The sequence below is a fragment of the Lytechinus pictus genome, chromosome 5 (genome assembly GCF_037042905.1).
Source record: "Lytechinus pictus isolate F3 Inbred chromosome 5, Lp3.0, whole genome shotgun sequence".
Classification (NCBI taxonomy): domain Eukaryota; kingdom Metazoa; phylum Echinodermata; class Echinoidea; order Temnopleuroida; family Toxopneustidae; genus Lytechinus; species Lytechinus pictus.
Window position 1 is genome coordinate 29,060,645 of NC_087249.1, and position 144,179 is coordinate 29,204,823.

A 144,179-nucleotide genomic window follows, 5' to 3' on the forward strand; every position below is an offset into this window, starting at 1 on the left:
CAAGTATAAGTCAGCGCCTTGAGCACATAATCAATGTGGATTTGGCGCTTTATAAATACTCTATATTATTATTATTATTATTAGTTATTTATTGCCGCGACTTTTTTAATCATAATGGAGACACATCATTTACACATGTATGAAAAAGAGAATCAATTATGATTTCATGTAATAACATAAGAAATAGGAAAGTGGCTGACATCATCAGCCCACTTAATGAATATATATGATGATGTGCATATAACTGTTTTGATACACTTTAAAATTGACACACTTTAAAATTCAATAACTTCGTTATTTGTTGTCCGATTTTGATGAAATTTTCAGCATTTTGCTCAGTGAATTTTACTTTCAGTCCGGACCATCCCTTTAAGCCATCTAATAATAGGGTCTACTAGATCCGGATATGAGACTGTTTACCCGGCCGGGACCGGACCGGGCGTTGTGGCGTGCGCCTGTAATCCAAGCTATGTTCGAGCTAGGTTCGAGCCCTGGTCACGTCTTTCGGATGGTGACGTTGAAAGGTCGGTCCAGACGTAAATAATCATATCTGACTAAACACGTCTGACAAAACTGAAATACACACACTCACACAGTCACACACACACCCGTTGATGACCCGGCGCTGACCTGCTGTCTGATGAGACAAGGCGTGCGCAATAACAATGCTGTCTGATGAGACAAGGCGTGCGCAATAACAATGTTCAACAACGAATCTACCGTACTAATTCAATTTGTATCGATCTGGCTGGAGCTATAGCTCCATGGATCTAGTTAAAATTGCTACTGTGCAGTACTAGATCTCGGCCGCGCCGGCCAGTTTCCCTAGCTAGGCCTCAGTGTTGACGATGGGAGAAGATACCGTGTATGACGTTTGCGTGATAGGAGCTGGTATGGTGGGGTCAGCTGCTGCCAAATGGCTTTGTAAATTGCAACGGGAAACTAAAATCTGTCTGGTTGGGCCTCAAGAACCTACAGAAGAGGTAAACACCTTCATTAGTCAAGATTCAATATGTATTTATTCAATTTAGCAGCCACGAAGGCTGAATTGGCGTTGAATTTACAAATAAAAACATAGAAATTGCACATAGACATGAATGAAATCTAAACTACAATAATAATCTTAATTCATTTGAACCATAATAATTCAAATATCTAGTGATAATTCAAGTTTACAATAATAATGATTCTAATTTGCAATTCTAATTTCGATTAACCGTACAATTTCAATGAACAATAATGATTGCAAAATAAGAGAAATGATAAGTTGAGTGTGTGTAAGGAAGCGGTTATTAAAGTGATGCTACATGTAATTACGAGTAGGCCTACTGGCAGGCTGGGGCTACAGAAAAATATACATGTTCATATAATTGATGGAGCATTTACAAGTAGAACGTAAAGAAGAAAAAACGGTCCTGCTGAACAAAAAATCGTAAAGGTTCAACATAATGGAGATAAAGATATATGGAACGGGAGGGGGGGGGGTAAAAAACATCTTTCAGCAAATTATTATTTAAGTTTCAAAATAAATGGGGTATTGTTTCAAAATAGGATAAAGGCATAATCTGTCAAATTGGCCATTGTTTCGTTCATCTGCTGTTTGCAATATAAACGAATATATAATTACTTAAACATACATAGGAAATTGATAATATTCAACATGGATATAAAAAGGGTAATACATTATAAGATCAATTCATTTGGGGAAATACATAGCACATTTAAACTTCATGGAAACATTATGTGTGTTACTCATCTATCATTTAAAAGCCTGATTAGATAGGGCATGGTACTTTTCTTGTATCGTTCTGTGCGGCACTTCGTCAGTCTATATTTCTCACTATTTCGGAGGGCTCTGAATTCGGATTGTTTGGGGAGTACGTAGCCAATGGGGATAGAACTTTTCAAGGGACAGTGCAAATTTCATACACAAAGTGACACGTCTGTCATACAAGGTTGAAAGTGCATTATCATATGAGTAATAATCTTTGCCAAAAATTATACGCAATGCTCTTTTCTGGATAGATTCTATTTGTTGGCTGTTATGGACGAGTGCCACACAGGTGCACAGTACTCTAGTATGGGTCGTAGATAGCATGTAAAGATAGTTAGCAGGTCTTTTCTAGAGAGGTTGAACTTTTTCAGACTACGAATCATGTACAGTTTTTTACTTGCTCTGGATACGATGTCAGTGACGTGAAGACTCCACTTCAAGTCATTTTGGATTGAGACACCCAACAGTTTTACATGATCTGAATTTTCGATGACTTGATTAGAGATGCTAACTGGTTGTGGCAATGGGGGGTTTCTACCGAAAGACACTTGAAGGGATTGACATTTACTAGGGTTCTACACCAAGTCTCTAGTTCGTGCACAGCGACTGAAATGCTGCCAGTGGATGTTGATGATCGACTCTCTGCCAGTGTAAGATCATCAACATACTACCACCTAGGGACCGATGATTCAAGGAGGGCATCATTCACGAGTGCGAGGAAGAGTAAGGGGCCCAATCGTGTCCCTTGAGGGACGCCAGCATGTGTTACTCGCTGGTCTGATAATTCACCATACCTCTATACCTCACCCGTTGGGTTCTTTGGGTTAGGAAACTCGACAGCCATGGGGATTAGTTCAGGTGTAGCTCCAAGAGAAAAGAGTTTGCGAATAGCAATGTTGTGATCTACAAGATCGAATGCTTTTGAAAAGTCAGTCAGTACCACTGTTGAGGTATAACCAGGTTTGTCAGCATTGGAATGAAGGAAGTCTAAAAGTTAACAAGGTAGTGCGTGGTAGATGTCTTAGCCTTGTTTCCATATTGATGAGGGTCCAATGTGCCTTCTATGTCTCGGAGTAGCCACTTGCAAACAAATTTTTCAGCAAGTTTTGCGAAATGGCTGGTGAGGGCAATCGGTCTCAGTTTATCAATGGTTGCAGGGGAAGATTTAGGAACAGAAACTATTGTTGACTCTTTCCATTGTTGTGGTACAATACCTTGTTCCAGTCAAGCATTGATTATTTCGCAGATCGGTGTGGAAATTTCGAGGGCATATTCTCTGATCAAGCGGGTAGAACCACAACATCATGACCGTCAAGTTGCCCAGGAAAAACCAGTAAGACCAGTAAGAATCTTTACTGGTTTCCAGTATATTTTTACTGGGCCAGTTGATTTTTAACTGGACCAGTAAAAATCAACTGGAGACCAGTTCCAACAATTGCATTCCAGTTGAAGCAATTAGTAATACCAGTTTGATTGTTTTTCATCAAACTGGTGTTACTGGTCCAATAAATGGTTTCCAGAAGATTTTTACTGGTTTCCAGTATCATTGTTATTGATATTGTAATTATTATTATTAATAATATTATTATCATAAATATCAAGTATTAACATTATCATTAAAATAATTATTTCCTTTAATTATGATTAAGATCAAAGCAAGATATATTCCTCTGATATAGTCAACTGGTCTAAAGTAATTCATTGTTTGAAATTGAACTGGTCAAGACCAGTAATACCAGTAATTCTGATGATGCTGATCACGTGGTTTACCTCATTTGCATATTTCCTATTTTTAAAAGAAAAATCAGGATTTAGAATAGATCCTTGCAATAACAAATCTAACAATATAACAAATCAAATGCATGTAATAAATTGATCCAGTAAGACCATTACGAGGACCAGTTCGACCAGTTCGAGGACCAGTCAGACCAGTAGAAAATACCAGTAAAGACCATCTTGAATTGGATACCAGTATGAAGACCAGTGAGACCAGTAACAACCACCAGAAACAAGACCAGTATAAATAAACTCCAGTAATTCAAGACCAGTTTAATTTTTAACTGGACCAGTACAATTTTAACTGGACCAGTATGACCAGTTAGACCAGTAAGCCGATCTTCCAATTTCTAGAGTTACCAGTTAAAATTTTACTGGTCTAACTGGTCCAGTGGAACTGGTTTTTCCTTCTGGGTGGGTATGTATGCGATTTTTTTTTTGCTGAAAGTTGTATTCTAGGCGGAGGCTGCAGTTATTGCCATTGCTGTGAACGCAAGCGATACGTCTGATCTGGCAAAGACTATAGTCTTCGCCAGATCAGACGTATCCCTTACGTTCAGCATAACAGCAAAGACAATAACTGCAGCCTCCGCCTAGATTATAGGCTATAGTATAGGGCGTCTACTTCAAGAATCCGACGGGTGCCACTTGGGCATTCTTGGGCATTTTTTTAGATTGACGTCATAGGCCACTCCCAATATGACTTTCATTTTTTACGAATTAAACATGTCATTTTTGGTATTAAATTAAAGCTAATGAAAAATCAAATGCTAAAAATATGGATCACTCGGCCTTTAAATCGTGCATATATATATCAGTTAAAGGTCAGTTAAGGTCATAAAAGGTCAAATTGAATTACAAATGCAAGTAATACGTACGGAATAAACATATTATGTTATATCAAATTAAAGCTTATGGAAAATGAAATGTACATTGAATTCCGCTCATGAAAAGTCAAATAAACTCGGGAGTTTATCAGTACTTTAAAAAGTGTAACATTTAATTTTGTATCATATCAAGATGTGATTCCAAATAATCTACAGAGATGTAACATTTTACATCATGTATTGTTATATTCCTCTCTCAACTGTCCTCTGCCTCATTCCTCTTCGACCATAATGCTCGTCGCATTCCCCTTCCTCAACAATCTCGACTGCATGTGTCTGCCTTAGCTGTATGCTTCGTTTGACATTTGCAGTATGAATTATGAAATATATGATTCGACGGCTGACCAGCAACAGCATTAAGCCTCATAGAACAGGGTGACACTGATTTGCATCTGCAAGCAAGTTAATTCATGGGAGCAATACGGGCAGGCCTAATGTCCTGTTCTACGTACTATCAGCGACTATCAGTTATCTTCTGAAGATGACGGGAGTAGAAAAGCATATATAACTTCTCTGACAACACTGACATTTTTGTTCTACCAGACTGTTCTCCTTTTAGCGTTTACACAGGTCTTCTGCATACTGATAAAAGTAATTGATATTAAAGTTATGGTATTGAAACTAGGAGAAAAAAGCTGGCTGTGCACAAACAATTCCCAATTAGGTTGGGATACCATGTTGTGGCAATTTGGCAAGGGAAAGACTTCCACTCTGAATTTACTGCTCGAATAAGATCTTACTCTGGTAGAGCCTGATGCAGAAGAAGTGGATTGGATCAATCAAATCTGTAGTATTTATACTTTATCTCTTTCTTAACTAATAATAAATGTAAAGGTCTCTCTAATATTACTTAGCATTACCTCATATTATTTAGTAAGAAGAAAGATGCTCCAAAGATTTGAGCCTACGCCAACTAAAAAGTCAGCAAAATGATCCATATATTTGCATTTGACTTTTCATTAGCTTTAATTTGATACCAAATATGATATGTTTATTTCGTAAAATATGAAAGTCATATTCCAGAGGTATGTGAAAAAGTGGGCGTGGCCTAAGACGTCAATTTAAAAAAAATGCCCAAGAGTGCCCAGGTGCCACCCATCGGATTCTTGAAGCAGACACCCCATACTACAACTTCCAGCAAAAAAATCCCATACATACCAAACTTGACGGTCATGCAATAATTTTGATCATATCTACCTGACTACATTGATTTGTCGATGAAGCAAACCGTGAACTTTTAAAGGGCAAAAAGTTACAGTTTGATTTTAAAAGTCTTAAAATGGTGAGGGAGGGAAATGACAGAAATAGCAGTATAATGAAATATCCTTTCCTGATATTGCTCAGGTCCAAATCAGTTTCACAAACATCTAATTACTGTATAAGCTGTTATTTTCGCGAATTGCCGATCGACCGCGAAAATATTTACGCATTTAGTAATTGGTGCCAATGTCCCCAACATCAAAACTTTGCTATTGTAAACATCCTGTGTAGTGGAAAATTGAGATAAGTACCTACAAAAATTAAGGTTCGAAAAGTACGGTAAGCAATTCGAAAAGTCAGAAAGAATTTTACTTTTTTATTTCTCAAACAAAATCAGAGCCTTAATTATTTCCAAATATATGTTTATCAATATATATTCAGTCAATGCAATATTACAATGTATTTTCCATAAAATAATTTGATTTTATTGTCAATGATTGACTCTATACACAGGTGTATTGGCAGCTATTTGCATACTCAATAATATTCATAAGTCACACGACCAAAGGTTTTAGAATTTGTTCACAAAAGTCAAAATGTTTGCACTGAAACCAACTTAAAAAAAAATGAATTTAACAAAACATAACTTCCAAAGATTACTTTTACAGATCAAACTGTGACATGATGAATTTTCAAATCTAAAGGTACAAAAAAATGAAATTTAAGCAATTTTTTCACACTTTGTAACTGTTTTTTACAGGGAAATATTTATGTACAAAAGACACATCACAATTGGGGTTTCAAGGAGCATCTTTTTGCACCTGTTTTGCGCTATTTTTGTTTCTCTGCTGTGGAAGTGTTTGATACATCTTCCGATCGCGAATTGCACAACCCGTGAAAATGTGGGACCCCGCGATTCGCAAAAAAATCTGTACGCGAAATAACAGCTTATACAGTACCATACAGTACAAGTGATTTTATTTTAGGAATGAATGAATGAACACAAAATCATTTATGTACGTTTAGGCTAGATTCATTTTTTTTAGTGTAGCATGTATTATTGTTTTACTATTGGGTGTCAACAAGTGAAATAACAAACTTCCAAAAGAGACTGTATGAGCCTCAGGATTTTAGATTACAATGATATTTGTTTGTCTTGAGTATTATGTTGTCAACTGTAATGTAAGTTCAAGTAAAAAAAAAAACCTGAATCATTCATTTAATTCCTGATTTAACCAAAATTACCCCCATACAGGAATGGCAGTCTGAAAAGCGAGAAATATTTTCATCTCACTATGATGAAGGCAGACTGACAAGGGAAATTGATGAGAGTCCAATTTGGGGTATCCTTGCCAGAAGATCAATTCAGCGATACAGACAAATTGAAAAGGAAAGTGGTGAGTTCTTAACTTTTTACCCGTTGCCTGCTGAAACCAGGTGGTCCCTGTACTATACGCCTATATAAAGATGGGGAGTTACAAAATCAAGTATTCAATGGGTTAACCATTTGCATCACAGTCATATAATATAGTACTAAAAAGTTCAACATCAACACTCCTTCACTACACCCCTCTCTCTAGGTATCATATAGTTGTCCCTCGTTTAAAAAATTAAAACCACTAATTGTATATAACTCAATCTAGACAGGCTTTCATACATGTGTCAGTAGTATTCACTAATGAGTTTCTTAATTGATTTTTTTTTAATATATGTCCCTTTATCATCATCATCATCATCATCATCTGGTAAGGGATAAAGGCACGAGCTTGTAGTTATATCAGTCACTTCTTGTAGGGTTGTTACTAATGTTGAAAATGGCTACTTCATGAGCTTGCATGCAGGAGTCAATGAAAGCTCAAAGTGCGTGTTCAACCCCGCACGCATACATTCGTAATTCCGAAGCTTCGTTATTCCGAAGGTTCGGATATTCCGAAGGTTCGTTATTCCGAAGGTTCGTATTTCCGAAGGTTCGTAATTCCGAAGGTTCGTTAGTCCGAAAACGAAATGAGGTTCGTAATTCCGAAGGTTCGTTAGTCCGAAAACAAAGTTAGGTTCGTAATTCCGAAGGTTCGTTAATCCGAAAAAGAAATGAGGTTCGTAATTCCGAAGGTTCGTTTGACCGAAAACTAAATGATTAACTAACCTTATTTCGTTTTCGGACTAACGAACCTTCGGAACAATGAACTTTATTTCGTTTTCGGATAAACGAACCTTCGGAACAATGAACCTTATTTCGTTTTCGGATTAACGAACCTTCGGAACATCGAACCTTATTTCGTTTTCGGATTATCGAACCTTCGGAATAACGCCACAAATGTTCGGATTAACGAACCCTTTTACGTTTTCGGATTAACGAACATCGAGGTATAGGCAATTTGCGTGTTTCGGAATTACGAACCTTCGGAATTACTAAGTGTAACCGTTCTGCCCGTATTAATGTCGGCCTACCTCTTTTGAATATGTCTGTTGTTGACATTTGTAATCTACGTCACCAACTTTGCACGCCATTATTGCATGATAAAAAAAAACAATGACATTATCAACCATATCAACATATCAGTCCTGTCATATGACTATATGGTAAGGCAAAGGTTCAAGGGAATTGCTGACTCTTTGGAATTATGACTGCACATCAAATATTTATTCATGTTTGATATAATGCCAGAACAAATGTGCATGTGTGCCAACACAGCTGGAGCTTAGTCTCCAAGCACAGACTGATATTTGACACTTTAACCAATAACAGGTCTTGAGTAAAGAATATACGCCAAAGGCTCTGTCTGTGAGCCATGCACTCTTAAAAATGTTGGGCAACATACGGTCCACACAACAATTGGTTAAAACTTTATCCAATTCTGGGTAGTTTTACACCAATAATGTGTGCTTTGGGTGAAAACTACACATTATTGGTGTAAAACTACCCAGAATTGGATAAAGTTTTAACCAATTGTTGTGTGGACCGTATGTTGCCCAACATTTTTAAGAGTGTGTGAATCTAGTCTCACTACTTCAGACTCTGCATTATGCACTTTGCGAATTGCAAAAATTAAGGGTCTGCATGCAAACTAGCTGGAGCTCCAAGATATACAGGGGGGGGGTGCACTTTCTTGACAAGCAAAAAAAAAAGAGGGGTTATCACCATTCCTGCAAGGCTAGCTTGAATCAGCGTCTATGCCAACACTTGTGTTGGCAAACATTAAAAACAGCAACCTTTGATAGTTGAATCCTCCATTCTATACACAACAAAAAAATAAAGTCCCCCCCCCTAAATCAAATCGCTCTAACCTTTAAACGGAATAATTTTGAAATATATTTCGTAAGTGTTTTTCTACACTCGATTAGCAACTCCTGGGGAAAATTAGATTGATCAATTGAGTCATGCTTGAGTAATCAAAGATTGAATTAAAAATGACAATATCACGAGTCGTTTTTCAGATTGCGTAAGTACAAAGTTGGCCAAAGATTGTTTTGGGTGAATTGTATGGTGTTAATGCTGTTTTACTATCCATCATTTAGCCACTCCACACAAAATTTTGATAACGTATGTTCATGATTGAGTGAGCACATTTTTTGTGACGTATCATCATAGGGCTTTATGGTAGTATCCTCTATAACTTGTTAAAACATGTTAAAATTGGAACATGTTAGCAGCTCCCACAATTTCTCGCCCCCTCCCAATTTTCAAATTGTGGATCCACCACTGATTTGTCCATAAATTCAACCGAACCCTAGAAATTGTTAGGAAAATAATACATTTATGCAGTATAAAGAGTATTTTATCTCTACGTTTTCGAATGTGCCCGCTCAACCATGTTACTTCTGCCAACATTTTTTTTCATGAAACTTCACACATGGCTTCAGAGTGACACTCTCCAAAAGGCGCGCACACCAAAATAATCATTCGACATTGCACAGAGTGGGGCCAAGGCCTTGAACTTTCTTCTTATTTGCATAATTTTCGAATCTTGTGTGCTCACTGACTGAAGCATTAGACATCGGGATTTTCATAAAAATCAAATAAAATGAACTATGCAAGAATCTTTGTGACAGATATCCATACACTGCAAAAACTCCGGTGTTGATTTAACACCAGCCTGGAATCTATATGTCCACACCAGAAAATTATTGAAACAACACCAGTTTGGAATCAAACCGATGCTGTTTTGATACCAATTGGTGTTGTATAAACACCCATCTGGTGTTAGACTAATACCAAAACCGGTGTTGTTTAACACTTCTCTGGTGTGGACATATATAGATTCCGGGCTGGTGTTAAATCAGGACCTGAGTTTTTGCAGTGTAGTTAGCAAATGCCCTTTTTTCCAATAACGTAAAAAAGAGCTAATCACATTCCACATGTTCATTCAAGCGTGAATGTTAAATTAAACGCCTTTGAATCATTGAAGCATGTTAATTGGTCATGAACACCCCCCCCCCCTCAAAAAAAAAAAAAAAAAAAAAAAAGGAGAAAAGATTATTTCAGTTACCAAACAATACTTACGTATGGTATTTGAAAATCGTGTTTTTTGTTTTCATGGAACCGTGAAATGATGAATATTCTTGAAGATACTCTTCCCGAAAAAAATTGTGGTCATCATATTTGATCATTTTATCGATAGAAATGTGTAAAAAATCCAATTATACAAAATTTTGACTTGTGTTTATTCAACCATGAAATTTAGCATAAAAAGTTAAATTGTCTTTTAGAAAGTACCTTTTACAAGCCTTCTGAATATTTTTCATGATGAGAATGTGGAATTCGTTCCAATAAAGTGGAATCAAAGTCATGATATTTGGCTTGTGACTTTTGCCTTCTGGTGGCGCTCACTGAAGCATGACACAAAATACGTCCGCAACATTCTCTCAGAGGGTAGCTTATAAATTTACCTACACGCTCATGTAAAATAAATTAAAAACTCCCAGTGGTTCGGAAATTATGGATGTTTGTTTCAGAGGGATTTACTTTTTTGTTGTGTATATTATGCTTAATACATGTATGAATCACCTGTTGCCCTGAATTTTATCAGTTAACATGCATCAGTCAAGTGAAAGTGTATAGTACTAATTTTGTATTGTATTGCTATCACAAGCCAAACATCAGAAGAAATATAGATTAATATCTCTTTTATAGCTTGTGAGAACCTCTTTTACTTTCGCTGATGTGGTTTACTCTTTACTCTCTTTTACTTTGATCTATAATTTTTGAAGAAAAAGATATCAGAAATATCAGATGTCATTGTTCAGTACATATGGACATATTTTAAGTTCGGATCCCTATTTGAGATTGATCAATGAACCATTTGATGGATCAACTTCAAATTTTGCAAGGATGCATTCATCTAGGTAGATTTGGGGGTACACAAGGTTAAACACCAAAGGGTAATTACCATGAGGTAATTGTATGTATATATGATTGTGTATGTGAAAATGGCTCATTCTTCTGATAAATATTCAGCAAGTAATTATTTTCATGGTCTGAAGTATGGAAAAGTTTTATACTAAAATGTATTACACTCTGCTTATTCTTGAGAGCTCATTATAACTCTTTTTTTAAAGAATATAATCAGTATCAATTTTACCACCTTATACATGCCTCAAGACTGTGAATCGTTCACAATAATTATGCACGTTTGGTAATTGTTAACGTTTACTGTTTGTAATGCAATGATACTTATTGCCCTTTTTTCATGTACATAACTCCATCTATTATATAACTTTTACTCTGTAGTTTTCATTATTACAATGGTGCCACAGCTTACTTTCTAGGCGAGTATTGCTACCTAGTAGATACATGTACGTATTGTATGTAGTATTGTGATCATTTTCTGGTTCTAAAGTTTATTCATTCATTCATTCATATCATGTACCATTAATAGATTTTATAAAATAAAGATGTTAAGTGTGCAATTTTATAAAGATCAGGCGATGGGCATGATGGGGGAGGCATGAATTTCAACTGTACACAGATGAGAATCAATATTTTGAAGGTAATCCCTATTTTTTATTGTTTTCTCAGGCATAAATTTCTACCATGAAGTTGGTTGTATACACGCTTATGGGGAGGATTGTGCGAGTTTTCTTAAAACAGTCGAGAATGTGCAACAGATGGGACAGATTTACTACCAATCTTTAAATGCATCCGGTCTTCAAGCGCAGTTTCCCTACCTACACGCAGAGAAGAGCTGGCAAATTCTGTACAACTTCAAAAATGCAGGCTACGTCAGAGCGAGGAAATTTGTGGCAGCTCAACAGAAAATAGCTGCATCTCATGGGTGTGATATCATCAATGATGTCGTGATTAATCTCCAAGACGACGTGAGAGAGGGGAGACGAAAGGACAGTTTTGTAAAGATTGTGTGTAAAAGTGGCCGTGATGTTAAAGCCAAACGCGTACTGCTCTGTACAGGTGCCTTTTCCAACAGCTATGACTTGTTACCAAAGGGCAAACAGATTGAGTTCTTTCCCATAGAGGTGTCGGTGGTAAAAGCTGAATTGAAGAAGGAGGATGCGCTGAAAATGGCAGACATGCCAGGAATCCTGTCCAGAATACCAGGAAAAGAATGCTACATACTGCCTCCAATGAAATATCCAAACGGTAAGTGAGCATTAGCTCAACTGCGGGGCTGCATGAGATATTAACAATATTATAATGTTGTGATGCTGAAACTGTAAGGAATTATTATATTTGGGTTCTATATCATCTCTCATTGTAATGTTATTAAAAATGTTATATATTCATACATCTCTTACAAATATATAAATATAATGGAGAAGCAATCGGAACCTAAGCTACATCTCATTTTATGTCCAAATTTTCCTTCCATGATTCCACAGGAAAATATTACATCAAGATAGGAGGATACAACACTGACTTCACTGTTCTGGGTAGTCACCAAGAGATTGTAAATTGGTTCCGATCACAAGCTCAGTATGAAGACGATACAAACGAAGCTATTGATCTCTTGAAACTTATGGTTAAAGGTAAAAGTAACTAGCTAGAAGAATGTGTTGTTAAGATTTGTCAGACCCCTCTTTTGCAGATCACTTTCTGAAACAAACGCAACATAAAGGGTCTTAACAATAATTGCAGTCGCCAAAGATTTCTTAACCCTAAATAGACTGGGCTATTTTGATGCCTAAGAAGACTGGGGGGGGGGGGGGGGGGCTGATTCAGCCCCCCCTATGATCTCGGCCGTCGACCGCGCGATTGCGACGAAAATTGGCACGTGCATTACCCATGGCAAAATCTCCAAGACTGTAGGATCAAATTTTCCAAAAAATCTCATAATTTATTAATTATGCTAATTTATGCGTAAAATCAAAGATTTGCTCTAATTCACTAAATAAGGCCTCTAAACTGCTAATTTTTCATTCACAGACTCTTTGAAGGATTCTGATCAAATGTACTGTAAAAAAGATTCAATATCACAATTTTTTTCTTATGTATTTTATTGTTTTTAAAATTTCTTATGTATTTCTTTGTTTTTCGACTTTTTGTTTTTTATTGTTTTTTCAATGGAAATCGTCTGCTACTTTATTCTGACCATAAACAAGATGAAATTAATTGAGTTTGATTAGTAAAATTGAAAATAATGATACATTTATGAATTTTGGCTAAAAACACAATTTGCATTGGATTTGTACCTGGATTTGTACACAAATTCACGTTTTTTAGCAATTTCGTGTCGACATGCACTTACAAAATGTTGCGTAATTTCGGAAGCACGTACCCGGGCGTCGCAAATTTGGTCTCAAAAGTTGCGCAAGACTTGGAAAGAAAAAAGTCATGGAACGGCGCGGCGCCAGCTTTTCGCGTTACAGATTTATCGCGAAAAATGTAGAGGGGGGGGGGGGGGCTGACAGTCTTTTTAGGGTTAAGTATTTTTACCCATATCCTTATATGTGATTTACACAGATCTGTTTATGACACCAGAATTTGAATCCTTTTTTTCTTAATTTTCTGGTGTTTTATAGTACAAACACAATATTATGATATCAGAAAAAAATTATTTCTTATATGATTCTATGAGAAAAAAATTGTAGTCACTATTTGACCATTGGTATATGGAAGAACCACTTGCATGTGATAATACCCCCATTTATGAATATCAACCTGTTGTCAGGGGGAGGGAACCTCTTAGGTGAGCAATTCTTTCTCAAGGAATAGAGAGGCATTATTAGCATACCAACTTTTCGACAAATGCTGTACTAGGGGTGGCAGCAATTATATGAATGTATGAAATATTTGACATCTTCTGGAAATATATATTTCTCTCCTCCTTAATGCCTGGTTTCTTGCCTTCTGCAGTGTCGGCTGCCTTTGTCAATATCATCCATAAATGTCAGTCTTCTGTATTTTCTACTCATTTGGATTTGTTCCATGACCAGGTGGGTGTTTCATAAAGCTGTTCGTAAGTTAAGAGCGACTTTAAGAACGACTGGTGATAATTTCTTGTGGTAAATGGTATATTCATTGGCGATGGTTTAGCGCGTAAGAAAGGATCACCAGTCGTTCTTAAAGTCGCTCTTAACTTACAAACAGCTTTATGAAACGGCCCCCTGTTATACATAATTCAATCTTCCATCTCTTCCTGGGTCTTCTTCTGGTCTTTGTTCTCTATTCTTAGTGTTCATCGCATTTTTAACGGGCATGCTCCATCTATTCTCACAACATACCATCTCATTCGGATCTCTCTGTAGGGCCTGTTTAAGTCCACCCCCCAAAAAAATAAAAGTTGATTTTAATAAAAAGCGAAAAATCCAACAAGCGAACCCTGAAAATTTCATCAAAATCGGATGTAAAATAAGAAAGTTATGACATTTTTAACTTTCGATTAATTTCACAAAATAGTTATATGCACATCCTGGTCGGTGTGCAAATGAGGGGACAGATGGCATCATTCACTATTTCTTTTTGTATTTTATCATATGAAATATCCCAATTTTCTCATTGTCATGAGAAACAAAGTTTTATTCCTCTCTGAACATTACCATTGTTATAACATCTTATGATTCAGGTAAGTTGGTCCTTAATGTCAAATTGGTAAAAATTAGAATATTGTATAATTCAAACAATTAAAAACTAAAGAAATAGTGAGTGATGGTCATCATCGACTCTCTCATTTTCATGTCACTGAATTGAGCATAAAAAATAAGCGAAATTTTAAAATATCGTAACTTTCTTATTTTACATCCGATTTTGATCAAATTTTCAGAATTATTTCTCTACTTATTCAAATCAAAAATTTTTGGGGGTGGATTTGACCTTTAAGGACTTTGCTATTATGGCAAGTACCAAGCTAACATAGCTCATCAGCTAATCACATTCAATGGCAAAGTTACCAAAGTTGGAACTCTCTATGAAATGGGTCCTTTCTCATTGATGTCATTCATCCCTACATCCTTCCTGATATCAGTTATCACTCGCTCTCTCTCCTTTTGTCTTTCAGTCTTTCTGTATCTTCATTCATTAAGTCTATTTCATTATATATTGCTTCCTGAATTCTTTCCCCGTCTCTGCCCATTGCCCATGAATCTGCATCATGCCGTCACACCATACATCTCCTTTCTTGGTTCACAGGTTTGCATCCAGTCTCTTTGATAACCGCTTCCTGCGTCAGCTCTCACACACCAACCAAACTCTTTTATTGTGACATGATAACACCACACGTAGGAGCTCTGATGGGTATGTCTGGTCAAGGGGCAAAATCCAGCGATGAGATTGGTCGCATGGGGGCGAAGATGATTGCCAAGGGCTCCTGGGATTACGATCTTCCAGCAGGACTCTTCAGCTTGAAGTACAAGAAAGCTGATAATGCTAAACTCTAATGAGATGGGGCAATAGACTCATTGAAATATCTGAATTATTAAAGCAATATTTTCTAGAGTTTTTATTCAAGATTTATTACTTTATGACATACATGAAATAATCCTATCATGGGAGAAGTAACCATGTTAAAGATATCAGGAGATGTTAAGCTATGATTAGATGAATCATGGAAATCATCTGAAATATTGAGCAATATATTTTTTAGAAACTGCAGAAATTTTTTAGCTGATATAAAGGAAAATACATTCTATTATCACATGATCATATCATAGCAAACAGCATCATGTAAAGATAGAAGCAAACTGTGATAAGATATGGTGGCAATATAGTCAAATAAATACATGTGACCCATTTCATAAAACATGTGAAAATAACCTATTTGCAATAACAGTTTATAGCAACTGAAATCATTCCATTTGATTGGCTGACAGTAAACTTGTTTTATAAACATTATAACAAGTCTTTTTGAAACAGGACCCTGATATTTTATGTTTTCAGATAATTGGCAATTCCATAGAAATTGTCCAACATAGATGGAGTTGGTAATACTTTATATAGTTGTAATAACCTGGTACAAAGAATAATATGCTATGAAAAGGACCTTGAACCTCATTGGGAAAAGCAAAATTATAGCAATTATATATTTTCCCTTCAGTGGCAGTATAACAGAGAGATATGTCCTAATTTCAAAGGAAAAGCCAAGTATTTTATACATGTATTTTTCTTATTATATAAATTGTTTTACTTAATACTGTATTTTCTTGCCTATTCTTGTCATTGAAGCAAATCAATTAACCATCTTAAGTGAAAATTTATATTTGTGACAGATTTTAAAATAATGTCCGGAAAATCATTCAATATTTTACCTCTTTCCCTTTCATTTCCTTTCTGGGATGGTATTTCACTACTGCTCCCTCTCTAGTAATTCTGCAATGTCATCTTGATGGCATGGGTCTGATTCTGCTTTGAGTCACCAGTCATCTTGATGGCATGGGTTCATATCCCACTGCTGCCACCACTCTTGTAAGTCTGATTCTGCTTTGAGTTATCAGTCATCTTGATGACATGGGTTCATATCCCACTGCTACCACCACTCTTGTAAGCCTGATTCTGCTTTGAGTTATCAGTCATCTTGATGACATGGGTTCATATCCCACTACTACCACCTCTTGGAAGTCTGATTCTGCTTTGAGTTATCAGTCATCTTGATGACATGGGTTCATATCCCACTGCTACCACCACTCTTGTAAGTCTGATTCTGCTTTGAGTTATCAGTCATCTTGATGACATGGGTTCATATCCCACTGCTACCACCACTCTTGGAAGTCTGATTCTGCTTGTAGTCACCAGTCATCTTGATGGTATGGATTCTTATCCCACTGCTGCCACCACTCTTGTAAGTCTGATTCTGCTTTGGGTCACCAGTTATCTTGATGACATGGGCTTATATCCCACTGCTACCACCAGTCTGATTCTGCTTTGAGTCACCAGTCATCTTGATGGTATGGGTTCTTATCCCACTGCTGCCACCACTCTTGTAAGTCTGATTCTGCTTTGAGTCACCAGTCATCTTGATGACATGGGTTCATATCCCACTGCTACCACCACTCTTGTAAGTCTGATTCTGCTTTGAGTTATCAGTCATCTTGATGACATGGGTTCATATCCCACTGCTACCACCACTCTTGGAAGTCTGATTCTGCTTGTAGTCACCAGTCATCTTGATGGTATGGGTTCTTATCCCACTGCTGCCACCACTCTTGTAAGTCTGATTCTGCTTTGGGTCACCAGTTATCTTGATGACATGGGCTTATATCCCACTGCTACCACCAGTCTGATTCTGCTTTGAGTCACCAGTCATCTTGATGGTATGGGTTCTTATCCCACTGCTGCCACAACTCTTGTAAGTCTGATTCTGCTTTGAGTCACCAGTCATCTTGATGACATGGGTTCATATCCCACTGCTACCACCACTCTTGTAAGTCTGATTCTGCTTTGAGTTATCAGTCATCTTGATGACATGGGTTCATATCCCACTGCTACCATCACTCTTGGAAGTCTGATTCTGCTTTTAGTCATCAGTCATCTTGATGGTATGGGTTCTTATCCCACTGCTGCCACCACTCTTGTAAGTCTGATTCTGCTTTGAGTCACCAGTCATCTTGATGACATGGGTTCATATCCCACTGCTGCCACCACTCTTGTAAGCCTGATTCTGCTTTGAGTCTGATTCTGCTTTGAGTTATCAGTCATCTTGATGACATGGGTTCATATCCCACTGCTACCACCACTCTTGGAAGTCTGATTCTGCTTTGAGTCTGATTCTGCTTTGAGTTATCAGTCATCTTGATGACATGGGTTCATATCCCACTGCTACCACCACTCTTGTAAGTCTGATTCTGCTTTGAGTTATCAGTCTTTGACTATATTGCCACCATATCTTATCACAGTTTGCTTCTATCTTTACATGATGCTGTTTGCTATATGCTGTCATCACTCTTGTAAGTCTGATTCTGCTTTGAGTCACCAGTCATCTTGATGGCATGGGTTCATATCCCACTGCTGTCATCACTCTTGTAAGTCTGATTCTGCTTTGAGTCACCAGTCATCTTGATAGCATGGGTTCATATCCCACTGCTGTCACCACTCTTGTAAGTCTGATTCTGATTTGAGTCTGATTCTGCTTTGAGTCGTCAGTCATCTTGATGACATGGGTTCATATCCCACTGCTGTCACCACTCTTGTAAGTCTGATTCTGCTTTGAGTTTTATGGTATAAGAAAAGGAGCAAAGTCCCTGTTTTATCGACCGCTTCAGTTTCAGAAAAATACTGAAATTTATGTCAATATTGAATTGTAAAGAATGGGAGAAGGGCTTCAAAAAAGAGAAAAATGTGATTCAATGCATATGCTAATACATAACTCTCGGTACTCACATTAACAATTGCTACTTGAAGCCCTCTCTGTGAATTTCTATGAACTTAGTACTCAAACAAAATTAGAAAATTATTTTTATTCCATATTTCATGTGATAAATACAATTATTTTATATTTTATAAAATGAAATAAAAAGAAATAAGTGAGTGTGTGTTGATCATTTCCCTCATAGGAATACCGCCTATAATGTGAATATCACTTGTGAAAACAAGCAATTCCTTTTTCTTTATATGAGCAATTTTTATTTTAAATGCCTTTCTGATATTGCAACTTTAGTGCTAATCTTGTCGATTTATAGAGCTGTAATGAAACATTTATTGTAGAGATATCTTTGCATTGAAAGCAATTCTTGTAGGTTTGTGGGTCTTATGTTCTAGCTAGGCCAGCATACAGCCATGATGTAGGTTCCTTCCAGCCCCCCCCCCCCCCGATTTCTCAGTTTTTGATCGTGTGATCGCAACAAAAATCTGCACCCCGAAAATCTTGAATATCATTTTTTATGGTATTGATAAATTATAACGAGGATCATTTCTTATTTCAGTCAGCGAAATCCCTATTAAACTGAATGCCCCAATTCATTTCCCCCATTTTTTGTTTAGTGGTGACGCAAATACTGTCTACAATAAGAGAGAAAGAGCAAGATATGAAGAAAAAGATAATGGAAGGAATGAGAGTGAGTGCGAGGGAGAGGGTGGAAATACGGACAGAGAGGGTGCTGGCAAAAAGCGAGAGCTGGAGAGAGCGATAATTCTGACGGAGGGGGGGGGGGGGATGTGTGTGACATAAAGACTTCTAGAGGAGAAGCTGAAACATAAAATACTATTAGGTACCGACCCTAGATTCTTAGTAAAATATTGGTCCAGAAAGCATCATAGATATGTGGTAGGGTCCATGATATGATAAGCAACTTTGACCCCCCCCCCGGCCCAGCACACACATGGGAAACTCATCCTTTATCTAATTATCAAATATTTAGGGGCCGAAATCGTTATGACCTTTTGCACTTTCTATTTTTCTTGGTATCTTTCGAATATGGTGGATTTCTTCTTTATTCCCGGCCTCTCTTTCTCGTTAGGCCTATATGCTGAGAGGAGAATTTATAATAAAATAGGGGAGGGCGGATAGGCAAGGGTTTAAAGGCCAAGTCCACCCAAGAAAAATGTTGATTTGAATAAATAGAGAAAAATCAAACTTGCATAATGCTGAAAATTTCTTCAAAATCGGATGTAAAATAAGAAAGTTATGACAATTTAAAGTTTCGCTTATTTTTCATAAAACGGTTATATGCACATCTCAGTGACATGCAAATGAGAGAGTCGATGATGTCCATCACTCACTATTTCTTTTGTTTTGTATTGTTTGAATTAATTCCACATGTTCAGGGTGGAATTAATCATTTTTTCACTTGACAATGATGGGAAAATTATAATATTTCATATAGCAAAATACAAAAGAAATAGTGAGTGGAATGATGATGTAATCAGTTTCCTCATTTTTATACCGACCAGGATGTGCATTTAACTGTTTTGTGAAAGTAAGTGAAACTTTAAAATGTCATAACTTTCTTATTTTACATCTGATAATGATGAAATTTTCAGTGTTATGCCTGTTGGATTTTTCTCTTTTTATTCAAATCAACTTTTTGTTGGATGGACTTGTCCCTCAACAAAGCAAGTCAAACATGACGCGAGGACAAACGATTCCCCCGGCAAGGATCGATCGAGAATCAAAATAATTTGGCCAACAATCTGGCCCCCGGGGGGGGGGGGCACTCGACCAAAAAAGTAGTGGGTGTAGCCGCGAGCGAGACAAAAAACGGGTGCCTTGGAGCGGGCTTATTGTAAAAAGGAGGGTCCTCGGAACGGGCTTCGGAACGAAAAGTGTTTGTGAAAACGGGGGTCCTTGGAACGGGTCGCCTGCGTGTAATTGCGTATTCATCCCTATGGAACGGGCATACGTGCATGCAGCTAGCCCGGCGGCACGGGCGCCGGGTGCGCTAGCGCAGATGCGATGGTCGGACAGCGCTCTGCGGCCGCTTTTCACCAAAATTGCGGCTTATTGTTACAGATCAATCCGGCTGGAACGTTGTAACGGAAAATATGCGAAGCTTTGGACCAGATTTCTTTCTTCTTTTTTCTCGATAAGAAGAAAGTGCTATGCTTTGGAGCGGCTTTCTTTGTTCTTTTTCTCAATAAGACAAAAATGCTATGCCTTGGAACGAAAATTTGAGTGTAAAAATTGGGGTCCCCTCCGCGGCCGCACATACCCACTATGCGTTATATACTGAGAATCTGGCATATAATTGTTATCGTCTAGACCGGGCGTCTAGTGTCCCATTATGTTTCCAAGAGAGGGATCAAAGTTCACTGTCGATGAAAATAACCTTGATTCACCAACATTTAAGGCATATTCAATCTACAGTCAATATAGTCCGTGTGTGTCATTGAATACCACGATATACGAATTTTTCAGGTATGTTTTGTGATTATATTTCATTGATTTTTCTCCCACCGTGCCTAAACATTTCGTGTATTAATATGATCAGCGCCTGTTAGCGAATATGAAATTGGCAATACAATTTCAATCATTTCACGGCCCTGGGAAGCGGGGGTGCTGTGTGTATTATTCTTCATAAGCAGCACCCCCAGGTATTCTGAAAGATGTGTAAAAATTTAGGGAAAAAATTACCAATATTACTACGATTTTGGAGTGAAAACCTTTTTTTTTTTTGCTTTTCAAATTTACATCAGCATTCCCAGAAAAAAAATCGTTCCCAGGGCTTTGTAAAATTTCGTCACAAAACAAATATTTTTCTTATCTGCTTATACCATGTGACCAATTTATTGTATGTCAAGTGTCTGAATTGATGTTATCCCATGAAATATTGAAACAATATAAAAATTATTAATTTTGAACGAACTTGTTTTATGCTCAGGGGCTAAGGAACCGTGGGGTCTTCAACTTCAAGGAAAAGTTCATCCTTAATGAAAGAAAGTGTTTTTTGTAACACCACAAAAAATAATGATAAATGATATTGGTGAATGTATTAGGAAAACTTCATCAAAGATTAAGAAAGTTACTAGAATTATAATTTATATATTTTTATGTTAATGTGCAGCTGCTCCATATGTTATGGAATATAAAAGCACAAATTTCATTTCTTAAACAGTTCACAATGACAAATTGTTAGTTCTTTCACGAGCGATGTGAAATAATCGGTCTGTTGATATACTGAAAAATAAAATTTCCAATATCTTGAGAAAATGACTTTTTTCCTACTATAAAATATATGTTTGATTTTGCCAGCGCCATAATGAGGCTGCGATTAATGCAAGGAATGCTCCCCAGGGAGTGGAAATTGTGCACTTTTCGTGCGGGATTGAAATGAATCCAATGACCGGGGTAATAATATGCTGTTACGCGCTTTGAGCCGTTCAGGGAAAAGCGCTCTATCATGATAAAAATTGGCTATTATTATATGAAAAAGCTTCTCGCACGTGAGAAAATAAAAATTACCATCTAAAAAAAATGTAGTTATTTGAATGGCCATCATATCGCTCCCTCTCCAGACACCCATTTTCAAAACCGTTCATTCCGCAGCCCCTGTTTTTCTTTTTGAATTTCACGTCTTTCTTTTATCAAATTGGCCCATTCTAATGCTCTGTAAATTTGAATTTCTGGAATTAAGAAATCAATAACGGGAAGGAAAGTCTACTAATCATGACCATGGAAGAAACCGTGTATGATGTGTGTGTAGTTGGAGCTGGTATGGTGGGGTCAGCTGCTGCCAAATGGCTTTGTAAACTGCAACGGGAAACCAAAGTCTGTCTAGTTGGGCCTCAAGAACCGACGAAAGAGGTATGCCTACGTTCAACTTTATGTAACTCAGCATAAGTAGGCCATATTCAGGGGCGGATGGCGGATCCAGCTTTCGCCAATAGGGGGGGGGGGGGGGAAATCATCCACATTCTCCCCGATCGGCCGCTAAAAGCTGATTTTGTTGGTTTCTTTGAAGGGTCGTCCTAACATTTACTTCTTAACTTTATTCTTATAAACGAGATGATTGTTATCTCACATTAAAGCCTAATTAAATAATGCGAGAGCGAAGCGTGAGCTAAAATTTTTGGAAATTTCTTGTATTCTTTCCTGAAAATTGAACATTCTGAGCAATGTATGTGATCAAGAACAAGAGGCGTATGTAACTGAATAATTACTGCGAGCGTGAAGCACGACCTATAGGCATGATAGGAACGAGACATTCTAAGCACATTTTGTCATCATATGAAAAGGGTGAATATCTTCATATTCCTCTTCCTAAGCGCGAGTTGAAAACTGTTGATATATCAAGACCTGAAGCTGGAGATTTCGAGCACTTTTGTAATTATGAATATGGTGCATGGGTTAATACATTTTTAACAATTAATGGGAGCACAAAGCACGAGCCGACATTTTTGATAAACCGCCAAACCGTCATGAAAAGGGGATTCTAAGTAGTTTGTTAGAACTCACATAGAAGTATTAATATATCACTAATCAAAATGCGAGCTCGCAGTGCTAGCTGATAAGTTTTGACAACCAGACCTGAAAAGGGATATTATGGAATACGCGAAGAGAATATGTTCTTCACAAATCAAATAATGCGAGCGCCATGGCATTGGGAAGCGGGGGTGCTGGGTATGCTAAAAAGTACAAATTTAACTTTTAATTTATCTTACTTTATATGTTTTTTTTTGCTTGTCAAATTTTTCTTCCAAACCAGTATCCCCCATTTAAAATCGTTCCCAGGTCCCTAGCGAGCGCGCAGCTGGAGCTGAAAATTTTGATATACATACCACAAAACGACACATTTTACAGAGCACTTAAAAAATCAATTTGTCAATAATACAAAATATTGAAAGCTCGATGTAGTACAATGTTTCGTATATTGACTTCAAAACTGCATATTTTAAGATCTACTTCAGCCCATTGAGTAAGATATGTATTCTCAAGGAATAGGCAATGGGAGCGCGAAGCGCGAGCGAATTTTTTTTGAGTGACATGACAGATTTTTTTTCTTCCAAATCTACCCCTCATCTAATGTTATTCACCCGTCTTCCTCCTCTTATTTCTTCTCTTCTTTTTCTCCTTTCCTTTCCCTATTTTTTGGGTTTATTTCCTCGCCAATAGGGGAGGGGGCGGCCCCTTGGGCCCCCTGGATCCGCCTATGTACATTATATACTAACAAAAAATGAACAGACACAGAATAATGTGATGTAGGTTATTCAGAAAGCAATATGATTGACTATACACTCAGTTATAAATAGCTAGTGACATTCATAATTGTGTTTTTATATAATTATTTTAAAAGTAGTCCTATACAATTTCTCTTGTGCGTTTATATTTTAACAAGCCTGCATATGACAAGTTCATACTAATTAACATATATTTTCCGTATCACATTCAGCTGAATTAGTTTATCTTCAGTGGTACACAAATTATACATAGAAATAGGAAGTAAATAAGTGTTTATATAATCTTAATACATCCAACCAGTTGTATGAATTTGAAATCAATCTGCCATTAATAAGGTTTGAGTTTCCATAATATTATCAACCATTGATTTAAGCACCCTTGTATTTCTATTCTAATCTGAAGACTTGCATAAGGTTTGCGCGACATCACAACCATTTTTTCAAGCCTAGCAATTATATTCAGTCAGTCCGCAAGCCCCTGTGTTAATGAGCAAATGAGCAAGATTTATCCAAGTCCTCTCGTGGCTGAATTCATGTCCCTGCAAAATCTCGTGAATTGTGAGACTTTCTTTCTCAAAGAATTTAACCACTTTTTCCTTGAGTAATATTGATTATTTTTGTACCATGGGCAAGAGTAAATGTTACCCTTTTATATTGGTCATTTCTTTTGAATGAAATATTTTGATAAATAAGTGAATTTTTTACCTGAAAAGATGCATCAAACAGAATTTTCTTCCTCTGTTTTCACTTGCAAATTGTGCAACATTTTGTGTTTTAGGCACCAACATTATTTATATCATCAGAAAGCTCAAACTCTATACTTTCTTACAATGTCACTCTTGATATGTGGCATCTTTTAGATGGGTCAGCAGCCAGTTATTTCCATCAAGATGCAAGACGAGATTTCTGAAATGTCTGAGTATTAACATAAAATCCAGAGTTCTGATTGGCTGAATACTGTTTTCAAAACAGACAGGCGCGGGTAATTTGAAGAGATTACCACATGGTGAGTGTGACCTTGCAGAGGCCCAGTGTGGGGAACATTGGAATTTGCGTGGGTGTGTGGTCTATGACCAATCAGATCGCAGTATTCTTGTTTTTGAGCTGCAAAATGTACTTGGCCTATGAAAAGCTGGCTGCTGACCCATCTAAAATACATCTTCTTATAAAAATTATATCATATTAAAGCTTAGATCTTCAGCTTTATCATGATTAAAAAATCATTTGTGCCTAAACAGAAATTAAGTGTGAAAACAAAAACTTTTGTTGCATGAAAAACGAATTTGTTTCATGTTTTAGATCAAAAGTTTTTCCTATATTACAACATTCTTTTAAAAATCCAAACACATGACCTAAAAGAATGATTCTTCTTCTTTACAAAGATACCAAAAACATGAAATTTGGTCAATATTTAGAGCAGCAATGGCCGAATAAAAAGAGGTGTTTTGGTTCGCACCTAGCTCATTAACTATGCAAAAACACTCTTGTCATGAATATCACTTGGATAAAAGAAGCTACTTTTTCAGGGCTTGCGGACTGACTGTATTACATAATGGTCTTGCCATTGTCTTGAATTGTCTTGAATTGTCTTGAAGAATACGATATTATACTGTACTTTCACTAATGTATACTTTAACATTTTTAACGTTCAAATGATACCTTAATGTACTTTAAATGCTCATTGTTTGACCATTACATCCATTGGTTGCGTGTATATTAGAAATGATTGAAATATACTTTTAATCAAATTTTATAAGGAATGGTCGAAGAGGGAGATATTTTCAGCCCACTATGATGAAGGACGACTGACCAGAGAGATGGACGAAGATCTTATTTGGGCCACTCTAGCTCAGAGGTCAATTAAACAATTCAGAGATATCGAGAGGGAAAGTGGTGAGTAGTTTTAAAGATCTTAGAATATTTTGCATATCAATTTAAGCTGATATAAATCTGATGGAATTACAGAGATGTAAATAACTGAAGTGTCACGAGTTCGACTCGGAACATGATTTTTATGTATTATACAGTGGTGCTAAAATGTTGAACCACTGCCATGTTTTAGATATAATTGTGAAGTCAGGTGATATCAAATATTACTTAAAATATTACATAAAGTTTGTTTCTCTGGGCTCGCTGAAGATTGTAGCGTTGTTGTCTACATTCAACACTCAGCATGAAGGAGTGTACTTTTTGATGGGATTCACTAACTCTCTAGCACCACTGCATGTATGAAAGCAAATTAATCCCCCTAAAAATGTAAGTTAATGAATTTTTGAAAAATAAAAAGCAATAATAGTTCGATTCAGAACGGCCCTGGGAAAGAACAGTCTGCTGGCTGAAGTGCTTAAATGAATGGAATTAGAAAGAAAAAAAGGAAATTAAGATTATAATAATATTAATGATAGGAATTTAATGAAAAACATCAACAGAATACGTGGTTTTCTTAAGTTTTAAACTTTTAAAGTTCAGGTTAAAATTAAAGCTGGGTACGTAGAGTGGAATTTCACAATATGCTGATTGTATCACCTAGCGATGAATCCGTCTTCCCGCTTAAAATTCACTTTTATCATGAATATGATAATTTCACAAAAAATTCTAACTACCATGTTAACATTGCTTAACAAAGTCAAGGGTTCCATGGATATTTCCTTGACTTTTTTCTCTTTCTGAAATGAATATTTTTTTTCTTCAGATCACTTAATGAATGAATGGAGATAATTATGGACTAATTTTGATCATATGTTCTTCTCAATCGATCTAATTTTTATTTATTGACCTTTCCTTTTTCTTCCTATTTTTTTTTTATCTGGGGGGGGGGGCAGGCATTAGGATTTACCAAGAAGTGGGGTGTGCCTTTGTTGGCATCCAAGGCGAAGATAGCTTGCAAATTACGAAAGAGAATGCAGAAAAGACGGGTGTCACGGCCTACAAGGCTTTAGACTCTGTTGGACTTCGAGAACAGTTGCCATATCTTCATATCGAGCCAAACTGGGAGTTTCTGCTTAACACCGAGAATGCCGGATACGTCAGTCCGAGAAATCTCGTCGCAGCTCAGCAGAAAATAGCCTCGTCTCATGGGTGTCAAATCATCGATGATGTTGTGATCAAAGTTGAAGATACGGATGGTGATTTCTTGAAGGTCCTTTGCCAAAGTGGCCGTCAAGTCACTGCCAAGCGAGTACTCCTCTGTACTGGGGCTTTTTCAAATTACTATGACTTGTTACCTGGTGATAAAAAGATCGACTTCAAACCTATGAAAATTTTCGTAGTTAAATCAGAAGTCAGCGAGGAATATGCCAAGAGTCATGCAGACATGCCTTGTATGATAATCAACATTCCAGGGAAATTGAGTTATATTCTTCCTCCAATTAAATACCCCGACGGTAAGGAAACCTATCCAATTATTTCTGATCATGCATGGTTTATTCATTTTCTTTTACATATATAAGTATTTAATTAGATACAATGTAGGGTTGCTAGTGTGACACTCTAGGCCCACAGAAGTTGGTATAGTAACGTGGGCCCTATTTAGCTAACTTTTTTTAATGAAATGGGACCAAAGTAACAGTGGCACGAAATAATTGGGATACGATCATGGTAGCTTGGGGATCTGGTCGTAATATCTCAATAGGCTGGTGATCACAAGCTTGTATTAATGTCGATGTGGACGGTTTGTATCATTTATATACCAAGAATATTTAAATATACCCTGTGATTTCAGTTCTTATTCATTCTTTAATAATTAATATGTGTGCTCATTGATTCGTAGCTGTAGATCACGTCAGAAAATCAAATAGGGTTCCTCCTTTCACAATTATTACGAAATTTAAACTTTTCAGCCAACATTGTTGATCGAGCTGTTCAATATTATTATGCATAAAAAGATGATGTTAAGGATTCAAGTACAAATAACTTGTCATCACATAATTGGAAATCGATCTCAAACAGGTATACCTGCAATGGAGAGTCGTAGTTCTGATCTATTAAGCACCAAAAGTGGAATATTGTTCTTATTAAACTATTTAAACTCCAGGAAAGTATTACGTCAAGATCGGAGGTTATAAAGTGATAAATGTTGCCAGTGGTCTTGAAGACATGGTCGAGTGGTTCCGGAATGAAGCACATCATGAAGATGATAAAGACACCATATTGAACATCTTAAAGTTCTTCCTTCCTGGTGAGTTACCCTGAAACATTCCACTTCTTTTAAAGGGGGTATCTCACAGAACGCAGAGGTCATTGTTCTTTAAAATGTTCACGAAGGGTTGTAAGAGAGTTCTCAGATATTGTTAATGTCGCAAACAGTTTTCGTAATCGCAGAGATAAATTTTGGAGATGTATAGAATTACAAAAAAGTATAAAATTTCTTCGTGAATCTGTTTTTTTTCTCGCAAACAGTTGCAAAACAGTCTTCGCAATGGGCTGTTTAGACAGTGTCGCCGCGACTCGCCGGGGTTCTTTTGATTCGCCAATGGTAGCAACCACATGACCTAATAGCTCCTATACGATCCACTGTGAAAAATTTGCGTCGAAAGTTTTCATGTTCATGTTCTTACTTTCGTATAAGAGCTTCCAAATAAATTTGATGTTGCCAATAATATTCGTGAACTTTTGCAACGCTCGTCAGAAAAGTGATGACAAGAGCCTAGCTACTATTTATTTGAACTATACAGGGTTGAGGGAGAAGTCAAGAGGTGAATCCCGGGGTGAATCCAATTGCTAAGTAAATCTTTGTAATACTGCATAACTTTTAAAACTTTATGATTTATTGTTTTTCTTCTTTGATGTAGATCTGGCGCCAATATCTGTACGAACTGCTCGCTGTGCAATCTCTCGTACCACAACTGGGATGTTATACTGTGATATGATCTCAACACGCCTGGGAGTAGTGATGGGTTTGACCGGTAAGGGCGCCAAATCCAGCGATGAGATCGGACGAATGGCAGCAAAGATGGTCGCCAAGGGGTCGTGGGACTATGATCTTCCTGCTGAACACTTTAAGTTGCGTTTCAAGTCCACGTAGTCAAACTGAAGAGGGTGACGGCGCTATCCCCCAAAAGTCTTCTATTAAGAGACACTCGCAATATTCTGTGATCTCAATACCCATGACTCGGTAATAGGTGTCCGTCCGTCCTATTGGGAAAAGATAATTATTGCTATGGGAAACTAATCAAACTTTGATCCTGTGATTACGGGGCCGCAACCGCGTCCGTCTTCCTTTTTTTAAAGAGTATTTTACCAATTATACAACCATTATATAAAAAGGTAAACTTCTCATGATAGTATGGGTATGTGAAAGCGGTGGCTATCCAGTTAACCATATCTATTATATGTTTTCTCACGCAGTTACCTTATTGAAATTAAAGTTCATTTTAGTATGAAACTACATACATGTAGTTCGATAAAGGAAAAAACTTATTCTATAATTTAATCAGATTTTTTTAAATCTTAATATATCACTTTTGTAGATCTCTGAAACTAATAATAGCGCAAGCAGAGTTGATATTCTCAGATGAAGTTATTCTGATGGAGTACTTACTAGGACTATTAAAATTAGATGGATTGACTCAATTATATTCACGATCATGTATACATGTAAATCCCTTTATAAGACGGCACTAATGTATTTCGGTGCGGGATGCAAGGTGGCATGGTGACATGCAGTGAAGCACGTCTCATTTATTAGCATATATATATAATATATATCAGGATGTTTTATCGCTTTTTTTATGTATACTGCTATCTCTTTTATAGTACTCAGTCCACTATTAATAACTAAAGTGCTAACATAAATTTTATATTGATTCTGCTGTCGAAACAGATTATTGATTGAATCATGCAGCTGTATTTATTACCCAAATATCTTTGAGTCGATTTAAAGCAAATTTAGATGTGCAATAAATATTTTCATAGGGACTAGTCATCGGAGATTATTGACCATTTGATTTGAATAAATACACGAAATGCACCCCCACACTTCTACGTTATCCGAGCTTTAGCTCATGTCGAACAGATAATCAGTGACATTAACTATCAAACAATGTATTTTGCGACACCCTTAACGATGTTTACCTTTATACTTGCATATTATACTGATTGGTTTACAACCTCTTCATTTAATTTCCATTTGGTCTCATACCACATAGTCTTATCCTACTTCGTCTACAACCAGTTGTATACACACCATTTAGTTTAATTTTCGTTTATACTGTTTACAATTTTGTCTAATTTCCAGGTAGACTATACTTGGTCGAACAGGAGTCTGCATGGATAGATGAACTGTTTGTGAACCAGATGACAAAGTAAAAATCATGAATAGAGTAGAAATAAGACAAACTGGATTTTAGCCCAAATGGATATTAGACCAAGTGGAGTTTAGGCCAAGTGTAATGTAGGCCAAGTGTAACGTAGGCCAAAAACGATAATTGGACCGAATGGGTTTAGCCCATTTGGAATGAGACTATCCGATAAGTAGACCCAACACATGGAGACCAAGTGATAAACTGAATTGCAAATGTTGTATACCGTACAATTGTTAAGTTTTTATGTATTGCTGTGTATTTTATTTTGGTTTTATGTTCCGTGATTTAAGTTTGAAATTCATAAAACTCTATTAAGTAATCTTTTACCACGAGCTCCTTTCGTGGACCTTATTACTGGCCTTGATGATTTCTTCTACTGCGAGGAGCACAATGTTGTGGTATCGCGAGTAGAATACGACACAGCAACTTCATGTGGGTCACTAAGTAGTTAGGATGAAAGAACGTATCCTGCCGTCTACCAATTTTGTGTTCTGAATCACAAAAATATAATGCTTACGTAGGAAAATATTTCCTCAATTTAAATAAACTTCGATAACACAATGTGATAATTTTTTAAAGTTTATTTTCCCATTTCTCTCGATCGAAAATTGATCGAAAGTACATGCATTTGAAATATAATCAAAATAAAATCTCTGAAATATATATATATACACTATGATATAATGCTAGATGTGATAATAATAATGGTCATGATTATCAAGAAATGAAATGAATTTAATTGAAATGGAAAAGAAGAAAATAAAAAAAAACATCCACGACGGGAATAAGGATCAGTTTTCTCCCTTTTTTTTTTTGGGGGGGGGGGGGGTATTTTGTTTTTCTGAAGCCGAATGGGTCTCGAGCTTCATCCTATAAATTTTCAAATGGTAGATCAAGTATTTTAATAATTAAAATACGCTATGGTGTAATTTACAACCTATACATTCATATTACTTTTACTTCAGAGTTGCATGTAAAAGAGTGAGCTATGGGAGAGTCTGTCAATCGTTGTGCTTATAATCCATATAGGCTTATACAGTAATATGGAAATATTTAGAAAATCATCGTCAGACAATGGGGTGGTACTCCTCGGTGTCACTTGCACATCAAAGTGGTTCCAGTCACATCTACGATTTTTTTAAATAGAATCTTTGGTGATGCAGTAATTAACTTATGTGAAATTATAGAATTAATTTATTTTGTAGAACGCCAAAACGATATGCAAAATTGAAATCACCCCACTCTCCCACCACCGTGTTAAATATAACTGATACCGAAACCCATGGTACGAATTAACCGATAACGATGCCCCCTTTTCTATCTATTTATTGGCTCCATATTTTAACACACCAACAACTACTCGAATCATCAAGATTTTCATATCATTTTGGTCTGGTCAAAGGCTCCTCATGGTCGTCGAAACAAACAAAAAAGGCCATCCCAAACATCATCGCAACCGCGCAAGCAGGTTGGGATCAGAGGCAAAATCAAACATACCCTTTCCCAAGCTGACGTTGATCGACTATATTTGCCCAGTCAAAGGTTTTGGACTCTGGACAGTTAATGCAACATAGGTGGATAAATCAAATTCACATAAAATCCTGACTCAAACCTCCATCTTCTAAAGCTTTCCCTGGAGTACGTTCTTCTTATATTGAACTTTGAACAGATCCGGATTTAAGTCATAATTCCAGGTTCCTTTTGAGATCATGCTTGCACCCATTCGTCCGATTTCGTTGCTACACTTTGCCCCTAGCCCGTTCATACCAATGAGAACACCAAGACGAGGGTTTATCATGTCGCAGAAGAGCTGACCAGTAGGGGTGATGGAGGCAATACAGGAATTTGTCGTCAGACCTAGTGGTCGAATATCTATTTCCACAGCAAGAAAAAATGAAAGAAAAAGGAGACAATTACAAAACATATCTTCCATCTACACATCAAATGAGATAAAGAGTATAAACAATTACTTCATTCAATAAATACTCATTAATTCCTTTTTTTCGGTCGGTTTGTTTTATCATTTTTGTCTATGATTCACCTGAACACAATTCTAAATAATCATGATGAAAGACATGCACAATTTTTATAAATTGTTCTTAAAGGATATTGAATATTGCTGATTAATGCATGAAATTGAAAATAGAAAGGTGAACTAACGAAAATCCAAAATATGGCCTTCCCCCCTTTCTGTTTGTACCCATTCCCGCGTTCTCTCTCTCACATACACACATACACACCCTCACACACACACGCCATAACACCCTATCTAGATCCCCATTTGAAACATGAAAATTGAGAAATATAAATAAGATTATTCTAATTTCTTAATGAAATTGGACGTTCAGATTCTCAATATCATTTTAAGATTCATCCCTGTTTGGAATCAAAATAATTCAGTGAGATCTTCCCCTTATTTCTGTTGTTTAATTCTTTATATCTCTTTATTTCATTGTCTATGACTTCCTCTCTCTATCCACCTATCTTTCTTCTACTTTCAATCATGCCCTCCAAATAATCTTCGAGCCCAATTACCTGGTACCAGTTCTCGTAGCACATCTAATGTCTTTGAGGTATCATAGTTTCTCCCATGACTTCGGAACCATTCTGCCGCTCCTTGGATATCATCGAACTGATTATCCAAACTGAACCACAATCCAAGCTTCAAGTAGTATTTTCCTACAGGAAATCGAAAATAGTATAGGTTTCAATAATCAATGAACCTACAGCTCATAACAAACATACGGAAGCTCTGAAGTGCCCTCTACTTGACAAGATAACAATATATCTTGCCAAGTAGACTTTTGTACAACATTTTATTAATCAACTTGGCAAGATAACGCATTTCGCCATGTCGACAAGTAACTTTTTTTATAAGTTTACTTGGCAAGATTAAAGATACATAATAGGCCTATAATCATGCATAAATAATACATTCGACATGGCAAGATGAAGTTAAAAATGCACATTCCCGTATAAAAACGGACATGTACTATATGCTACTATAATTCTCTCTTGAAAGATCTGATACTTTTAATTTGAAATTTACAAATTTATAAGAGCAGATCAAAAACTTGTTTCTTTGTTATTGTTTTGGGTGTAATCAATGTAATCTTACCATCGGGATATTTGATCGGAGGCAGCACGTAACAGTTCTTGTTATCCAGAAGCATACTTGGCATGGCCGACATCTTCATTGCATCTTGTTCCGATAACTCAGCCTTTACTACAAAAGTCTTGCACATATTGAAATCAAGCTTCCTATCCTTAGGAAGAATACTATGGAAATTGGTAAACGCCCCTGTGCAAAGGAGCACACGTCTGGCAAAAATCACCCTCCCGCTCTCGGACAACACGCGCATCACTGTGTCTCCATCTTGTGACGTCACTTCACTAACGGTGGTCACCACTTCATGTATCACGTCACAGCCGAGCGATGATGCAATCTTCTGTTGAGCGGCGACGAGTTTCCGAGGGCTGATGTGGCCAGCCCTCTTAGCCGTCCAAATGCATTCGCTATCATGGTTCACCCGAAGATATGGGAATTTTTCTTGGAAAGTCTCACAGTTGAAGATCTCGTGCTGAATTGCTAGTTTTCGAGCAGTTTCCTTGAAATTTTGCATATTTTGATTTCCCTTGGTGTCGATGAAAGCACATCCAACCTCATGGTAAAAATTGATTCCTGTTGGGAACAAATTGGCTTCATTTAACTCAACGCATATTTTCTAATAATGTTCATTAGCTATACAACCTCTATAATCATTATTCCATGTTTTATAATAATAAGTTGATTACTAATCATCAACTCACAATATATAATTGTTAGACACTCGAACATACGTACACTGATCGCATTGACTCTTTTATCCGTCGACACATGAGAATAGATATATCGTATCGTAGGCCAAAAAATGCTGGACCATCACTGTTATGGTTATTACTTTCACTATAAATTATAATCCTAGCACTTATCATCACTATCATCGGAATTTTTCTCGACACTAATATAATTACTCTTGATACAAAATACATTTTTTCCTTTCAAAGCAAAAACAAATGAAATAAAAACTTACCACTTTCTTGTTCAATTTCTTTGTATCTTTGGATAGATCTTTTTCCTAGCAGCCCCCATGTATAATCAGCATCAAGCTCCCTCGTCACCCTACCCTCGTCATAATGAGATGCAAAAACTTCCCGCCTCCCATCTTCCCATTCCTACATCGTGATCGTTAAAAGAATATACACAGGGATTAATAAATAATGCATAACATACAATACAGATATAATAGAAAAAGCTGAAATTTATAAAGTGACTATTTTATAGTGAATACATCAAGTGTGTAATTTAGTAAGTTGATGATTTAGTTTAGTCTTATTTGTTTCTGGCCGGTACACATTTTGAAGGAATTTCTCATTTTAATCTCCACACATTTCTCTTTTCACTCTCCATTAATTCATAGAAGCTAGACGTTGACGTATTATACAATTTATCATATTTCTTTTTTGTTTATCCAAGTAGGGAATCTGGAAAGACTAGGCTCTTAAAATTCAATTGGCAACAAATATAATATTGATTTCTTCTTTATCTCACGTACTCTCATTGATACATGGATTAGTCAAGATGATATAAACCTGCACGTCAGTTGCATACTTGCACTGCATGCTCGCTATAAGGTTCGTTTTTCTAAAATACGCAAATTGCATATTCCATGAGGTTATCAAAAATGAATAAGGATTTGCCATTCCGGACCAAAGATTCGTTAATCCCACAATAAGTTTTGTTATTCCGAAGGTTTGTTGGTCCGAAAGATGGAATAATTTTCGTTTGTACGTAAATAACATTATGAACTGTATGGGCCTCGGGCCATAAACGAAACTTGCATTAATTTTCAGGCAATAGAACATTAATTCAAACTTCATTTCGTTTTCGGTACATGTTTCTGTCTTGGGATTAACCAACCTTTAACACAATTCATTTTCAGGGGGAAAAGAGATTAACGAACTTTCGGACTAATGTACCTCCAGAATGTTGAACTGTCTGAGCTATATAACATTCGTGCTTTTTCGGAAAAACAAACTTTCGGGATAACGAGTTGGAAATGATTAAATAAAAGTTCATTCACCTTTTCGGTTGGCTCCAGGGGCCCAATTAGACAGATTTTAGTGTCCTGTTGCAGTTTACAAAGCCATTTGGCAGCAGCTGACCCCACCATACCAGCTCCAACTACACACACATCATACACCATCTTGACCTAGATCGCGAGCCGTTAATTGGTCCATAAATTCTGAAAAATAAATTGATGTACACGATTATACAAATCGGGTGACCATGTGGTTACACGAAGCCTACATGTAAATATAGCGACCCTTGAGAATCAAGTGCCAAGCGCGCTCCGGGCACTCAGTGGGTATGTGGGTATGTGCCGCGGAGGGGACCCCCATTTTTACACTCAAATTTCCGTTCCAGGGCATAGCATTTTCATCTTATTAAGAAAAAGAACTACGAAAGCCGCTCCGAAGCATAGCATTTTCTTCTTATCGAATGAAAAGAAGAAAGAAATCCGCTCCAAAGCTTCGCATATTTTTCGTTACGCCGTTCCGGTCGCATTGATCCGCCACAATGAGCTGCAATTTTGGTGAAAAGCGGCCGCTGAGCGCTGTCCGACCATCGCCTCTGCGCGAGCGCACCCGGCGCCCGTGCCGCTGGGCTAGCTGCATACACGTATGCTCGTTCCGTTCCATAGGGATGCACACGCAAGCCGTTCCAAACATTTGTCGTTCCGAAGCCCGTTCCGAGGACCCTCCTTTTTACAATAAGCCCGCTCCAAGGCCCCCGTTTTTTGTCTCGCCCGCGGCACATACCCACTACTTTTTTGGTCTAGTGCCCCCCCCCCCCGGCGGTATCCCCCTTTCGAGCTCAACTTTTATCTTTATTTCGTTCTTTCTTTCTTTATTTTCTTTCTTTCTTTCTTCTTTCTTTCTTTCTTCATTTGTTTTACCTAAATGACGTATTACATGTTTGTTTATTTATAATTACTTATAGTGCTTTATTTATACTACATGGTTTCTGGTCTGTTCAGTTTTTTAAAACTGATTTACAAAGACGCCTTGCAGTCAAATTAACAAACATCATTCAACGTGAAAGTACAGAGTATGCCTATTACACCCTCTTGGAATCTAAATTCAAATTCGATGCTAGCCTTTGTGTATAATCTAATGCAGTTTCTATCAGTCATTATAGAGAACAACGATAATTGGGTTGGAGGTGGATGCAAACCGGGACCGTTGGGTTTTGAAATATCGTCAAAGAAGACGAAATATCAAGTTATTCCCGGTCATGCATAATGAAGTGAACTGTATGAACTCATACTGGCGAATCTTGAGAATCATCACCACTCACCTAGCTAACCACCACCACCGGGATATATATATATATATATATCCATATATATATATCCATATACTTTATTTTTTCATTCACAAATTAGAAATATTTAGATATAGATAAAAAAATGTTATTAAGTCACTGATGGATCATTATAGTGGTTATTGAGCTGTGCGATTGATTGTTGCTAATTCTGATGTTTGATACCCCTCCTTCCTCCAATTACACCCGTATTAAAGTGGGCGTCAACTGTCTGCTCTTGGCCAGGTCACCGATTGTTCATTGCTTTATAGCACAGTCACTCACTCAGAGACGGTGACCTAGTGGCGGACCGTGACCCTGAGGAGACAATGATTGGAGGGGCACTGTATTGTTTGTGAACAATGCTGTGCTCTCCAGTGCTTTGTCTCCTCCGGGTCACGGTCCGCCAACAATCGCTGTTTACTTAACCTTACAGCTTAAACAAATGTTTAAAATCTGAAACAACAAATCTTTGATATTTAATTTTTCAATCATCTAGGCACAGTGGCGTATAGCTAGGATTTTTTTCCTGGGGGGGGGGCACTGGGGGTCCTTGCTTTTTCAGGGGGGGCAACATTTTTTTCTGTGCGTGTGTATATACTATGTCACAAGGGCAGATCCGACTGGGGGTGGGGCCCGAAATTATCTTCACCTATATTTTCCCCGATCAGTCACTTCTTAGCTTTATTCTTATAAAATAACCTAAATATGAAATAATCTCATAAGCCCTATATAAAAAGTGCGAGCGCGAAGCGCGAGCGATTTTTTTTTTCTTTCATTTATTTTCTCCTGAAAATTGAACATTCTGGGCACTGTTTGTGATCCTGAACAAGATGTGTATGTAACTAGATAATTACTGCAAACGCGAAGCGCGAGCAGAAATTTTTAATAAATGTTCTAGCATGGTCGGAAACAGACCTGTTAAGGACTGTTTACAGCTACCCACGAATACGGTACATATTTCAATAATGGGAGCGCGAAGCGCGAGCTAAAACTTATTGACATTTCGACCTAAAAATTGACATTCTAAGCACTTTTTGTAATCATAAATGGGATAGGTATGTAACTAAACAATTGATGTGAGCGCGAAGCGCGAGCGGAAGAAAATTAAGATTTTAGACCTAAAAGCGAGACACTCTATTCATATTTTGTAAATTATGAATAGGATATGGTTAATTGGGTATCATTGATAATTATTGATTTTCTGATCTGAAACTGGATAAGCATATTTTAAATAAAGAACATGCAGGCTATCTCAATAAACATGCGTGCGCATATTTTAGATTTAGACCTACAATCTTGGCATTCTGAATACATTTTTATAATCACGAAGATCAATAATGCAAGCGCGAGCTGAAAACATTTGATATTACGATCTAAAAAAGGTCAATTTAAAAAAACTATTTCAAGTACTGTGCAGGAAAATTGTGAAGTGGATGTGGATCACACTTAATGAAAGATTTGTTTATCTAACATGCGTAATGACAACGTGGAACTTTTTGTTTTTAAGGCTTGAAAACTAGAAATTAAAAGTAGGCCTACGTTTTGACAGTCACATCTGAAAATTGATATTTTGAGAACTTTATGGAATACACGAAGACAAGGAACTTGGCAAATCAAATGATGCGACCACGCAGCGTGAGCTTAAAATGTTGATAACTATGTAAACCATATTAACGGACATTTTACAGAGTGCATTAAATTTGTAAATGAAAAAAAAATAATGAAAGCTCGATGTCCGAGATGAAATATGTTTTGTATATTGACTTCAAAACTTGATATTTTAAGCTCCATATCAGCCTATTCAGCAAGATGAGAATCTCGATCATCGAACAGGAAATTCGAGCGTGAAGCGCGAGCGAAAATTTGATTTAGTAACATGAAAGATTTTTTGTTTTGCAAGTCTCACTCGTCTTCCTCCTCTTATTTTCCTCTTCTTTTTTTCCTTCTGTCTTTCCCCCTTCTCTTTTCTTTTTTCTTTTCTTTTTTTCTTTCTCTTTTTTTTTTGCTCCGCCAATTTTTTCAGGGGAGCACACCAAATCTCAGGGAGGGGGGCACGTGCCCCCCCAGGCCCCCCCCCCCCCCGTTGCTACGCCACTGTCTAGGCATACTTGTTTTAAACTGTTAAACAACAACTGTAAGGTTCATATAGTAAAAGGCGTTGTATAACATTTTCAACAGCGTTTTTACTGTGCAGGTCAAGGAAAAACAGGAGTCAAAGACTATAACTTATAAGCTGTATGGTAAGCTAGCTATAGTTAAAATGACTAGTAGCCCCAAATCCGGTCAAACTTGGAATATACTGTGCGCTAGTATGGTCATGCATATTGATTCGCTTGCTTCCGGATTGTCCAAGACCGCCCAACTAAAACATTATTGAGGAACATAAGTATTCATGTATTATCATAATTATATTACCCTCACGGAGTCACTGTATGGCAGTGAGTCCAAACTTCGCGCGTGTCCATACTTCGCGGACGGTCATTATCTCAAAAACTAGCCAATATCCTTAAAATCTGACATCATCAACATGAAAAGCAACCTAAAATTACCCTTTGGTGTAAGTTTCTTTCAGATGAGTTCAGTATTCATGAAAATATTGACAAAAGATCGGCAAATTTGTCACCGTTAGCGCCCGTTTTGAAGAAATCTGATATTCTCAACAAGCATTACGATATCACCATTTTGCAAGCAGAAATCATCAAAAATGTGAGTTAAATGTGGTACTAACCGATTCTATAGCATTTTGCCGTCAATCTGATATAAATATGTCACTTTTTGAGCTTGAGTTTTTGTTTAAATCTCCACAAAACTTTGGTCCGCGAAGTTAGGTCACACTTTTTCAGAACGGTTTTCTAGCATAGCGCGCATTCGCCAATCGGAATAGAATTTTGAGATCGCGATACCGGCGAAATCCCTTGACCTACTTTACATTTTCGTCCACGATTTTATAGTTTAGGATCTTGCCGTCAATGTGGTAACTATTTCTTGAATTGGTTTTGTATAAATTATGAATATTTTGTGAACAAATTTAAGCCTGATGAATATTTTTGAAAAGTCCGCGAAGTTTGGACACCCCATCATACTAAAGGAGAGAGCTCCCGGCATCGCATTAGGCCTAGCTAGGCCCTCGTATTAGTGTGAGTGAGCTAGGCCTGTATGTAAAATGGACAAAACAATACAAAAAACCTGCAATAAAATAGACTGCACATACTATTACCGAGAAAATTGCTGGAAAGACTTCGGCGAGAAGTAGATCATCAACGACTGCCGTGATTACTCATTGTCATTTCTCTATTTGTATCTCGCTATCAACACTAGAATCATGCAGTTGACATTTACTCACATGTGATGTGGGGTGATGTGCAGATATCAAAGCTTACAATGGATTCGAAAACGTTAGTTGCAAGGTCCATGGTTGCACTGATGGATTGATGTAGGCTTAAGTATACAGTCTTCGTTGCATTGTGCATTTGTGCATGTGCACTGGAATAAGGCCTTTTGATAATTACATGTATATAATCAATATAGACCCATCTTTCCATTGCGATCTATTACGTAATATAAGTAATACAGTTAAGGCTGGTGATGTGCGTTTATGCCAGGTTTTAATAGAATGTATGTGCTGTCTTTCATTTTTTTTATTATGCTGAATTCATTTTTTAAGTAGAATTAAATATTACATTATACGTATCACCTGCTACAAGAACAATTAAAGGAATGTTAATTGAAATGGATGACATAATTGAATATTAAATTAAATCGAGTTATTTTTCTTTGCTTTTGTATTCATAAGATTAAGATATTACGAGCAAATCGAGCATTCGATAAAAATATAAAAAATTATAAGGGATTTTTTGTGCTTAGATTTTTATGAATTTTACTTAATTTAATCATGAATGCTGGGCTCAGTAGGCCTACCTGCATGTCCACCAATCAACTCTCTGGAGCAATTAATGGGCCCAAAATGTGTTTTGGGGTTCTGACGTGACTATTAATGGAGAAAAGCTTCTAAAGAGATGCGAGCGAAGCAATGAGCAAAAATTTGGACTTAAACAAAAATCTATTTTATTTCTTTTTAGATTTTGATATAATATTCAGAAAATAATGTAATATTTCATTACATCCCTTTTCCTTCCATTTCTTTCCTTTTATACACTTTTCTTGGTCATGAAATTTTAAGGGGCATGACCCCAAGCATGCATCCCGACCTGAACGCCAGTGTCCATCATATGAAAATAAAACTCGATCATTCCGGACTGATAAAATGTAAGCCTTAATTGCAAGCTAGGTATTACCACATACTGGTTTTGACCGTATGGTATAAAAAACACACATCGCAAATGATAATCAAGGCTACTTTGATGAAGGAGGGAAATTGAAAAAGATACAGTAGGAAGGGAATGTGTGCAATGATAACAGACAATTTACATAGTATTCACCAATTTTAAGCTACAAATTGCAATAGCTCCGTGCCGTGGACGTGGAGGGAGGGAGTTGAACACCATCTCCGTCGTTTCCTTAGCTCCCTCGTAATATCAACAAACTTTTTGTGCCCCTCCCCTTTAAAATTCCTCGATTCCCCTTGTTCGTGGTGAAACGAAATTCAAATCAATTCAATTCAATTTATTATGAAATTACAAAATAAAATAAGGAAATTTGTTCTGAAGTTTTCATTTATTAATAACATACTTTACTAATCAGCGCTTCTCAACCCTTCTCCACTCGAGGACCACTTTGACTCTCAGATTTTTTTCGAGGTCCACCTACCAACATTTTAAGAAAGCGATATGACTACATGTCTCGACTCAGAGATACGCAATAATGATTATAATGAGCATATTAGTGAACTTCATGATCTTCTGATATAAATTAAATGCAGCCTTTTTTTCCTCTCGAAATACTCTTTTGGCTTGAATCCTGCACTCGATGATTCTCTGAACATGCTGAAGCTTCGACGGTTTAAGCGTATCAATTGACAATACTTCAGCACATTCGTCACACGTTGCTTTTGGTTAAACATCACTGCCAGTCATGATGAATCCAAATTTAATGTATTCATGGTCATATTTTCTTAGTTACCTTCTGAGACTTTTCAACGGTATATTTGTATCCCACATCACCCTTTCGCTTAGCATGTTTCGTGAAATTGGAACTTAAAGCTCTGAAGCACATTCGAAAAGGTCCGGTGAGGTTCACATCAAAGTTAGATCGAAACCATCATACAATTAATGTGTATGCATATTGCAAAACATGCATGATACATATGTGTGCTTTAGCTATGTTTGACCAACGTAGACCGATCAAACATAACATTTTCGGACAGGTATGTGGCAGTGGCGTACCTGGCATATTTCGTCAGGGGGGGGGGGGGGCAAGCGACAAGGGTGAGCAAGGTGGGAGGGGGGGGAGTTGTAGGCATGGACGTATAGGCACAATTTCTTTCAAGGGTGGCTGATAATCATTGCCCAAATATCAACTTCACAGTTTGTAATTTTCGAGCGAGCGAAGCAAGATATCATTTTTTTCAATTATTATTGAAATAACAATTGCGAGTGCAAAGCGCGAGCTGAAATTTTTGTAAAAAATTAGACCTAAAACGATACATTTTGTGCACTTAATTATGAATAGGATGGGTATCTTCCTTAATAAATCTTAATAAATAATGCGAGTGCGAAGCGCGAGCTAAAAAATTTGATATTCCTAACTGGACACTAGACATTCTAAGCAGTTTTACAAGATGGGTATTTAAACAGTCGAGTTAAAACTTTTGATATTCCGACTTAAGAACTGGATATTCTAAGCACTTTTAGTAACCATAAACAAATTGGTTTCTAGATGAATAAATAATTGATGCGAGCGCGAAGAGCGAGCTGAAAATTTGAAATATTTCCCCCGAAAAGTGGACATTCTAAGCACCTTTTTTTTTTTTTTACTATGAACAAGATGGTAGTTAAAAACAATCAATTGGTGTGAGCGCGAAGCGCGAACTGAAAATCGACCTGAAAACTTTACATTCTAAGTACTTCATTTAATTATGAACATGATGTAATTTTATGCGAGTGCAAAGCTCGAGCTGAAATGTTTAATATTCCGACCTAAGAACTTGATATTCTAAGCAATTTTGTAACCGTGAACAAATTGGTGTCTAATGATATCTTTTATTTTTTATATTCCGACCTGAGAACCGGACATTCTAAGCACTTCATTTAACTATGAACAGGATGGAAATACCTAAACAGTTATATGTGAGCACGAAGCGCGAGCTGAATTTTTTGATATTCCGGCCTAAGAACTGGATATTATAAGCACTTTTTGTAACCGTGAACAAATTGGTTTCTAAATAATCGATTGACGCGAGCGCGAAGTGGGAGCTGAAAATTTTTGATATTTCAACCTGAAAACTAAACATTTATCTTAGGTATCCAACCTAAAAATTGATGCGAGCGCGTAGCGCGGGCGAAATTTTTTATTGTTATAATTATATTACCTATAGTTGTTCTCTACCTTTTTCCTGTCCGTGGTCAGCCCAGTCCGTCCTCACTATCAGTATACAGAGAGCTCTAAAAGTCGCATTTTGTAAAAATCACAATTTACCGATAAAAGATGGTAGAACTAAAAATCGAATCAGTTGGATCAGCCCCGTGCTCCCGCCAGGTTATCATTTTTTCCGACAGTCTGCAGTCCAGTTTTTTGTTTTCTCCTTTCTCTTAAACTCTTTCTTCTTTTTCCCCTTCCCCCTTTTTTCTCTTTCTTTTTTCTTTTCTTTTTTTCTTTCCTTTTTTCGCTTTTTTTTTTTTTTGCTTGTGACTCGTCAGGGGGGGGGGGGCAGTCTGCCCCCCCTAGGTACGCTAGTGGTCTGTGGAATATATTATAGTTTTCCCCCTATTTCTTTTCTTCCCCTGGAGCTTCTCGCGGCCCACCTGAGAGAGTTTCGCGGCCCATCGGTTCAGTTAACGAATGAAAGACAAACAAAGTGGAAATCCTACAGAATGGATTAACAATAACAGGATACCAAGGAAGTACATTCCCTACATTTTAATTTTATGCAATCTATTATCTCCTCCCCGCCGTGCTTGCCCGAATAACAAGGAAGTGAACCAATGTTTCGGAGTGATGAGAGAGAGGGAGAGAGAGAGGGGGAGAATAGAGAGAAGAAATTCGGGAGAGAAAAGGGGGAGAGACGGGGAGGGGGGGGGGTTAGAGAGGAGAAGACAGCATGTGTATATTCCATCGGGATAAGTTATTCCACTACGATGTAAATGTAAAGATATCTTGAGTAAACCGACCGGCCAGCAGATCCCCCGCTTCCCATGGCCATAGTTTCAGCGCGCCTTTGTGCTCGTATTACAGTCTTCTTTACATATACATGTATGCTTGAATTTTTGCAAATTGGACATATAGGCCTATACTATTCATGATTTTTAAAAAATGCTAAAAATGTTCCATGTTCGGTCAGTATACCCTGTTAAATCAAAATATTTCAGCTCACACATTGCGATCGCATTTATTTAATTGTTTAGTGAGAAACTAATCATATTTATTAATAAATGAACATACAGTCCTTTAGTTAAAATGTCCCCTTTAAAAAAAATCAGCTCGCGCTCGCACTATTTTGGTTGGTGGTTGGTGAGAAGCGTTTTATTTTCAATAATTCCTCATGTCCTTAAAAGTCTCCCTTTCAGGTTCATACGCTAAAATATTGACGTTCGCGCTTGAAGGTAGCATTTTACGAATCCTGCTCATGGATTTCTCCAAAAAATCCTTAAAATGTATATTACAGATCATTATGAATAACAAAATCAGCCCCCATTTCGCGCTCTCATTAATTTGTTTAGTGAGATCCTCTTTACGATTCTACAGTGTTCAGAATGTCCGCTTTCATGTCAGCATATTTAAAAATTCAACTCACGCTACGCGCTTATAATAGTTTATGATTAATAAAATACTTAATCTGGTTTGTATAAATAAGCTGAAAATTATTTAAACTTCAGTCTTTGTAGACTTCCCCTACTCGGCTATTGAGCAGCAGAAAATGTGGATGAAAAAAAAGTTGGTTTCATCTTCCCCACCCATTGGACAATACTGTATTTATCCCTAAATATCTCAGAATCATATACCGTACCACCTTCAAATTCCTCCTATGGCCCTGTACACCCCCACCCCTCCTCACCATGGGTTTCTGGAGCACTGGGTATCACCGCTGTTACCTGATATTAAACAAAACTTTGCTGACGGAAGTTAAATGAAATAAATAGATAATAGAGAATGCCAAAATCGCTCTCATCCTCTTTCATATAGTAAACATAATGATTGATGATGCATGTAGTTTCGTTCTCGAAACAAGGTCATAAGGAAACCATTTATTGTTATATATAATCGAATACGATTTTCCCCGGGGATTTTCCGTGTAATGAATTCACGGCCGCATTTATTGGAACAGATATGGCAGAACGACGTGAAAGAAACAGTTCACAGCTGAACGATAGAAGCCCGATGTTGTTTGATATGGATCATCATAACTCCAATCATAGTGAATGTAATCATGTCAGAATAGACACGAGGGTTAACCTTGAAGACGAATGTCATCATGCTTGTAGTCTGGGTGATCAAGAACTCCAGGAACGTAAAACCACCAGTGTTCAGATGCATAGACTGCGGTCAGAGACATCTACGGCTCTGGTTGTCATGTGTCTGCTGACAGGAGCAGGATTAATCTTTATGTGCTTCCCATTTTTGCATGGGAAACATTCGACGAGTACATTTCTGTCCACCTTTTACACCCTTCGCAGCGGCATCATTGCTTTTCTAGAATTGCCTATTCTGATAGTTTTTATCTGGATGACGTCAAGATTAGAGCACTTGCACGAAGAGGGAATCGTCATCTGGCCCAAACGTTGCAGGAACTGTTTAGAAGCGCTCAGTCAGGTTAACTCGCTAATCCTCCACAATAACTCCATCCCAAATCAGAGTTTGGAGTCTCGACACGAAAACATCCTTGATCTATCAGTGAGCAATGTTACATTGAATATCACCTACATATTCTCTGGATTGGTATTATTGTCTATTTTCAGTGACACAGCTAGCATCGTTTTATGTTTCAACGAACATTCACATGATCCTTTCGCTGATACTAACAAAGAACTTATCGGCCAACTGATCACATACGTCATCATGGTTTTGATTGTTTACTTTTTCAGTTTTCATTTTATCCCAAATTTTTGCGATGCTCAATTCATCGCAACCAATAAGATCCGTTGTATATTCGTCTTCTTTATTGAAATGGGTATGTGGACATCTATCAAACTTCTTGTCTCGCCCTTCAATTATCTCGGTGAAGGCGGAAAGTACACCAATCATCACTGTGCCCTAAACAGCACATCAGGTGAGTTTCTGAAAGGGATCCTAAGCATCTCACATCCATTCCTAGTTGAATTGCCAGTCATGATGACGTGGTTATTCATAGAGATGTGGTCCCGGTTCCTTCCTCTCCACACTCGAAGCATTATCAAAAGCATTCACAGGACTCATGGAAGATGCCGGGGAAAATGTCATTGTGCGACACGCATTACTCGTCGGTCAAATTGGATTCGGTTATGGTCATTTTACAACAGTTTCTTAATCCCACGAAAGAACAGAACGCAACGATCTGATGTACATTCCTTAGAAAGTAACAAGAACAACATGACTGGTCAAAGCATAACTTCTTATGGAAGCTTTGAAATGATATCACTTGAATCCCATAATGGAAGTCCCTGCAATGTCCACAATCGTAGCGTTGTAGATATGACATTAGGTAAAGAGCAATCTAAAAGAGCATTGTCAAGAAAGATGGAGAGGGCCATTGCACTGATTCTACTGATATACTTCATATACTTTGGGATAAGTCACTTCGTTCTGACAGAAGCGTCCGGGCTCCGTGGTCGATACTGGCAATGGGTGTTACGGATAGCGTTTTTCACCCCAGTCGTGGGGATAATCTGCAAGCAGATGAAACTTACTGGAAAATGTCACGGAGTTTACTTTACCAAACCTGGATCCTTCGCACATGGGCCGTCTGAGGAAAACAAGAAGATGTTGCTTCTTACACTCTCTGGAGCCTGTCTGTACGAGATGTTTTGCATTGTTGCTTCATTGGGCAACCTCTTCTCTTCCTCCGGATTGTCTCACGAAGAAACAGTTCTGAACGTGGTGTCTTTATTCTCGGGTTCTTTTGGTGTTCTCCGCAAATGTATCCAGTCGATTTTTCTCTTGCATGTGCAGTATCAGCAACCCAGAAACTACCAGGAGACACAGTGGACCCTTCTTTGTTTGATCGCTGTTGGGATAACAAGCGCGACTCAGTGGCTGTGGAACAGCTTGATCCACAAGGTAAGGTCTCCCCTGGCCTGGCCCGTCCTGGAAATGTACTTTGATGGAAAGATAGGAGTTGTTATCGCAATGCTATTTGTGCCATTTGATCATCTTTATGAACTACACGCTGCCATAATGGCACATGAAGTCTATAAACTAACTTGGGATGTTAAGCTTCTATAAGTGCACTGCAAAAATTCCGGTTCACCAACCCTGAATCTATATTATGTCCACACCAGAGAAGTGTTAAACAACACCAGTTTTGTTTTGGTCTAAAACCAGATAGGTGTTTATACAACACAAATTAGTATCAAAACAGCATCGCTTTGATTCCAAATCGATGACATGAAAAGACATGAAAAGACATGAAAATTAAACATTCCGAGCAGTTTTTGTAATCATGAAAAAGATGTGTATCCAACCAAAGAATTAACGCGAGCGCAAAGCGCGAGCTGATATTTTGAATATACTGACCAGACAAGGACTGCATTAAGTGACTCATGAATAGGATACATATTTCACCAATCGAATAATGCGAGCGCGTAGAGCGAACTGAAAATTTGTGTTATTCAACATGGAAGCTTGACATTCTGTGTATATATATATGTATGAAATAAAATTATATAAAACGGTGGTAGTACTTTTACCTGGATCTTCCGGGCTGGTGTATATATTCTGTGGCGTGTGTTACTTATATAGGCCTAGACTGTCTTGTGTGATATGTTGTAGAGTATTATGTTACGCTCCATGACACTCAATGCGCCTCTGTCAGGTTTAATCAAATATATATATATATGTATATATATATATATATATATGTATATATATATAAATGTATATATTACATATATAAATGTATATATTACATATATATATATATATATATATATATATATATATATATATATATATATATATATATGTGAGTTGATTAAACCTGACAGAGGCGCATTGAGTGTCATGGAGCGTAACATAATACTCGTAAGATATACCACTATATGGCCGTGCTATTATAACTGTATATAGCTGTTATTCCCCGTGTATAATGTTCTCATTTGTCTATCTGTGAAGAAGGCTTAAGCTAAAAGCTTGGCTGAATAAATTTGTGGTTTTCAGCAACGCCCTATCGTCTGGTATTTTCTTTCGTATTTATATTTCAAATATAATTAGGAAAAGCAAAATAATCATTGAAGTTAGTTGATTAATATCAGACTTAGGGCTCAAGTATAAGCGACTGGCTTAATCAGAGGGGTACCCCCCTCCCCTCCCCCGATCCGCCCCTGCTAGCTTTACAGGGCAAATGATCAAGGCATTTTTATGTACACTCTATTTTGGGCGATCAATATGGAAAAAATGTTCTAGCCTTTCTCTATCGTTGATAGGTGCCTGTTCAAAGATCATTTGCCAGTTCGACGCATTATTTTTCAAGCTGTGTTTACATGTCGTGCGGCGATACGGGTCGTGATTTTATACAATCTAATTCTTATTTTGAATCATACGAGGAAGCCGTCAAGCTGATATTTCGCAAAGGGAACTATGTATCAACAAAACAGTGAATTTAATAAGTGCATTAATGCATGGATAGGTGAATAGATTAATTGATGATAAAATTATATGATTTGCACCCCTCCCCTCCACCCTTACTCGATCTGCCTCTGTCTGTTTCTCCTCTGTGAACTTCAACTTTGACATCGAGGCGTGGATATAAACTACATGGACATATTATAATTGATAACAGTATAGTAGCTGAGGCCCGTTATTCGAATTTGGAATGAGATTGAGTACATCATGTCGACAGCAAGCAATGTTTCTGATGAGATCTATGATATCTGTATCATCGGGGCTGGTATAACGGGATCAGCAGCAGCACGGTGGACGTCGTCTCTGCAGAAGAACATCAAAGTTTGTCTGATTGGACCAAATGAACCACTCGAACATGTAAGTGTGATTGGCGTATATTATAATACAATCCTTATTTAGTTGAGTACATAATACTACAACGGTACAACCGCAATGTGGAGTAGGCGTGAAGCACGCGTATACCCAGGCTTTTACAAACACAACACCCCCCGGCTCCAAGGCACGGGTGAGGTGCGCAAAAATGAAATACCAATGTTTATTTTCAAGGTAAAACTTTGTACTACAAATATGATAAAATGAACGTACGTGTTCTTCCCCTCTTCTCTCGCAATAACGTGTAGGCCAATGTACAATGAACCCAGGACCAACAGAAAATGTTCCATTGGCAGGGATATATTATAGCCGTATATAAACAGGATTGCAAGTACAGTACGACTTCCGGAAAACTTTTTTTTTCTTTTTGAAAATATGAAAGATGAATGTGCAGGTGATATCACCAAATGTCTTGTAGGAATATGACTATCTTTGATATTTTCTACCGCTAAAAGAGATTGTGAAAATGGCACTAACCTTAAAAGATATAGGAGCAATATATGAAAAATAAGTAATTCATATTCACTTTTCAGATATAAAGAAAAAAGGATGCTTTGATGGAATGGCAAAATGTAGCAGGCTATGTTTTCTCTTGAATGTGCTACGTCTGCTTCCTCTCAAATCAAAACAATGTCAAATAAAACTTGACTTTGCTTTTATACTAACAGGAATGGAATGACCCTTCACGAACAATCTTTGGTGCTCATTACGACGAAGGCCGAGTAATGACCGAGATATGTATGAATAATATACACGATTCATGGATAGAATTTACCCGACGATCCATTGCAAGATTCAAAGATCTTGAACAGGAATCAGGTGAATTGAAAGACCATATTGGTAGAATGGTAGCGTTTGTGGAAATGTGAACGTCCTTTTTATGTTTGTACAATGTCTTAAGTTGTTCAAGGATGACAAAGTTCGAAAGACAAGATAACGATGGCAAGAGGAAGGTTGAATTAACGAAGTTTGTTTTATTAAAGCGGAACTACTAGTGTACCACTTTATCAGAATTATTATTCTTGAACAAAGAAATTGAATGAAAGAGCAAAAGAAAGTTTGTTGTTAAGTCGTTTAAAATAATGAAGATGATAATAATCAGTCATAACGGCAATGATTATTGTTGAAGATGATAGTGCTGGTGGTATTGATGATGATGATGATGATTGATGATGACGATGATGATGATGATGACGGTGATGATGATGATGATAAGGATGATGATGATGGTGGTGGTGGTGGTGATATGATTGTGATGATGATGGTGATTGTGATGACGATTATGATGATGATGGTGGTGATGATATGATTGTGATAACGATGATGATGATGATGATGGTGATGATGATGATGATTGCGATGATGATGACGATGATGATCGTGATTTTGATGATGATGGTTGTGGTATTGGTGGTGGTGGTGGTGATATGGTTGCGATGATGATAATGATTGTAACATATCGTGGCTGATATGTAATTTGGGTTCTAGGCTACTAACTAGTAATCTCAAAAAGATGATATTTCTAAGGCGAGATCTACATGCAAATACAAAAATACAATGATGTATCTCGTTGACAAAAACAAAATTTGTGTAATTTTGAATGTGATTTGTTTTCATTCTTACTCTCAGGTATCAGTTTCTTTACGGAAGACACCAATATAACCATATCAGACGATTCAGTGGTCAAGGAACTATGGAGAAAACGTCAGGATAGAAGCACAGCACGGTGTTACCGAGGTGACGAATTGTCCAACGCAATACCGTCTTTCAAACCATTACCCGATGGTATTTCTGCCATTACAGAGACAACAAACGAAGGTTATATGAATCCGCGTGCTTACATCGCTGCAAACAAGCTTTTAGCTTCTCGAAATGGATGTAAGATTGTCGAGGAGGTGGTGCTGGAAGTCAGAGAGGATGACAATGTCCCCGATGACGATGGTGACGATAAAAACACTAAATCAAGCAGACGACTTGTGATAGCAAGAACTATGACCGGACGCGCGTATCGCGCCCGACGCATTCTTTTATGTCCCGGTGCATTCGTCAATTTTGACGGTCTGCTTCCGAACGGATTGGAGGTAGATGTATCGACGACGACGGAGAGAGTTGTACTACTGGAGATCAACGACGAGGATGTCGAGCATCTGTCGAAGTTTCCATGTGGTATTGTCGATCTGAATGATGGCCATGATACCCGGAACTGTTATTTTATGCCCGCCATTAAATATCCAGACGGTAATTTCCATGTATTTCATTATTTCTTTTCTTTTATTTCCCTTTTCTTCCTTATTTCTTTCTTTTATTTTGTTTATCATTTATATAATGTTTTAAATGCAATAGTAAACTAGCTTAGGAGTTGTTTTAAGGATCCGTAAAGTTATATTCTGCATTGAAATCAACACTAAAATTATAACCATCCACTCTTGATATCGTTTTCATATTTGTTGCTTACAAGAGTCATGTTTTTGTTAATACATCCTTCATTAATTACATGGCCGCATACATGATTGTTTAGGGGCAAGAATATGTTAGATTTTTATGTAAGCGTGGGAACGAAGTAAGCGAGCTTATGACTAATGCATTTTTTAAATTAATATAGAAGGATCTGTTAAATTTACGGAATAATTATTATCTTTACATTATTCTGAACCAAAAGCTTTATTTCTTTTCATTTTTCATTTCATTTTATTTTCCACAAATTAATCAAAATACAAAAAACATATAACTCATTCCAAAATAGTATGCATAATTACAATATAAATGCAGATTCAAAGTGGATGGACCTAAAGTAAAGCAAAAGCTTGTTGTGGACAGGCCCTTAACAAATAATTAATGTGTAATCATTGATAGCTAAAAATAGTTACAGAAAAAATAGAGCAGAGCTCGGAGAAAGTTACAGAACTGGACAAGGACGAAAACAGAGAACGTTACAAAGAACAGGGACACACATGTTACTAGACAAGACAAGGAAGACAAAGCAAGACATAAAAGAAAGAAAGAAGACCCGTCTATTATATTGCTGTTCACGATTGCGACGTTTAAGGATGACATGAAATATTTTGACAGAATTGGTCGTATGTCCTTCGTAAGGGTATAGCTGTTAATATGAATACATGTAATTTATTTACAATGACAAACATACGGACATAGTGAGGGGATGGAGCACCTGGCAGACGAAGAAAAGAGGAAATCTTGATAGTTGCTACGTGAGAAAAAGTATCAAAGGAAGCAAAACTTAGAAGAGGTATGTGGTTGATAAAAGAGTGTCCCTAACTACCAGGTGCCCAATCCACTCTCCGACCGTCCTAAAAGTCATGGGCGGAAATCCCAGGGGGGACGTGTCCCCCTACTCAAAATAGTAGGGGGACACAATATCAAATGTCCCCCCTACTTTTTTTTGTCTTTCATGGTAAGAAATACATAATTCTAAATCGAAATAAAACATGTATTTTGGAACGAGTTGGGACAAGATGACCGTACTTTTGGGATGATAACCTTTTTTTTTTTGCTTGTCAAATTTTCCCGCCCCTTGTCCCCATAGGCGGATCCAGGGGGGCCGAGCCCCCCCCCCCCTATTGGCGAAGCAAAAAAAATGAAAAAAAGGAAAGAAAGATTGAAAAAGGAAAAAGGAGGGAAAAGAGAGGAGAAAAAGAAGAGAAGGACGAGGAGTGCATAAGATGAGGGGAAGACTTGGAAAATAAAAATAATCTTTCGTGCCACTATTTAAAATGTTCGCTCGCGCTTCGCGCTCGCATTGCCTGTTAGGTGATTTACATATCTTGTTCAATATGGAGCTCAAATATCAAGTTTTAAAGTCAATATACAAAACATATTTCACCTCGGAAATCGAACTTTCATTATTTTGTGTGATTTACAAATTGATTTTTAAAAAGTGCTCTGTAAAAATTTCAGTTTTATGGTCTGAATAATTATATCAACATTTGCTGCTTGCGCTGCGTGCTCGCAAATTTTTATTTATCAGGTACCTATTATTTTCGTGTATTCCATAAAGTTTTCAAAATATCCCTTTTCAGGTCTGATTGTCAAGACGTATCAGCTAGCGCTGCAAGCTGGCATTTTGATTGGCGAGTTATGTATGTTTCAATATTGATTATACAACAAACTACTTAAAATTCCCTTTTCATGACAGTTTATCAAAAAATTTAGCTCGCGATTTGCGCTCGCATTAATGGTTAAAATATATTAACTGATGCATCCTATTCATAATTACAAAAGTGAAATATTCAGCTTTTATGCCATAATATCATCAGACTTCGCGCCCTCATTAGGTATTAATAAATATGATGTTAATTTAATAATTAAATTGTCCCTTTTGATTCATCTCGCGCTTAGCAAGAGGAATAGGAAGATAGTCATCATTTTCATGACATGTCAAAACTCAAAGTAATAGTAATAAAAAAATTTGCTCTTTTTTTAAGTGCGATCCATATCCACCTTACCAGTGGCGGACCGTGACCCGAAGGAGACAACTGATTGGAGGGGCACTGTATTCTTTGTGAACAATGCTGTGCCCCTCCAATGCTTTGTCTCCTCCGGGTCACGGTCCGCCACTGCACCTTACAATATTCCTACAAAGTGCTTGAAATATAAAGCTTTAATTGACTCTTTTTTCAGATCGGAATATCAAAGTTTCATGATTTTCATGATTAAAGATGTATTTAGAATGCCTAGATTCTAGGTCTAAATATGAAACAAGCGCGCGCATGTTTATTCAAATACTCAACTTGTTCTCTATTTAAATCAGTATCCAGTTTCAGATCACAATATCAAAATTCTTCTGCTCGCGCTTTGTGCTCGCATTATTAATGTAAGAAGACCCCCTATTACTCATCCTTTTCAAGATTTACAAAACATTGATTTTGATTGATTTATTTTATTCAAACACGGTAAAAAGCCCTCGATCAGCCTATGGCTGTTTACAAAACATGAACAGAGTGGCCCATTTTTAGGTCTAAATCTCGAATTTTTTTCTGCTCGCGCTTCGCGCTCGCATCAATTGTTGAATTATATAGCTATTCCTCTTCACGATTACAAAAATTGATTAAAATTTTCCATTCTTTCTTTAGAAATTTTCTAAATTTTTCAGCTCGCGCTCGCATTTTTTGATTGTTGAAATATGTAACGCCTTCATGGCTAAGTGCAAGCAGTCCTTAACAGGTACCTTTTCAACAGGTACTAGTTCAAAACGTATATAAAAATTATCTGCTCGCACTTTGCGCTCGCATTATTAATACTCATCCTTTTCATGATTTACAAAACATGAATAGAGTGTCTCGTTCAGTAAATATTATAGGACTAAATCTCGAAATTTCATCAATTGTCTACTTATATACCAGCTATTCTGCTTGAGTTACAAAAAGTGCTTAGAATTTCCATTCTTTAGGTGAAAATGTAAAAAAAATCAGCTCGCGCTTCGCGCTCGCAATATTTGATTGTTAACTGCTAACTGCACGCAGTCTTTAACAGGTATCTTTTCCATCAGTTCATTTCTGCTCGCGCTTTGCGTTTGTAGTAATTATTAAGTTGCATACACATTTTTTCAGGATAACAAACATTGCCCAGAATGTTCGAATTTTAGGGAAAAAAAATTCCAAAAAATTAAAATATAAATAAGGATTATGATATTATATATGAATTTATAAGAATAAAGCTAAGAAGTGACTAATGAGGACTATTCCTTCAAAGAAACAAACACAAATCATCTTTGAGCTGCCGATCGGGGAAAATATGACTGAAACAAATTTCCGCCCCCCTCCTATTGGCGAAGGCTGGATCCGCCCCTGTGTCCCCCCTACCTTATGGGAGAGATTTCCGCCCCTGCTAAAAGTAATACACAAATGAGTACAAATATATAAAATATATATTGTACGTGTATTTAAAGCGTACAGTTGGGTTCTACGAGAAGTAATATTCCCGACCTTTCGTTGGAGAACGCGGACGCTTATTTGCGACGGTAATTGATTTTGGATTTTTGGACTTTTGGGCCCTTCGTCATGGTCGTAAAACTCTGTCCTGCAATCAAATTGTGTGACATGAATTTTTTTTTCGTTTCGCATCTGGAACGGAAACATTCAATCTGCGTTTCGTGTGCAAAATTCTGGTTGCTACTATGGTAACAGCGATATATCCGATTTAGGGCGACTTTCCAAACCAACATTTGGTTCCTCCCAGAGTTCGAGAGGCCGCCCGGGGGACCCACTTCCATATACCAGGCGCGACCACGCGTAAAAAGGGAAAGAATGGGCAAGTACGTTGCGTATAGGGCTATGTAACGTTATAAGGGTGTCAAAAACAATGTTTAAAATACTGAAAAGGAGGATATGTTTTCAATACTTAGGGTTTCACATGCTAAATACCTGTTAAGAGATGCATTTTCATAATCTGGAAAAGCCTTGCTTCCCTTGTTTAGGGTGCTTTTCGAAACCGCATGGTCGTGCCTGGTATCCACTCATCAATGGAAGTGGTCCCCCCGGGAATTCGAATCTAATCCCCTTTTCTGAGGAAAGTAAAACATAATGCCCATTACATTGTGCGCTAGAGGCATATCGTTTGTGTAGTCCTGAGTAAACAAACGAAAAAAATTCGGCTGGTACGTGTTCAACGTATACATGCTGTGTACATAATCAACGCATGCGAAATGGTTCCGGCTGGACAGGTGATTTGACCCATGAATCAATTGCCAGAGATTCACCAATAATCCACATTAAATGCAATATCGATTCGATTGACTGTAATGATATATATCTAAGCCTTAATTCAGTAACTTTTTCCTCACTCAATGTGTACTTAATTTGTTTAAAAAAAACACTTTCTTATCCATGTCATAATCTATTTTAGGTCCTGCATTTCGAATATCTCCAGCCATCAGTCGTAATGTACATACATGTACGGTGCGGGTGTCGCGGGAAAGAATTTTGCACACGAAAAACAGATTTGTAGGGCCTGTAACCCCCCTGTAACACAAAGCTTAGCATTGATTGTAGAGCAGTTTTCTACGTTTGATTCTATTGACTATAATGTACAATCAATTCTTAAAAATCAAGTGTATGATTAAGCGTTAACTTTTGTGTCAGGGGACCCGAATATTAGCGTCCGTGAGGATTGCGAAAGGTGGCAATTGTCTCAAAAGAGACGTTTTCAATTTTCTTTTAAATGCAGTGAAAGTGATTGGCTAACATTGATTTGACTTTTTAAAAATCTGAGCTAGAAGGTTACACTTGTCACCTGTGTGTGTGATATGTTACAAAAATGTAGCCCAGAAAAAATCGCGTCCGGAAATCATTATTTAGTGCTTCAAAAGGTGAAATATAAAGTGACCGGAAACACCACCTTAATTTCATCCCATACACTTATGTGTTCTATTTAAGCGTCTTTGAGACACCTAATTACAAAATTGGGTTTTGCCTTGTATTTTTAGCTTTTCATTCTCAATAATGGTTGTTTTCAGGGTTTTTTAGTTCTAATGCATGTACTTGTACTCATGTTTCATCTTGGTTTGAGAATTTTTTAAATCGGCTGCTCACAAAGTCAAATAATACATTTAAGCTAACAGATCTTTTGATATCGAGATTGAGAGAATTCCAATATTTGGGACCTGAATAAATAATATTGTGGGCAAAATTTGTTCTGGTTTTTGGAAGATGAAATTAAAATGCTTTGCGTGTTGGATAGTCATGCAACTGGTTGTTTTTTATGAATATATAATTAAGTGCCGGAGGCAAGTCATTATTGTTCAATTGAAACATAATAGAACCCAACTGCAGATAGAAAATATCAGAAACTCTTAAAACACCCTTTGCTAAAAAGAGAGGACCTGTATGAGCCCGTATATGGGCATTGTAAATTATACGAATTGCTCTCTTTTGGATAACCAAAATTTTATCAAGTTGAAGCTTACAAGAATTTCCCCAGGCAAGAATGCCATAGTTTAAATACGGGAGTAATAAAGTAGAATATAACATTTGCATAATATGGGGTGGAAAAATTAATTTAAGTTTATACATTATACCAGTATTTCTAGATAAAATTGAGCAAATGTGATTTGTATGAATTTTCCAGGTCACTTTATCATCAATAAAAAGTCCCAAGAACTTAGTTGATTTTACCCTATACTGATCTGGACATCATTCAATAAAATATTGTCAGGTAAAGTTGTATTAGAGAGTTACTAAATAACATAAAATTTGTTTTATCAAGATTAAGAGAGAGCCTATTGGCAAATATCCATTCACAAATACTTTGCAACTCGGTGTTAAAAATCTCAACAAGCATTTGAGAGTTTTTATACGAGAAAAATATACTTGAATCATCTGCATATAGAATAAAGGACAAAAGTGGAGATGAATATTGAAAATCATTTACATATATGATATAAATCAGGGGGCCAAGGATACTCCCTTGAGGAATACCGCAAGTAACTGGTTGGCTACTTGGCTTTTAGATTCTACTCCATTCGGGCCGTCTGCACCATCCCGAAGTTTCAAATTAGCGCGCTATTTCTGATCCGGCAAATTATCCCGATCTGAAAAATCTCGAGATAGTTGGCGGTGCAGACGCAATTATCGCGCTAGTTCGTAGGATTAATCTCGAGATTGCAATCCCAAGTCAACTCGGGTTTATTTGCAAAATAGCGCGCTATTTTACGAATTATCCCGCTAATTCGTCGGTGCAGACGCACTCGAGATTGGACTCGGGGTAATTTATTCATGACGTCAGTCCATAATGCAATTCGCGTTCCACTTCCGCCTTGGTCAAAACATAAACACGTGCGAAAGTCAACTTTATACATGCGAATAGCGTTCATAAGCAACGATGGTGTCCCCACCAGTGAATGGATTTTGGGAGAGACCCCGGGATAGACTAGACCGAAGGGGGAGGCGCTCATCGCATCGACGATGGTCATATTCAATAACAACACTGACAGCAGTGTTGTCTTATTCCTTCGCAAAATGTGAGCAAATAGCATTTCTTTCCTCCTTCTCCCTCTCTCTCTCTCTCTCTGTCGTTGCCTCCTACTCCGCCATCATATTTCACGAAGAATACATCACTTCTTCACTCGCTGAGCTGAAAGGATTGTTGCATAACACCGGTTGAATTCGGCGAAAGTACTAATGAAAGGAGTTCATTGCTTGCATATCGCGGGAAGTTATTCAAAAGCGCGGGCCGTTGAAACTCCAAGATCCGAAAGTGCGCATGCCCGGAATATCGGGCTTGTTGCCTCGCTCGAGCAGATATAGCTCCTCGTGGGATGGTGCAGACGGGGTTTCATGAATCTCGAGATTAATCGCGAAGAGGGCTGATCGGGCTAAAATCTCGAGATTGAGCAAACTCGGGATGGTGCAGCACCGCCTAATAGACAAATTGTTTTCTGATTGTAAGATAACTTTTGAACCACTCCAAGGCCTTTCCCCTTACACCATAATGATGCAGTTCATAAAAAAGAATACTATGATCAATGGTATCGAAGGCCTTGGAGAAGTCCAAAAATAAACCAATTGTATGGCAATGTTTGTCAATAGCAGATGAAATTTTGTTAATAAAATGAAGAATTGCATGTGAAGTTGTATGTTTTTCTCGAAATCCAAATTGATTATCAGATAAAAGTTCATAGCGTATGAAGAAATTTATTATACGTTTATATACCAGTCTTTCTAAAAAAAATTAAAAAGCAGTTAGGAGAGAAATTGGTCTATAATTATGACACTCAAGTGGATCTCCTTAAGGATAGGTATCACTTTCACTATCTTCATTTTATCTGGTACAATACCTTGTAAAATTTACATGTTGAATATATGATTTAACGGTACTATGATTTCACCGATGATGGTTTTAATCAGTTCGTTCGTAAGATTATCAAAGCCACTGCTTTTCTTATTTTTCAAATTATGAACAATATCAGTTATTTCTTTCTCGTCGATGGGCAACATAAACATTGAAAATGGATTAAATCATTATCATCCAATGCTAAAAAAGGGAAAATGTTACACAAACTCATCATGGGTGTGAAAGAATGTATATATCTCAGTGTACATGAACATCATGGTAAATACGACATACCGTAGCAAGTAATATTAAACATGTAAGTAACAGAAATATATGGTACCTGTTTTTAGGGAATTCAGAGCTGCAGATACCCAGACAAACAAAAACACATGATAAAAACATTTAACGTATGATGAGCGTAGCCGAGAACGAGGCGACAAAGGGATTGGTTCAATTAAATAATGGGGCAATCTACACTGTAAAAAAAAATTAGTAGAAATTACTTAATAAAATTGTGGCAAAAAATTGCCTTAATGTTTTCAAGTATTTATGACTTTGGCAGTTTTAAGTAAAATTTACTTATTTTCTTTGCTTCCATTTTACTCAAGAAAATTAAGTTACAATAACTTAATTCAATTAAGTAAAACAATCAACAAAATATTTGAAAATATCAAATGGGGGAGTGGACTTTCGTGATTCGAAAGTCCGCTCCCCCATCGTCCCACTTTTGGTGGCATCATTTTCATTTTAGACATGTTTTATCCAAATATTAGACTTTGTGAATTGTCACTTACCTGTACATGTATAGGTACTGACATTTATATTTATACGCGATCGTTTCATTCTTACAAATAAAACAGTGAGAATAATTTTCTGCTAAATGACTATTTAATATTGCCTTTTCATTGATTTAACAAAAGAATACAATAGTTAGCACACCCTTATCCAAAACAATTTCAAACACAAATAGATATGACAGTTATTTAAAAAAAAAAACATTTACTTGCTCTAATGAATATTCATGCATTATTTAAATATGGCGTTAATTGAAAAATATAAGTACATTCAACATGATTTTATAAGTAACAATCATCTTTGCCTAATTGAGTTAGATTTACTCAATCAAAGCAAGCTATCAATACGTGAATTTTCTTAAATGTATATTGAACCCAAATAAATCAAGTAAATCAAGTAAATTAAAAGACAAGTTGAAACTACTTAAAAACAACGAAAAATAATTACAAATTGTAAATTCTACTTAAATACATTAAGTGTTAACTACTGATTCAAAGATTTTTTTTTACAGTGTAGTCTCTCCTGCCAGAATTAAAGCAAAGTTTTCATATTCTCTTATAACAGTAGCATAGGAGTCAGGAGGTCAAGATATAGGGAAGAAGAGAGAGTAGGAAGGAAAGAAGGAAAAAAGAGAAGTTTACATCATTGAAGATTTTTGTCAAAATGTTACAAAATATAAATTCAGTAGTTGACATTTATTACAGTCGTAACTCTAACCCTATGTCCTCTGACATCTCTGAGATATCAGGACCAGAGCAAATGTCGCAGGAGCGATTGTCGTGTCACCGCCGTGGGCAACATCTTTAAGTCCCGAGCACTGCGGCCTTGCCCTAAACCAAAATTTTTGATTACCTGAACATTTCCATCCAATCATCCATCCCTCTCATAATGATTATTGGAATTCTTTTTGCAAGAAAAAGATTTACTAAAGCTTCAAATACATATATTAGAATGTTAGTGCACTTGGTGTAATTTTTATTAACAAGATAAATTAATGACATCAGTCTTTTCTCGTATTAAGGCGGGTCGAAATTAATTGTGATCGAGCCTCCCACTGTGCTACAGGAAGAAAATACAAGAGAATGAAAATATAAACTTGCGAAATCATTTGTTTAGATGACATCATTTAGCCTCTTTAACCTCCATTATTTATTGTTTTTCTTGCATTGCTGTTCATACAGGGAAATATTACATGAAAATAGGACAGGGGCCCGATATGAACCTTCCCTTGGTTAGTAATGATGCCATCACTGCGTGGTACAAGAAGAAAGACGACATCCCTACGACCGTGCAAGCAGAATTGCTGTCGAGGTTCTTCGTGTGGGCAGAAGGTAAAATCGATCATAAAAAATGAATAAATGGTCATTAAAGGAAATTTCTGGGGGACCACTGTCATGGATACGACGTGATAACTTTGCTCTAACGAGCAGCCAATTACGTTTAAGGTTTCCACACTCTTTAAGGGATTCGCCAAAACAACGGATCTGTCGCTGCATTGTGTGCAACTGAAACATTTAGAAACCCCTCAAACTCAACCAAAGTTTTGGGATGATTTTTTTATCATAGAGCCATAAATATTGTTATTTCTTAACAATCTTTTTTTTTAATATTCTGAGTCCTTTATAAAGTGTTTTTTTTTTTAGGGTATGTGATCTACCATTCTACAGTGCGTATCCAAAAAAAAAATTACACTTTGAAAAAGCCCTGGGAATTAAAATATATACAACATGTGGGTATTTTTTTTCACATATATTCTTCGGTTTGGGTCTCATCTATCCAATGAAACTAAAAGTTTTAACAGAATATTGCACTTGAGTGAGCACTGTTCATTTTTGTAAAGCTCTCAGGAATCTGTTTGCGCAGAAATGCTCGTTTTCACGCTGTGTCAAGGGGAAAGGGCGAAATCAAACTTACCTTGCGAAACATTTATCATACATTTCCGTTGCACTTTTAGTCAATTGAAATTAAACGAGTGGATTTACATTTCGTTTTTCATTTAATACATGTTTCTTCACACTTTCCCAAGCTTGACAACGATTAAAAAAATGAAAATCAAGACTAAGCAGTTTGATGTAAATCGCAGCTTAGTGTAAAGCAAATTTCGTCACGATGGCCTCGGTGTGTGGGAGAGCGGGGTGGGGCGCAATGGCACTCTTCGAAGTGTTTTGGGCAAGGAAACAAGTTAAAAAAGATAGAAGATATCTTCAAATAAATTTTACTAGCTAAATTCCATGTGTTCTTCATGATTAAGGTTTACTTTCATTCGCATAACTATTTCAAAGTTCTGCGCAAATCATTTTTCACTAACTTGTTAAAAGTAAGTGGTGCTCACTCAAGCGGAAATACTTTTCGACAGCTACGACGTCATTTGCTTAAATGGATCTGTACCAATGTTAAAATGTGGAAAAATCTTCAGGATATTACAAATGTATAATTTTACAGGATTTTTTCTAAGTGTAAACTTTTTTTTGATACGCACTGTATAATTTATATTTAGTTGTATCACACAAATCTGCACATATCAGATCTGTCAGTAATTAATTTTGACATAAAAAGTAATATTGGCCAAATGTTGAGGGAGATTCGAAAAAACGTATAAACATTATTTATTGGAAAATTATATTTACAGTTAGTTAATTTGTTATCTGATTCAATGTGTTAATATTCTCATAATCATCCTTTCCTTTTATCACCTTCTGCATCAGACATCAAATTTAAATCAACGAGAACTTCGACCTGCGTCATCACCGACACACCGACAAGCCGTTTTTACTGCGACATGGCGACATCGAACATCGGCATCGTAGTCGGAGGCAACGGCAGTGGAGCTTGCGTTGGTGATGAGATAGGTAGGATGGGTGCACGGATGATCCTTAAAGGGGCCTGGGACCATGATTATCCCGCTGAGCTCTTTAAACTCAGGTACAAAGACAAAGGAAGTCAAGAAAAGTCTACCTAAAGTTCGGATATTTGCAAGAGATATTTAAACCTATCGGGTTTGTCGACCACCAAATGATAGTGACAGATTTTATGTGTGTTTGTTAGCATTTCATTTTGTTGTTTACCTGTCTATCTTATTGTTTCGGTGATATTTCCCATCGATACATTTGAAAGGCGATTACTTTATTTCCAAATGGGATGCATAATATCAAGAGTTAATCTCTTTTCCAAAAGTGTGATTATCGCAACGATACTAATTTCCATGTTTTTGTGCCTTGACAGATCCATTAATTTAATCATTAAAAGTGGTACTTGAAACAGGGCATCTTGATAGGTCAATTTTTAAGCAAGTGATCAAGTAAAAATGAATACAAGCCGGGATTACAAGTTACATGTCATTTCGACACTACATGGTTTTTTGATCACCTATTTGAATAGCGCCCCCATCCGTCGTTTGCAATATATCAACAAGTCATGGTTCTAATAGTACCAGTGGACTAATCTATCCCATAATTGTTTTTTTTAGAGTAAACAAGATAACGAAGTAAATACTTTTTTAACGAGGCCATTTTGTGCTTTAAACCCTGGTATTTCTAATAATGTGTTGATAAGTTTATCATAACTTACAATGACATCTACATGAATGTAAAATAGAGCGTGCTGCGATTAAAAAATAATATATCCCAGCGTAAATAAGAAATAAACCATATAATGTATTTTATCGTTTTATTTAATTTCCTATTTTATCAAAGCCATTATCGATGAATATTCTGAAATACACGGTGAAGAGAGAGTAGTAAACATAATCTAGTAAATATTATGTAAACGAATAAAATGTTAAATGAAACGAAATTCTAATAAAAACTTGCTGTAATGTAGAATAATGAGGCTTAAACTTTTATAATCATGCGGATTTATTTTCTACTGATCATCGTTTAAGTTGTTATAAAACAGATTCCAATTCATAATTTTCATTCTGTTGTTTTCTTTTGCATTAATATATGTACACGTACTATATTATACTTTCACTTTCACTTTGATGTTAACATAGTTATTGTTTCATTATGTATCGTGATCAGTCAAATTCTAAATAATTCTTTAAAAAAAATCAGATAAAAAACTACATACCGTACGTATACAATAAAACAAACTCTATATAGATATAGTTTTTTTGAATAATTTATAAATGCAACCTCCTTATCCGGATTATTCTGCTAAATGGTAACAGCCTTTCCTTTATACACAAAATGTCAAATTATAGGTCAACCTGTCACGTGAACTTCCTGAAATTCTCCTTTCCCATTTTAACCATTCCATCAAAACTGTTGCTTCCTCCTTTCCCTCGTTTTAATGGGGTTTCCAAAAACACCATCTAGTACACCCAGGTGCTTTTTCAGCTTCATTTGAGATGCCCTTAAAAGCTACTGAAGTCTCCCCGTCGATATTGTGCCACCATTTTGGTATCGGCAGATGTAGAGGTTGTCGCCTTGCGGGGGCCCTCCTTTATTGCGCAAAAACCAGGCGAGCAGCCTTCTTAAATCACTGGACATTATTTCTAGCCTTGGCGCACATCACTGTCAAAGATATTCCATGATTCATTGGCAGCGTAAATGCTCAAAGGACAAGTCCATCCCAACACAAAATTGATTTGAATAAAAAGAGAAAAATTCAACAAGCATAACACTGACAATTTCATTAAAATCGGATGTAAAATAAGAAAGTTATAACATTTTAAAGTTTCACTTAATTTCACAAAACAGTTATATGCACATCCTGGTCAGTATGCAAATGAGGAGACTGATGACATCATCCACTCACTATTTCTTTTGTATTTTATTAAATGAAATATTCTAATTTTTCTCCTCAATGTCAAGTGAAACAACTATTATTCCTCCCTGAACATGTGGAATTAGCACTGTTTAATACTAAATGGTACAGTCAAGTTGGTCCTTATTGTCAAATCTGTAAAAAATAAAATATTGTATAATTCAAACAATAAAAAAAAAATAGAAATAGTGAATGAGGGACATAATCGTCTGTCTCATTTCCATGTCACTGAGTTGTGCATATCACTAATTTGTGAAAAATAAGCGAAAGTTTAAAATGTCATAACTTTCTTATTTTACATCCGATTTTGATGAAATTTTCAGCGTTATGCCAGTCTAATTTTCTCTTTTTATTAAAATCAACATTTTTTTGGGATGGACCTTTAAGGAAATCTCCTTATGATGTCAAGAAGTCGAGCGCAGGTGACATCCCCCCCCCCGAATACTTTGACACATTGATGCTTCGTCGGCGATACATTACTGTTTTGCAATAGGAAATAAATAAATCCTTTAATGCAAAGAAAAAAAATTGTATAAAATGGACAAACATTAGAAAGGATTGAGGCAATTAATATTAAATCTTATGGCCGTGCAAACTTGTGCACATCAACTTTACTACGTCTTGATGTTGTTGCTGATGATGATGTTGTTGTTATGGTGAGGGAAAATAGCATGCAGCAAGCAACCATCCGGTAGTCTTGCAGGCACAGACATTTGGATTTAACATAGTGCATACACTGCTAAAACTCCGGTGTTGATTTAACACCAGCCCGGAATCTATATATGTCCACATCAGAGAAGTGTTAAACAACACCAGTTTCGTTTTGGTCTAACACCAGAAAGGTGTTTATACAACACCAATTAGTATCAAAACAGCATCGGTTTGATTCCAAACTGGTGTTGTTTCAATAATTTTCTGATGGGAACATAGATTCCGGTCTGGTGTTAAATCAACACCGGAGTTTTTGCAGTGTAATGAAGAGTCTAAAGTAGTGACAGGGGCCGCGGAACGGTTTTGCAAATGGGGGAGCTGGGCCTAAAAGGGGGGGGGGCTGACCATGCAAAAAATTGCAATCAGATGGTCATTTTTACGGTTTTCTACACGGTTTTGGAAGGGGGGGGCTGAAGCCCTCCCTTAGGTCCCAGGGGGTTCACTCATGTACTGCTTGAGATTGGAGTCATGTTTACTTTGTTAAAGTGTCACATTTAAGACTTTGCTTGCAGACATACCACCCGGTTGGGTGTTTTGGCGAATTCAAAGACGCCACAATGTAAAGGAAGAAAACAAGTATGTGCTTTCCGACTATGAAACACGAGATTATAAAACAGATCGATGGGAAGAAAGCATTTCATGAAAGTGATTTTCACTGACAACTGTTAAAAGCTACTATAGAGTCTTTGCATTTGTTTGGTTCTGAACAAATTGTGTGGGTTTTTTTTCTCTCTCTCTCTCTCTTTATACAGGGGGACTTCTGTTATATCATTATTATCGAAGAACTAGTCAGTGAATTAAATCACCATTTGCTTCATGAAAAAAACTACACATAATATTGTCAAATTACGGTAACGTGGTGTGCACTGAAATGCTATTTTTTAATATTTTCTAATACAGCACGTAGGCCTATGTCGTGTTTTATCTTTATTTGAAAAATCATAAAACATGCAACCATGCAGAGATGAAATTATTGATTGATTTTATTTTATTTCGGCATTCACGTCAGAGATGGGTATAAACAGCATGACACATACAAAGAAAACAAATACTTACATAAGAAAGTAATACAATAGTCGTAATATAAGCAATGAAAATAAATATCGACAAAATTTAAATGCAGGAGACCGCCATCGTGAGCGATTATGCTTGATAATGATGGTCTCGTAGATGGTATTATACCTCCGGTACTATACATATCTAGTAACAACATAATTTATTCAAAAATTGGCTGATGAACGAGTATAATTTATAAAATATTTCGATTGACCAATTTTCAATTTTTTCCTTTCATGATTTTGAAATAAAAATGACAATCATAATAAGGTATCATTTGACTTGTACTATGCCACTTTCCTTTTTCCTTCTCTTCTTCTTCTACTTCTTATTTTTCTTCCTCTTCTCTTCTTCTTTTTTCTTCTTCTTCTTTCTCTTATTTTCTTTTTTTTTACGAGTACTCTGGCCATTACTTTCACTGTCTTTTATTTTCGATCTCCCCCCCTCTCTCTTTATCTCTCTCTTGATGATCACGACCATAATGGTCATCGCTTCCATCCTGATATGCCTCTTCGACTTCGCCCCTGAACCTATATCACGTACTGATCAATTTGGTATCTCTTGTATCCTATCACGTTTGGCACCCATCTGCCCATAAACCCTTTTCTTTCCCTCTCCTTCCCTATGATCTTTCTTCACCCTGTTTCAGACAACATTTAAGCTTAAATGACAGGTTTCCCCCGAATTCTCCGGGTTAGAATTACAAATTTGTAAGTATCACAGGACTTGACTGCACGCTATTTGTTTTTCATTCTTTCTTCATCGCATCATAATTGTTGCAGTTGTTGCTGTATATAGTTCAAATGTATAGCTAAATTCATTGGGACCATACTGAATTGAATATAAATATACGTAAAACATTATGAGAAGATAAGAAGAAGGAAGAGGAAGAAGAAGAAGAAAAAAATAAATAAAATAAAAAAAAGTAGGAGAGGAAAAACGAGAAGAAAAAAAAGAAGTAGAAGAAGGAGAACAAGGAGAAGGAGGAGGAGAAGAAGAAGAAAAAGATAAGTATCTAGTATGTCGAAGGAAAAACTAAGAAATGACTCTGGTAATTTCCTTGGCAACGAACCTTTCCTACCAGCAGTTAATTGCTGTCAAGATGAATCGACCCCATCTTCATTATCTCAACAGTGTAAACATGTTATTAATCCTTTACACCCGTCACAGTGTCATATTAGTGAACTATTTATAATATATCTCGAAGGTTTATACAAATATAGATGTAATTGCTTCAAAGAATGCTAAATTGGGATTTAAAGTACTCAGTATAATTTTATCCTGTGGATCTGCTATTTTTGCAACATAATCAGTCCATTGCATATTGCATGGTTGACTTTTTTTATGGTTTGAGCTTCTGTTTTTACAAAAAACTTCTTTGTTACATTTTCTTATCCAATAGAAACATTTAAAAATATAGATGCATTGTATACGGCATTTACTTCGTTTTAGCGAGCGATACGAATACCCCCATCTCACTAGGAAGGCGATCGTAGCGACCATGGCGATCTGTGTAAATCCCGCAAATCGTAGCAGAATCTTCCTCGAATTCTATTTTTAGCCTGCGAGACGATTGCACTGCAACTTCTATGCGACCGACCTGCGCTGAAGGTGATGGTAATACGCTGAAAGTACGACGATGCCACTTTCTTGCGACGATTCGAGGCAGATGTGGTGCGCTGCTTCTGCGATCAAAGCGATCGTACAACGAGGCTCATACGCTAATTATGACCTCGGTACGGTGGTGCTACGAATGAAGCGATTATGTTACGTTCATGATGGGCTCTTGAAACGATTTCAAGCAATCGGCATACTAATCGCAGCACATGACACATTTTTCAGTCGATTGCCAACCTCCGACCAACATGGATTTCCAGAATTTGGTTGGACTTATACATCTTGGCATTCTAAAAGAACATCAGTTAAAAGTTGAATGCGAGGACAGGAGAAGGAGGAGGCCAAAAAGATACAGGGTCCGATCCTGGCTGTCATCTAAGTCATAATATACAATATTTTTAAAATTTCATTCAAAAGATGTCGATGAGCCTAATAGTTAATATGAGGGATGCATCCAGAATTTCATAAAAGAGCATACAAATCTTTGATATTCTGTTTATTTTTTTCCACAAAAGTTTGTCACTCAAAAATATTTGGTAAATTCCTTCCAAATTTGCTGACAAGAAGTAGTCTACTGATGTGAGAGCACTCATAAAAAGGGAGGGGGAGGGGGGCACAATGCCAGAATCTCCCTAAAGATTGCCTTTCCCAATCAATACATTAGTGATCGAATAATTAATAAAATTTGATGTTGTCAACTGTCACTGTGGTTAGAATTCAATTTATTTTCAAAACATAATCAATTTATTTATTTCTGCAGAGGTAACCCATTTCGTCATCAAGACATGTGAGCGTCTTTTTTCTCTTTCCAGCTGGCTCAGCAGTAAGATTTTCATCCTCCTCCTGTACCCCCTCCTCTTCCTCCTCTACCTCCTCCTCCTCTACCACCACCATAACCCCTTGATCTTCCTCTTCGACCGCCGGCCTAAGAGGGGTAGCTTGGGCAGCTTTCCCTTTTCTGGTCCTTTTTCTGGGAGGTATGTTTGAAAACGCCGTGGTATCGCCTCGTAATCTGTTGCAAATATGATAATCCGCCACCATCGGCACGGCGTTTTATAGCAGCGCGGACGGTTGTTGCGCAATCGCTGCCCAGTCATCAGCGGCGCAGCAAAAGCGCAACGCGAACGCCTGTAGCGGGCTGAGAACGTGTGCCACATGCCACCCAAAGAAGGAAGCGTCGTGGTGGAAGCTGTGTGAAGCGTGTCGAGCGCAAGGCAGTCGCCTTGTAAACGGAAGCAGCGTAGCAGAATTGTCTTGGGAACGGGCCTGAAAACCACGGGCGATCGGTGCCGCTTTTAATGCGCTTATATACTACGCTTTATGCGTTGGGGCTCCGTTACAGCTACGAATATGTCGTTTGTAATACGCTCATGACTCGATTGTGATGCGCTTTAGCACCTCCGCGATCTCGCTACGTAAGTTTTGAACATGTTCAAAATTTTGTGGCGACCAGGAAGATGGTGGCGATCCTTGCCGCTTCAGAAAAGATCAAGGTACGACGGAGAAGATTGAAAAGATCAAGGCACGATCAAGCTACGTTATACCACGCTTTGTCGATTTTTGACGATCGCAGTGGAATCGCCATTTAGTGAGATGGGGGTATTAAATTTCCCATTAAATTGAATTAGTTTTTTATGTAAAAATTACATGAGTAGATATAGGTCACATTGTAAACTTTGAGAATCAAACATTGTGATATATAATGATGGTACATATGTCACCACAATTATCATTTACCACATAATTTTCCCAGCATAAAGTTAAAAACAAAATTCGCCATTTGATCATGCATTATGTTGACGAATAAATTGATGAATTCACGGGGGGGGGGGGTATCAAAAGTTATCACTCAATTTTTGTATACAGTGCCATTCATAATCACGGCTTAACAATTCATGAATCGCTATATACAGAACAAAGGCAAGTTTTAACCCCAAATGAAAATTTTCATATTTCCCTTTTAAAGTCTATATTTGATTATCTTTATCATACTCCAGCGAAAATAAATAGATCAATGTTTGATCCAAGTCAGTCTGAGTGTCTGAGTAAAAACTAGAATGAAAATTGAAGGTTCTTCTTATAGTTCTTAGAGCGTTGATTTAGTGCATTAGTTCGCTTTAATGATTAATCATCATTTAAAATTCGTGTTACGTATTTTCAAACCTCTTTGGGTATGCCTATATTTGTAAGATGATGAAATTGTTTGCATGCCCCGACAATCCTGTCGAACATTTCCGCTCGCTCTATATCAAATTCAGACAAAGGAAAATAACGAGAAAGCAACTATGATAGAAATGATTGGAAGGACATACTAGAGGGAAACAGAAGCTACAGAGAGAGAGAGGAGGGGGAGATGGGGGTAGCTTACATATGGGGCGGCAGAATGCCACCTGACAGAATTCTTGTAACCCTTTTTAAATTTGTTGTCGGGAGATTATTGACGGGAAATGGCAGCTTGAAATTACCTTAGACTTCTTTTTGTTTTTATTTGTTTTTACTTGCGACAATATTTGCTTTCCCTCCCTTCTTGACTTGTTTTAAAGATACGTCATCCGAGGGATGAGGATTGCGGGGAATGCAGGGAACGAAACAAGAGACAGGGAATCAAAGGGGTCAAGGTAAAATAAGGTAAATTGCAGAAGTGCATCATACCAGAATGAAAGAGAATTGGGGCCCGTAACACAAAGCTTAGCAATGATCGTCGAACATTATTCTACGATTGATTCCATTGACTACACTGTATAATCAATTGTGAAAATCAAACGTACGATCAATCGCTAGCCTCTGTGTTACGGGACCCGGGAGAGACAGAAGAAGAGTGAGGAGAAGAGAAAGAAAAATAGAGAGAGAGAGAGAATCGCAGAAAAATAAGAAGGGTAAAAAATATAGAAGACTAGAGACGAATAGTATATCCAAAGGACAAGTACACCCCCAACAAACAGTACGTTTGAATAAAAAGAGAAAAATCAAACATGCATAACACTGAAAAATTCATCAAAATCGGATGTAAAATATGAAAGTTATGACATTTTAAAGTTTTGCTTAATTTTACGAACTACATGCTGGTCGGTATGCAAATGAGGAGACTGATGACATCATTCACTCACTATTTCTTTTGTATTTAATTTTTTTGTGAATAATAAGCGAAACTTTTAAAATGCAAAATTCTTATTTTACATCCGATTTTGATGAAATTTTCAGTCATAATTATGCTTCTTTGATTTTTCTGTTCATTCAGATCAACATTATTCTGGGGTGGACTTGACCTTTAAGAATATTATAGCCCAAATAATTTTCCACTTGTACGTGAATGGAGAGGAGAGAAAGAGAACTTATTGTCAAATCTTAAGCAATTTTTTTTTACACTAAGTCTTGCGGTGCATTAAATTATATTCCTCCCACGTATCTAGGTGTATATAGGACTGTTATTTTGACATTTGGTTTCCTTTAATAGTTTAGTTATTTACAGTTCAAGCTTTTGTATTTAGTTCAGCTTTGTTTACATTCTTGATGCTTCTGTTGTCACCATTTACATTTGACTTTCAACCTACTTCTCCTGTCATTTCTTTCCTATTCAGAGGTGTTTATTCATTACATTCCCACATCTGATTCTTTTGTTCAACATTCTTATTATGTAATCATCCCAACATCTTATTTATCTCCATCCTCTATCCCTTATTGGTTATTTCTATGAATTAGACTTTTCCACTTTCAGTTGGCTTCTCCATTCTCTTTATTTTCATTGGTTGATTTTGTGTAATTTGAATATATGCTAATTTGTATGAGTTTTACTGAGGCAAGGAAGCCCAGCAAATAAAGCAGTGCACTACCAGACTTCATCGAGTTAAGTTCATTATTTTGTTCCTGTGTCTTCATAGTTAAGTTCCATCTTCTACTCTCCATTTGCTTCTGTTTTATGTGTGATTGAGCTTGTGTTATTCCCTTCTTCAGTTAAACATTTATTTTCCCCTTAAGACTTGTATTATTTTCAACCCCACATAGGCATATTCTCTGGAAGTTTTTAGGTGCCATCTACTTTTCGTTAAAGCAAGTCAACTTGAACATGTTAATGCCTTAATATATTTACAATTGCGAGACTGGTAATGCCAAATTGGCTTATTAAAAGATGTACATGTACGTCGACATTGACTTTCATGAATGTGGCATGATCATATAGCGAGAAATATCATCTCGCCAATTCGACTTATGTCTCCATTACGAGATTCGCAGTAAATATACGTATTAAACTCGGTATGACTACATTTGGAATGGCTTTTTTTTCGTGACTAAACATTATTTTTTTCGAGTGGGGGCAAATTTAATGTCTCTGGAAAATTTTTATCATTATATAGCCGTGGTAGGGGGAAAGATATCGTGAAAAAAACATTGACAAACTAGAGAAGTTTTTTTTTCTCTCTCTCTCTGCAGACACCGTCTTATAGGCCTTTAAATCTTTTCCTGAATTTTGGCACTTTCAAAACTTCGAACGCGTCAATGGCATATCGCACCTCAAAGAAGACAAAATAATCTTTTAACCATTTTATTTGGTTGCATGGGTGTACATCATGAACATGATGAAGTTTGTATCCCCATCCTCCATTCTTCCCGAGGATACTATATAGTTCATTATCACGGAAGGTTACCTGGATAGAATAGATATATCAACTAGCTAAGGAATAATAAATGAGGGAGTGTCAGTTATTAATTGCCAGGAAAAGGGTTTGGCAGCAAGTCTTCGGTCATTGTATAGCCTCTTGTGTTTGTCAAGTGGATTTACAAAATGGTTATCAAGTGGTAATACAGACGAGCCTTTACCATACCGATAATCTACATGATTGTATTGTTCGATTCAATTCATTTCAATTTAGGTAAACGTTTATTTTTCTTCCAATTGACATTTTCTCATATAAAGTATACACATCAATGAAATACTTCAAAACATAATGAATATGAATAGGGGAAGGCGGGGTAAGTTGAGCCACCACCCCCAGGCCAATAATGAATGAGTCAGACATTATGGTGGTGTCATGTATTGATAACCCATGACATAACATTTAACCCCACCATATTATTTTCAACTTTGAAACAAAAAGTAACCTTTTAGAGGGAAAAAATACAAATTTCAGCCAAAAAAGTAAAAAAGGGTGTGAAATAGATAAGTGCTTTATACCAACACACGTCTTTAAATATAATAAGGACATAAGAACAATATTGTTAGTACAGGTATGGATTCTCATTCTTGTCATAGTCTTTTACATGATGGATGCATTAAAGAAATGTGTAGATGTATTAAAAAATATCGCATTAAGTTCGGACTGGGGTAATTTGTGCCAGCCGACATGGGGCAAGTTGAGCCATGGCAATTCTTATGGTAATGTGTAATATAAAAAAATAAAAAAAAAAACTTAAAAAGCATTGATTTGCAGGCAGAAAGGAGCAAATTCACATGACAGTTCTTTTACTTTTAGAGGATGTTAATATTTATCGAGAATTAGCAAGTGAAAAGACTTTAAATAAAAAATGACATGCTGGTTCTTCCCGCATACATTTTGTACATAGTTTTTGTTGCTCAACGTACCCCAGAAGGTGGCACAACTTACCCCACAGATGGGGCAAGTTGAGCCATTTTACATTGTTTTTTCAAAGGTGACAATGACTTTCAGTGTGGGGGTAGAAATTTATATATAGGTGAAAAATGTTTCCCAAGAACTAAATTTAAAGGCAAGGTACTTAATTTTACAAGATTATTAGTCATATCAATTTTAACATGCAAAATGCAAAAAGTGTCACAACTCATCCCGCCTTCCCCTACAGTGTTCAAATTATGTTTACGAAATAAGACGTAAAACCCAGAAAACATGGGCTTGTGTAGGGATACGCCTCGATTTAATACTTTAAAAATTATCCGATAGGAAAGGCCAAAATAAAGGAAGAGAAGATAGAAGAAGTAAGCTTCACTGGGGAGATCGTTTTCAGCTCCCCCATCCTGTTATCAAGCCTCATCGAAAAAACTCCCCTACCCGGCCCCCTCCCCTCTCATCCACAGTTAAGCAAAACTAATATTGTTCATCAAAATTATCTAATACATCCTGCTGATAGGGTGCCAGAAATTCTATGATTGATTCCATAAAACTAATTACCTTTGTCCTTCCCGTTCCCTCGGCTGCATCAGCATGCAGAGATATCATCATAGAAAATTTAAAGTGACGGAAAGAATAAGAAATCAATTTGGAAGCACAGCAGCAAAGCATATGAGAGATCATAAGCTTTAAACTGTGGGGAGGGGTGAATTATTCTACTGGATGATAATAATTCTTTATTTGCTTTCAAATTATATCGTCAAGTTAATTACTTAAGGCCTCTGGTCACACCGCCAGAACTTTGCTGGAGCGTTGAAAAAAAAATCATCACCGCTCGTTACCGTTCACCACCGTTTAACAGAAGTTGGACCCCGTTAAGGTAACGCCATATAGGCTCGACCACCGCTCCGAAAGTTTTGAGCTGCACAAAATATTGCGAGCGGTGAGGAGCGGGCAATTTTCCGCTCCGGCAAAGTTCACCGCTACAACAACGCCCAGTCAAAATTTGGCACCGCTATAGAAGCAAGTTCTGGACGCTTGGGTCCGCTAGGCCAACGCAGAAATCTTGAATGCTGCAGGACCACCGCTGCTTCGCCAGCTTTGCCTGGGCGGTGATTAAACGTGGAGCGGTTGTAAGCGTTTTACGAGCGGACACGGGATTGCTGGAACGGTGTCGGGCGTTGAAGCAGCGATCCATTGCGGTGATGAACTTTGGTTTGGCGTTGGTATGGCGGCGTCGGAGCGGGACCAGAATTTGGACCAGGAGCCCATTTGGAATCTCTCAGAACTTTTATCAAAGAGATCAGTACAGCTCCGTAGTCAAAAGCGGTAGGGCCTATGCCGCTAAGCCAACTTTAAACCCCCGCCGAGCCAACGCCCGCATGCGCAGAACGCCGCTCTATCAACGCTCGATCGCGTCACCGCTAAACCAACGCTCGCTACCGTTGAAACAACGGTAAGGCCTAGGCAACACCCGTGTTTTCGATTTTTTTTCTTTTCTTCCCAATTTGTGCGCGGTGACGAGCGTTGTCGAAATTCGGCCCCCTCTCCCTACCGTTCAAGGAACGTTCCAACAAAGTTCGGGCGGTGTGACCAGGCCTTTAACGTGATTTCGTTTAAGCTTGAATTCATCTTCGGTTATGTCGTTGCTAGGGTTTAGATCAAGGTTTAGATGCTAAGCAGATTTTACAGCTTTTTACTCGTTAGGCCCCAGCATAGGCAGATCCGGATTGACTAGTGAGGGAAGGACGGGGGTGTAGGGCATTGGTGTACACAAACGGTGAGCTCAGGGGCGCGGTCCCGCGGCCTCGGATCAGCCCTTGGGCTCTATATTCTCTATCCTCCATACATATCTATCAAATACGTCGACAGCTCAAACAGAACTGAGCCCAAAGTGTGAATATGATTTTTTTTATCTGATCAATGGCAACCAATGCGATGGTGATAATGATCTTCTTTCAATATTTGTTAAAGAAATAGGCAAAAGAGAGGAGAAGAAGAAGAAGAAGAAGAAGAAGAAGGAGGAGTAGGAGAATGAGAAGAGGAAGGAGAAGAAGAAAAAAAGGGGGAAGAAAAAGAAAATGTATAGAAACAGTTAGGGTGAATATATTGAAAGGGGGAAGAATATGCACTCATAAATCATTCTCATATGCCTATTTATTCATCATCATCGTCATCCAATCACAACCATCATCATCACCACCATCACTATGATCATGTTCATTAGGATCATCATGGATCATCATGCATCATCAGCAGCAGCAGCGGCATGCATCATTAATCATCATTCATATTTTATCAATGTCATGATCTTTACTTCATCATCATCTTCATCGTCATCATCGCCATCATCATCGATAACAACAAAAACACTATTTGTCTACAGGCGAGATGAAACACCCCCCCCCCCCCGTCCCTTCCCACACATACTTTCGTTCACTGAACGTGTATAAAAACGTAAACAATGACCATCTAATTATGTTTTAGCCCCCCCCCCCCCCCCGGCTCCACCCCCTACTTTCAAAACCGTTCATTGTTATATAGGCCCTAGGCTTACCATGCCTACCACCACTATTAGATAGAAAACCGGAGCAACCCAAAGATAATGCTTGGTTGCACGGCATGCATTTGCCGAATCCCAAATGCATCGATAACACAAGACTTAACACCAGTCAGAGATCACAACACGCCAGAGGAGTTAAGGCACTCTGCCCGCATTTGTGCAGGTGGGATTCTGAAATTGCAGGTATCTCATCCAGTGCATTTATGACTGGCTTCATCAACTGAATTTTCTAAACGGTGAGTGAATGTTGTACAAAAAACTGTCCTTACCGGTACTGAGGTCTGATATGATGATAAGAAATCAACGTGGGAAGATGCCATTTCGACTCCAGCTACCCGCCGTTCATGCACAGTAAGTCAACTCTATCCCGCCTGTTGTCCAGGCGACGTATTTCTGACAGACCGGTGTTCGTCGACCGTACCCGGCCGTGCGAATTGAGCAGCAATGCTGAAAAAAGTTACATGTAGCATCAAACATCATCATCACGGTGTATGAGCTAATAAACTCTCGAAGTGCCCCTTTTGATGATCAGTAACATTAATCTTGGCCGAAGTCCTTGCTTTTTAGCATCCGACGCTGCTAATGCCACAGGTAAGTCATCAGTGATTCTGGTAGAGAGGCTAGTTAGTAGTAGTTGTAGATCTACTCACAATTAAAATGAAATCAAGTCCTGGTGCTGCTAATGTTAGACCTGTTGAATTCCATGACATCACTGCCTTAAAATCTAAGGTTGTCTTTATATTTCAGATGCTGTTAAAGGGTTATGTTTAAAATGTATTGTGCTGGGAAGACAAAACAAAGTTACATAACACAACAATTGCACCCCCACAAAAGTAGCAGACAGGCCTACAGATATAGGCTATTGTTGCAATGGACAGTTCCAATTTTATAGCCCAGCCTTGGATGCTTGGATTGTAGATGTGTAATTTCTTTTTCAGGAAGGGGGGGGGGGGGGGCTGCATGTAGATCATGTGATTTTATAGACAAAATGTTTATTTGTAATGTTTATAATTTCTATCACCCCTTCATAATTTTCTACCCTGCATACATGTAGCTCAGCATGGGTCATGCAATGACAGTTTCAATTAAGGTTCATTTTTCAGTTTTCAATAATTCATTAAACAACATTTACATCACCTTGCAGATATTTTCTTTATCAATAATTCACACATAAACGTTGTGAATTGAATAAACTTCTGGAATATGTGGAATGTTGGATCAGTGCTAGGCAAGTTAAAATTTCTGCTGTTTTTTGTGTGTCCAAAGTTTATTGAAATATTTAACCTGGGATGATTTCAAATTTCAATCTGTGTACAATGAAGATCATAAAAAGGCAAACAAGATTTTGTTTGATAGTGATTTATGACTTCTACAAATTATTTTCGTCTCTATTTCCCCATGTAATTTCAAAATAAGATGCTGGTTGCCAGTCTTTAACACCGCTTACAATACATTTTGGTTATCTTTCTTTGTACACAAATGAAATTCCTGTTGTCTGAAAAGGCTACAAGTCTTGCAAGGAATAGCAGTATGCTAATCATGTATAGCATTACGGAAATTGAGCACTCTGGTTCCAACGTTATTAGGAGTGGGATTTTGAAAAGCACCTGAGCAGAATTTGTAAGTCGCTGCCGCACTTTGAAGGCCTGCTGTTTGGCATTAGGTTGTCAGTCACGATCAGGATTGTAACTCTGCATTTGAAATCATGTGATGATGAGAAAGGTAAGAGAAGACATAGAGGAGTAAGAGAGGGAGAGAGGAAGAGAAAAATAAAAGAAAGGAAGAGAGAAAAAGAAATAGAAAAGGAGAGGCAGACAGATAGAGAGAGAGAGCATTATAGAAAGAGAGAGGGGAAGGGAGGAAGGGTTGTTAGAATGGAGGGTAGGAAGGGGAGGGAGAAGGTAAGAGATGAGGGGGGGGGGGACAAGAGGAGAAAGAGAAAGAAAGAAGACAGGAAAAGAGTCAGGGAAATGGAAGAGGAACTTGGACATACTGAAGGGGGCATACTAGGGAGAATCAGAGGGGATGGATAAGACAAGGTACCAGGGTTGGAAAAACAAAGAATTTGACAGTAGAGCAGGGGAGAATAGGAGAGACCAATAATGATTGAATAATAGGAATAAATGAATGTTAGATAAAGTAATGTAAAGATTGTATATTTGGAGGTGGATAGCAGATATATCAGGGGAAAAGGCAGTAAAAATTGCATTCAGTATTGCTTGACGACAGAAACATACACATTCACATCTTGCTGCATAAGCACATGCTGTTATTTTGTTGCAGGTCTCCAGAAAATATTCCTCTTCTGGTTTGCCTTTGCCCTGGTTCTTATTACTGCAAGTAACATCAGTAAGGATCAGGTTCACATGAGGGCAATGATCCCTATATTAAACTGATGCTATCCCAATTTCCCTTTCCTAACGACTGAATGACTAGCCTGTTATTCAATAGACAGAATGAGCTACCTAATCTATTTTGTCGTGTGAGGGAGTGTTGGATCTAAATTAGATGTGAAGCTCTTTATATTGGATCAGATCCCTTTGAAGAAAGGCAGTCTTGCTTGTGTAATGTTGAGAAAATGAAAAGGGTTGAAGGGTGCTGGAGCAGGAATTCCATTAAAATCTGTGAGGACCCAGTCTAGATTAGAATTAGAGGAGGGTTGATTTGTAAAGTGAACATTAGTTGCTGATGGTCAGAATTTTATAAATCATTGATATAGTTATGAAAATGGACAAAAAATAAGTGCTTCTAGTTCCATGTACATGTGTACCAAAAAAATATCCCATTCATTCATTACTGTATAATCTATTAAACACCAGATAATTTGCTTTAATTTCTTTTATTAAAACACTGTATTGTCTCAAATTTTGGTGATATATTTTTGATAGTGACCTTTAAAGGGATCAACCCCCATATAACCTTGATGCTGTGACGTATGAAATACTATCAATGGGAAGAATGTAGTCTCTAATAGAGCCATAGACAAGCTGGAGGAATGCCATTCATAGTTTCCTTGAATCCTATTAATGAATAGCAGACCTCATCAAGTCTGTTGGATAGATGTTTAGGAAATGCCTGAAGTGATGCGCTGGAGAGGCTCTCAACATTTTCTTAAATGTGACTCAACAATATGCTGGATTTCTTGTAGATCAGATGTCACGCGTACAATTTTAATTTTCTGTCTTTTGGGGGGGATTTTATTGAGTAGGAAGTGAAATTCATGGAAAGCGAAGAACCAGTTGTGCAATTATATGTCAAACGTGTTTCTGATGATAAAAACATATAAAAATATATTTTGTGTCTCATGTTGTGTAGGAAATAAAAACCTTTGTGAAGTCCTACTGAATAATGTTATTGAATGATATAAGAAGGAAATCATCATCTTATGTGTGCCTGTAATCAGAAGATGTAAAGATCTTGGCTCCTAAAAGGGTACTATGATTACTTCTATTGGAAATGAACTAATTGATATCACACCATTTTAGAAGGTACATGTACATGTTGGTATGTATCTGTTCACGAGATTGAGAAACAAAAGCTTGGATTTTCAATTAATATAAAGCAACCTTTAGAGATAGCACCATCCAATATTTCATGGAGACCTACAGGATATTTCTTTGAAGGTATAAAAATGGATTTATGTCCTTTTACAACTGAACTGTCAATAATAATAAAGTGCATAAGAAAGTCAGACAAATCTATGCATGTTGGAATGGGTTATCCCTCGTGGGGTAGATGCATGGCGTCACCCAGACACCATGTCCAGTATCGTTCTGAATCATGGGGCTGAGTCATCAACACCAAAATGATGTCGGGCATAATTCATCTGTTTCCATAGTGATGGAAGATTTCCACAGGTTCGTTGACGACTGCATCAATAATATTGTGGTGATAGTTGTGGTTAATAGAGGGCAATTCAGTTTGATGTCACTTTATTTGTGTTTTATCTAGGAGAGGAGACAGAAAGAGGGTAGTGGTAGAAATAGAGAGAGGATGAATACATCTATTTCACATCAAATATTTTTGTAAGTATTAGATAGATAGATAGATAGATAGATAGATAGATAGATAGATAGATAGATAGATAGATAGATAGATAGATAGACAGATAGATACACAGATAGATAGATAGTTAGATAGATATATAGGTAGATAGATAGATAGATAGATAGATAGATAGAGAGAGAGAGAGAGAGAGGGGGAGAGTGAAAGTGATGAAATGAAATGGGGGGGAGGGGTTAAAGCCTGTCTTCATGTGATGGAAAGAGAGAGAGAGATGTACAGTAGAAGAGAAGAAGGGCAATGACAAGATGTTTTCATATGTGGATCTATGTCAGAATATTATGTGAATGTGAGTGTCTTACAATGTACCATTTCCTATGCTGATGGGCAATGGGTGTTTTCCACAGAATTTTGTGTTACTGTTAACAGCATCTCACATTAGAATGATTGGAGTGATTGTGAAAACATGTCAATGACATTGCCTTGTCATGCTTCAGGGAAATGTTTGCAAGGAGTGTCCAATGCAAATGACAGATGGGAGGAAACTAGATGTGGATTGAAGCTAAATAAATAATCTGATGTTTGTTTGTTTTGTTTCTAAAATGATAAGAAATATGGTCAAAGACTTACATTTTTGTTACAACGATACAGCTGCATGACCCATTTTACATGTAGATGTGTTTGTCCCCTAATGTACTTTTGAAAAAAATCTCTAGGTCAGGAGGTTGATCTTTATGTAGAGGAAGAAAAATTGAGAGAGTTTTTGTTATGATTCAACCATTTAGGTTGCCCTCCAGTAGTAGCTTCATTCATACATTATTCCATTTAACTTTATAAATGTCATCTCCTTCTGATATACTCGCTGTTATTATTATAAACACCTATCCTCATTGTTAACTAATGATCACATCAAATTACCTTACAGCAATGAGTTATTTTGCCTGTCTGCATCTTCTTTGCTAAAAGTATGATGAGCTTCTTTAAAAAAAAAATAACATAATACTGGTTTTCCAAGAAATTTCTGATTTTACCCTTCTTCATATATAACTGCAAGGAGAACTGATTCCTTTCATCCGTATGGCTGGGAATAGAATAGACATGCCCTGAAGGTTCTCTGTCATGCAATGTTGATATAAGATTCTCTTCATGTTGATGAAGATGTCTGCTCCATCTAAGGAGATGGCCAGGAGAATCTTGAGTATTTTGTATGATGCATTCACTTGTTGAATAAGAACTGTGTTTCCGATGTGGTGTATGTGGGTGAATTATTTCCCTTAACCTTTTCAAACAGGTAGCCTGACACGAAGTCTGTTTCATGATTTTTTTATGAATTAGTATTGAAAAAAAGTACATTTTTCATACTGGAGTCTCCCATATTTATCTTAGGATAAATAAAATATTCGCTTATATAATGAGAAAGAAATATGTAATTCCAACGATGGAAGAGCTGTTCAAATTTTCTGGATTATACAAGCAGTGCTAGAAAACTTTAATTAATGGCACTTGTCTGGTTCAAAATAAGACTGGGTTGTTTTTAAATCTATTCAATTTTCTGGATTACACAAGCAGTGCTAGAGAACTTGAATTAAGGGCACTTGTCTGGTTCAAAATAAGAATGGGTTGTTTTGAAATATATAAAGGTTTGGGGAAATAAGCCATTCCAACCATGGCATTAATGTCACCAGCTAGATTCTGCTTTAAAGGGATGGTCCGGGCTGGAGATATTTATATCTCAATAAATAGAGTAAAATTCACAAAGCAAAATGCTGAAAATTTGATCAAAATCGGATTACAAAGTTATTGAATTTAAAAGATTTGCATTATTCCAGTGAAACAGTTCTAGGCATGTCTTTATGATTATTCATTAGCTGGGCTGATGATGTCATATCCCCACTTTTTTTTTGTATTTTATTATATGAAAGTGGGTTTATTCAAAATCTTTCTACCAAGAACTAAAACAATGGGATTGACAACTGATGAAGTTCATTAGTTATATATTGCCGCAACTTATTTCATCATAATGGAGACACACCATTTACACATGTATGAAATTATGAAGCATTTATGATTTCATGTAATAACATAAGAAAAGGGAAAGGGGGATGTGACATCATCAGCCCACCTAATGAATATTCATGACAATGTGCATATAACTGTTGATAAACTATGTATATATTGATAAACTTTAAAATTCAATAACTTCTTTATTTGTTATCCGATTTTGATGAAATTTTCAGCATTTTGCTCTGTGAATTTTACTCTAATTTTTTAGATATAAATATTTTAAGCCCAGACCATTCATTTAATGTGACACTTCAATTCTTATTCAAAGCAATTTTTATAATGTAATCCATTCTGTATGTCCAGATATGCTGCTGAGTGTTCATAATCATTGGCCTAGGGCTTGTATTACATTTACTCTGGGTTCTCCTACTCTGAAAAGTATTGATTTTGCTGCAATAAAAGCAAACTTTTCATTCTTTGTCAGAGGCCCAAAGAAGAAAATCATTAATCTTGTAACTTAAGAAATGAAATCTACTTTGCAGTAGAGTGTTCAGACTACCATAATATTGTACAGTATAGCTTTATGATAATCATAGTTGTTTAGATGATGCAATTTTCCTAATCTGAATTAATTTCACATCATGTCATAAGTGGAGCGTTGTGGCTTAGTGGATTAGTCTTCGGACTTTGAAACAGAGGGTTGTGGGTTCGAATCACAGCCATGGCGTAATTTCCTTCAGCAAGAAACTTATCCACAATGTGCTGCACTCAACCCAGGTGAGGTAAATGGGTACCGGTAGGAAGTAATTCCTTAAAAAGCTGTGTGCGCTATGAACGCCTAGCTTAGCAGGGTAATATAGGAGCGCCTTGAGCACCTAACAAGGTGCATATGTGCGCAATATAAATACCCTATACTATTATTATAACAAAATAGAATACTGTATAGAACTTTCATACTAGGAGTCTACGTGCCCCCCCAAATCGGCTGGCCAAAAAAAAAAAAATGGAGAAAAGGAGGGAGAAAGGGAGAGAAACGTAGTGGGGAAAGAAGAAATTATTGTTAATTATAATGTTATATTATATTATAATTATGTTATGTTATATTACATTAAAAAATCATAACTTTATGAAACATAATTTGCGCAGGGCCTATGTTTTCATTGTTCCTGGTGCTCGCATTGTCTGTTTAACAAGATATGTAATCCTCTGTACTAAAATCTCCCGTTTTCAAGTCAATATACACCAAATATATTTCCTCGCACTTCAAATAATTATTGTTTAATGTAGTGCAATATGCTTCTTTTTCATGACTACTTGAAGCGATTGCCCCTTTTTAAGGTCTTAATATAAACCATTTCCTGTCCGTGCTTACGTTCGCATTCGTGGATTGGTGAGATATGTCTGTTCTTCATGAATTCCTAAAATCAGTCCTTAAAATGTCCCTTTTTCTGATCTGAATATCAAAAATTTTCAGCTTGCGCTTTGCGCTCGCATCATTTGGTTAGTGAAATACGCATGGTCATCGTGAATTCCTACAAGCAGGCCTTAAAATGCCCCTCTTTAAGTCTGAATTTCCTAAATTTTCAGCTCGCGCTTCGCGCTCGCAATATTTGATTAGTGAGATGCGTATGATAATCATGATTACAAGTGCTACCAGTGCTTCATGTGTTTAGATTTATATTATTCTAACAAAATCAGCAAGCTCTTGGCACTCGCATTAGATGACTATGGTGAGATATGTATACTGGATTCCTAAAATATAGTCCTTAAGATGTCCCTGTTTGGGGTCAATATATACAAAAATTTCGAGACAGGTATGTATTATGATTGCAAAAATTTGCTTATAATGTCCTTTTTTAGGTCTGAATTTCAAAAAATTTTAGCTCGCGCTTCGCGCTCGCATTATGTGATCAGTGAGATACATATCCGTTTAATGGCACTGTCCTTAAAATGTATCTATTATGTCAGTATACCTGGCAACTGAGCGCGCTTCGCACGCTCTCTAAGTGACTCAAAATTTTTGCTGGTGCCCCCCCCCCAATGCTGTGACCCACGGTGCGCCACTGACAGCAGGCCTATGTTTGTTATCCTACTCAATTTAGATCAATGTTGATTCTAATTGCAGTATATATCTTTTTTCATCACCTGGGGCCCTTTGCATAAAATTTTCTATTTATGGTTACTCGTCATTAACATCATTGTGACTGATTGCTAAAAAAGCAGCCAAAAAAATTGGTTTCTATCGGATAAAGCATTGATAACATAGTTGCAATCAATTGTATATTTAATGCAAATCAAAGTTATATGCAATTTCCCCCAAATGATTTTATTTCATTTCATTGCAGGACTGAAATTTCTATTGTCTATAAAAGGTTTTGCCGGGGGAGGGGGGGGGGGTGCTTATGGTACTCCAGTATGTGTAACAAAAGCATCAAGCAGCATCTACAGAAAGTTCATGAGAGAAAGAGAGGGGGGCTGGGAAGGAGAGAAGGCAGAGTATGATATACAAAGAGAGAATTCAATGGAAGGGAAGGGGATTTCTAATAGTGCATTCACATCCAGGGTGTGACTTGGAATATAGAGATACATGTGTGATAACTTGAAGAAAGATCTTCAATAAATGCACCAAGATTACAATTACATTAGATTTAATCCTTAATTAACCATGCCTCCTCCCATCAGAAATTGATAAGGATCTGTGAGAAACTGACTAAAGAAACACAGAATTAATTCAGTATACGAGCATCCTTTGTGGTGGTAATCCAATCCATTGTGTGTAATGGATACGATATTTTTCTGTACTGTTTAGAATCTTATACCAGTTTAACATTTTCAATACTTTTGTATAAAGATACAAAAATGACAGAAGTATCATCTCTTGACTTAGAGCCAGGCATTACACTGGCACAGGGGTAAAAACCCTTTTCTCTCAAAGTACATGTATATTAAATATCAACCTGTTCCATATGTGTTGTTTGGTGAATGAGGAAATTTATGCATCTAGGCTTGACACTAAACATAGGATAAATTTTCTCTGGAAAAGAAATATTTTCCATCAAGAGTAGAGATTGTATCTAGATTAAATGATTCTTATCACGTATCTCTACTGCACGGTAAGGCCAGGGGAGGCGAGGCAATCGTGCAACAGTCATGGAGACCTATATAGAATAGAATAGGGAGGAGGAGGTGACAGTGACGCACCTACGTATGAGAGGTGAAGATGGGTTAGAGATTCTGGAATTGCCATCAAAACCAGATGCGGAATCATTTACGCAGAGAGCATGAATGAATGACTAGCAGTTCAGGAAACGGGACATCATCGTGGCTCCTGACAAGGCCGCTGCTCAAAGGGGATGCTGGGAAGATGATTGAGGATTTATAGGGGATAGGATGTCCTACTATGACATTTTTTTTCAGAAATCATTTTTCAGACTTGAATAATCATAATCCAATGGAGAAATTAAAGATATATATCCTTGCCTACATATTATTAATAATAAGAAATCAAACTTCAGTATGCCTGCATTGTTAAATCTTAGAAGAGCAGGAGGTGTCTGTAAGTTATTTGTTCTTCCTGTTTTCCTGGATGATCTTTGATAACTTTCTTCTGGAGGCTTAACCCCATCCCTTCTCTAACAGATAACTAAGTATTTACATGGGCTTTGAATCGGCGATTGATTAGGTATATTGCAAGGTATAGCTTTGATCTACAGTAGGCAAAAGTAAAAAAAAATTTGCAAAACAACTGCATATGTATTGTTGCCAAATTATTATACCACTTTCTAATTTGATGGTCTAGTGGTGTTCATGACTGTTCCTGTGGAATACGAACCATGCTGCGTAAGTCACTGTAAGTGGTGGCGTCGTGGTCTAGTGGCTCTCATAAACAGGGTGTAAAAATTGATTTTGAGATGAAGGGATTGAAATGATCTGTCTGACACATTTCATTCACAAGGAGGAGCTTGGAGTGGTTTCAGACGAGCGCAGAATGCGTCATTTGAATGCCGAATTGTAATGTTGAATTGCACAGGGTTCGTACGGGTCATGCAAAACATGGAAAGTCATGGAATTTCACTTTTTTTGTGTTTCAGGCCTTGAAAGTCATGGAAAGTCATGGAAAATCTTTTTTTTTTAAAGTTCAATGATTTTCCGTTAGAAATGGTAATAAATAAAAATCTTTCAAGCATTTTCTTCCTGTGTTTTCTGTCTTTCATCAGATCTGTCCACTGATTGTGAAAATGAGAATGCAGTGTAACAGCTGGTGTGTATGTGGCAGTTGTGTGTGTGTGTGTGTGGCCGGTTCAATGTGTGTGTACGTCTGCGCCGTAGTTACTCGTCAAGCTGTTGGTTCTGTGCATGTGGTCTGCATGCACTGTTTACAACCAGAGATCTGTACGTAACCGTACAGATCAGCGCCATTGAAAAAAAAATTTAAATGCCATTATTAATAATTTTTGCTTTTCCAATAAACAGAAAAATATGAATTATTTCCCATATTTTTTATTATTGCAATTTTGTATAGAATGAAACAATTCACAAACCTTTACATGAACGTACCATAATATCTTGGCGATATTTACATTCGGCAATGCATAGAAGACCGTGTTGAGTTGTTGTATGTATACACGTGCGTTTGGAATTAGTCAAGGCTAGTACTGTAGACATGGATATTTTTACCGTAACATTTTTGTGACCGATTTTAGGAAAAGTAAAGTTCAAAATGCCAGGAAATTGTCATTTTAAGGAAGCTTGGTTGGAGCACCTGGAATATCGTGACTGGATTGTGAAGAAAGCTCAGATTTGGGGATCGCGAGATGTGCTGTTTGCATGTGTAAATTCAGCGTTCGTAATATGGGCAAAGCAGCCGTCAAAAGCCTCAACAAGAGTAGCCTCTTGTCGAGGCCCTGTCGGCTGCTTTCCGAGCGAACATGGCAAAGCAAGGGAGAGAGCGAAGCAGAGCGCCGCGAGACAGGGCCTCTTGACATCTGACCTGAATTTCACCGACTTTCTTTTGTTTTTTATTGTTTTTACCAATTCACCGACCAAAAACTGGTCGGTGAAAATCATCCAATGAGAGCGCGAGCTGCTATGACATCATATTAAATATTCATGAGCTCATCTTGAATGGCGACCCTTAGTTTCTTGGCGAAGAGTGACGACGAAATATCAAAGAGCGCTGAATATGACTCTGAAATGCTGAATATTGACCGATTTAAGGATTTGCAAGTCGATGAAATTAACTCTGCACTGAAAGGACGAGATGTCTTTGTAAATCTACCCACAGGATATGGAAAAAATGTAATATTTCATGCGATTCCACCGGTCGAACCGGGGCGTCGATTATCGATCTCCGCTGTGCAGTGCAGTGAGGGAAGCTGGGGTGGAGTTGCTGGGAGTTGACTCGAGTCTGACCAGCGGCTGAGCAGTATCTCCCGGGAACTTTTGGGGCGGTGATGGGTCTGTTACGACCAGTAGTAGTATAGTAGTAGTAGTAGTAGTAGTACCACTACTTGTAGCATTTTGCTGGTTATATCCCCTTTAGTGTCCCGCAATTAAATGAATCCCCTGCAGAATAACGGACTACTATACAATATAGTATTCCGAACCCAAAACGAAACAGCTCTGACATTTCATTGGTTTACTCGGTGACCGGTAATATCATGACTCATGTATATTCATTAGGAAGACGTTCCTCATGAATATATAATTCAGTTCAGATGTCAAGAGGCCCTGGCTCGCGCCAGGCCTAATTCGCTTCGCGAATTAGGGAATCCCTTGCTTCGCTCGGGAAGCAGCCGCCAGGGCCTCGACAAGAGGCTACAACAAGAGTGAGTCATGGAATTCTAGCTAGAAAAGTCATGGAATTTTATTCATGAAAAAGAGTATGAACCCTGATTGTAATGACACGAGAAGTATCTTCCGTTCACATGGCTGAGGAGGCTTCGCGAATTCTGCGGTATCACGTTTCACACCAATAAGAGGAGGTGTGGCTTCTTAGGGGTACCCCATCAATCACTCGTGCAAAGCCTACCTAGCAGAAAATAGCATGTTTTTCTGCGGAAGTGGTTGAAATGTCACTGTAATCTGTGCCCCCAGAATTACATTTTGGAGGTCACAGCATTCACACGGCTGTCATTTGAATTGCGCATTTCAAATTACGCTATTTTGCATTCACACGCTCAAACTGCTTCATTTGAATGAAGCCATATTAGCTTCCATGATAAAATAAATCATTCATTAGGTTTTAATGTCGAAAATCAGATTTTGAAGCTGCTGCATGAGCCTTCAGAAAAGGAATGAAAATGAATAAAGTTTTAGGCTCTAAGACATTTCAAGCTCTTAACCCGGGCCTTTACATACTGAATTCTGTTATTTACCTTTGTATAGGATAACAAGTTTCCAGAAAGCAATGGGTTAATTAGATCCAGTTTGATGGTTTTATAGCTGTAGATTATTCTGTAAGCAGTTTTCACAGTTGGGTTATCAAGCATTTATTGGCTGACATTGATATATAGAATAATGCATTAGTTAGATGTCATTGATATATTGATAGTATAGTTCTTAAATGATGGATTGTAGATGATTTAATGATGATGATCTAACAGCAATTCTGTACTACAAGAATGAATCTTTGGAGAGGTATATGTATAATTTATGAGTTGATACCTTCGTGTATTCTTGTCAGAGCATTGAAAATCAAGAGCATGCAGACTGCTGTCAGAAGAGATGGAGAATGAGGAACAGGGAAGGGGAAAGGGGTAGACTGGTAATGGAAAGCATTTGAGATCTGAATTACAAAAAGAAAATCATGAATGATGTACAGTCGCACTTAAAACAAAAGAGATAGGGTGAGAAAGAGTGAAAAGGGGGAAGAAGCGAGAGAGAGAGATAGAAATAAAAATATCACAGAAAAATGAGATGTACCTGTACATAAATTCATTGGATGTAGTAAGGGTGCAAGACAAAGTAGGATAATGCCTTTTTTCTCTTTTTTTTTAGTCTAAGCAGAGATTGCAGGATGGGGGAGAAATGTAACTTGGTGGAATTCCTGTTAAAGGCTGACTTTTGTTATGATGCCCTAGTATAGGAAGTAGTATGGGATCATACACATGAAACCTTGGCAGACAGAAAAACCAAATATTGTAATGTCATTTGTGGGGGGGGGGTGGATGTCTATGAAAAGGTGTACAAATGTAAAAAAGAAAAAGAAAGAAAGAAGACAAATAAATGGGTATTACTGCTCAGAAGAAGTGACTCTTGAAGTGTCATCTAAACCAGTTGTGATCAGCAGAGGGAGCAACATGAAAGGGAGGAAGGGGGGATAGGGAGAGAAATTTCATAGGATATGAGGAGGAAATTATAATATCAATTACATTCTGAATTCATAAAGCATTTAATACATCTGAAAGATGTCTCTAAGCATTTTACAGCTATAACCCCAGTCTTGGCATGCCTGCACACAATGTATGCATTTTCTCCACTCCTTGGGGAGGAGAGCTTCAAGACTGAATTGAAGGAGTGAAATTGACTGGCAAAAGAACAATGGGCCATTTTGAAAAGAGTTTTCTTTTAAAGCAGATGTAATGTGAGTTACAGAATGCATGAGTCATGAAAGAAAGGATCACGCATGCCATTGACCGACAGGAGGGATGGAAGTGTGAGGTAAGAATGGAAAAGGTAATGGTATGTTTAGGTGGTAGAACTGAAGAGAAACGTTGCCATTCTTTCCTGTAAGCAGGCAGCAGAAGTCATACTTTGTAGAAGGAAGCGATTGAGACTAAAAGGAAGATGCAAGTTCTTGATGTATTATCTAAAGCAGATGTAAACTTTGCAATGAGCGTGTTGTCATGTGAACAGGGAATTATATGTAAAAGGAGTGATAGACATGTAAAAGTAGTAGTACTTAGACACTAAAGCAAGAAACAAGCTCTTACAGAAGTGTTATCTAAAGGAGATGTGAAGTTTGCTATTAAAGGGAAGATGCGAAGTGGTTACATCATTCACACCATGTATCAGACATTGATGGATGGTATTTTCATACTGATTCACTTTCACCAACAGAAAATACTTGCTTGATATATACCTATCAATCTGAATTAAAAACTTTTCAAAAGAAAGTAAATTTATAATTGTTTACTATCAAACCAGGGCATTTATAGTAAGATAAGACAATTGAAGTTTACCCATTAGGGCTTCAAATTTTACTTTAATGTACATGGACATGTAGATGTACCCATGACCATCTCTCTCAAAATTAACAATCTACAGCTTTGTTTATTACTTAGGCTCCTCACTTTTATTCATGTCAAATATTTAATTAATCTTGATATGCTTTGTTTAAGAATATATTTATTATATACTCATACATATTGCTCATTATTTTGATGTAACTTGAAAGAGTGGAACAAATAGAATTCATTTTTTTAAGAGTAAGATAAATACATTGAAATAATAAGTTTATCGATGCCCTCCGAAAGAAGACCTACATGTAACATTTCAGTCATGATTACAAGGAGTAGTCAAGATGTTGTTGTTAGATGTACGAGGTACCATGATACAAAGCTTGGTGATTCATCATATCACTGGCTTTTACAATTTTTTTTTAATTTTTATTTGATTAATGCAACCAATCATAAAGATCAATCTTATCAGTAACCAATCCATTGCCCGCAGGAAACTTATGGTTCCTTTTAAAAGTCAACTGGAATTAGAGAATTCCATTCAGTGGGTGAGGCATTCTTGTACAGGGCCTTGGACGTGTTGCCATATGATATCACATTGCACCATGCCCACCTTGCCACATATAATTACCATTTTACCCCCCCATCTTTAAGAGCACTCACTGAAAAAGAAATAACACGAGACTGCATTGCTGTGGGGTATTTCTCTGAAAATACAGAATCATACATTAGGAATGACGACTGTGGTTATGTGCATGCATCCTGACTTTTCCGCTCTGCTTGACACACACTACAGTTTGAGTTGACGTAGTGAGAGAGAAAGTCTTTCAGTCTTAAAGGCAGCCCTGTTTCATAAAGGGACATTAATATGAATTATACATCACCGCTGATCTTTAAAAGTCAAATTCATATCTAGCACCCTCTCTGTGTAATGTTTTTCTTCTAATTTCAAATAAGGTTTGTAGCACTTTACCTTACAATAACAGTAATTGGATTTTTTAGGTCTTTGAATAAAAGATTAAATTCTGAAGTTTTTAAAGCTTATTCCATGCTTTAGAAGATATTTTAAGTATGACAAAAATATGCAGATATTTAATTTTGATTTGGCACCCAATAATAATAAAAAATAGATGTAAAATGAGTAAATATATCCAATAAAACACATCTTAATTTCATATCCTTAATATCACAACATTTGTATGGCACACACATTCATGTAATCTAGAAATGAATTGGAATAGTGATATGCACTGGAATTGTATCAAGGGGGGGGGGGCTGACAATTAAAAAAGACACAATCAGATGGTCTTTTTATACTGAACATCCCGACACTTCAGATGACATTTTTTTATTATCACAAGTCAAATTCATCCTTACACTGTAGGTATTGTGTGTTGCTTCAACCCAAATGTCAGCCTTTAGGTTTATAGAACATGGCTGACGTATGTGATGTCTTTGAAACTTCACAATAGTGTTTGAAAACCACAACCTTAGCTCAGCTTGGTGAACATCTCCCTTTTTGAAGACTGGAGTTATGTTTGCACTATTAACCTTAACATCTCCCTTTTGAAGACTGGAGTGATGTTTGCACTATTAACTCAATCAGGGGGTAAGGTACCTGTTGATACTGATAGCTGGAATATCGCAGTCAGTCAGGGTGCTATGTCTTTAGAGCATTTCTTCAGAACAGTGTTCGGAATGTTATCCGGTCCAACTGCTTTGGAAGTGTTGATACCAGCTAAGAGCTTTTCGACTCCTTCAACAGTAATAGTCAGTGGTTTAATCTCCTGTTGGCAAACCGGGGTTGGTTATTATTGTTGTCTTTCTTGAAGACTGATTCAAAATGACTAACAAATATCTGAGCTTTGTCCAGTACAAGACTTCCATTCTTCTTAAGCATTGGGCGAGCTGTTCTATCTTGCCGTTTGGCCTTGACGTATCTCCAGAAGGGCTTTGAGTTATTATTGTCAAGTACTTTGATAACGCATTGGTTAACATGTTCCTCTTCCGCTGTACAAAATGCTTTCTTACATTTTCGTTGAAAGTCTCCGAACTTATCCCACTGATTTTCCATCTTAGCCTTCTTGTACAAGCGAACTTTCCGATGTACCATGCGTTTCAGATGGTGGTTAAACCATGGTAGAGACTTCCTCCTATTCACTTTCCTTGATAGCACATTCCTGTCGTGTCGTTTGAATATTGATTGTAATATGTCTTATTGATTATATTCAACGTTTTAATTACAAACATACATGTGATGAATACACCAGTGATTTTATTCATTCTCTCAAAATGACTCTTGACTATGATGTCTGAACATCGTTTGTATAAAAAAATTTTGTCAATCTTGTGACAGCAAACATGTGATTTAAATCATTCTCTCTAAATGACTGCGACTATGTTGTCTGAATATTTTTTTTAAATAGAATTGTGACAACAAACCTATGAGGTATGTGATTGATTTACAGGCTGGCTGACTTCCATTAACATGATCAACTTTAATTATCGGATCAGTCACGAAAAACAAACATAATGAGTTCCATTAACACTGTGAAGTTTATGTAAACAATGATATTGTGATACTTGGTAGGAAAGAGAAATATAGAAAGAGGAGAGAGAGAGTAAGAAAGAGTGAAGAAGAAAGAGACCTAGGAGAGATGGGAAAAAGAATAATTGGTTTGCAGCAAAGTCTACATTGTTGATAAGGCAATATTTTTGTCTGTTTGTTTGAAAAATTAATGAAAAATTTTACAGGAGTTCATTCTCCATATGATTGAAATCAAATAATGCATGTTAAAATTATAGAGAGGAGAGATGGGGTGAGAGTAGTTATAGTGTTAGTTCATTGTTGTAGAAGAAGTTGTAGTAGTAGTAGTATAATAGTCATGTTGATCACATATGCAGGAGTTGCCTGTGACTAGTGAAAAAATCTTTATGGTAAAAAAACCGAAACCTTTTGATGTCAATATTCATTGTTGACTAGGTCATGGCTTGCACTTTTATGACACATTCATCTATGAACTATATATTGAGTCATGCTATTGTATATGTGTTTATCCAGGGACAGTGTTTTCATCAAGTTGATATTTAACTAAGTGTCACTTTGCATGTAATACAGTAGCTCGATGGCCTGAGATTGTACTTCATCTAAAGTGCATTGCTGTTATAGTGAAACATCAAAGCACGGATAATAGGGTAATGTCATTTGATGGTTAATGAAGTAAACATGTTCATGTCTAATGTAGCTTATTTGGTGGATGAAAATGCATTGAAAAGCTTCGTACAGCAGTACAGAGTCCCCCCCCTTCTGTTGCAAGGGCACTTCTTAGTGATGGGGGGTGGAGTCACAGGTGAGTTGGATTATGAGAGAAGGATAGACATTTTGTAAGAGAGATATTCTGTTATGAACTTTTCAATAAAAAATTAATTTAAGCCAGTAAAAAAAAACCTTCCAGAAAAAAATGCAACTCAGTTTATCATAACCTTTCCCATATATGCATTTGATGCATAATTGTATATTATATTAATATCAAAGTGTTCTATATTTCAAATAAATATGAGGCTTTTAGAAATAGACTGATATATATATATTTTATATTTTACATATACATATTTAATAATAATATAATACATTTTTACAAATGTGTTTATGTGTAAATAACGTATTTTGATGATTTTATGTGGGATGCAAACTTGTTTATTGGAATTTTTTTATCAAAGTCATACATGTGATGAGTTTAATGCCTATTTTAAGAAGAAAGTGCAATTTTGAAGGTGGTGCATTAGAAGGGAAAATCCCAAGATGGGAAATACATGTAGGTAGATTAGTAATAAACCCAGAGTGAGAAGGATGATTATCTTCTCAAGATATATTGAAAACAAGATTAGCGGTATACCCAAGCCCATTATTGACGGTGTAATCTAGCTTGAATTCCCAATGGTATTGCCTCAAAGGTCTATCACCAAAATGAAATATATATCACTGAATTTCTACATATAGCTATGTACTGGGAAAACTTGATTAGATACTCTCTAATAAGTTTTGATGCACACACACATTAGATTGATGGAATGGGACATGGCAAAAATGCTATGTAGTAATCTAACCCATTTTTGGTTTGGTTTCATGTTTGGTTAAAATGTATTTATTTGTACATCTCTCCCTTTGAAAAGAGTTATTCATTCGTTATAGGTTAAAGGTTTACACCTCATGAGTTAAATGTGTAAGCCTCAGAAACCATTTCACCATCATCTTCAATTCCCTGCTCTCACTAGGTGGTTTCAGACCGCCTCGAAGTTCGCCAGTTCCAGGTATTCTCTGATCGGGAAATTTACCCCGATCAGAAAATACCAGGTATTTTGGCGGTCTGAAAGCAAACTACGCGTAATATCCCCGAAAGAAAATACCCGATAAATAGTAGGTACTTGGCGAAATTACGAGAACTTTCGCGGGGATTTTTCCAAGGTCGTGGGTATTTTGGCGGTCTGAAAGCAAATTACGGGAACTTTTAGCCCAGCGTGTCGTTGGGTGCGGCGCCGTGGGTGGCTGCTGGGCTAGTGATTTTGAATCTCGCGCCTTGCTTGCTTATCAGACCATACTGCGCATGCTCGTAACTTCAGGAACTACTTCAGGAACTTATCCCGAAGGGTATGTTTCAGGGCGGTGTGAATGCAGGAATAATTAATGGGTATTTTTCAGCCTAAAAAAGTTCTCGTAATTTAACGGGGATTCTTGTGATCGAGGCGGTTTGAAACCACCTACTCTTAAGATTAAAATCGATTCTGAGGATCATATCAAATTATCGGGAGCGTAAGAAGATCTCTTTGTAGCGTAACCCGATCTCATTTGGAAGGTTTTGCCGCTGATCAGCATGGTAGCTATTAGCTTGATTTGTAATAGATCCGATGTGAGGACTTGGTACAGTGACGCCAGTTTGGTAATGAAGCCTTTAATTAGATGCATTTGACCTTGCTATAGTAGGGAATGGACTCAGCTTGATGAAATGGATGAAATCTACTGTTATTGAACTGGAGATTACAGTGCATTGTAGTGTACTGGGTGATTATGAGATCATTCCATTTTAAACAGATAATGGTATGAATAATTGATTCTCGTGATTGGGTACAGTCACGGTATTAGTATGTTACATTGTGGAAGCGTCGTGGTGTAGCGGTTCTGACTCTTGCCTTGTAATCAGAGGGTCGTGTGTTCGAATCCCACCATGGCCTAGCGTCCTTTGGCAAGGCGTTAATCCACACTTTGCCACTCTCCACCCAGGTGTTAAATGGGTACCCGGTAGGATGTGAAAGCCTATGTAGTATGCCTAGCAATTGAGTCTTGGAACTCTTGTTGGAATGCTCCCCAGGGAGTGGAGAAGGTGCATACATTGTATGCGGGCATGCAAGGATCCGATGACCGGGGTAATAATATGTCTGTAAAGCGCTTAGAGACGTCATTCCGATGTATTAAGCGCTATATAAATGCGGAATATTATTATTACATTAAAACAATTGTTGATGAATCAGATAATGTACATGCTTTAGTAAAGACTTTCTCTTATATATGGGTCACTTTTCATCATGTTGTGATGTGAACATGCAGTCCAAACAAGGAAATTGAAAAAAATACAATGCATTACAGACAATACAGTGCTATATCATAAAAGAAAACTTTCTTCCCTCAAAGTGTTGTTCATCTTCTTTCAATTGAATATTGGATAATAATGTATTTGAATGTTGAATATTCAAGTAAATCCATCATGGACATTGACTATTAGTCCATCAAATGTATGCGTCTCTTTGAATTCTTTGAATGCCTGCCATTCAGTCAGTGAATTAGTGCATTTTCCCTCCAGAAAACTTCATTTCAAATGCTAAATAAATTAGAGACACAATAAATCTTTGTAAAAAAGAAAGAAAAGGCTTAACCGAGAATGAACTTTTCTCATTCTCTGCCAAAGTATTTATCTCTCTTAGCTAGAGTAGTTAATGGATCCTTCACATTTGCTAGTACACCATTAGTATTTTTCTAAAAATGTTTGGCACACTGGGCTTCTGTTTGTCATTTAAGTAATTTAGCAGGTGCAACCGCATTCCAAAACAAGCATTATAGGGAAACAAGATAATGATGCCAGTGACCCAAAAGGGTCATGGAGCGGTGGCTGTCATTTTGATAGAGAAATCCACCAAAGAATAGGTTCTCAAAGTGTGGCTGCATATCAATACCTTGATGTACACATATTGGTATATTGATTGAGTGGTCAGTATTGATTATGTTATTGCATTTGGAATGTGTGAATGAGTTGTTATTGTATATACAAATTGAATATATTTTCTTCCATTACTTTTCTTTGTACGCAAACTGTAGAAATATTGTTAGGTGATCTAAATATTTATCTATCAGAATCAATCACCCCCCCAAAAAAAAAAAATCCAAGCAAAGGGATATTTCATAGACTGTATTAAAGGAAATCTATTGAAAGTCCAGCTAAGTTAAGATATTCAGTTTCAAGATTTACATATTCCTCATTAAGTCTTGAATCATACTTCATTATCCCTGTTTGATGTCCACAGAAATCAATCTAAGTAAGATATGAATGTAGAGAAGTACACAGGAACTATAAAAATGATATAGCATATACTTTTATCATCATTATTCTAAAGCACTATATTCAATAGGTAATTTAAGTCATATTCTCATTAAATAATTGATGTGCTTAATTTGCACGAACCAAACTGGATAACACTATACATACCACAAAATTTGTACCAGTATTTAATTTAAGGGTGACTTAACATTACAAATAATATCAAATATTTTCTCTTAGGGGGAATTCATGGTACTTTTCGTGAAATTTGTGCTTGCACTTGCACCCAAATCCTTACCTATGCTGATGGCTGCAAAAGTTTTAGTTCTGTAATGTTATCGTGGTCTTTGAACCGAGAGGTTTCAATCCAAAATCAAGCTCCCTTTCACGTCCCTGAGAGAAATCAGGTTTAATAATTCTTGACATCTGTCAACGCCTGGAACCAGGAGGCGTAATTTCCTCCTCTTGCCCCCGATGAGCAGGGGTGCGTACGAGTGCCTCCAGGTTTCATCCGCAAACCCCTATCGGCTGCAATTTGGCAGACTAGTTTAAAGGCACAGACCTTTCATGTTATGATCTCCAAAGTTGTGTCTGAATCCAAAGATTGAGCTGACTTTATGACGAGCTGCCCTCCTTAAGTTGTGTACTAATGTGTTCTATAGAAACAGCCAGGGTATAACAGAGTTGGTATCTGCTCAAAGCTTTGCAAGGTGTATTAAAATAGACAGATTAGATTCTGTGCTCATAGACTAATCAGATTTGAGATGGTAGCTGGGGCAGACCATCCGTAATTAAACTTGACATCAATGTCCTGTCTGGGTTTTGAATACCTGGATAATGTTGGAATGGTATCTCCTGGGCCATTCTTTCTTTCGCAAGGCCATGAACATGCCTGCTCATCTTTACCTTGCTTTCTTCCAAGCATGTTCTTGTTCTATGATCTGTTAGCCATTATGTGGAACTTAGCCCTCCCCATATGAGTCAAAGTACTAAGAGTTGCTACAATAATTGTCCCTCATTTTTTTTTCTAATTCATATTAGATATATTATTGTGGTAATCTTAGTATTATTCAGAAAATAAAATATCAAAATTTTCAAATTGGAAATCTATATTACATTCTTTGATGTTTTTTTTTCTTCTTTCTTTTCCCTGAAGGTATTCAGTAATTTTGTGTCTGGAATAGTAATTTTTCACAAGTTTTTTTTTTCTTCTTCTTCTTCAGATGACCCCACTTGATGCAGCATTTTCATCATACTGAAGCAATATATCCTATTGCTTTCCACCATCTTTCTGAATAATTCTCTCTCTCTCTCTCTCTCTCTCTTGCTAAGAATCAGTGCTTTTTACAAAGAGGGTGCAATTTCAGCTTTCAAGCAATCTATTCTTATTCTCACTGGATAAATAAAGTGAAAGAATTGTATGGTTTTTGTTCACTTCTATCATTTAAACAAAATCTCTAAAAATAGATTTATTTTTTATGATTTCTTTTCATATCCATCTATATTACATGTATAATAATCATTGCTACCAGGTTTTTAGTTTAATTATCGTGGGTTGTTGATTCAAAATCTAAAATCTTCCTAGTTGTATCTCATCAACTTTACTAAATAATAATATACATTTCTTTCTCTTTCTCTTGTTTTCCTCTCTCGTTCTATCTCCCTTGGTTGCTTTCCTTTGCTCCCCTTATCTCCTCCACTTCTTATTATCAACATGGTCTGAGGAGATCCATTTTATTTTCCTTCATCTACAAATATCATTACTGTAAGACTGCTTACATTTAAGTCACCTACCTGCAATACTCGGTAATATATAACATTTAAGATTCCTACCCACACGTAGCTCTTAGCGCACTTTAAATGTCAGCTTTAAAGCTTAAGGATCTAAATCTAGAATAAGATGAATGGCAACAAAATCAAAATCCCTGATTTGAATACCAGTCTTGTTTCCATGGCATTCTGGTGATGACGTAAAAGCTAGAGCTACATACCGCATAAAAAATAGGGAAGCATATTATATCATACCACAAATTTCATAGCGATGAAAAGACAGGTCCCTAGGGATTCATTACAGTTAAATATTTATTACTTTGCTGCGCATGGAATTTAATTTCCAGTTGCTTCTTGTAGTTTCAGCAGAATTAAAGATATTTTAATGACGTTAATATTATAGTAAATGCATTTGGGGTATTAGAAAACGTGCATGCTACACCACAATGTTTTCACATTCAGTGATATTTGAATATATTTTTATTTGGTAGTGCTCATTTTCACTTGTAGTTGAAGAAGATGGAAGAGGAATAAAATTTGGCATATGTTTCACTTGGTTTGGTATATAAATAATAGAAAAGAAAAAAAAAGAGAATTGGCACTTAATATAGAGCATTTTCTAGTTGCCTATTCAAATTCGCAGTATGTATTATCATCATGACTTAAGATCCATCTGCTGTTTCCAGTGTTTAATGCATTATCAGAATAAATTCCTACCAGGTACCCTTTCTTCTCACCTGGGTTGAGTGCAACACAATGTGGATCAATATGTGGATCAAAGAAAATTATGCAATGGCTCCGATGAAAACCCACGGACCTCTAATTAAAAGATGAGAGTCAGACCACCACATCAGGACACCACACAATTTCAAGAGAAAATACTGCAAAAGAGCTACAATCTAAATTCCACAGATTTAACATAAATCCAGATTGGCTGTGAATAGTGACCAGCTGAATATTAGATTTAGATTGAAACCTTGTTGATTAAGAAATAAATCTAAAAGATTTGGATTTAAATCTTTTGAGATCTAAAAGTTAATCCTTAAGATTTAAAATAAATTCAAAATTCGGCTGGTCAATATTCACAGCCGATCTGGATTAATTCTAAATCCTTGGAATTTAGAGTGTACATGCTTGTAATTTAAGTTTGAGCAGTTTATATTTTCCCTGTACAAAAATGCCATGGGGGATACAATAGCCCTGAATGTGATTTCAATGTCTGCAATCGAGCAAAATGTCATTGCTCTTTCACATGCAAAGTCAAATGCAGTGCAGATCGATGGTTTGGCTGACCGCGCATTTGCATATTAAGTACGCGAAGCTGTTGTTTATCTTTGCTATAGTACATGTTTCCAATGAGATTTTCACATTTTATCAACAATTTGTATGGCATGAAAATCCCCACATTTCTGAAAAACTGAAATTGCTGCCTGAAAATTTAAGTATGTATATAGAATAGTAATTGTACTTTCATTTTCTGTTAAAAATCTTAAAATCAAATTTTTGACCAAAATTGACTGACATGACCGTTCGGTTGAACGCCAACAATTTTTATTGGTAGTTGAGATGATTAGGTTGAGCTATGAGACCAAAATGAAAGATGATCATAAGGGATTAGTCATTGCGGTGTTAGGATACATCTAGAAATTGGATCGAGTGGCTATGGAAAGTGCAGAGCAAAAGTTCAGTTGTCGTTTTAAGGCATCCTTTTTATATGCTGTCATAAACTTGAGGCCAGTGTGCCTCTGCATTCAAGCTCTTATTGCCTTTTATAAAGATTTTTATATTTTTAAGCCATGCTATTAACTTGAGAAAGAGTAGCAATCAAGCGCAACTAAATAAAAATCAAACAAACTTGATTTCAAGCAGTTCAAACTCTCAAAGGCAAATCTAGAACTTGCGGATGAGATTCTCTGAGTTGTGTTTAATATAGCCCCTTTCACAATTGGTGGTGTGACTGCCTACAACCATTGCGATTGTGTGCAACATATATTGTGACCATGTGATCGCAAACAATCACACAAGAAATTGTGAACGCCTCTTAAAATAATGCAAATCTTCCTGCATTGGGCCCCTAAAAGATCATGAGCTAAGCCTAAGGAAATCAAATATATTGGTAATCATTAGGTATCAAGCTTATCATTTGACATTGATCATCAGATGCTTTGTCCAAGTTGCTGATGCCTTACTTGACCTATCCTGTCAAAAAAGGATACCAATAACGAATGATTACTGATTGTATACCAGGGGGGTGTTTCACAAAGATTTAAGAATGACTTAGAGTCGCACTTAAATGCCTAGTTGCATGCGGTATAAAAGGCATGACCGCATTGGTCAGATCATGCAAAGAGGACGCGCACTACTGCGCATTGATCAATTAGATTGCGCATTGCATTTCAGATACACGTCCGCATTTAAGTGCAATTTCAGTCATACTTAAATCATGAAACACCCCACAGGTTACCATCTAGATTCATGAGTAGATGGGGGAATATTATAACCTGATCTGCGCTATAAAGGAAGCCGAGTGGAAATCGGTGAGATGTTGCATCTCTTATGGATGCATCCAAAATTGGTGTTCATCTCCCGTGTTGCTATTCTAGCAGAATCCAAACATAACAAGACCTGAAAAGGGGACACACTTTCAAATCCCCTCAACAAACATGCTGTGAACGTGATGAAATTTGCTTGTCATGCCAAACACTGAAGGCTCTGGGAGTTGAATATTTTTTGTCAGGTAAAGTACAAATTAGAGGAAGAGAGGGGGGACAAAGGGAAGGAGGGATAGATAGACAGCTAGAGCATTCTTATCCATTAAAAAGTTACAATACATACAATTATACAAACAATGAGAAAATCAATAATACATAAACAAAATCAGTGTAATGACAAAAGAAAAGGGCAAAAACAAAACAGTTGTAAAACATTTTGAAATTTGAAATAATGAGGTTAAGTTCAATATGAAATGAAAGAGGCACTTGAAAATAATATCAACATGTCAGTGATTAAAGTATTAAATGATAAAAATCAAAATATAAATTGCCAATATGTACAATGCTTTACCTAGAACAAAGCATGGCAGGAATATGTGTAATGTAAACCTGTTTTAAATGAAGAGATGATGCAGTTTACGGGTATCGCATAAAGAACAGCATTTGTTTAAACAATGTAGATATGACAGGAGAACAAATCAAAAGAACAATTCCTTGCATTCAGTAATATGAAACAGATGTTATGATTTGATTACTTCTCCTTGTCATGCTACAAATACCAAGTTCAGATCTAAAGTAGTGTGAAATATTTTTTTTGGTGAAAATGTAAATAAATATTTCATATTTGTTTTCCATTATCACGAACATGATGTGATTTCCCGATAGAGACCCTTTTATAGCCAGCAAAATCAGATTACAAATATGTCCCAGAATATCAAATTTAACATTTAAAAAATCTACACTGACATCAGGAAAGCATCGCTTGTATATTTGCACTTTATCGTCCAGTCATTCCTTGCAAATACGCCAAATATGATTATCTCTTTTATTGGAGTTGACAACAATCGGGGAAATCAAACGTCGGACATGATTGCACGCAATGTTTGCGCCATGCAAATGACATATCACAGGAATATAACCAGTCACATCGGTCCAATATTTGTCCAACTCCCACTGGTCTTTGAAAGTGTTTATGTTGGATGTACTTCATTTTCCAGTCAGTCTGTCATTTTGAATTACTACAATGAATGTCAGGATGGTGTTTTGATAAAGTCATATGTACAGAACTAAAAGGTTGCAAATATCACCAAGCCTTTAGAGTAATTTTGTAGAATGTTAAAAGGTTAAAATTATTATTTTTCTAATTTAACATCTTGTGGTAACATTTGTGTATAAAATTTTACATTAAAAGCAGGGAAAATGGATATATGCAAAATAATTCTTACAAGGTTGAATGCATAGGCCCAAATAAACAAAATTATTTGTAATAGGTAATGCAAATCATACAATAAAATAGGATTTTCAAAATTGTATTTTTAGATTGTTATATATGTTAGAAATAATATTTGACACAGTGGCCCATATTCTCAAAAGAGGTTATAATAGTATCATGGAAAAATTTAACTTTTTTTTTTCGAGAATACAGGTCAATGTGTCCCCATGCAGGACTCACCATTGTAAGAAATAAAAAAAGCTAATTGATGTTGGGTATATTTGACATTTGTATTTTACATCATGTCATTCCATGATCAAAGGATATGTTCAGGTAGTGTTTTTAATTACATACAGTTTGATTTAATTTTCAGGAAAAATGTTTCATGTATATTTACCAATAGCTCAGAATCCACTTATTCTGTGTTTTGAAATCTTATAATCCCTTAACTGCAAAAATCAAGCCCCGTTTTATAGACAGTGCCCTGGCAGAGAGCAGGTAGAAGGGGGGGGGGTGGAATTCCTCAATGAGGCAATAAAACCACAGGTGGTAGCCTCCATGCTCGTCTTCACAGACACTCACTTGAAATCCTATCCTGGTAAGGTTTCCATGGTAATGAATGCCCCCCCTTCCAAAAAAAAGACAGACAGAACGAGAACTAAAGGAAAGAAAAGGGAGAAGTAAAGGAAAGAAGGGGAGAGGAGGAAAAGGAAGAGGAAAAAGAAATGAAGGAAAAGAAAGGAAGGGGGAAGGAAAGGGGATAGAGAAAAAGAGAAGGAAAAGAAAGGAATGGAAGATGGGAAGGAAAAGGAAGGAAAAAGAGAAAAAGATAATAAATACATAGAGAAAGCAAGATAAGAGAGAGAGAAAAGGAGAAGGGAAAGGGAGGGACAGAAGAAATGGCAAAGGAGAAAGGGAGAGGGAGATAAAAGAAAGGGGAGAGAGAGAGAGAAAGAAGAGAGGACAAAACTAAGGGAAAGAAAGGAAAAGAGAAAAGAAAAGGGGAGTGAAAAGGAAGGGAAGAAGAGAGAGGAAAGGAAAGGTGGGGGGAGTAAAGAAAAACAATAAGGAAGGGAAGAGGAAATTAAGAAAAAAGAATGAAGGGAAAGGGAGATATGAAATTTTTAAAAAGGAAAGACAAAAAAAAGGGGAGAGAAGGGAAAGGAGAGAAAAGAGGGGTAAAAAGATAAAGAGAAATGAGAGAGGAGAGAAACGGAAGAGGGTAGAGAGAAAAGAAACATGCTTAAGAGAGGGAAAGAAAGAGAAGGGAAATTAAGAGAGGAGAGGAAATGAGGAATAGAGAGAGAAAAGGAGAAAGAAATGGGAGAGCTTTTCAGACAAACTGACCCTCATCGCGTCTTAACAGAACATGCGTCTGGGCGTTAGCGGGGTAGATTTGTTTTTCTACCTCGCTTCCACCCTGGTCTAAGCAGGCCAAAATTTATAAAAATCCTTCCTGACACAGTCCTGCTTTTCTCCCAGTGGGAGCGTCTTAACAGGAAGGGGGGATTTTTTTCGCACTGCTTTTATTGGGGTAGGGCAGTCAGAAAAGTGTCTGTTTAGACGGGGTATCAATCTTCTGTAATTATACTTCATTAGATACTTGATACTGTTGGTTAAGAGCTATGCAAATATAAAGACGCAATCACTGTAGCAAATTAAATCACTTGTCACATAAGCTGCTAGGACCACTCATTTGAGGAACAGATTATCATTGATGTTAAAAACCACACATTTTACAGAATATCATTAATGATCAGAGGGGTATATGCACATTTGGTTTTAATGTCTCCCTTGCTTTTGTTCCTAAAAGATGCACTTCTTCTTGATTTTGATTGATTAAAATCCTAGATTTTGGTGTGATCATAATACTCCATCAGGTACTTGCTGGTTGTTAAGAGCAATGCAAACAAAAAGCCCTTAGATAGCAGACCTAATCACTTATCACTGATAAAGCAATGTAAGAAAAAACACACCCACAGAAAAGCACTGTTCACAATAATCATGTATCAATCTCTCTCAATTATTCAGATGAATATTCACAAGAATTTTTTCCCTTGAAATGCAAATATGTTGCAGCACATTCATAACAGTTTTCAAATGAATAATCTTATTTTCTTGCACTGTTATGTTCATATTTCCATGATTTTTATGCCCATTTCATATAAAGAACTCATAATGGTACATGTAACTCTGTCATCGTGATTAACTCTCATTGTAGTAATGCTCAGGAGCTTCAGGGTAGGTACCCAAATGACGAGGCTAGTATGTCCCATCATCTTAAGTCTTTGTGAAATGAGAAGTCTGGCTTCAACGTCAGTCCCACTGAATCTATGGTAGATGTGAAAACACTAATTTGGTTTTATTAATATTTTGTCACACAAATGCCTTGAACTTTCCAAATTTGCTTAACCCAATAGATATCTTGCTGGTTTCAAGATTTTTTTCTGACTTATCTTTCAGATCGATTATACGATCTTGCTAGGTGCAAGCCATAAATTTGAAAGTTCCCCAGCAAGCCTAAATATTTAATCCAATGCATATCTATACTGCCATTTGATAGTCCTTGTACAATGCCAATGGAAATCACATAATTCATTAGTCAATGTTGCAATTTCCATTTAAATTTGCATTTCATCTTTAAGGAATTGTTGTCTTCTCAATTTTTAGAAAATATGTGACTCTTTGTTGTTTAATATCGTAATGCAAGCAATTTGATGATTTTTTAATAATAATGATATCTATTTTTTATATGGCGCTTTTCTCATAATGGCCCAAAGCGCTTTACAGCATATTATTACCCTGGTTATGCCCGCATACAATATATGCACCTTCCTCACTTCCTGGGGAGCATTCCAACAAGAGTTCCTACCGGGTACCCAGTTAGCACCTGGGTCGAGAGTGGCAAAATGTGGATTAACGCCTTGCCAGAGGATGCTAGACCGCGATTGGGATTCAAACACACGACCCTCTGTTTTCAAGGCAAGAGTCAGAACCACTACATCACGGCTCTTCTCTTTTAAACTATTTTACAACCCTGGTTATTTTTTCTTCCACATTTGTAGCTAATAATTGATAAAAAATATTGTTTGTATTTGACTTTTAATATTCTGGAGATCTTTGATTTATCATAATCTTTTACTTTCTTCAGCCCTTTTTTGAGGTGCTGCTGGTGAAGTTGAGAATGAGGACTTTCTTCTTTGCTCGTACAAGCCCTTATGGTTCTTTCAGACCAATAGTCATGTAAAATGCTAATGAAAGTGCTGATTTTCTAGTTTAATAAAAGTCTTGTGTTTCAACAGCTTGTCAGGTGAATAAGAAACTTCAAGTAGGGGAGAGAGGCATAGTTCTAATTATCGTTGTGCTAACATGCAGCCTGCTTGCTAGCAGTGCCTTCACCATTTTACATAATTTCTTTCTTCCCACGCATTCTTGCACCTGGCAGCCTCCCAGGCAACAATAATCACGTTGTTTCCTCATTTCCAACCCCATCATAAAATAGTACAAGAACAAGAAGAAGCAAAATACTTGCTAGAATTTACCATCCAGCGGGTTTTGAAACGTCGTTCGAAGAGCGTGCAAATTTGATCATGCGGGTATGCAAATCACAAACCCAGTTGGTGAAAGTCAGACAGCGTCTGACATTTTAACGTCCACAAATTATCTTCCTACATATATATTTTTGGAGGTTGCCATGGAATCGAGAGGGAGAATAAGAACAGAAACTAAAGAGACATATCAAGTTCCAAGAAAAAGGGTCAGTAGAATGACGAAAATCTAAGTCATGCATTTTCTTAATTTGCAAATGCATTTGTCTGATTCAAAACTGTCAGTGTAATTTGTACATTGGCTTAAGATGTTTTTTGGAAAATCTTCTTGTTTTTTGTTGGATAAAGTAAGTGCTGACAGGGGATGGCTCAATATTTTTAGGATGCTAGGTTAAAGCAAATTATTTTTGTTTATTCTTTCTCTCTGTACTACTTATCTTCTGCTTTGATGTGCATTTTTTCTATCTTGTCCTTATAAAGAAATTGCTGCATAAATGTTAGTTTATTATACCCCCACCAAACAAAGTTTGAAGGGGGTATATATGTGAGAGACATATACTTTTGTGTGTGTCGTAAATAGTGTTGCCATTGTAACAGCATAGTATAGGCCCCATATTAGGTAATATCTATTGGTTCAAACTACTTGATCAATTTTCAACCAATTCAAATGAAATTTGGCTCTCACATTGGTTTTGAGGTAAAGATGTACAGGACATAATTTTGCATGTGTCGGAAATTGTGTTGCCATGGTATCAATATATAAGATGTTAAAACTTTGGCCAAAATCTTGCGTTTCAAACTATTTCATCAGTAATTTTCATATTTTGTTCACACATAATATAAGTCTTGAGGTAAAGATGGGCAAGACATATTTTTTTCTATGTGTTTGAAACTGTTGCCATGGTAACAGTGTAGGGTGGGGATATAAATCACTTTCAGTGTTAAGTAAATTTAACAGCATTGTGTTTATAGTATAACCATTGATAAATTTGATGTGATATGCTCTTGATGAAACAAACAACAAAGTATACATCTGAAAAGTCTTAACTTTGTATGTTTGAAGCGTGAGAAACCATTCTTGATGGACTTTCTCAGTTCACACCATAAACCTTGACATTTGAAAGTCTTGATTACTCCTGCTCAAGTCACTCCCTCTGGTTCTCCATCAAATATGTACCTTTACCCTCAGAAAGGAAGTAGCAAGGTTCACACGGGACCATCATTGAAGATGGAACCTCAACCTATTCTTAATAGCAGTGTTCATACAAAGTCATAATGATTCTTGCAAGAACCACAGCCTAAGACTTTACTCTTACTCTTAGCTGTGTTCAAGCTGGATCATCATCATTCAAATCAGAATCTCGAACTATGTAGTTTTACCCATAATTATATTAGCAGTGTTCACATAAGATCATCATCACTTAAATAAGAACAACCTCAGTACCTTTAATGTTTCAAATATACAGTTACATGTATTTTTATTTGGTAAGAATATGAACCAAAATTAATTTTCAAGTCAAATCGCAATGTGCATCAAATGAAACATGTTGTTTGTTATTATCCATGTCATAACAGTTTTTTAGTACATGTACATGTATAACTGGAATAGTGACCAACATTTTTCAACAAAATTAGCAATACTTCTGAGAGGCACTTAAATTTTGAAGGACCGAATTAACAAATTGAATATGACATAAACCAAGTGTGACTCTCACCTACATGTATTTTAGATCTCAAAAGCCATAAAGCAATTACCGTACTACAATCAAAGTTGGAAAATTAAATTTTGTTGTTTCTGCAATGTATATAAATTTGGCAAATATTAGTATTGTGTGATTTTACATTGGAATGAGGTGCTGATAAATGCACTATCTCAGGATATTTTATTAGAATGAATTGTAACTTCATGACACCTTCTTCTGAACCTGGCATTAAACTTCTAAGTGACTGGATTCTACTTGATACCTTAAGGCTATTATCATTGCCTGATTTGACTTTTTGTTGCAAGGAAAATGTAAGTATGTTGGGAAAGGGTGTTGTGCTATGTATTTTATACAGATAGGTAAGCACTTACTGAAGTAGAAGTTTTGATAGGCTATTATGAAAGTGAGAGCTTTTATTGACATATTGTGATGTGCCTTGTTACTTTATTAATACTTAATGCCTCTAGCCTGAAGGGGCTTTAGAAATCATTTTATTTGATGGTGTTGATGTGATCCATTCATCTTTCTTAGAGTGTATTTTTCAAGTACATTTAGCCTTCAAGAGTTCTTCTCACTTGAGGAATTTTAAAATCTGTTCCTGCCATCTTTATCAATGTGTCAAATGCAGGTATTGATTTGCTAGAGGATTTTTGTGCTATGCTAGGACTGGAATTTCAAGCAATGATTTCAGCAAAAATACAGACAGGTCTGGACCCATTTTCACAAAATTTGGAACAAAAGAAAGTTCTACTTTATATTCATAAAGTAGTGAAATGATGCCTGTTGCTTGGTCTTGAGCAGTTTCCTAACATTTTGTAATTTTCCACCATTATTTTAGTCCATAACAAACAATAATAATTGGAATTCATTCTCTTCTTTTCAACAAATTTGTCAACTCATTAGAGCTGAATAAACACAGGTGATCAAAAAACAACTATTGAGAGGCAATTATACCCCACCCTTCAAATGAATGAATGAATATAAACAAATTAATTTATTAGTTTATTTTTTATAAATAGATAAATAAATACATAGATAAAATGAAATAGTGAATAGTATTGTTAGTTGATATTAATTCCCTACATTTTTGTTTTTCTTTAGTGTTATTACCTTTTTCATCAAATTTTTGTTAAAATGTTATATTGTATCAACAGAATACTTGAGGATATATTTAGCATGTGCATATTTCATCTTGCATGAAAAAATAAGTCTATCAATATTTATTAACTTAGAACCATAAATATTTGAAACTCTACTCATAAAACAATATTGTCACCAGCAAACAAATCAATATTGCACGCATCAATCCATCTGGTTATGACGAGGCTGATTCTAAAAGCGGCACTGAAAAAACATTGACCCCAATGCTGCTGTCATGAATGCATTGCTAACTCTGTTATTTCGTTCTCAGTCGACAATGCACAAGGTACCTCCGCTATCTTTGCTGACCAAACATATACGGACCTAGCTACCATGGAACATTCTACGATCGATCTCTGCATCCCCGTCTAACACGCCAGAGATACAATCAAGTGATGCGCACACGCAGATACCGCCAAATTCCAAAGGCTTATTGATTGCCATGTGTAGGAATGGATCCGCTACAGGATGCGGAATTGGGCGGCGGGTGCACGCCCCCAGGAAACGTGTTGGGATGAATCGATAGTGATAAAGGCCAATTATGTGAATGCATCATTTCATGTGTGTAGTGTGGCCCCTCGTATAAAAATATTTGTATTGCTATGGTTGTGCTGTCTGGGGTGATTGACTGTTATATCAAGTGCTTCTGCCTCTTGTTTTCATTGATGTAGATTCACTCTTGCTTTGTGCTGGAATGCATCTGCAGGATAGAGATTGTTCCCTTGAAAAAAACAGGACTAGGTAGGAAAATTTGTGATATAATTTCAAGATTTGTTAAAATGACTGGATTTCTAGAGTTGGTTGTGATTGGCAAATACTTGTGTATCTTTCACTTCATAATGAATGAATGAATGAATCTTTATTTCGTTTCAATTCCAATATCAAGCAACAACAATAACAACAGTAGATTATTGGGATACAAGTAAATAGCAAAGAACAATAGTAAATAATTACAGGATAATATACATAATACATGCACTACTTTTTATGGAACATTAATAACACCCATGAGAACAGACGGAAATGAAACGTGGTGACCTACTAAGAAGCTTAGCTTGTGGGCCATAGGCCACCAGAATGTTAAAAAAATTATATTAGCAATCATTTTAAAACATCATAGAACAAGCAAACAAAAAATTTGAGTAAATAACCAAAGTACAGATATACATATTTACAAAAGATACACTAAAAAGTAACAAAAAGGTGAAATGCAGAATGCAAACATTCTATTAGACCTAAAGTATAAGAATCTAAAATTCAAAAAGGAGAAAGAAAAGACGAAAATATAAAGAAAATAGGCAGAGCTCTATTTTTGCATAGATAATTGTGGGAAGAATACAATTTATAAAGTTAGACGAGATATAACAAGCAGGCATTCGTTTACTGATTTAAGTATTTCTTCAGTAAATCGGTCTTTAACTTGTTTCTAAAAACACTAAGGCTAACTGTTTTCTTCAATGAAGAAGGAAGGGAGTTCCATAATTTTGGCCCTGTATAAACGAATGTATTTAGCCGAAAACTAGTTTTGACCAATGGCAAGTGGAGAAAAGAAACTTGTCTTGTATAGTAAGAATGGATTTGGTCATTTCTAACACATAATGAATCAAGGGCAAGTGGAAGTTCTCTTTTATTTAATTGATACATAATGCAACCAAGGTTGAGATCAAATATGTCATGTAAATTAAGGAACTTGTTTTCATAAAACAAAATATTTGTGTGAGATCGTGAACTTACTCCACATACTAGTCTAATTACCCTTTTCTGGACTTTAAATAACCCATCTAAATGAACTTTAGCAGCGTTACCCCCAGGCAAGGATGCAATAATTCAAGTAAGGCAGAATGAGAGTTGAGTACAACATGCATAAAATATTTTTTGGGAATATACTCTTCAATGAATTAATGACTCCTGAATTTCTGGAAAGAAGTTTACATAAATAAGATATGTGAACTTTCCAATTCAGCTTACTATCAATGTGTACCCCAAGGAATTTTGTACTCAAGACTTCAGTAATCTGAACATCACTGATTGTAATATTATCTGGCAATGTTGCTAGGGTGTTGCTGAATAACATGTAGTTTGTTTTAACAAGATTTAAGGAAAGCCTATTTAGGTCCAAAATTCCTATTTATTGACAATGGGATGCTTAATACTTCCAAAACCCAATATCCAACAAATCTGCTAGGAGTAATAATGATTTTGATTATTCATCATAAACTGGCACACATTAAAAATAATTAAATCATGTATGATTGGCAGGGATTTATTCCTTGAAATTCCGAGCGCGTAAAAGCTGCTTGAGCTAGGGTAATAATATCCAAGTCCTTTGGAAGCGCATAGAGACGTTATTCATAATGTGTTATGCGCTATACAAGAACTGACTATTATTATTATGATAATTGAAATGAACATACATATTTTCAATGTCATATGTATATTATCAATATTCTGCATATTTTGTATAATTGTAATGAATTGCAATCCTGTTTCTTTCTAAAGACATTTAAATATGTATATTGGCAGCTATGTGCATCTAGTGGCCATTACATGTAATAACATAGAGGCATAGCATCATTTGTGTTTACAGGCTCTCTAATTAGCCCTTTGTTTGGCCACTTAATACAGGTTTCACTGCACTACGGTACCCTTTTTGTGCATCATCATACAGCTTTAAAGGTGAATGATTTGGTTTTGATCGGGTCACCATGAAATATTGCATTTGGTGATATTGCTCTTCAGGATCTGGACACAATAAACTGTCTGGCAAAGACAGAAGTGCATAATAACACCTATAAATCAGAAGGACTCGAGGATTGGCACTCTCAATGAACTTGTCCTCACCTCATTTCTCACTTTGATATATTCGCTTTATTGGCCTGTAGAATATAGTTCTGCATCACAAGCATAACTATTTATTCTAGAATTGGAATTATTTTGTTGTTGGGTTTATGAAAAAACATTTTGCTATTCCTTTTGATCTAAAAAAAGAAAGTAGAGAGAAAATAATAGAACATTTCTTTTAATGTAAACTACAATTGCAGAAATCAGAAAGATAGAGAAAATAGGTATTATAGAAATAGAGAAAAACAACGGGAGAGGAAATAGACTCAAATGGTCAGAAAGGAGAAGAAAAATAAAAAGAGATGAAAACAAAAAATGCATGGAAACTTGCCTTAAAAACATATCTTATGTATGTTATCTAGAAGGATAAATAGATAGATGGTTATATTTACATGTAGATAGATAGATAGGTAGTTAGATTTTTACATCATTATGACCTATATTATTGTATGAAAACAAATTTGAATCAAGACAAGTCTAAGGCTATAAAGAGAATGCAAACACTGTGAAAACAAGGGTCTAAAAAGACCATAAAGCCATTTCTCAACTGAATAAACAAGTGGGACAGATATTTAGCAGTGCTCCTCATCTGTCACTATTACTTGTAAACATAATCAAATCGTAAAGTGCTGAAAAAGTCTGAAGCTTATTTTTCAGTTTGTAAGTAACAGGTTTATCATAGACACTTCTTTTTTTGGAGAATATCTTTGAATCAGGATAAATATTGGGTTTGTGGGCGTGGGTGTATGTTATGGTTTTCATATAAGTGGATTGGCAATGGGAGAGCATGTGTGATGAAGTATTCAGCATAGCTCTCTGTAAGTGGTATGTTTAAACATATTTTTAAGTAAGTTCAAGTTCAAGTTCAATTTATTAAAAAACCAGACATATTATGAGTACAAATCAATGATCAGATGGTACAAAAGAATACATGATACAATATGAACGGTTTTCTAGGACCCCGAAGAAGCACAGCTTGTGAGTGGGGCCCTATACCTCTAAATAAGATGTAGATCTAAATGTATAAAATGACAAAGGAGAATACATAATAAACAGATATATAGACTACAAATATGTACAAAATGTACATTAAACAAGTGTCAGCATAAACACAAACACACTCACACACACACACACGCAAACACACATGACTAGGGTGGCCAACTACGAGATACATGTAAAACATAATAGACTCTACGGAAGAAAAAACTTTCTAACTTAACTAAGATAATAGATTGTCAAAGAGGTATTTTTTACATTGCACTTTAAACCGATAAAGAGTTGTACAGTTCCTAATATCAGAAGGTAACCTGTTCCACTCCTTGATACAGGTTGTTATGAAAGAATTTAAGGATACATTAGTTCTTACATAAGGTCGGTGGATAAAGTTATGTTGACGTGTATTGTAATTGTGTATCTGAGAGTTAAGGGGAAATAAGTCTTTTAGTTGGCAAATTTGGGGGCAAAAATGAAGATTAAACATGAAAATCAGACAATTAAATGCAACTAACTCGTCAAAAGGGAGCAATTTTAGCTGAAGGAATAAAGGTTTACTAGGGTGTCTGAAAGTCGAATTGGTGATGAGCCTTATGATTTTCTTTTGTAAAACTTTTAGTTTGTCAATGTAAGTCTTAAAAGTATTACCCCATGCAACATTGCAGTAAGTCAGATAGGGAAGCACAATGCTGGTGTATAAGATTCTTAGAATAGACCCAGGTAAAACACACCTTAACCCACATATAACACCTACACCTCGAGAAACCTTTGTACACACTGATTCTAAATGGGGTTTCCAAGTCAAATGCTCATCAATAATTACTCCTAGAAATTGAATATGCTCACTACGAGCAACATTGTGGCCCCCAACATCAAGAATATTGACAACGTCTGGAATAATTTTGCCTTGTGATCGAAAAATAATACATTTAGTTTTCTTAACATTTAGCAAAAGTTTATTACAACAGAACCATGCAAGTAACTTTTTAATTTCTACATTTGCAACTGAAATAAGAGTAGCAACATTTCTATTAGACAATAGTAAACTTGTGTCATCAGCAAACAGAGAATACAAAACACATTTGATGAGTTAATGATATCATTGACATAGATTAAAAATAACAAAGGACCAAGTACCGAACCCTGGGGCACACCATAATGAATATTACCAGATTGCGATTTAACACCATCAACCATGACATATTGTGTACGATCTTGTAAATAGTACTGTATAAACTGAAAATCAAAGTAAGAAATCTAAAGCTCTGAATATGCAGCTCATGAAACAGTCAATCTGAATTGGTAATGGGTATGTCATCTAGGGCCAGAGGAATCTTTAAGCACTATAAAACGTTGGAGACTTTGCTCCCCAAAACACTCAATTGGGAACTGTGGCAGATCTGTCATTCTTTCTTCTATTTACTTGTTTAAAATGTAGGGTAAGCACTTAACAATGAAGTTAATCCCATGAAACAATCAATTTTGATTGGTGATGTATATGCCCTCCATTACACCCAAGCCATTAAAAAAAACCAAGCACTCAACATTGAAGATTTTCTATTTGCTCCTCAAACAATCAATTTGGAATTGTACTGATCTGTCATCTTTTCTCCGATATCAAGATGTTAAGCAATCTAAACATTGAAGTTGATCTCCTGAGGCAATTCATTTGAGTTTATCCTGACAGGGTATCTCAGGACTATTAAAGAAGAGCACTGTAAATCCTGATCAAGATTTAAGCTTCAGCTGACAATCACTTTGAGTTTGCAAATGAAAGAGTAAACCAAGGAGGAAAGCGAAAGCAACAAGAAGAACCAGAGAGGATATCTTTTTCACTCTTGCTAAAAGTCAAGGCAGTCGGTTCAACAACCGCTATTATAAATAGCGTGGTACATTAGCAAGTGAAACATGACAGTGGGAAAATGTCACCCGTAGCATTTCATCAGCTCCATTTCTGGGCAAATATCCGCCAGGATGGAGCAAGATTCTTGTAAAATAAAAACTTAAGTCGATCTTCATAGAACAAAAAGGCTGGTCTGAGGGAGGATGCAACTGTGTCTTATACTCGTAGGAGCACGCTGGTAAATTTGTTTAATTTCCTACCTTTAATTATTGTGCAGTGCTGGCCACCAGAATTCCAAACATTAAGTGGTTCAAGAGGTGTGATAGCTACCAACAAGGATGCATAATCTCATTCTCCTTCTGAATTTGCTTGCCCTACATTGGTGATAAAGTCAATTTGGTCTTGATTATTGAGGTTTGAAATTTCTAGTATGACCTTTAGGTGCATTATACAATTTTTCATAGCGGAAAAATTTGGAAACGGGTCAAGAAGAATGAGAATGTTGTTATGAAAAGTCCTTAGATATGGAATTTCAAGAGAGCCCTATTGTGTGTATATGTGGAGGTGGAGGGGTAAATTCAGAAATAGGTTTAGGATGACTGAGAAACCTGATAAAGGAATGTCTGAAATGCAAGGAGAAAGCTATTTAGAGAAAAACTGAACCTAGAGAGAGGAAATTAAAAGTAGACGATGTAATGAGATTTCTTAGTTTAACTTGCTTGACTCTACGAGCAAGTAAAGTGGATATCACCCGCAAGATAGATGAGGGGAAATTGGTAGGAGGAGAGCACTTGTCGTTCTTCCGTTTCTGTTTGTAATGTGCTCTTTAATTTCATTTTCGGTACTCACACATTTATTTTGATGGAGCACTGAAGGGTTTGCCAATAAAGAAAGACGTTTGTGTATTCAATGTTTACCTTTAAATATATAGGAATATGTCTCATTCATCTCTCTGTTAAAGAAAGATTACCTTTTTTGTTCTTGATTTAGGCTACTTCCTAATTATAAGCTCTTTTGGGGTTATTCTATGAAATATACATATTCTATTTTCGTGCACAATTCACAAAACTGATCCATATAGTTGATCAACTTAACATTTCATGTTAATGTTTTTAGTAGGCCTACGTATTCAGTGTGAAGAAAATCAAATAAACATTAGCTTGTCAATAAATTTGCACCCTACCTCAACTCTCTCCAGTTTTGTCTAGAGGCATTCCATCGTTGCCTGGGCAAACTCCACCTATCTGTTCCCTTTTTTTTACGAGGCAGCCGTAATGCTCCTCCTCCTCCTCTCCTCATCAGTTTAAATGTGGTGTTCCTGTTGGAGTCCTCATCATGAACTAACATGACTATAACATGCCTCACGGAGCCCATTCATCAATGCCATGAGATATTCTGAGGGCAGGCTGTACGAGGTACCCTCGCTAGATTAGATATGTATGGAATCCAAACACGGCCACATTATGATATCAAATAAAAGGTATTCTCCATGCATGCATGGAGCAATGTAGTATTGATGGATGAATTGTCATTTGGTTTAGACCTACTTGGTCCAATACCCATGCAGTCTTTTACTGCATAATGCTACCCCATGCTACATAGCTTCTTCCTTCCTGACATTACTGATTTGATGTTGGTTTTATGTTAGCCGTAGTTAAATATACTTAGGGTGCGTTTATCCGCCACTTTTTTACCCTATAATCATGATTCCAATCATGATTCAAATCACGATTCTGCAGAATCACGATTGCGTTTAGTCGAAATTGAATATAATCATGATTAGAATCACAAACATGAACTACGAAAAAAAGGGCGTTTGGAAAGACGTTTCTGCAGAATCACGTACGAAAATGTTCGGATAAACGATATCGTGATTTGAATCATGATTATATGACGTCATTGTGTCGAGCTATTTCCGGTTCTTGCCAAGGCGCGCGCCCCACGTTGTCACATCACATGTACGTCGCCGACCTCCAATTAAGTGTCCAACGTTGACCTATACTTCCTGGGTCAAACTGCGCACTGTGATGCGCACTGGATCGGTCCGAATCCGAGGAGAAACAGCGTTGGAACGAAGGTCGTCTAAACCCTGATTCTGTAGTAATTGTGATTCATGTTTGTGATTTGAATCATGATTCCAATCATGATTCAAATCACGATTCTGGCTTGAGGTCGGATAAACGCAGCCTTAGTCATACACATGTCTGTCTGTATCTGATTAGAGTGATTGGTGATAAAACTAATGTTGGTAAGATGTACTAACCCCAAGAAGACTTAAATTATTAGATAATCAGGTCTAAGGCAAAATAAATGATGCAGATATAGAGGTGTTGATATTCTTGTATTTAGGTAAAGAGTAATAAACAAGGTTACACAATTACACATTCTAGAAGATAGATTATGCAAATCAGAACAGAGTTTTGTTTTGAATGATGTTCTTAGAATATTGTTTCATCTCCGTACATAGAATCTTGAACTTCAAATCATTCTTTCTTCGTAAAAAACCCAACACATTGTCAATGTAATTTTTAAAAAAGAAAGAAAGAAATATGAATCCCATGCGTTCTCTCAGTAGTCTGCAGGCACAGACTGTGTATTCAAACATTGGCATATTGAGCTGCTGAAAAAGTCCTATGCACTAAACTTTGCAATCAGCATACTCTAAGAACTCAAACCCTATTACACACGTTGACTGACAAAGTTTTGTGACTGACTTGGGTCTGTGCTTTCAAACTAAATAAAGCCTGTGCAGCACCTTCCTGCAAGAATCACACTCAGCGTCTTTTGCTGCAGGATTCTGGCTATCCCATATGTTTTGTGTGTGTTGCAAAACACCCTGAGAGTGACACCCACTGAAAGATGCAGCTCTGACTTTCGTTAAAGGTGTCTAAACTCTGAATCTAGGTGGTCACAGCATGTTCTTATTCATCTCACGTTTCCACCACCTCGCGTTACGGTCAGTGCCCAAGCGAGGGCTCTGTCCTCTTCACTTTATCAAATTTGAGCAAAATCTGAGACATGTGACTGTCTTTGGGGATGATGAATAATACATAGAATGGTTTAAGGATGAGCTTTTCTTCTTTTTTTACCACCAGGGGTGCATTGAATCAGTGTGGAATGGTTTTTTGCGTGGGCACGGTGAAAGAAAAACGAGAGCTCGTTCACACCTGACCCTTTCTTGACGTGACAAGGTTGTGCTACTGCTTTAGCTCTTCGAGGATAGAATTGTTGATTCTGTCTCATCCAGGCTTTTTGTGATGTGTTGCTAAAGGTCTTGTGTGTCTTAAACATATGCGTTGAATTTAATGGACTAAATAAAAACATTCTTTAAAATGACCTAATTCGGATGAAAAATAAAAAACAAAATGAAATGTTGAAGTTTTACATTATATTGTACAATCAATTGTACTCAACATTGTCCAATGTTTAAAATATGTCTTCAATGTATAGGATTGTCTGGGTAATGTGATATTTAGTTCAACCAAGCAATGTCACTTTGACTATCTCATCAATACTGTACCGGTATCTATAAATATAATATTTGAATTGTTTGAAATACAAATTACAATCATTATAATACATTACTATCAAGTTGGGAAAAATATCTATTTTTGTTTGAAATTGATTTTAGATTCATGATGTAGATTCTTCCTTAACTTTATAAAGTCTCAGTGTTTTTTTCTTCTCATGCACTCTCTACAGGTAGCTACATGAGACACCTGTCAAGTAAAGTGAGAGATAAAAGGGAATCCACTACCAAATGATGAAATGTGATATCTTTCCAGAAAGGGTTCTTAATGGTAAGTCTTCATCTCCTCAGTATTTTCATTCTTTTAAAATCCTAAAATTCAATTTTGAACATTGACACTCTTTACTGCATATGATTCTGTGATATCTGTATAAATTCAAGAACTGTTTCCTTTTTACACTGATGTCACATATTGTGATTATAATTTAACATTGGAATGTATAAAAGACTTGAATTTCAGTCAGGTAAACGGAAATTCACAAAATTGAAAAATGGCATATTCCTTCTTCAAATATCATTCATCTTCAACACAGATGAAAAGGCCGCTTTTTGACAACTAGATTTTTAAAAAAATGCTCACAAAAGATGTGTATATGCTCAAATGTGAAAAAGCAGAACACTCCTTAGGGATTCTTTCAACCTCATACTCATGGGTAAATGGTTTTCAATCATTCCTACCTTCCTTTATGATTTTCCATCATGCCTTCTATATTAAAATAAATTTGACATTTCAATCATACTTTGAGATCACAAGAGAAACCCAAAGTCATTCCATTAACAATCCCCTCTAAGAGACTGTTTTAAAAACACTGAATGGGCAAATATTGATATTCCTTTCTCTCTTTCTCCTCTGGGAAAATCATTCTCTTTCGTCCATTAACATTAGGCTGTTGTTGAGTATATTCCAATGTTGGCGCCAGCTTAATCCTTTAAGTATACGTTATGATGAATTATTACTGTGAAATATTAGATTGACATTTAAGAGTGATGTGAGAACGAAGTTGCATGTTTTCTTTTTAATTCTTAAAGGTCTGTATTTAGCTCCATGTGCAGAAAACAAACTTTGAATGGATTGCATGAAGAATAGAATATTTTATTACAAAATAAAACTTTGAAATAAAAATTTGTTTACTTATAATTTTGAGAAAATTATTAAAGTTAATTGATTGTTTGATATTTTCCTGCAATTTTACAGTATTGATGAGTACTGTTAGATGCTGCATACCAGTACACTACTTCAATTTACAATGTTGGAAAAAACCATAAAACAAGTACATTTCTTACTGTTACAATCAGTTGCAAACTTACAATAAATAAGGGGTTATACTTTTGGGGCCTTGATTTGCAATTAAGCACAATTTCTTGTTATTTCCATATCAATTGATTTCAAATCTTTTGTAACAATCCCTAAGTCAGAATATATGTATGCAGAACCTTCTAGTTCGAGAAGAAGGGAAGGGAACAATGCTGGAAGCAGGAAACCAGCGGCCATGTTGATGGCGTAATGATCTAGTCTTGCCCCTCACTTGATTTGCAATTATAATCTACCAAGGGACTCATTAAAATTGATTGCCAGTAATCAATGGTAGAAGTACAGGGTTATTCCCGCTCTTCATTATCTAAAAGTGCATCCAGGCAGTGCAGGACACTGTCTGGATCAGGATCCTGTAACACAGAACTTAGCAATTGATCGTGGAAGAAGGTTTACAATTGATTGTATTGACCATAATGTATGATTCATCATGAAAATCAATTGTACAGTCAAGTTCTAAGCTTTATGATACCAGACCTGGGCCCCGTAACACAAAAGGTCAATGATTAATCACTAATTTAAAAGACTGATTTTGATTGATTCCTGGGGGGTGTTTCGCAAAGATGTAATTATTTGCTTAGGTCGCACTTAAATGCTGACGCATACATGATATGCAACGCGCGACCTTATTGATAGATACGCAGTAGTGCGCGTCCTCATGACACAATCTGACCAATGCGGTCAAGCCTTTCATACAGTATGCAACTCTTAAGTCATACTTAAATCTTTGTGAACCCCCCCCCCCTGGTATATCTACTGAGAAAAATGCGCATGCAACGATGATCTTGATAGGCCATTTCATTTAGCGATTGAACGCTAACCTTTGTGTTACGGGACCCTGATGATGTCTTGAATTGAAGAAGCTTGCTATTTATAGTTTTGTTATTACTGACATAATGAGTAAATCTTAAAACATTTGGATTCCAGAGTCTTGTTTCATGAAGAAATATCATCGATGGCAAGTTACTGTAAAAGCTATTAAATCCTATTTTTCTATTGGCTCAGAGCAGTTGGTCAGATTGCTTGCATTTGTGATTGATAGCAAATTCTATGGAATAGATTGTGATTTCTGGATTTTGCATCAAATGAGCTAAAAAAATAGATTTTGATGTTGAAATGTCCCGTACGACACGTATGGAATCGCCCAAATAATGAGGCTTGTGGCATAGCTTGTGGAGCACACACCTCGATATACACGTAGATACATGAAGGTATTTTGTTAAAGGCCCACTGAAGCATGGCATGACAAACTCAATAACAAAGCTGAGCAATTTTTTGAAGTACAAAGTTAACAGAAAATCAGCATTCAAAAGTATTACAGAGTCATGAGACTCAAGGGTGACAGATAAGCACTGAACAATTCTAATTAATGAAAAATTAGCTCAAAGCAAAACAAGTATTAAAATGAAGCAAAAAATAATCTTCTAGAGTTGTGCAGTCAATCTCAGAGCGCTCAAAGTGAGTTATTATGATATCATTATCCTAATGGAATCTTGATGATGTCACGAGTATGTATGTGCTTGGGATTGTTTGAAACTTGAAAATTGTATTGCACATGTATTTATATGTGAGAAGATTAGTCTCACCATGTCTGAAAAAAGTGAAAAATCTTGTATGGCTTTATCTCATCAAACCTGAGCCAGAGTATTATGTCATCCCAAATTCAGTCCTGACATTCCCTTGGCAAATACTTGATCTAAATAATTCTACGCTACCTCAGAAGAGCAAAAAGATCTTCCGACAAAATCACAATAGACCAAGGATGAAATGTGATTATCCATTCAAATGTCACAATGAAAACTAAGATTTTTTCCTTTGTGTTACTATGTAAACGCAATTATAGTATTCAAGGCTACCATAGCCATCTCTGTAATGCCGGCTAGCATCATAATTGCATCTTTAATAGTGCCATATTGTCTGCTCAGAGCTCGAGATCTGTTCTTCCTATTCTAATTTCCTCCCATTATGTAAAATCTCAAGCCTGGCAATTGTCTTGATTCATGATAAATGACAATTTGCCTCCAAATATAGATGAAAATAAGATTTTTATAAATAGATCATCTCTTTGAGTTTTATAACATCTTTGTAATTTTCATTATAAGCACCTGTAGGTTTGGCCATGTCCCAATCATACATTAAAAGATAAATTGCACAAGGATAATTGGAATTACTTTAAAATAGCTGTGATTAAATTGATTTGAAAGGAATGAAAATAAAAAATGTTACTAATTCCATGATTGGTTTAAATGTATTATTTATTAAAAACAAATGGGCAGCATATCAATTCTCATAAATGATACCTGTGTTTGTAAAGTTTTGTGAAGTATTTCTTTTTTCTCTTCTACTTGTACAGTACATTACCCATATCCTCATTACCCCCATCTCTCTAACCTTATAGAAATACTTGAAAGGAGAAGGGGGGGGGGCTGGTGTTGCAAATATTATGTTGCAATATTACAATTGATAGATCAATTCAAACTGTATCATATCTGATTAAGCTGCTTATTTCAAGAAGCAGGTTAGGGATCAATCGCAAATTTGCAACTAATTTAAAACTTATGATTGAGTTAGGGATGAAAATTGACTTACAATTGATGGAAGTTTCTTGCATGACCCTTTTAGTCTAATAACTTACCTTATCAGCAGTAATTATATGTATCTACAACACCACTACCATTTGTAGTAGGAGTAGTAATCATTCCTTTGCTATGCCATCCCTAAAGGCCACCGCACACCTTACGACTGTTCGCGATCCGATTTTGGAACAAATCGCATTTTGCTCATTTTCTGAAAATGTGAATGGAACATATCCTTTTATTTGAGGTAAAAATAAATTGAGAGAATACTAATATAACCATTTTGAAAGATTGCAAGCCTTTATTGTGGAGTAAAGGCCAAATTAGTTCCAAATCGTAGCCAATCGTACGACTGCTATGACGTCATTACGACTAGATATTAAATTTGCTTTTATTCTAAGAAGGATGATAGCATAGTCATCGATTTGAACATAGGTATTCGTACGATGATTTCGAACCTTACACAGTAAGATATTCCAAGTCTCAATATTAGCATCAAATTCTACTACGTTTTTTCCATAATTGAGTCGCAGACCAATCGTAAGGTGTGCGGTCGCCTTTAGAGTTATGAAGCTATTAACTTCCATGACATCCTAAAGCCAATACCCCTTGTGTTTCTCAGACCCTATGATCTCTCACGTGACAACACGCTGTGGGGTCCTTCAGTTGTATATTGCATGGTTTGTGCCGGAACGAAAAATATGTCTCTGGTTTTGATTGACGGGGTGCCGAGGGATAAATAATGCAGTGGATTCAGTAGAATAAGGACAAGCATGCAGATGTGTAATGGGGGATTATGAGGGAAATGAGTTACAGATAGCAACGGAATATCATTTGAAGCATATATATTTGCTCTTAGATGAAATCTGTGGTGAATGTCTCCATCAATTTTCCATTATTATTTTTTCTTTACTTTTGTCCATGTTCACATCTGGTCACATAAAAGTAAAGATCTCTTTTTGAGAAAATTATTCTAGGTCCATTTGTTGTCTATTTGTGGAACATTATTATCACTATCACCAACATTGATGTCATTACCATCATCCACCATGACTATTATTAATGTCGTCACCACTATCACGCCATCATCATCAAAATCATCACCTTCATTATCACCGCTATCTTCATCTCCACACCATCAATGCAACCACTGTAATATCATGACCATCATTATCATCATCATCACCACCATCACCGTTGTCATCATCATCATCACCATCATCATTATGATCACAATTATGATCATGGACCTGTATGAAGAATTTCTTTTGCTGATTGGGCGTTCCATTCCACAAGTGGTAAATTAAAAAGAAACATCATTGTAACATACTATCTCATCAATACATCATAATCACCATCATCATTATCATCATCGCCTTCATCATCACCATCACTCTCATGTTCACTGCCATAATTTCCACCTTCATCCTCACACGGGCACAAATCTACAGATAATGTAATGGGGATTTCTATGCATCTCTGTCATGAGGTCAAAGAATGTAAGTATTCAACTTCAACAAGTACATATCTACTACAGATAAGAAATCATTATTGCTTGTTCTATGTTACGTTATGACTTATTGAACCTTTCCACCTGGCTTATACCCAGCATGATCTGAATAAGACTGGGGATAACAAGGACAGTGGTCATTTGATCATGGTTTATTGTCACAATTTCTTATAGGTCCCAGAGATATATTCAAATTAAACTTCTCTTTCATGAATGAGGTTGATGATCTGATTAGATTGATAAAAGTTCTTGAAAAATTTAGCGGTTAATTATATGTTTCTGGTCTGGTATATGATTGGAGCATAGATTTTGAATTCATGCAGTCAAGAATCCATCTATTCATTTTTTGTTCAAGTACTTTATTTTTATCTCCCTTTATTGTTTTAACTTTTTACAATTATCCTCACAGAAAGAATATTTATGTATATGCCCTACAGAAACTTACAAGAATGATTATTTACTTAAACCAGGCATTTGTTAGCATATGTGATATAGCATTTAGAGACAGTTCTTTGATGCCCTTAAGACAAAAATGGAGTGTATCAAAGTGCTTGCAGCCTTATTTTTATAATGGAAACCCCATACACTATTCCAAATTTTCTAATATTATTTGTAATACTAAAAGCAGAGTATGATTTTTTTTGTCCCACAGATGCCCGCAATATTGCTTGGCTAGTCACCTTAGAGAGTTCATTACCTTCAGCAAAATTTGCTGTGCAATTTATATCTTTTGTTATTAGGAGAGCATGATGAGAGTAGATTAATTCATAATTAAATAAAATAACCTGGCATAATCAAATTGATCAACAGATAAGAAGCACTGTCCCAAATGACGAGATGAGATGCACTAATGCTGCATGGCTGACATTTTGAGAAAGGTAATTTTAAAGCGCTGATTGTAATGCAACATCCTTTCCCTTTTCAACAAAATATTATTTGGGTATTTGGTGAAACTATGGATGAATAAAATGAAATATTTCAGTTCTTTCTTTTTTATCATTTTTTTTAATGGAATATCAAAAATGGGATATGGTCCTGTTTGGTCTACATTGATTGAAGTCGCATGTACAAGTAAGAACCGTCAGTTTAAACTATTCACGATTAAAACATATATGCCATTCACTTCTACTTTTCCCACCAGCTTGCTCTAAACAGGATCTAAATAATTAGGTCATTAAATGATTGTGCATAATGAAGAAGACTACATAAGGACATTGCCACCTATCATTTTTACATTATTATGACCCTGTATTTGGCATGACATTCATTTCTGTTATAACATGGAGTATTTATTTCAATATATAATTTTGTCAGCTGTGAGATATTATTGGGAAATATTGTATGAAATCATCAGACAGTGACAAGAGTTGGTGGTTACTGCAATTAAGGAATAAAATTCACTAGTACTATGAGGTTGTTTTCTCTCTTTTCAATTCAATTCCAATTGACATTTTCAAAATAAAGTTAACAAATAAACAATATAGTGTATAATTGTTTCTAGTCATTGAATTACAAAGAAAATTGTCAATTTGTTCAAGTGTGAAAAGTATTTATTTTTTTAAAAACTTCACATTTTTGGCTCCAATATACTAATAAACAACTTTATTATATAATTTTTTATTATCACTGCTACAAATTAATCACATTTTGAAGGTTAACAGAAAATGATGTGGCTAATTTTATCTGCTTGATTTTTTTTTTGCATCCCCCAAATTGGTTTTACATATATCACATTGAACTTCACATTGACAGTTAAAAAGATGTAATTTTTTTTTTATATATGTGGGGGGTACATGAAGGTGCATTAAGCTTTCAGGTTCTACATTGTTTTTGTAATTTATGGTAAATGATAATACATTGCTGTACTGAATAAATGAATTTTGACTGTTTCCCCATCAGTCATTTTCATTGACCATCGATTATCCCCCAAATCAAATCTTTTTATTTTGGAGGGGGGTTGTCGCCCCTGATGAGAATTATTTCATTGTATATGGTACACTTTGTGATAATATGCAATAACCAGTGTCAATACGATTATTCATGCATTAGAAAAATTTGGTTGCTAGGCAACCATCAATCCTGCCATAATTAGCTCCATCGAGGACAGGGTGTTGCATTATATATATCACTCAAATATCAAGCCAATGTCCCCAGATAGAGACAGAGAAGGAGAGAAAGAGAGATAGTGAGAGAGGGTGAGAGAGTGAGAAAAGGAAAGAAAGAGAGAGAGATGGAGAGAGGAAGAAGGGAATAATTTAGAAATGGAGGTCAAAAGATGATGTACTGGAAAAAATGAAAAGACAGAAAGGGAGCCTTGAGGGGGCAAGTTTTTAAACCATGTTGTTTTTGGTTTTGAAATGAACGAGTTGACAGGGTGATGCATTATAAATGACACTCAAGTATCAATGATAAAACAGAAATAAAGAGAAATGCATGAATAAAGAGAAATAAAGGGAGGACATGAAAGAGACCTGAAAATAGAGAGTGAGAGAGGGTTGATATTTTAGTTTTATTATAGTTTGAAAATCATTTTTTACCAGCAGCAAATTCTGTTTTAAAAATGGGAATAAAAGATAGGCCTCTTGTGAAAATATTAATTCTTTGAAAGTAAACCTTCATTATATTTTCATTTCATTACAGACCATATCGCGCTCAGTTTATAAGCCTGTGTAAATATAGTCTTGGTCAACATTCATTATTATGTGCAAACACAGGCCTCCTCGACTGTATAAATGTTAACATTTTACTTACCTCTTGTTGGCAATTTCTCAACTTCATATTCATGGCGTAAACTAATTTTTTTGAAAATCAATATTTGTAACTTGTGCAATGTTGATATGCTCTGCAGTCACTTTAAGCAACTCTGATGTAGAATTTAAACCTCCACTTTTGTTTTCAGGATACGAAAGAACTTTCTACTTATGATATAAATCCTTTTCATTTTTGTAGATAATCACTCATTCTTTGTGCTTACTGAAGGTGTGTTTAAACAATTTTTAGCAACAATGGTTCTGCAGAATCATGTTAAAAGTGCAACTTTTCAGCATTTTATATTTGGATTTAAAAGACATTTATCTTTTCCAATCAATGAAAGACAATTAAAGACAAATGTTTCATTCCAGTACTACAGGAATGGCGCAATCTCTGCAAAACGTCTTGGGTAATAATAAATTACAGTAATAGTCAACAGGTTACACGTAGCATATTTGGAAACCGCAATGCAGGGTAAAAATTGGATAGGTGAACACAGTGTTAAACAACCAGTGGATGAAACAATGTCCTTGCATGCCTTTTTATCCATGAGGACCTACTTCCTGACTCTCATAACAGTGAAATGACTGAAGGGTAGATTCTGACACGTTCAGCTGCATGATAGATTGCATGATATTCATCAAGATCATTTGTGTCTTTTTCTGATATTAGTCTTATTGGTTTACAATTTTAATCATAACCATTCATCGGGGATGGAAGTATCTACATGTATCTATCATGATCACATGGTAGCATTATTACAAGAAATACTTACGGATGTTGAAAAGTAATAAGTGACAGTTGAAGTTTTGACTTACTATCTATAATACATCATTGCAACAATCCATAATTCTTCTAACAGTGCAATAATAATGATCTATCAAGGTATTTTTATCTTTCATTTTGTACTCTAGTATAAAGAATGTATTTGTAAGTTTGCTTTTAAGATTTCAACAAAAAATACCATTATTGTTTTGTTTTTTTTAAACATGAGCCTTCCCCTTTACTCTAATGATATTCCAAATATAGATTGAAACATAGGAGAAAACTATAATGAAAAGTGGGGATAGAGAATGATAAAAAAACAAAACCTTTCCAGCAAAATTGAAAAAAAGATTCTATCGGTATGGTTTCCTATTTTTTTAATTGTTGCTTGGCTGTTTATGAGCTCAATATTATTAACGGACATTTCCAATTATATATATATGGATTTGAAAAGGAAACAAGCTAGACTTTGAGATTTTAATAATTTTCGTTTGCAAATGACCCAATGAAAGTATTGAAAATCATCCATTTAATGATAGTAAGTAAAGAAATTAAGATTTTTTAAACTTTATTTGAACCATTACTTTACTATTTCTCAACCAATCTTGATAAGATTGTTATTAATTGCTTGTCTTCGTCTTCTGTTTATATTATTCTTCTTTTATCTAAATGTTTTTTTCTTCAGTTGTATCCCCTCTACCTTTAATATGGATTCAAGCTTTGCTGCTATCTTGAAGTGTTTCTCAGAATACGCTTGGGCAATATTCATATCTGATAATGCATAGGTTCTGATGCTTTAACCCACAGACAATTTTTTTATTATTTCCCTGGTAAAGGGACAAGCCAATTCCATAGGCAAGAAGCCTTCAGGCCTAACGGTTACACTTTACACTTTACGGTTACAAGGTTCTTTATTCCGAAGGTTCGTAATTCCGAAACACGTAAATTGCCTATACCTCCATGTTCGTTAATCCGAAAACGTAAAAGGGTTCGTTGATCCGAACATTTGTGGCGTTATTCCGAAGGTTCGATAATCCGAAAACGAAATAAGATTCGATGTTCCGAAGGTTCGTTAATCCGAAAATGAAATAAGGTTCGTTGTTCCGAAGGTTCATTAGTCCGAAAACGAAATAAGGTTCGTTTATCATTTCGTTTTCGGACTAACGAACCTTCGAAATTACGAACCTCATTTCATTTTCGGATTAACGAACCTTCGGAATTACGAACCTCATTTCGTTTTCGGACTAACGAACCTTCGGAATTACGAACCTTATTTCGTTTTCGGATTAACAAACCTTTGGAATTACGAACCTTCGGAAATACGAACCTTCGGAATAACCGAACCTTCGGAATTACGAATGTATGCGTGCGTACAAGATGATATCATTATTGCCCCCGAATTCTTCTCAATAGTATATTGTGATAGTATGGTAATATAGGGGACATATTTTCTTTCAAAATATGACCCAAGAAAATCTGCCCACAACTTCCCAAGTATTATCTTCTGCACAATCAGTGCTATACTTGCAGTATTTTTGTAGTGGTGTAATTTCATAACTAGACCTGATGGAAACATCGCCTTATAATTTGAATGCTGGTAAAGCGGTTTTATATGTGATAACTGCCCGTAACTATAGAGACTATGCCATCAAGGTATTGCCATTAAAGTAAAATGAATTTGGTCCTATTCCTGCAGGGATAGCCTTTGCAAAATAATGGAGTATGGCACTGGCACTTCTTGCTTCATGTGCAATGGTGATCGGTTTTGTTCTGTAGCCATGGGCTTTGTGAGTTGATGGAGTGGTCACTGAGTGAGCTTTTACTTGTGCCTCTTGTTGTGGCTTGTGTGATCTGGCTGGCCAGAGATCGATTGCAAATCGGATTTTTGTTATAGTCATCGGTCAAGAGTGGCCAGCATCATGACAGCAGAGATATGTACATGTAACACATTGAAAAAATACCAGTCAACATGGAGAGAGGGTCTGAGGCAGGAGTCGAGGTGTTGTGAGAAATCTCTAGACTGTGAATGCCCTGAAGTTTGTTCCAGTTCATACAGAGTGTGATGTTCTTCATGTAAACCAGGAGCAATTATTTCAAATGGACTTACTAAAGACTACTTTCAAGCTTTTCCTCTTGTTTAAAAATATGAATAGCAATATTTGTCATTCAATATCATTGAAAAGTGGGTTATCATTTTCAGCTTAAGTAACTCCTTCCTTGCAAGCTCTTCTTCTTTCCCTTCATCTTCCTTTTCTCCTCTTCTTTCTGTGTGTTTTTTTCAATTTAGAGCAATATTTATTTACAAGTTTTAAATGATAAATTCTAGATATCAAACAGCTGCTGCTTTGTGTAGAATTGCACTTGCTGCAGCTGCACAAATAGGCTTGGTGAATGATAAAATGTGTTGCTTTGAGAAAAAAAATGCATTTGATGCACAAGAAATTGATGTTAATAAGTTGGCTTAACTAGTAGACAAGTAAAAAGGAAAGAAAATGATCTATATTTCATTGGGAATTGGATGGCATTCGTTGGACGATGCAAGTTATTTCACCCCCTACAGATATTGATAGAAATACTGGCAGACGAAAGAAAAAAAATGAGGAGTGAAAGAAAAGAAAAATTACCAGAAGGAATGGCAATGAGAAAGATAAGATAGAAAGAAAAATGAGGAATTTTATTTGAAAACAAAATGAATAGATAACATTGTTAATTGCTTCATTAAATTACAATTGGCAGGGAAACAGCAAACTTACAGATGGACAAGTGCTACAACAAAATAGAGGATAGAAAAAAAGAGAGGGATAGAGAGTGAAGAGGAAATTTATTTCTTGAAGAGAATAATAGAAAAGAGAGGGTAATTACGCCTTTGGTGATAATTGTATCATAAAATGTGTATTGCAAATCCTTATGAGTTAGTTGTCATAAATAATATAAATTTGAATTTCTCATAATGAAACAATTTGTATAAGTTTCATAACATGAATTAACAAAAATAGCATGAATTAAGAAGCAGACTTTACTGCATTTGTATCTACTTTATGTTATTTTGCTAATGTACAGTAGATTTTTTTTACAAAAGAATTGGAAACAACTATGATAATTTCAAATATTCAGATCATGGAGTTATTGTTTTTGTAATAAATGATACAAACTCATGTTTTTGAAGTCCTATAAGCTTTTATTTGTTCAATGAGTCCACATTCTTGAATCAGTTCACAATTAAAGGAATTGAAGGTAATCAAGCAAACTGGGTGTTTCTGCTATTACGATTTTTCCTAAGACATATTGAGGACTAAGTTTATATTTGATAAGGAAACATTACTTTACTAAATAAGCCATGGAAGTAATGTTTTATAGTCATAATAAAGAAACCTCACTGCTAAAGTCATCCTTACATCCAACTGATGATTAATAAATCCTATTCCTTAGACATCTTTTGAGAGCAGAAGTGTATGTCTTTTCTGATAACCAAGAAACCCGTTTGCTCAAAAAACCTTTTGAAAGCAGAGGTGTATGTCCTTTCTGATGATTAAGAATCCTTGTTGCTCAAGACATCTTTTGAGAGCAAGAGGTGTTTGTCCTTTCTGATGACCATAAAACCTTGTTGCCTAGTCAAAACACCTTTTGAAAGCAGAGGTGTATGTCCATTCCGATAATCAAGAAACCTTTTGAGAGCAGAGGTGTATGTCCTTTCTGATGATCAAGAAACCTTGTTGCTCAAGAGACTTTTGAGAGCAGAGGTGTATGTCCTTTCTGATGTTCAAGAAACCTTGTTGCTCAAGAAACTTTTGAGAGCAGAGGTGTATGTCCTTTCTGATGATCAAGAAACCTTGTTGCCCAAGACATCTTTTGAAAGCAGAGGTGTATGCCCTTTCTGATGTTCAAGAAACCTTGTTGCTAAAGACATTTTTGAGAGCAGAGGTGTATGTCCTTTCTGATGATCAAGAAACCTTATTGCTCAAGAAACTTTTGGGAGCAGAGGTGTATGTCCTTTCTGATGTTCAAGAAACCTTGTTGCTCAAGAAATTTTTGAGAGCAGAGATGTATGTCCTTTCTGATGATCAAGAAACCTTGTTGCCCAAGACATCTTTTGAAAGCAGAGGTGTATGCCCTTTCTGATGTTCAAGAAACCTTGTTGCTAAAGACATTTTTGAGAGCAGAGGTGTATGTCCTTTCTGATGATCTAGAAACCTTGTTGCCCAAGACATCTTTTGAAAGCAGAGGTGTATGCCCTTTCTGATGATTAAGAATACTTGTTGCATAATACATCTTTTGAGAGTAGAAGTGAATTTCCTTTTAATGGATCATTAGAAGTTGTTTGCTGAAGGAAACCTTTGAAGGCAAATTTTCATGCTCTTTGTAAATAAGTGAGAAACCTTTTCCATTGACCAGGAAACAGAGTTTTGCTGAACACAACAGTTGAGCAGTTGAGATCAGAGGTGTATATTCTCTCTGATGTTCAAGAAGCCTTATTGTTAAAACATTTTTAGAAAGCAGAGATGTATATCATGTCTAATGAATTTAAATTTGTTGAAGCTCTATACTGCCTGTTGACTTTTAATGATGCAAGTATCCATCCGACTGGAACTTAATTTCAAGTCATTGAAGTTCTTCAAGGAAGCGGCAATGTATCTTTCAATGCATGCTCTTAAGTATGCCCGATGTAATTTGTTCACAAATTCAATTTGTCAAAACCCTTTGCAGTTGTTTACTTGAGGAATTTGCTGTTACGGTGGAATCTAATGTAAAAACAAGGATAAGATATAATTTGATTAGAGGGAATCTGATAGCTAAACATTATCAGAATCAGTATGGAGAGGAAGTGAGTGAGGGAAGTTTGTGTGAGGGCGAGGGGGGGGGGATGGAAATTGGGATGGGGAAGAGAGAGAGGGGGGGGGGTGGAAATTGGGATAGATGGGGAAGAGAGAGAGGGGGTGGAAATTGGAATAGATGGGGAAGAGAGAGGGAGTGGAAATTGGGATAGATGGGGAAGAGAGAGATGAGAAGAGACAAAGGAGGAGATAATGAAATGTAGATGAAAGCAAAAAGACATAAGAGAGAAGTGATTACATCATTAAGTGAAATAGAAAGTTAAAGAAGAAAAGAGAGAAGTTCTAAAAAATGTTAATTGTATTCAAGAGACAAATAGACCTTGTAGAAGAAAAGCATGCATATTCCTTATGGTGAGAAGAATTCAGAAGTCAGCTGTGAAATTATAAATATTTCTGATTAAAAACCGGTAGAAAGGATTATTCTGAAACTTTGAGTTCAGTGTCAGATACATTCAAATAGTATACCATATATAACACATGTTTTGACAAATAAATCAATCTGAAATCGGATATTTATCTGTAAAATTTTCAATTAAATTTTCTGAATTCCAAAACTCAAGACACCAGCATGCGTAGTTCTTCTCTTTTATATAGAACTACTTCTCATGTATGGAATGGGCCAAATATCAGGGAAAATCACTGTTTTGATAAGCAAAAATTTAAGTTATTGGAAACTCGTTTGAATGACTTTGATTTTTAATCCAAGATTTAGAGGATGCTTAATCTGATTAATTTATGATAAAGAAATGCTCATAGTTTCTCAAAGAACCTTAGAGGTCATATAACTTTCACTACACTGTTGAAAGATTAACATGTTTGAAGTCCAGCAAAATTGACAATATTGTACCTTTATCTCTGCTTTCAACATACTTTGAGGACTATTATTTGTAATGCAATGAATTTACTGTTTTGGAGGGAAAATCCACAGAAGACTATGGGAGTTAGAGTACAACATACTGTAGCATTGCATGTCTGCATTAAACAAGCATTATCTGGAAGGGATTTCAATAGAAGAAAATGATTTTTCATTAACAAAACATGGCTGACTGTAGAGGGAGAATGATGTTTACATTTGCTGACTTAAAATTTGACAAGCAAGGAAAAAAAAATTTAAACTTACAAATGATTGGCAATTCCCTATCTTGTGGTATTTACCTTTTTTTGTATGACGGGAGGTACATTGGCTTGGGGGATGGTTAATGCATACCCTGCGTACCCCTACTTTGTCACAGGACAAATTCTGATGATAGAAGAGGTGTAGAGCAATCCTCTGGAAAATACATGTATGATTGAAATCAAGAGGGGGATGATTAATTCAGACCACAGGTGATGTAAGTATTTATAGCACTAGTTTGATAATGGTATTACCTTTATCGACTAATCAGACTGTATGAGCCTATATTCAGTAGATGTTATTGGTTTGGCTGAATGACACTGCCTAAGGTATTTCCCATACCGTACATTGGTCAAAAAGACATCAATCGTTGTACTGAAGGCACAACACCAAAATGAGTTCAGATGCAGGAATAACTGTTTTTTCAGGCTTGGTGTGCAAAATTTAAAAATAAGGAACTTTTGTTTTGGACAATTGGTGCTTCTACGATGGTTTTCAAAACATAAGTTTTTTTTTTGCCATCCTGGAATTGAATTGTTTAGTTTTTAAAGTAAGAATATTCTCTCTGATCTTAAATTGGTGTGTTGGTTTAAAAGTAGCACGTGACCAACTTGATCAGGGTCTTCATCGTGAAAACATTTGTAGAAACTGGAGGACTGACAAAACTTCAGAGTTGAGGCATGCACAGATGGTTCAATTTTATCCAGTAGAAGAATCTTTCTTTCCAAAGGAAAGCTCCTTCTCTTTTCCAATACTATCACTTATCATACAGAAAATTCAAATAATAATAAAACATACTGATATTTCATAAAGTTGCTACACATCATAACGTAGCATACCTAATGATATACAAAATATGATATCATCTTATGTACACTAAACGGATGGTTTAAGTTTGATATTTTCACCAGTTTGCAGGTGGAGTTTTTTTTCCCCGGTAGCATTTCTTCAGCAAGCAGCGTGTAATTACTGCAGATCACTATCGATTTAAATTATGAAAGCAATCATCTCTCTAACCCAGAGGGAGATAAGATCACTAATGAGGATGTACACTGCTATTTAGGAAGGGTATTAGGGATTACCCCCCCCCCCCCCTTCCCCAGTAGGAAGGGGAGAAAGGGGAAGGTAGGTAGAAATAGGGTGAGTGGTATGTAGGGATAGGGAAAAAGAGATAAGGGGAAAGGGAAGGAGGAAAAGGGGGAGGTAGGGAGAGAGAGAGAGGGGGAAAGGGTATGAAAGAGGAGAAAAGAGAAGGGAGACCGAGAGAGGGGAAGGGAGGGAATGGAAGTGAGAGTTTAGAGATAGGAAATGGAAGAAAGGAGAAGTGAAGGACCAGAGCAAAGAATGAGCATGTGCAGAGTACCAGATAGAAATTGAGATAGGAGCATGTGTAGATGAAGAAGGATGACAATTAAACAAACAGTTTGACTGTCACCTGGTATAACCAGGTCTAGGTATAACAAGGAAGACAAATAAATTTTTGTTTATAATCAATCACATAGTGTCAGATCAACCTGGAATAGGGTAGATAGGTCAGTATCAAGAAGATGGTCATGTATGTAGGCCTACTGCTTGTAACTTGTAGAAATAGGGGAAATGCTGCCTGATTACATACTAGGGTAAAACAATACATCCAACTTGGTGCTATTCCATTAAGGTTATATAAATGACCTTTTAAGTGACTGGAACATTTTTCATTTTAGATGAGATGTCCTGGAACTTATTATTACAAGAAAATGGGAATGAATTTCCTACAACCGTAATCAAATTTAACAAATCAAAATTAATACTTGTTAACAGATTTCAACTTTAACTGATGGGAATTTAAATCACTTACAATCTGTTGAGCGCAGAATCATGTTCCAGTCATTTGTATCTTGTGTAATTTCATAAACTACAATATCAAATGGTATCATGATACATAAATTGAGAGTTATACATTGTGTATCTCAAATTTTAAATCTTTAACATTTGACCCTTGTCAAATGTAGGGATTGAATTAAGTAATAGTCGACCATCATTGAACCTACTACTGTACTTTAAGTTAAAAAGACAAGTAGATTACTAAAAGGAAACAGTAATGGATTTGAACAACACTGATTGGTTCCTGGCCAATGTTTTTCATGAAACCACATGCAACAGTGATGTTGATTGGCCATTGCTATTAAGCGATTGATTACAAGCCTTTGTGTCACAGAGCCGAGAATTGACCTCAGAAGTGATGATGAACGAGAGCTCAAATGTGCCAAGTGTTTGGTTTCTTTGCAAAGACACTCCACCATTGTGTATGCAGCCTCTCGTACTTTCCTCGCTCCACCATCGATCTGAAAATTGGCATGTCCATTTTCATGCCACCACTTCTTACCAACATGCCTTATTTATTCTGAATCCTTTAGAAAATGGAGCTTGAATGGGTACATCATTACCAAACATGCAAGTTTTATTGATCTCAAGTCGATGCTTGGTACCCTAATTGCTATCGTCTTCGTATTCAACATGAAGTATGGCTGTTTTATTTGGACCAAATTCCATTAGTCACGTTTAGTTTGCTTTTTAGTATTGTATTCTGATGTGTGATGAGGAATACTGTTTGTGTGTCGGTCATTTTCAAATATGCTGATAATAATGGGATAGTTTCCGAAATGAATTCTATTTAGAAATATCAAGGATTTTTTCAGGAATAAAAGTGAATTACCATTTTCCCTATTCTAGTTCATGAATTTATCTTGCTTTTTTAACTTGATGTACAAATTCAACAGTTTCTTCACATTACTGGTACTATATGATTTTGTGTTAATTGCTTTACAATATGCCAAACATTCACAATTTTGTACCATATGGGAAAGTTCTAAGTTTTGGTGATGTTAACGCTAAATACATGTACTGCATATGACATTATTTCTCCTTTTTATTTGCATTGACTGATTTCCAAAATTAGCAAAAACAAGACCAACAAGAACTAATCACTTGTGTAGCATCAGCATAAGATATGAATATAGCAGTTACATGCGCCTCCTAAAAATTAACTGAAAACAACCCCAAATTTCTTTGTTCTTTTATCCCCTTTCTCTCTCATTCTCTTTCTCCCTCTCTCTCTTTTATATCCCCTCTTGGCCTTGTATCACCCTCTTTTGCATACACTCGCGTAATCCCCCAAAGCAATATAAAATGCACTCTAAATTCCAAAATGAGAGTAATTTATGTTTGTGGTATACCAATGAGCATATGATCTAGATGCAATCATTTGGCCTAATTAACAAACCCAGCTGATGGATGTGATATTATTTTATCTATCCAATCATTAGGCTTACTAAGAGATGCCGTGAGATGAAAATGTCATCCAAAAGCGATTTTCCTCAGAGGAAAGCTTATTCTTACAGCTCATAGCTTATAGTTTTTTTTAGCTTAGTTGCCCAGCAATAAAGCCTCCTCTCAAAACGTGAAATGTTCAGGAGAGAAAAAACAAACAGAAAATGGCTATCTTTGACACTGAAGCATAGAGTGAGATAGATTTCTCTTAAGGGTATAGTGGCTTCATATTATTCAGAGAGAGAGAGAGAGAGAGCTGAAATTGAGACAGGGGACAAGTTGATAATTGTTTAAAGGAGAAAAGTGATTTTTATTTTTTTTAAGAAAATAAGATTATATCATATACAGTTCTAGAATTTGTCTCTCCAAATGGAGGGGGACTGGCTCTGAACCTATAAGCCCTATATCCTGAAGATTATCATCAATGACGAGTTACAAGCCACAGTTACATGCTATAGAAATCATCAAATTTTATTGGTTGAAAACAACATTGTTATATAATCATAGAATTCTACTCTTCAAATCCTGGGAATGTGGCTCTGACTGGAATTAATTTGAGTGAGCTTTGTAATATAAAAGATGTTCCAATGAAACTCACATACATTTTTCCCCAGAATTTGAAAGACCTCCAAAAGTGGTTTTTGAAGATCATAACCCAGTGATAATCCAGCTCATCTCCCGTCTGACTGTATCTTGGGCATGTAGCCAAATATCTTGTCCGATTTATCACTTTTCAATCCTTGAATATTTATCATTGAGAATTTATATCAGGTTTGTCAGGCGTTGCGATACACTTGTCTTAATTCCTCTGGCCATGTTTATAACTAACCTTGCACTATTCTATCTCTTCAGTTGATTACAGATTCTTGAAGTGTGCTTACCCATTTCCTAATTTCTAAGAATTTGTTTGCTAGGAGAAAAAAAGATTCTTGTTACCATTCATTGCATGACAAGTAGAAAGTTCATATGTATAGAATGTTCTTTTAGCGCCCTGCTCTTGGTGCGGGGGCTCCTGGGTGTATATGTTTACAAATCTCGAGGTGCATTCTTACATCTATTATATATGAGCATACAAGTTCGCATTGAAATTTGTGGATGGGGATTGACTTGTAGACTGCAAACTTGCCAAAGATGCCTTCTCGAATTCTGTCCCATCTCTGAGCTTCTTGCTTGCCATCTCTCACTGGGGCTCTCCTGCACTCCCAATAGGTTTGTAGATGCCAAGATGAAAGGAATAAGAATTAACAGATGCAAAGCAGGATTTCTACGAAAAAGACATGAACAAGAAGTTTTATTAAAAGAGCTTGAGGGTTTGCAAATGTTAAACCTTTTCATGTCAGGTCTGTCTATAAACATAGAAAGTACATGTTTGTGCAGCACTTATGATCACATTCACAACTGATCGTGATTTGAAGTAAATGTGTTCAAACCATTTACTAGTATAGCTAAAAAATAGTGAGCATTTAATGGACAAACGTTTAGTTATAGCTAATAATTAGACCATCAGGTTCCTGTATTCAATTAGCAAAATGATGTCTTCTTTTTTTTTTCTTTCTTTGGTTTACTCTTTGATATAGAAAATGTACTGATTCTCTATGTTGGCATATAGGGTTTCAATGCACTAACTACAATATATTCTTTTAACAAATCTACCAATTAGTGGTTCATTATGGTAAATTGAGCTTTAAGTGTATTGGTTAGAATTTATTTCTAAAGTAGCTTTATAACCATGATTGTGTGGTTTTGATTATCTGTTATGAAATTTGCCAAAGAAGTACCGGTGAGATGAAATTAATGTTAATTATGACAAATAAGATAACAAGGTTTTTCACATAACAATATGAGGCAAGGATGAAGATGGAAACAGAATGAAAGTGAGAACAGAGAATGAGAGGGAAAAAAGAGAAAAGGAATGAGAGGATGGAGAGAGGGTGAATGAAAGCAGAGAGATACTATCACATAAACTCTTGAAATGTCCATTACTGAATCCTATAATATAGGTATAGGGAGTAAAAACTAGAAAATGGTTTAGCAAGAAATGCTGTTTCTAAGGAGAAAGATTGAAGATTGATAGATAAGAGATAGGAGAAAAAAGGGGGAAGGACACAGAGTTTGTGGGAAGGAGAGGGGGAAAAAGCGCTGTTATAGTAAACTGACAAACAGAACTATGCCAGATAGAAGTGTGTGTGAGAGAGAGTAAGCGAGATGGGGTAAGGAAGAAAAAGTGATGTGGGAGAAGAGATCGAAAAAGAAACAAAAGCAATGTGAAACTGAAGGAAAGATGCATGTTGGAAAAGGGGAGCTCAAGAAAATTAGGCAGACAATAACTAGATTGTTTACAATCAAATTTGAGGGGAAGGGTGGAGAAAATATCCTGAGGTTGTAAACTAGAATAGTAGTCTTGTAATAGGTATAAGGGTGAGGCTGTGTAGTCTATCAGAGCTTTCCCATAGCTCTCCATAATGTAACAAGAGTATTAATAATTCATCTTTCAATATTTAGCATGTCTAGAGAGACTCCCAAGAGGGACATGATTGTATTTCATTCTTTAATCTCCATGTGAGTGTGAGTAAAGACCTTCATCTTCAGAGGCATCTAGTCTGCATCATATCTACTTGGCCGCATAATCAAGATCAAACTAAAGATTACAGATGATGACTGTTGTCCATCGAATTGGAGTGTGCGTTGAAATCAAGGATGGTTTGTACATTTGTGGCAAGAATGATTAATTACTGAAAGTACATTTACATTCTTCAGTAGCTTTTTTTTTAATTGCAAGTGCTCCAAGTAAAATTGGTCCAAGTTGGAATGGATAATAATCATACTCATCTTTGTGCTACTTGAGATTCAGTACACTGTAAAAAAAACTATGGTGTTGAAAACCATAGACACCATTCAGTTGGTATTCTTTATCTTTCTTTTTCCTCTTTTACAAAGTGTATGAAGGGTTAACACTCTAGACGCACAAGGGGAGCACAGACTGATTTTGAACCGATGACGTGAGGTGGATCCTCTATGCTGTATCAATATTTCACGTGCAGAGAGACTACATCCTTAGGGATAGGAAGTTGAAACCGATACTTGTGAATTTGCTCTTTTCCTTGCAGATTCTCTCTTCCATCTATAGGTCAATGAATTCATGATCAAGATCCCATACACCCCCCCCCTTCTTGCTCCCGACACCATCCCAACCAAGTGATAATAGTCAGTAGATATTTACAGGCACAGAGCAATGCGTAGGGCATTCTATGCATGTAGCGCTCCGTGATATCTGAAGCATCACCCTTCAGAATTTGTGAAAATCTACTCAGTTTGGTGAGAGGTCAGGTTATCACTTAAAGAGGTCACACGTAATTCATAACCAAGATAGAAGATAAATATTCATCAAAGGCATTGAATGTCAAATCTCACTCAATGCCAATAATGCATCAGAATTATGAATACCTTTTAGTGGTATAATTTTTCTTCTCTGCAGGACAATGAATGCTTTACCTAATATCAAACAATAGAAAATTACAGGAGACCTGGTGGGTGTTTCATAAAGCTGTTCGTAAGTTAAGAGCAACTTTAAGAACGACTGGTGATCCTTTCTTGTGGTAAATGGTAGATTCATTGGCGATGGTTTAAAGCGTAAAAAGGATCACCAGTCGTTCTTAAAGTCGCTCTTAACTTACGAACAACTTTATGAAACGGACTCCTGGGAGATGTTTCATAATACTATTCATAAAGTTATGGATGATTCATACAAAAAACGTGAACTGCCATGTGCGATGCAAAATATTTCTCCCAATGTTTTAATGACATCTTGCATAAAGAGATCAATTCAAATGCAATTCAGTAAACGAAATGTAACATGAATTTCAACCAATGAAAATAATGCAAGTATTGGGGACCAGCCCTCAATTTTCTTTAGTTGCGTTTAAACACAACTCTTTCTTCCAAGAATAATCCAAATAAACATTGTTCTAAAAATGTATTCTGTACAATTTACAGTTTCTATTACAGTTACAATTTCTATCGTGTCTATCACCTTATTCAAACATTTGGCTATTATCTAACAGCTTTCTCATTCTCAGCTCCTATGTTTTCTATGCAACATTTCTCAACAAGGACAACTTACTTTACCTAATGTACTACAAGGTGATTGAGAAAGTCATATTGTCCATCCATTATGGAAGTCTTTTGTAACTTCGTGAACAGCATTACGAAACATCTCCATGTACCATGTATTACCTTGTACTTGACCTTTCAGTGTCATACATTACTAATGACTTGTAAACAAGCTCCCTTTACACACACTCTCTCTCTCTCTCTGGACTGTTATCATCTGTGACATTGCTGAGGGCAGAGGCGGAAGAAGAGAGAGCACCTTTCTTTAATATTAACAGAACAAACCAACCAAAATGAAAAGAATGAAAGGGATATTGCAAGGTGACATACCAGAAAATCAATGTTCTCCTGTCTTATATGGTCGTGTTTTCTCACATTTTATTAATTTGTGAGATGATTCAGACAACCCCCACCCCCATTTTGAATTGTCTATCAGGATTCTTGACTTGTCCTATAAGCTGCTATACGCCTATCAATGTGTGAGATGTAGCGTAAAGATCACATCACTCATGGTCACTGTAAGCTGAGGAGATGGAAGTGGGATGGAGGGTAGGGGGTGTTCATATCTCATTAAGATAGGTGCATGCTTTGGATACCCATGTGCAGTCAGGCAGAAATGTCATGTTATCTCAAGACACCCATACCCACTTGTTTGTCTTCTTGATAGATAAGAGAATGAAAGAAGGTAAGAGGAGAATAAATTGATAACAGAAAGAAGGGAAGATGAAAGCCTAAACCAAAAAGGAGAAACTTGACAAGGAAAGGAAAAAAAGGAGGAGTTGAAGAGCATAAAACGTAGCAAAATGCCCCCCCCCCCACCCTGTGAGGGAATAAGAAAAAAGACAAAGGAATCAAAAGACGGCTGATTACAGAAGAGGAAAATGGAGGAACGGAAGTTCCAATAGAGAGAGAGAATGACTGAACAAAGGAGATTAAGTTGGTACAAAGAGGAAGAAGAAAGGGGGATGTGGTAATTTCAATTTCTGGAAGAAAATAAGAAAAAGACCGCATTTCACCTCAGAATTTAGATGTTGGGGAATGATATAAAATCATGAAGTCAAGTTAATGTGCAATGTACATGTCATGTAGGTTCTAGAGATATTTCATCTCACTTGCATGAAAGCAAATATATTAAAATAAGACAGAGGTCAAAGGAAGATAAAGGAAAATGAAGAAAGACAACATTGGCGAGTTGAATAGCAAATAGGGGATGTCAAATAATAAGATGGCACTGAATGTCATAAAAGAAGCACTCGTCTTTATACTGACTATCTTTCCACATACAGTATCTCAGAGTAGAGTCAAATTCAAGCAGGGAAAATGACCAGCACATTATCTCATATTTCTGGTTTCATTTGGTGTTGCATCAACACAGCCTTACCAGACTGACTAAGGAGTGTGGCAATATAGCGTGAGCCGACTTAAGAGATTATCTTCTATATCCCTTCCACTCATCTCCCATGATACCCCAATTTAGTAGAGTGCAGTATCACCAAACTCATACCGAATTCACCACTAGTTCCTGCAAAGCACTTAGCCTACCATTAGGTGCACAAAGTGTGTATATTGATATTTTCTCACATATACTGATAGTTCTCATTCCAGTGCTGTATTTGTTTTTCTACTGAGTGTTTATGTATCTGTGCTATGTAATCCAGTGTAATAATTGAGGATTCAGTCTACAAAATTACATTTTCTCTTCCTAGATCTTAAAAATTGAAATTTCCTATTTAAAAGTAGCCCCATATTGTGTTGTATGTTCTCTCCATCTCTATCTCCAATTTATTTCTTTCTCTCTGGTTTCCCGGCTTGGTGTAAAAATGGCAGAGGTAAAAATGGCAGAGGTAAAAATGGCAGAGGTTTAAAATGGCAGAGGTAAAAATGGCAGAGGTAATAATGGCAGAGGTAAAAATGACAGAGGTATAAATGGCCAGTCTTAAACCCCTATGCCAAAAAATCCAATAGCCCCTCCATGTAAAGTAGATTAAATAAGAAAGGTTCTGAGAAGAATATTAGAATTATAATATTTGACTAATAGAATGGGTAACATTTTTAAAATCTTACGTAGATTTTCTGCACCAAATTAATAACACCTGAGTTGGTTTTTCTTAATTTATTCCTGGACTTTAATACATGCACAGCCTTCTCATGTCAAATCGCTCTTCTAATATTCAAATTTGAAGCACACTTTGGATCCCAAGTATTGTACTTAGTTCATTTAAAGGTCAAGTCCACCACATAAAAATGTTGATTTGAATCAATAGAGAAAAATCAAACAAGCATAATGTTGAAAACCTCATCAAAGTCGGATGTAAAAAAAGAAAGTTATGACATTTTAAAGTTTCGCTTATTTTTGCACAAAACAGTTACATGCACAACTCAGTAACATGCAAATGAGAGAGTCGATGATGTCCATCACTCACTATTTCTTTTGTTTTTTATTGTTTGAATTATATAATATTTCAATTTTTACCAATTTGACATTTAGGACCAACTTAACTGATCCACATAATGTTAAACAATGTTAATTACACATGTTCAGGAAGGAACAAAACTCGATTTCACATGACAAGGGGGAGAAAATCAGAATATTTCATATTTCATATAAGAAAATACAAAAGAAATAGTGAGTTGGTGATGTCATCAGTCCCCTCATTTGCATATCAACCAGGATGTGCATATAACTGTTTTGGGAAATAAAGCAAAACTTTAAAATGTCATAACTTTTTTAAGTTTTACATCAAATTTTGATGAAATTTTCAGTGTTTTGCTTGTTAGATTTTTCTCTTTTTATTGAAATCAACTTTTTGTTGGGGTGGACTTGTCCTTTAAAGGGGAAATTCACCCTGACACAAAGTTAATTGTAAAAATAGCAGAAAATTATTTAAATGATATTGATTAGGGTTTAAGGGAATCCATCAAAGATTTAAAAAGCTATTCGAATTTTATATTTTAATGGTGACGTTATTTGCGAGCAGTTTTTTCCAAATCTGGTGTAATAAAAAATATCAATGAAATGTCATTTGAAAAAAAATGAAAATGTTTTTTATTGTTTTTCAATTTTTTTCAATTTCAATTTATTTCACTTTCAACAGAACAAAGTAAAGTGGTCGAAATAATTACAATGAACTTATACAGACAATATAAATTGAGGCATGTACAATATATGATATTTTTCCATAAGTAAAACAAAACAAAGTATTATATATTAGCAAAATATCATTATAATATAAAATTCTGAGAAAATGGAGGGATCCACTAAAAAGCAGTGCTTGTATTGTGTGGACCCCTCTAAATAATTATTATAGTATATCAACATACAAATCATTTCACATCCGCTCCTGAAAGACTTTTTTTAGCAATCATGAACCACTGATTAAAAATTTGAAAAGTAATACGGGGCAGCTGCTCGTATATGACGTCACAGATCAAAAACTGAAACTTCTAATAATTTTCTTAATCTTTGATTGGTTTTCCGTAAACCTTCACCAATAAATTTTTCTGCTATTTGTACAGTATATCATTTGTCAGGGTGAATTTCCCCTTCAAAACAGGTCGATAGAATGGTACCTATAAGCCTATAAATTTGAAATAAATTCCTTGATTCGCTACACATTTCCAAATTCATGCGGTAACTGTTACCATAGAAACTAGTTTAGGAACCTGCCATCCACTGGACTAGCTGCATTGAGGTATTGCTCTGAAAAATTAAACACTAATTGCTATTATTATATCATTTACATTAAACTATATATGTATCATATCAATGTCTATTCGGATCCATTATGATGTTGAAATAGGAAAAATTACTTTTATTACAGAACATTTTGTTATTTTTCTGTTATCAAAGTAATGCAAGTGGTTCGAAGAAATCCCGAACTTGTCTATTTCAGTGTGTTTATGGTAGCGCACATTTAGTGTTTACACTAAAATTTGTTTGGTATGTATGTGATTAAGTGTTGTTTTACTCTACGAAATGGCCAAGATAAATCCTTTCATCACTCACTAATTGAAATCATTTTGGCATGAAAATGTTTGAGTTTAATCATATCAACGATAAAGTATAGAGCTGACCTAAAATGAATAAAAAATCTAAATAATATCTTTTCAGTTCATAATGCTCATTCCGTCGATAGGAGTCCATTCAAGGCCAATAATTATGACTGATATTAACTGGAAAGGCTCTGTCTTTTCCTTGTTGTTGTAGCATTTCATGATCTTTACCTCAGTCATTTTTAACTCTGCCATTTTTACCTCTGCTATTATTACCTCTGCCATTTTACCTCTGCCATTTTTACCTCTGCCATTATCTC

At 36.4% G+C, this 144,179-nt stretch overlaps 4 protein-coding genes across 8 annotated transcripts; 3 read left to right on the forward strand and 1 right to left on the reverse strand.

The window, feature by feature from the left end:
- Positions 1 to 658: 658 nt before the first annotated feature.
- On the forward strand, positions 659 to 18,735 carry LOC129262151 (uncharacterized). Its single transcript, XM_054900204.2, has 5 exons — positions 659 to 983; positions 6,893 to 7,034; positions 11,654 to 12,232; positions 12,472 to 12,618; positions 15,218 to 18,735. The coding sequence occupies exons 1-5, from the start codon at positions 849 to 851 to the stop codon at positions 15,463 to 15,465; spliced, it is 1,251 nt and encodes a 416-aa protein (XP_054756179.1). The 5' UTR covers positions 659 to 848; the 3' UTR covers positions 15,466 to 18,735.
- A 1,670-nt stretch (positions 18,736 to 20,405) lies between these two features.
- On the forward strand, positions 20,406 to 30,870 carry LOC129262150 (monomeric sarcosine oxidase-like). 2 transcript variants are annotated; one of them, XM_054900203.2, is made up of 6 exons: positions 20,406 to 20,873; positions 22,090 to 22,259; positions 25,390 to 25,525; positions 26,455 to 27,015; positions 27,666 to 27,809; positions 28,423 to 30,870. In XM_054900203.2, exons 2-6 carry the CDS (start codon positions 22,122 to 22,124, stop codon positions 28,653 to 28,655), a joined length of 1,212 nt encoding a protein of 403 aa, XP_054756178.2. In that variant the 5' UTR covers positions 20,406 to 20,873; positions 22,090 to 22,121; the 3' UTR covers positions 28,656 to 30,870. The 2 variants fall into 2 exon arrangements, with proteins under 2 accessions (XP_054756178.2, XP_063956254.1); XM_064100184.1 differs by lacking the exon at positions 22,090 to 22,259 and having other exon boundaries at positions 20,452 to 20,873.
- On the reverse strand, positions 30,754 to 39,828 carry LOC129262148 (uncharacterized). 4 transcript variants are annotated; one of them, XM_054900202.2, is made up of 6 exons: positions 39,687 to 39,828; positions 35,058 to 35,219; positions 34,008 to 34,149; positions 33,053 to 33,616; positions 32,470 to 32,613; positions 30,754 to 31,806 (listed from the first exon to the last, which is right to left on the reverse strand). In XM_054900202.2, the coding sequence occupies exons 2-6, from the start codon at positions 35,178 to 35,180 to the stop codon at positions 31,556 to 31,558; spliced, it is 1,224 nt and encodes a 407-aa protein (XP_054756177.2). In that variant the 5' UTR covers positions 35,181 to 35,219; positions 39,687 to 39,828; the 3' UTR covers positions 30,754 to 31,555. The 4 variants fall into 4 exon arrangements, with proteins under 4 accessions (XP_054756177.2, XP_054756176.2, XP_063956251.1 ...); XM_054900201.2 differs by having other exon boundaries at positions 39,561 to 39,790; XM_064100181.1 differs by having other exon boundaries at positions 39,555 to 39,726.
- An 8,228-nt stretch (positions 39,829 to 48,056) lies between these two features.
- On the forward strand, positions 48,057 to 64,608 carry LOC129261590 (uncharacterized). Its single transcript, XM_064100185.1, has 5 exons — positions 48,057 to 48,631; positions 49,315 to 49,465; positions 50,276 to 50,884; positions 60,409 to 60,558; positions 61,933 to 64,608. Exons 1-5 carry the CDS (start codon positions 48,482 to 48,484, stop codon positions 62,184 to 62,186), a joined length of 1,314 nt encoding a protein of 437 aa, XP_063956255.1. The 5' UTR covers positions 48,057 to 48,481; the 3' UTR covers positions 62,187 to 64,608.
- The last annotated feature ends 79,571 nt before the right edge of the window (positions 64,609 to 144,179 follow it).

Bases quoted from the DNA above. Each gene is read 5' to 3' on its own strand.
- LOC129262151 (XM_054900204.2), top strand. From the start codon at position 849: ATGGGAGAAGATACCGTGTATGACGTTTGCGTGATAGGAGCTGGTATG. The intron at 984-6,892 runs GTAAACACCTTC...ACCCCCATACAG, and splicing joins CTCAAGAACCTACAGAAGAG to GAATGGCAGTCTGAAAAGCG. The intron at 12,619-15,217 runs GTAAAAGTAACT...CTTGGTTCACAG, and splicing joins CTTGAAACTTATGGTTAAAG to GTTTGCATCCAGTCTCTTTG.
- LOC129262150 (XM_054900203.2), top strand. From the start codon at position 22,122: ATGACCATGGAAGAAACCGTGTATGATGTGTGTGTAGTTGGAGCTGGT. The intron at 22,260-25,389 runs GTATGCCTACGT...AAATTTTATAAG, and splicing joins CTCAAGAACCGACGAAAGAG to GAATGGTCGAAGAGGGAGAT. The intron at 27,810-28,422 runs GTGAGTTACCCT...TCTTTGATGTAG, and splicing joins CTTAAAGTTCTTCCTTCCTG to ATCTGGCGCCAATATCTGTA.
- LOC129262148 (XM_054900202.2), bottom strand. From the start codon at position 35,180: ATGGTGTATGATGTGTGTGTAGTTGGAGCTGGTATGGTGGGGTCAGCT. The intron at 34,150-35,057 runs GTGAATGAACTT...ATCACGATGTAG, and splicing joins CCCTGGAGCCAACCGAAAAG to GAATGGGAAGATGGGAGGCG. The intron at 33,617-34,007 runs GTAAGTTTTTAT...TGTTCCCAACAG, and splicing joins AGAAATTGAACAAGAAAGTG to GAATCAATTTTTACCATGAG.
- LOC129261590 (XM_064100185.1), top strand. From the start codon at position 48,482: ATGTCGACAGCAAGCAATGTTTCTGATGAGATCTATGATATCTGTATC. The intron at 48,632-49,314 runs GTAAGTGTGATT...TTATACTAACAG, and splicing joins CAAATGAACCACTCGAACAT to GAATGGAATGACCCTTCACG. The intron at 49,466-50,275 runs GTGAATTGAAAG...TCTTACTCTCAG, and splicing joins AGATCTTGAACAGGAATCAG to GTATCAGTTTCTTTACGGAA.